This window comes from Saccostrea echinata, unplaced genomic scaffold, assembly GCF_033153115.1.
Source record: "Saccostrea echinata isolate AGI-Se365-2 ecotype Australia unplaced genomic scaffold, CSIRO_AGI_Sech_v1 ptg000030l, whole genome shotgun sequence".
Lineage (NCBI taxonomy): Eukaryota > Metazoa > Mollusca > Bivalvia > Ostreida > Ostreidae > Saccostrea > Saccostrea echinata.
In genome coordinates this window covers 32,373,560-32,513,549 of record NW_026889779.1, presented here as the reverse complement: position 1 = coordinate 32,513,549, position 139,990 = coordinate 32,373,560, and the positions used below count along the sequence as shown (strand labels likewise).

At 33.5% G+C, this 139,990-nt stretch overlaps 9 protein-coding genes and 1 non-coding gene across 12 annotated transcripts; 5 read left to right on the top strand and 5 right to left on the bottom strand.

Moving 5' to 3' along the window:
- The first annotated feature begins 3,638 nt into the window (after positions 1-3,638).
- Positions 3,639-6,027, top strand: LOC133197037 (perlucin-like). The gene is made up of 5 exons (XM_061332877.1): positions 3,639-3,654; positions 4,094-4,173; positions 4,524-4,611; positions 5,074-5,290; positions 5,997-6,027. The coding sequence occupies exons 1-5, from the start codon at positions 3,639-3,641 to the stop codon at positions 6,025-6,027; spliced, it is 432 nt and encodes a 143-aa protein (XP_061188861.1).
- A 699-nt stretch (positions 6,028-6,726) lies between these two features.
- Positions 6,727-9,461, bottom strand: LOC133197036 (coiled-coil domain-containing protein 115-like). The gene is made up of 3 exons (XM_061332876.1): positions 9,428-9,461; positions 9,154-9,233; positions 6,727-8,774 (listed from the first exon to the last, which is right to left on the bottom strand). The coding sequence occupies exons 1-3, from the start codon at positions 9,459-9,461 to the stop codon at positions 8,199-8,201; spliced, it is 690 nt and encodes a 229-aa protein (XP_061188860.1). The 3' UTR covers positions 6,727-8,198.
- An 8,181-nt stretch (positions 9,462-17,642) lies between these two features.
- LOC133197035 (uncharacterized) lies at positions 17,643-19,940 on the top strand. Its single transcript, XM_061332875.1, has 2 exons — positions 17,643-17,751; positions 17,927-19,940. Exons 1-2 carry the CDS (start codon positions 17,726-17,728, stop codon positions 19,938-19,940), a joined length of 2,040 nt encoding a protein of 679 aa, XP_061188859.1. The 5' UTR covers positions 17,643-17,725.
- Positions 19,941-29,819: 9,879 nt separating this feature from the next.
- LOC133197731 (ER membrane protein complex subunit 1-like) lies at positions 29,820-47,703 on the bottom strand. 2 transcript variants are annotated; one of them, XM_061333910.1, is made up of 25 exons: positions 47,574-47,703; positions 44,351-44,478; positions 43,639-43,704; positions 43,389-43,491; positions 43,022-43,135; positions 42,609-42,767; positions 42,401-42,509; positions 42,052-42,201; positions 41,655-41,723; positions 40,848-40,946; positions 39,525-39,621; positions 39,371-39,388; positions 38,599-38,715; positions 38,392-38,447; positions 37,806-37,967; positions 36,947-37,111; positions 36,504-36,671; positions 35,893-36,015; positions 35,703-35,787; positions 35,385-35,501; positions 34,380-34,501; positions 33,987-34,197; positions 33,672-33,756; positions 33,157-33,305; positions 29,820-30,667 (listed from the first exon to the last, which is right to left on the bottom strand). In XM_061333910.1, exons 1-25 carry the CDS (start codon positions 47,663-47,665, stop codon positions 30,507-30,509), a joined length of 2,925 nt encoding a protein of 974 aa, XP_061189894.1. In that variant the 5' UTR covers positions 47,666-47,703; the 3' UTR covers positions 29,820-30,506. The 2 variants fall into 2 exon arrangements, with proteins under 2 accessions (XP_061189894.1, XP_061189895.1); XM_061333911.1 differs by lacking the exon at positions 39,371-39,388 and having other exon boundaries at positions 47,574-47,690.
- A 230-nt stretch (positions 47,704-47,933) lies between these two features.
- On the top strand, positions 47,934-61,513 carry LOC133197729 (F-box only protein 42-like). The gene is made up of 9 exons (XM_061333908.1): positions 47,934-48,212; positions 51,111-51,347; positions 51,517-51,620; positions 51,993-52,159; positions 52,306-52,402; positions 54,293-54,349; positions 58,884-59,000; positions 59,543-59,699; positions 60,004-61,513. The coding sequence occupies exons 1-9, from the start codon at positions 48,038-48,040 to the stop codon at positions 60,705-60,707; spliced, it is 1,815 nt and encodes a 604-aa protein (XP_061189892.1). The 5' UTR covers positions 47,934-48,037; the 3' UTR covers positions 60,708-61,513.
- LOC133197730 (uncharacterized) lies at positions 61,506-63,206 on the bottom strand. Its single transcript, XM_061333909.1, has 3 exons — positions 63,089-63,206; positions 62,844-62,933; positions 61,506-62,385 (listed from the first exon to the last, which is right to left on the bottom strand). The coding sequence occupies exons 1-3, from the start codon at positions 63,177-63,179 to the stop codon at positions 62,189-62,191; spliced, it is 378 nt and encodes a 125-aa protein (XP_061189893.1). The 5' UTR covers positions 63,180-63,206; the 3' UTR covers positions 61,506-62,188.
- A 43-nt stretch (positions 63,207-63,249) lies between these two features.
- On the top strand, positions 63,250-82,853 carry LOC133196732 (tumor necrosis factor receptor superfamily member 3-like). Of its 2 annotated transcripts, none has more exons than XM_061332593.1 (8): positions 63,250-63,307; positions 68,152-68,456; positions 68,957-69,227; positions 69,722-69,877; positions 70,263-70,431; positions 75,470-75,621; positions 79,502-79,618; positions 81,814-82,853. In XM_061332593.1, exons 2-8 carry the CDS (start codon positions 68,256-68,258, stop codon positions 82,089-82,091), a joined length of 1,344 nt encoding a protein of 447 aa, XP_061188577.1. In that variant the 5' UTR covers positions 63,250-63,307; positions 68,152-68,255; the 3' UTR covers positions 82,092-82,853. The 2 variants fall into 2 exon arrangements, with proteins under 2 accessions (XP_061188577.1, XP_061188576.1); XM_061332592.1 differs by lacking the exon at positions 63,250-63,307 and adding an exon at positions 63,356-63,470.
- Positions 82,854-87,462: 4,609 nt separating this feature from the next.
- Trnal-aag (transfer RNA leucine (anticodon AAG)) lies at positions 87,463-87,544 on the bottom strand. Its single transcript has one exon. It is a non-coding gene; the product is annotated as a tRNA-Leu (tRNA).
- Positions 87,545-89,213: 1,669 nt separating this feature from the next.
- On the bottom strand, positions 89,214-100,921 carry LOC133196731 (uncharacterized). Its single transcript, XM_061332591.1, has 10 exons — positions 100,780-100,921; positions 97,787-97,952; positions 95,895-96,041; positions 95,176-95,276; positions 94,130-94,315; positions 93,666-93,894; positions 93,221-93,364; positions 92,938-93,053; positions 92,664-92,823; positions 89,214-91,578 (listed from the first exon to the last, which is right to left on the bottom strand). The coding sequence occupies exons 1-10, from the start codon at positions 100,912-100,914 to the stop codon at positions 91,559-91,561; spliced, it is 1,404 nt and encodes a 467-aa protein (XP_061188575.1). The 5' UTR covers positions 100,915-100,921; the 3' UTR covers positions 89,214-91,558.
- A 3,583-nt stretch (positions 100,922-104,504) lies between these two features.
- On the top strand, positions 104,505-120,500 carry LOC133197034 (uncharacterized). The gene is made up of 3 exons (XM_061332874.1): positions 104,505-106,356; positions 106,449-107,504; positions 120,397-120,500. The coding sequence occupies exons 1-3, from the start codon at positions 104,505-104,507 to the stop codon at positions 120,498-120,500; spliced, it is 3,012 nt and encodes a 1,003-aa protein (XP_061188858.1).
- Positions 120,501-139,990: the final 19,490 nt, after the last annotated feature.

Below are 139,990 nucleotides of genomic sequence, written 5' to 3'. Positions count from 1 at the left end.
AGATCTGACATGAATTTTACTGCCATTGACCGTGAACTTGCCACAATGACCTTAGGTGAAGGTTTTTGACATACTTATAGCTCACAAATAATTTTTGTTTGAAGTTTCAACTCCCCCCCCCCCCACCCCCCAAAAAAAGAAGAAGAAGAGTTATACTATTTCTCTCACTGCCCTTGAACTTGCCAGAATGACCTTAGACAAGGTCATGACACCTGTATAACTCACCACCACCCAAACGTCGTTTGCGAGGGGGGGGGGGTATAAAATTTAAATTTCAGAACTAAGCAAGACTACTAAAAGTCAAATCCCATTCTAGAAATTAAATTTCCAACTTCATGTGATCCTAGTAATTTTATGAAATTTGAATCCACGACTTTACAGAAACTATACATAAGCCTGTAATGGAAGGCCCACCTAAAAGTCCTTAATTTATTCTCGTCAGACGTTCATTAGTCAGTAAAAAACGAATTATGTAATGAAAAAACCTCAACGTTTGTCTTTTATGCTAAAATTGTAATCAAATTAGATATACACACAGGTGTTTTGGGCCGCTTTTAATCTGTGAAATGACAGCCATCCGTCTGGATTGTGATTAACTGTAAGAAAAGAATCAAGGTCGTATTTGAATTTTAATTAAAAAGTTCACGGTAAATATACTTTGTTAAAAACAAATTTGACTGCATTGAATATGCAGCGTTATTTACGGAAAGTAATGTCAACCACTAATAGCAATTTTTCATTAAATTCGCCCTTTGATGAATTTCTTTCAAATTAAAAAGTTCACAGTAAATACATTATCTTTCAAATAAACGCTTTCAATTTGACTGCATTCAGTATGCAATGTTTGTATAACCACGTCCTCTATATGTCCGGAGAATATAGAGAATATATTTTTAATCACTTATAACAAATAATACATGATAATAACATAATTTATTATTAACCGGGGGAAAGCGATGTCACAATTAATACCAGTTTTTCAATAAGTGCATATTCGTCCATTGATGAATCCATGTAGGCACCCATACAACATTAATTCTCGTTGATATATATATATATATATATATATATATATATATATATATATATATATATATATATATATATATATATATATATATATATATATATATAGATATATAGATATATATATATATATAACATGTCATTTATGTTCTGTCATTAGTGGTTACCACATGAATACATTGTAATTTGGAAAATTCCGCATTCATTTTTAATAATTGTTGTACGACTAAATATAAACGTTTATCATGCTCAAAATAAGTATAACCTTGGTTTTGAATGGCTTCATTTGGTATCTAAAGCATGCTTCAACTTGACTTATCAATTAATAATACAATAATTAATTTCACTGTCCTTTTTTCAAATGAAGTAGCAGCATTTCTTACTTAGTTACTGTGAGACACATGTCGACTTGTTACTGAAGCTATAGGAAGACCATTCTGATCGACCACTGAGCTATAGAATTAGATATGATGACACATTCTGATTGGCTTCTGAACTATATGAAGACACATTCTGATTGGCTACTGAACTATAGGAAGACACGTTCTGATTGGATACTGAACTATAGAAAGACACATTCTACTGAACTATAGTAAGACACATTCTGATTGGCTACTGAACTAAAGGAAGACACATTCTGATTGGCTACTGAACTATAGGAAGACACATTCTGATTGGCTACTGAATCTATTGGAAGACCATTCTGATCGACTACTGAGCTATAGAATTAGATATTGAGCAATAAGATGACACATTCTGATTGGCTTCTGAACTATAGGAAGACACATTCTGATTGACTACTGAACTATAGGAAGACACGTTCTGATTGGATACTGAACTACATGTATAGAAAGACACATTCTACTGAACTATAGGAAGACAGATTCTGATTGGCTTCTGAACTATAGGAAGACACATTCTGATTGGCTACTGAATCTATAGGAAGACCATTCTGATCGACTACTGAGCTATAGAATTAGATATTGAGCAATAAGATGATATATTCTGATTGGCTTCTGACTATAGGAAGACAGATTCTGATTGGCTTCTGAACTATAGGAAGACCATTTTGATCGACTACTGAGCTATAGAATTAGATATTGAGCAATAAGATGACATATTCTGATTGGCTTCTGAACTATATGAAGACAGATTCTGATTGGCTACTGAGCTATAGGAAGATCATTCTGATCGACTACTGAGCTATGGAAAGATACATTCTGATTGGCTACTGAGCTATAGGAAGATCATTCTGATCGACTATGAGCTATAGATTTAGATATTGAGCAATAAGATGATATATTCTGATTGGCTACTGAACTATAGGAAGACACATTCTGATTGGATACTGAACTATAGAATTAGATATTGAGCAATAAGATGATATATTCTGATTGGCTACTGAACGATAGGAAGACACATTCTGATTGGATACTGAACTATAGAATTAGATATTAAGCAATAAGATGACACATTCTGATTGGCTTCTGAACTATAGGAAGACAGATTCTGATTGGCTTCTGAACTATAGGAAGACAGATTCTGATTGGCTTCTGAACTATAGGAAGACAGATTCTGATTGGCTACTGAAGCTATAGGAAGACCATTTTGATCGACTACTGAGCTATAGAATTAGATATTGAGCAATAAGATGACACATTCTGATTGGCTACTGAGCTATAGGATGATCATTCTGATCGACTATGAGCTATAGAATTAGATATTGAGCAATAAGATGATATATTCTGATTTGCTACTGAGCTATAGGAAGAAGGTTACTGAACTACATGATGACACATCCCGACTATCTATGAGCTTGTAGTGGAAGAAACATTCTGATTAGCTACTGAACTTATGAAAGACACGTTCTCACTGGCTATATATACTGAGCTATAGGAAGCTCATTCCGATTGGCTATTGAGCTATGATGACACATTCTGATTGGCTAATAATCTAAAGAAAGACACATTCTCACTGTTTACTGGCCAAGATGAAAACATTTTGATTATTGAGCTATATTATTCTGATCTCCTGCTGATCTTGTAGAAGGCATATTCCCACTGGCTATTAATCTAAAGAAAGACACTAACTAGCCAATGAGCTATAGGAAGGCACATTCTGACTGTCTAATGAGATCGTAGAAGACACATTCTGATTGGCTACTTAGCTATAGAATGGATCATTTTGAGTGGGTACTGAGCTAGTCACGTGCTACTGTGTCTCTGATTGATTACTGAGTTGATGGTAAATTGTTAGCATGTGAGATGTAATTTTTTGATCTTGAAATAAAATTTCCAATTCAAAATATTTGAACAATTATTTAAACCTTTAATCTATATGAAGAAAATATATATATATACGAATTCATGAACAGCAGGTATTATATTACTTAGTAATTTAGAATAAACATGTTGCATATTTTAGATGTTCATAGAGTATGGTTACTACGACCGATAATTTCATGTTTCCTCAGTTTGGCCTATATCTGTAGACTACATTGTACAATTCTTATCAACAAATACCACTCAGTTCTTTCGTCATAACACGGAACATTGATCTCCATTACTATGTCTCCGAAAGCTTTTGTTTCATTTCTTCTACTAGTAACACTTATGGACCACATTCAAGGTAATCAGGAGTTGGTTTGAGCTGCTTCGTAAGTCTTTTAGGCAAGCTTCCTATTTCTATCATGCTTCCCCTGAATTCCCTGTTGAATTTTCCCATGTAACTTATAGATATAGAAAGTTTTATACAATGCATCTGCAATTACTTTACCAAACATTTACTTTCATCAGTAAACATATTTGGTAAAAAAAAAAAAAAAAATAAATGAGTCAAAATTATATCTATAGCAATTTAGTCAGTATTTACTCAGTGCTGATACCAGGCCTGAATGTTCATAACCATAGGATATTAATTAAGCGTCATTACTTAGGAATGTATTTATAGATCATTTTCAAATCAGTAATAATAAAAACAGTATCATTATAGTAACTCGGTGTTACCGGGGAATATATCAGTAATCATTTAGTATTGTTATTAATTTGAATATTTTACTAATTACCAGCTTGTAAGGATGGCTGGGTACAACATCAAGACAAATGTTACATGTTCAGTATGTTAGCTGAGCCATGGCCAGCAGCCTCGGTGAGTATCAGAAATCTTATCCAAAACGAAAACCATTATATTTAGTTTTCATCATTACTTTTTTAATAGATCGAGGTCAATAAGTAAAAAAAAAAATTAATTCATCAATAAGTCGAACTTTGCTCCCTTGTACAAGATTTAGAATATAACTAAACTTTCCTAACAAAGAGCACACGGCGGCGGTAACCAGTCGGCAGGGGATGCTCACTCCTCCATAGAACCTGATCCCACCTCTGATGGTTTAGAGGTCTGTGTTTGCTCTGCTCCTGATTTGTATTGTTTAATGGAGCTTGAATACTGTTCGTTATTTCCATATATTTCATACAAATGAACATGTGTGTATTTGACAGAGTATATGCCAGGCCTACCACACTCACCTAGCGGAACCAAAGACTCAGGCTGAGATGAACTTTATCTCTGGGTTCGCTGAACATTTAGGTGAGTAGATTTGTTGCAAAAAAAGTTTAAATCTTATAATTTAAACTTATTCGTAAGTTCGAATTAAATTCTTAACTTTTAATGCATAACTTTACCTAGCTTCTTTCAAATCAGGCTAAAGCCTGTACATCTGGAATTAATTTCACACAATATATTGTAGTATACATTGTAATACCTATCATCAGAATTAAAACTTCATAAAGATTTTTTTAGATGTAGCTACAGATTTATCGAGATGACATACAAAAACTGTTACAGTAGATAGGGTATCATTCTGAATAAAGATGTTAAAAATACAACAAGACAGACAGACAAAGGACACTTTAAAATAATCTCCGACAAGTACATCGTCGGATACCCACGGGTGATCCCCTCTTTTACTCATGAGTAAAAGATGAGATCACCCGTGGGTATCCGACGATGTGACAAGGAGAGCTATAAACAAACACGTTAATATTACAGGGAAGGATTACTGGCTGGGTATTTCGGATATTATAAATGAAAATCACTGGGTGTATTCCTCTAATATGGACGATGTTTCTTTAAATAACTGGGGGAAAAGCGAGCCAAATGGTCACACTGGCGAGAACTGTGTCTTGGCAGTAGCAGACACACATTATAAATGGGCAGACTACTCCTGCAATACAGTAAAACCATTTGTGTGTGAGATGCTATTAGGGTGAGTCATGCTTTTGTCGTGACGTATTTGGAAAGGGACTTAATAAAGTGAGATAGGAAAGAGAGAGTGAGAGACAGAAGGAGGAAGATAAGGTTACTGTGGAATCATTATTTTCGTGAGTGACAAATGTTCTTGGATTTCGTGGGCCATCCTTACCCACGAATTCAAAGACATATGTGTCGTATCAGTTCACAGAAGTATGTGTCGTATCAGTTCACAGAAATATGTGTCATATCAGTTCATCAAATCTTTCGTATAAACGGGTTACACGAATTGCGTTTCAACGAAGCAGTACAATTTTGGTTGCCCACAAACATTGATCCTCAGGAATAGAAATAATTCCACAGTAGCTTTTTAACAAATTGAAGCGGTGATTCTTTTTACATTTTGTATTATTTTTATTAGTAAAGATTACTGGAATAATCATATATACTGGAATGAACAGAGACGCTGTAGGAATGAGACTCATACATGTAGCCATTCATATCTGCTGTTCAGTCATGTTGGAAATTAATGTTTTTAAATTCAATCGGAATACCAGAAATTATCAAGAATTTTTTTTACATATATAAATGTGTCACAAAAACCTAGCTGGCTTGCATAAACCTGGCTTGGAGGATACGAAGTAATTACATACATTATGTACTCCAGAGGTAGCTATATTACATATATTTGGTAAGGTAAATATTTATCTTTTCAATTGTAGGTCTGAACCTGGAGAATCTGTTATAGGATAAAAAGCCATCAAATACAATTTGTGAAATGTACCATTTTATCTAGAACCCTACACACACATCTATATGTACAGTGGTGCAGTTGATTTATAATACAGCGATCGAGGTCTTGTTTCTCACATCGTCTTTCTGCATAGGGGCAGGGTTCTCGAGGAATGTAAATAATTCAGACACAGTATCTGAGTGTTTAAAATTTGACAAAAAATATGGTACTAAAAAAACTGAGTGGAACAACTGCGGAATTGATATGAATGAAATTCCTTCTTTAACTGTAAATAAATTTAAGGAAATTGAAGAAAATGATTTGTAGAGTGAAAAATAGGAAGCCCAAAAAGGGTTAACAACACAAGGTTTCCAAGAACCATTTTTTCTTATTCTATAACCAATGACTTCTCTTATTTGTCTATAGATACCCATCCTCACAACGTCAGGGGTCCCGAGTCCACTCGCGGACTTTAAATTGGAGAAAAACGGCCAAAAGTGAACTCAGGACCCCTGTCGTTGTGAGAATAATAAATACAGTTTAATACGTTTCTGGTTATAATAATTAGATCGTATCAGCAATTTTAAAAGTTGATATTTAAAAATATTTTAAACCAGAAATATATGAATAGATCCTTGGATCTGAATTAAGGAAGTAAACAGTTGTATAAACACTCCTGGGATGTGCAAGGAAACGCAAAAACTCGTGTGAGGGTTCATATCATTTATTCACACAGTGGAGTGAGTAATGGAACATAGTGGAATTGTCATAAAAATAACAATAAATATAATAAATCAAATGTAATATTCATAATCCTTATATACATGAAGATAATCTAAGTTGTATATTTTTACACAATGTATCGTCAAAGGGAAACAACTCTTAAATACAGTTCTTGGGCCAAGGATACTCTGTGACAAAGAATTCAGGTGTTTGAGAAAAGTTTTAACATGTTTAACAAGGAATATGGATGCAAAAGGAAAATAAATATTAAAGCCTGACGTAAATGTATAATTTTTCATATCTGATGCAAACTTGATTCTTGAGAGTCAGAGATGTATGAAAGAGGAAAATCTCCTAAATTCTTGCTTGATTTTCTTGATTTGTGATTTTAATACAGCTAATCAAAGCATTTGATGCAAAAAATAAGATATTTAAAACTTTTTACTGTTAGTTTATTGACTCTGATCCTCTCTAAAAATTTCATCTGTGCTCTGTACACAGAATATATACATATTTTGTTACATATCACTAAAAAATGAAACATAATGCTTAGACCATCTAATTAACACTTATGAAAAAAATCTGTACATAAATATACATATACTGCTGTTGGTAGCTACATATATAAACTTCTATCATAAACTATCACTGTATCAGAGTCAGCAACATTAGTTTAAATGCTTTTTCAAATCTAATAATCAGTTGGCTGGGTTTGATCATCACAAAGAACTTTTTTTCCTATTATGAGCAATTACATTATTTCTTATAATCCATCATCTGCTTCAAAGTAAAATCTAACCTAACTATAAATGAAAAGTCAACATTCCTTTCCTAGAAAAACTTCTAGAAACAAATCTGAGTTGAAGATATATACGAGTCATTTTAAATACAAACAAAGCAGGAAATGACTGCATGTTTGTGTAATTAATGTTTCTAAAACATTCCTGTCTTTGTAAAGGCCAAACCATGAAAAATAAGTTCTGTCAAAACCTCTGTAGAAAGAGCGTAATGAAAGTAATTCAGTCTCCAACTTAAAAATCTTATAGTACAGCAAGTTCAATTTTATTTTTATGCATGTGGTCAGGAAGTTTCAGATATACACTAAAACATTTGTTAATTGTACATAAATAGAACTAAAAATGAGTTATCTTAATTTTCCTGGTCCTTGTTTAATTTTGCATCTGGCTAAGGAAATTACTACAGTTTATAACATATCAAGATTAATGTGTAGCATGCATATTTCAAGTATAATTTTCATAACCATCGTCTCATTTAAAAAAAATGCCCATTTGAACCTTCATCAGGAAATTTTAAATAAATTTCCCTTTGCATTTGTTTTATTGCTGAGAGTTCATACACAACTTTCCTTTAACATGTTAAGCCTCAAGCTTAATATTTTTTTTTCATTCACTACAGCACATCAATCTATCTGCCCTGCACACTGAAAGTTGAGGAAGTCTGTATAGTTTTAATCTCCTGCCTTAGATGTAATCTCTGCTTTCCTTCTCTTTAGATCTGAGTAGTCAGATTTTAACAGAAGAAGTTTTTGTTTAAGGTTTGCGATAGCAATGGTGGTTTCCAGAGAGGACTTAAACTGCTTCTGACACTGTCGTAAGCTTGGGGGAACTAGGACACCAAACCATTTCATTGGATCATGCTGTTGTTTTGTTTTCTTGGTTGTTTTTTTGTCCAATAGAGAAGAATCTTTTTCAGATTTTCCAACATTTCTTTTTCGTACTCCTACATTTTCTACTTCACTGGTCTCATCCTCTGTAATGCCCACATTGGCGAATGCAGCAAACATTTCTTCTTCCTCCTTCTCTGTGACCTTCACTTTCGTTAATGCCTGCATATCATCTTCGTGTATTTGATCTATCCCTACAAATTTAACCCCCATACTGTATCGTGCTCTGGACATGTTCCAGAACCCATCCTTGATTTGGTCATTAAGTTTTTCCTGTTCTTGGTAGAGGGAGGTCAAAGTGTCAAAGAACAGAATTAACTTTGCATCCATTTCCTCGTTGAGCAGTTGTAAGTCTGACATCTACAAAACAAATCCACAGATAAATGAATTTACATATATGTAATCCAACTCTTCAATCGTGAACACACTAAATACATTTTTTTTAGGCTTAATCTCCATGACAACTAATTGTGTATATAGACCTAATACTGAACATTCAGTAAAACTCAGTTATAGTGAATTCCAGTCACTTCCTGGGCATGGAATGTTGGCCAACTCAGTGTTAAAGCACCTGACTAGTGTACTCCTACAAGTAAGAGCCTCAGTTAACGTTCCTTTCCCTCCTGATGACTATACTAGTATCTACAATGTACTTTTTTGGCCCCTTGTGGGCCCTTAATTGGTCAATAAACTAATTGAATTGAATATAGAGTCAAGTCAAAAGTATCTCACTGTTAACCTCTTGCATGCTGGAGTACTGACTAGTGATGTAGGGGTCCAGGGTTTGATTACCGGTCCAGCCAAACTTTTTCTCCTTACCTGTTACATAATCTCAAACCATGAAAGGATGTGAGAGGTAAAGACCCTTCAGGGAAGAGCCCTGGATTGGTGTCTTCAGGGTTGAAGACCTTTATGGAGGGAGGAAAATGGAAGTCAGGCAGGTTCAATAGCTCAAAGGGCACCTGACTAGTGATTCACGGGGCCTATTTTTGAATCCTGGATTGGTTGCTCACATTTTTCTCCCTTGTTGGTTACATTTGGTGCCATTGACCACCCCTGGACTTGCAGGTGAAAGTCCTGCCAGGGGCAAAAAGAACTTGAGTTGTGTCTACGAGAGTGAAGACTATTTGAGGGATGAATGCTCTGGATATCAGTCTGCTCAGTGGTTAGAGCACCTGACTTGTGATGCATGGGACCTGAGGGGTGCTGAGTTTGATTTCTGGTCCACAGACCAAAGACTATTTCTACCTACATAGCTATTAATAGCTACCTAGGTATTTAAACCTCCTTGAAGTAGCTACTTTTACCTACTTTTACCTGTCTTTAAAAATAAAAATTAAGGCACACCTTTAAAACAGGTCAGATTTGTTGTTTATCATGTTGTGCACTTGCACAGCAAAATACAGAGTGTAAGTGTAAAAACTTTACAATAGGAAGAAAAGAGAAGAAATGCAAGGAAAATTGTCCTAAAAACCTTATACATGTATTTAAGAATGCATGAAGATAAGTTTTAAAAGTAATACTGATTTCTAAGACAATTTAGGCTTCTTACCACTTAAGTTTCAACTTTAGTTCCTAGAAAATGGAAATGGGTGTAGTTATTGATACCAAATTGATAAGTTAGGTAGTAATCATTTTTTGCCAACATTTTTGTCATATTCATAGTCAGCATAACTGTATCTCACCATATTGCATCACTCCTGCGTTTGGCAACAAAATGCAAATAAAGCAAAAGGTATATAAAAATAGCTACCTGGAGTAGGTTTAAATACCTAGGTAGCTATAACTAGCTACGTAAGTAAAAAATAGTCTGTGGACTGGACCTGGTCCAGCTATACATTTTCTCCTTTCCTGTTACACTTACCATTTAAAACGTGGAATGCCTATCAAAGTACACTTGGCACTAAACATTATCATTATATGCTGAAGAAAGAATTCTTAACAACTTGGGCATAAATTTAACCAGAGTAGTAGGATATTCAATCACTTATTCTGTAAAATTCACCACAACAGCTGCACAAAGAATTACATAAAAACAATGAATCCATATTTTTTTAAAATAAAATACCCGACTCTTGTGTTGGTGATTCATTACATTAAATTATTTTCTGCAGCTTTATTCAATTTGAAATTCTTACCATGATTTTTAACATTCAAAACACCCAGCAACAAAAAAATGTCACATGAGCTGTTTACATGGTTAAGAGTTTTTAAATTCCGATCCCGATACAATATGCCTGTTTCTTATTAGTAGTAGTAGTAGTGACTTTGTAAAAAGTAGAGTTAAACCGCCTTAGTATACCTATTCTTAAAAAAGAAATGAACAAATAAATAATTAAGTTTATTTATTTATTTATAAATAAATTACACCTGTCTGTAATAAACATTCATATCATATATACAGACCATGGATAAATTAAATCTTTTAAAGCAATACTAGAAAGTAATTTGTAATTGAGCATTTTTTCAATTACTTGTACATTAAAATTCAATTAAATACACTTAAAGATATCTTATAATTTCAATTTTCAATTTATTTAATTTCAAAATAATAATCATAGCGTATACATTTAGAATTGAGAATTAATATAAATTTTATGTTTAATATCTAAAAATGTACTACACTTCAATATAGCTATGAAACTTTTGATTTTTTTTGTTTTGTTTTGTTTGTTTGTTTGTTGTTTTTTTTTTGTGTTGCTTGATTAGTTATATAACCAGGTCTTCCAACAATCCATTGGAATCCCCATGGGTACCAATTGCGTCCCGTTATAAGCAGACCTATTTTTGTATTCATATGAAGCAGAATTCGTTCAAAATCTTTTACGTGAAAAGAAGAAAACACTTGCTGTGGCCTTCAACTCGACATTTAGATATATCGACGACGCATTGTCAGTTAAGAATGGTTATTTCCATTCTTATGTCGACACGATATATCCTGGTGAGCTTGAGATAAAAGATACCACAGAGTCTGAAACATCTGTTTCATATTTGTATATTTTGTTAGAAAAAGACGTTAATGGTAATCTAACAACAAAGCTTTATGATAAACGTGATGACTTTAACTTTTCAATCGCCAACTTCCCTTTCTTATGCAGCAACATACCCTTATCACCTGCAGACGGGGTTTATATCTCTCAGTTGATTCGATACGCCAGAGCATGCCCTACGTATGAACACTTTCTAAAACGAGGTAAGTTATTGACAAACAAGTTGATGAAACAAGAATATCAACAGTCTCGTTTAAAGTCATCACTTCGTAAGTTCTACATACAATGACCTTGTCAGCAAATACAATCTATCATTAAGTCAAATGCTGACTGACTTTATTTCATACTAATTGTTAGGCTTTATGTACACACTGATATGTCGTCAGAACTTCCGTTATTTCCCGATCATGACAAGGAGCACACGGCGGGTGTGACCGGTCGGCAGGGGATGCTCACTCCTCCATGGCACCTGATCCAACCTCTGATGTCTTAGAGGTCCGTGTTTGCTCTGTTCCTACTTTCTAATGTTTAATGGACTTTTGAGCTCGAATACTGTTTGTTATCTCCACATATTTCAAAAGAGAATAGAAAAAAGCCTGTTATTAATTAAGACCTTCCTTGTTGATAAGAGACAATTTCCCTACAAATCACAGCCTATATATCCAAAGTGTTGTTTATACCATCTTTTGTTTAACTTCAAAGATACAAGTCACAGTATGGTCATTAGAAGTGATTAAAAATGCTTACTAACTTTAAAAAGAAATCTTTATTAAATCATTAGTTGAACTTTATATTTTTTTAACTATATTAATTTTTTTATTCTTTAAAAAGTAAGCATTATACATTACATACGCGCAAAAATTAAAAGAAGCCTGTATACGAATTCATGATCAGATACTAAGTTTTGGCTGGATATCTTGTATGAATTCCTTCCGTAATACCTATGTCGCGCCTGATGTTCACACGTCTGCAGTTGTCCAGTAAGACTGGAACTCTTTCTATAAACGATTATCTTGATCTGGACACGTTAGATATTAACCTCATTCGTACTAATGATTAATTGACATGTTCTGAGTTTAATAAAGGAAGGAGTTACCCTAAATGTTTTATATATGTAGACGTGTTAAGCTATTACATGCAAAATATTTCGCCCAAATGAAACAAGGCAATTCCACCCAGATGAAATGACATTTGAAAAATCCGCCAAATGAAATGCACCCTATATTGATTTTTTAAATACAGAAAGTATTCTTGAAAACAAATATTTTGTACGTTTTAGCTTATTTTGCTGACGCGTTTTTTTTTTTTTTTTTTTTTTTTTTTTTTTGCAATTTACTTCTAGATAAGGGTAGGATGTAATTTATCAAATATGGCTGTTGATGTTCTAGATCTCTTAACGTTTTAAGATATACATCAAATTTTAGTGGTGAGAACTTCCTAGTACTCTCAGTGCTTTGATTTCAAGACCTTTATTGTTTATAAAAAAGAAAGGACATGCATCTTTTCGTGTGATTAAATGACAGTGACATTAATAGACATGATGAGCTCTCATCCTTGTCGCTAATTAAATAAAAATACAAGCTGGCAAATTCCTTAGGATTTTCCTTATCCATATATTAGAATTTTATAATTAATTAATGAGATTGTTGACCTGGTAACTTTTTATGATGATAAGGAAATTAATTACGAGAGACTTCCGGGAGTCACGTCCTCTACAAGACGTAATGGTTCGTCACTTTTTTCTTTACAAAGTTCACAAACCCGTAACAACCATTGAGGCAAGTGAGGCAAATGCGCCTCACCAAAAATTTTGAGTTTTTCAAAAATAAAAAAAAAACAAAAATGCTACTTTGAACAAATTATTTGTGTCATTGTACTTAAAAAATATATTTTAAAAAATCGTTGTTATAAGGCTTGTATTGTGTGGGCTCTTTTTGGATGGGTATATTCATTAGATTGAGATATTCTTCGAAATTTTGTAAATTAAGTGAGATTACAATGCATTGCAAGACTTATTTAAATCAGAGATCACTTTTTGTCATGCTTTGATTTTTGTCAGGCTTTATGATTTTTGTTTGGCTTTATGATTTTTGTCTGGCTTTATGATTTTTGTCCATATTTTATATCTTTTTCACGTTCCTGTTCAGTTTTGACAAACACGACAGAAAGGGATTAAAATATATTGCATTAGTGATATTAGTATACATGAAAAGTTTCAGGAAAATCTGCCGTGTATTTTTTTGGAACCATCTAAAAAAAAATTGCTTTTACTACAGAATTGTATGCATGGGAAAATGCATGTTTTTTTTTTTTTTTTTTTTTTTTTTTGCACTTCAAATTACATGTGATGAGTAATATGATATTGTATATCATATGTAAAAATCACAAAATTCTGCCTCCGGTTTCCAGAGGGGGGGGGGGGGATCTCAAAATGTCAGAAATTACAACATTTTCCTGTTTTCAGGAGTCATTACTACAAAAGATGGCAGATACAAAGGATTAAAAAAAAAAAAAAAAAAAAAAAAAAAAAGATAACAGAACAAACTATGAGATATTCAAATTCCTGTCTTTAAAATTTCAAGAGCATGTATACTTTTCTATAATATTACTTTTTAGGACCATCTCTTAAAGAACTTCAGCTTATCATAATATCATTAACACATTAAAATGACCTCCATCTACCTATCAGTTGAAAAATCGTTTTAAAAATCAGATTTTTTTTTTTAAAAATAATTAAATTTTCTTATCTGTAATTTCTTTATTCTGATTTTCTAAATTTGATTAGTTAATACAATTAAATTTGTTAATACGCTTTATTTCACTATACTGCGTGAAGTATTGCGGGATAGAAATCCCTGTCATCCCCCTTAAATATTATTTTGAGTTCCAGTCTACCATATAATTTCCCCCTGAAATGCCTTGTTAAGATATAAAAGTCCAATGACCCAGAGCTAATTTTCTCGTGGTACTAAGCAATTTTTTATCTGAATGTTTAAGCTTTTCTATAGTCAAAGTCCGTCCGCTTTTCTGTCACGTGGTAGCTATTGTTTTCTATGGTTTTCAGATTGCCAAACCTAGCAATAAGTGAAATTTTTCTTAGAACTGTTGTGTACATGAAAAATAAATAAATAAAAAGAATTTAGTAACCCCTTGGGTTAATCAGCTCTATAATTGAAATCCAAATTTACAACAAATTATATCTAAAAATTCTTAAGAATAATTAAGGCTGTTAAGCATCAGTTTATATCCAAATATCCGCAAATGATATAACACTCCCTGTGGACTAAGAGGGTGAATTAAAAAAAAAAATGACCAAACACATTTTTTTCAACCTGTTCTAAAAGTACAAGCAATGGGAATAAATTTCTATGTCTCACCATATGTCTTTAGATAGTGTCTTAAAAGTTATGCCCAAAAATGCTAAAAATGTCAGGAGTGCAACACCTTTTTTGTGACATTTTGAAAATTCAATATTTTTTTAAGATCTGTGAAATAAATAATACTGATTTGTGTTGGAAATAAAGACTTTCCTGATAATATTCAAAGTATTGACCTTTAAATGTAGACTGTAGCAACTTTTGTTTGACCAAGATGTGGTCATGGCTGATGTTGAAAAAATGTTATACCATGTCAGGAGTGCAACAGAAAGAATGAAGTGTTGTCAAAAAAAAAAAAAAAAAAAAATGAAGTGTTGTCCAAAAAAAAAAAAAACAAAACAAAACAAAAAAAAACAAAAAAAAAAAAAAACAAAAAAAAAAAAAAAACAAACAAACAAACAAACAAAAACAAAAACAAAACAAAACAAAAAAGAAAGAAAAAAAAACATCGATTTTAAAAATCTGAAAGACAAGTCAAAAAAGAATTTTCAAAATGTAAAATAATAACTGATATAAAATTTAAAACTTCAAAAAAGTTATATAATTCACAAGCAGCATGAATGAGAGTCAAGTATCTGTGCATACCAAATAATGTCAGGAGTGCAACATTTGATGTTTTGTTCCCCAGCATGAAAAAAAAAAAACTTGTATCAGTATATGATTCTCTGATTTTTATTTTGGAAAAAAAAGACACAGAGAACATTTTTACCAAAATAGAGTTATCAATTACAGGGTATGTCTGTCTTTCAGATCTATATTTCTATGGTCAGGAGTGCAACACATTTTTTAAAGGTTCAAGTTATTTCATGAAAATACTTCTACTCATGCTAAGAAATATTCTTTAATTAATAATGATCTATTTGAATAATTTAGTACTAAATATTGACTGTTTCATTGTTAAAATCCTTCTCATTTTCAATTTTATCAATTCAGATGTGTTTTTATCTTTTCTTTGATTTTTTTAAGAATGTGAAAAATAAACACACTGAAAAATTTTTATAAAGTTCAAGTAATTCCATCTCAACTTCACTGAAACAACAGAACAGGTTCTGAAATACTTTTCGCTTCACAATTCTACTTTAAAGACTCCCATGCTCTTAGTCAGGAGTGCAACAAATATGTTAGAATTATTGCTGATCAAATATGAATAAATATAAAGAAAAAATGATGAGTAGAATGTTTCTGGTTGACCTCAGTTGCTTACAATGTTTGTCCTGTGAAGGAAAATATACTATAAGATATATTTTATCTTCTAAATATATATTCTAGCTAGTTTTTTGACATAAATTGGAAATAATTCAAGATATAAAGCCAAGTGTGTTTTAGTTACGAAGTATTGGACCATGAATATTGCACAATTTCGTTACCACTTGATGTTCCCAACACTTTATGAATTTTTGTGTTGTGTGGTTTTAATTTTCAATTTTACTGCAGTCAGGAGTGCAACAAAACTGTTTTATAATTATCAATGATCTTCATCTGTCTTAACTAAAAAATGAATTTAAAAAAAAATGTTGGATACGATTTGATGTTCAAAACATTATGTCTATCAACTAATTACAGACATTTTACATTCATATATATATATATATATATATATATATATATATATATATATATATATATATATATATATATATATATAGCAAATAATCATGTTTTGAGGTATTGAAAATATGAAAAACTTGCCGTAAACGATAAAAAAAAAAACTGATTTACAAACTAAGAATGGGTTATTGTGTGTTATAATTTTTAAAACAATGTTAAATGAAATACATTTCAGATGTCAGGTGTGAAACACAATAATGTAAAATAGGGTTACTTCAAAATCTAGTAGTTTTTGTAAGAAAACTTGTAAGTTAAGATTTTATTGGCTTAAATTTAAATGGAGAAAAGAAATGATTTGGAGGGAAATTTATTGTTTTATATTTTTTATATTAAAACTTCTAAAACTGGAATTGAAAAAATAATGTAAAATACCAATCAAAAAGACAATTATTTTCCACATATACAAGAGAAGAAACTCAATCAAGGATTAGATCTAATCTTTTATATCCCTGATACCATTTTGAAGCATAAATTAAAACTATAATTTCTTTTTATTATATGTTTTAGAAAGTCTTTTAGGATATGGTGATATTTTCTTTTTCCAAATAAAGTTTTACTAATAAAAATTCTGAAACTTTTTTTTTAATCATATTGTCTATATTCTATTGCAACTTCAAGAATTTTAACTAGAATGCAAATACAGTATGATGATATAACGAAGTGAAAAATATGTTATGGGTAGTTCAATTTTTTCTATAAAAAAAATTCAGTTTGGTGGTCTTTTTTTTTTTAATTCACCCAAAGACAGCACAGGGATATGGCGATATCGAGGGTTTAGAAAAGTAAATCGTATACGGTACCAATTTTTATGCACCAGATGCGTACTTTGACAAATTATGTCTCTTCAGTGATGCTCAAGCCGAAACGTTGGAAATCCAAAATATTTAAATAAAAGAAGACTTGGAAGAGCTGAGAAAAGGTGCCAAAGACTGGAGCTAAATACGTTGCAGGATCAGAGCTATGCATGAGAACATCAAAATACAAAGGTAAGGAAAGAGATGATTTCTGTCTTCTTGAAACTCAGAATTCACAATGTTCAAGATAAGAGAAAATAAATAGGTTTAGAAATTTCATCAATCATTTTTACTGTTTTCCAGTTAATACACTGGTGGTAATATGAACATTTCATTTCTGTATGTGACATGCAGTGTACGTGTTTAAGTACATCTCCCTCTTCATGTTCTTTGAATTATGATGATATGGAAAAACTCCGGTTATGTCATTAACATTGAGTTATGAATTTTAAATAGTAACACAGAAGGTATGAGAAAGTTCCGCAGGATTTCCCTGTACCAAAACAAAGTACAAAAAACATTTTATTAGTCTTGTCTGAAAAATGGATTCAAATGCACAATCTCTAATGTAAGTTTAAAAAAAAAATTCTTACAGAAATATTAAGCTTATTACAACTTTAACATATAAAGTATATATGTTGACTTTATATCTAAATAGTAAATGAAATTTATTTTAGGTATTTTTTTTTTTTAAATTTTCTCTTTGTTTTAATTTAATTACCTTCTGGGTTGTGGATATTTAGTGAATCAGCCTTACAACATATATCAGAGTCGGTGTTTGTGGGACTGTGTCACATAGTGGGGACCTCACAACAGGTAGCCATGAGGAGAGAGGTATTGGACATCACGGAGAAGCTGACAAATCAAGTCAATAGTGATTCAAACTCTATAATGACAAGTGGAAGCTACAGAGAAGGATTAAGACTGAAGGGATCAGATATAGACATTATGTACTGGCGAAATTACGAACGAGTCATTTGGGACTTATCTCAGACTCGGTATTACAACAGGCACAGATACACGTTAATTCTCTGCGACTGTTCCGATAGTCCACCAGGATTCTGTTTACTTCAGCTTTTGATAACAGCGCCCATCATAGCAACATCATCATGCATTTTTGGAATAGCGGACATAAATAATCTTTCAACACTTGTCAGAACAAACGGTGCCCTTTTTATGTCAAGTAAAATATACAGAGAAACCAGGGGTCCAGGACTAACACTTAGATTCACTCCACATGGACCCTGTGCCAGTGGAATTCATGCTGGATTAGAATATGATTTTGCCTACTGCTTTGGCTCTGACTTTTGGCCTCCACCTGCTGCCTCTTGGATAGACAGATGCCACTCATGGCCCCAGCCTCATGTTGTTAGCGACATCATCAGAAGTGGATGTCACTTTGTAGCAACTGGACACAAACTAGGAAATCATGAAGACCACGAATGGAGAATTTCTTTCTCTAGGGCAGAACAAAAACTTGTGTACTCAATGAACCATATGCAGTTCTTAACTTATGGTTTGCTGAAATTGTTCTTAAAAGAAGTTATTAATAATGAATTAGGGGATCATGACAAACTACTGTGTTCCTACCACATGAAAACATCACTTTTCTGGGTTATTCAACAAAACACAGGTTTTTACTCTTGTCCACGAAATCTCCTGTTTTGTTTTTGGGACTGCTTCAAACTAATCCTTCAGTGGGTCTATGAAGGGTTCTGCCCTAACTTTTTCATTCCACAAAACAATATGTTTCTAAGTAGTATTCATGGTGATAAGCAAAACCAGCTGTTCATTAGGCTGCATGCTTTGTATGAGAAGGGTTTAGTATCACTGCTACACAGTACCTCCATCTGGCCCTATGTTTTAAACGTCCTTTGTAACCCAATGCTTCCCATCTGTACAGATGAAAGCAACTTGTTTCCTGAGATTGTATTTGATTTAACCTTATTTAATTGTTTAACTTGTGCTCATGTGAAAGCAGTAAAAAACCTGTATCACTGTAAGAAAGCCCTAGAAGGTGTAGAACAGTTGATAAATACACCCTTGACACCATATCATGTTGTCACCTTACAGAAACATACAACCTCCTTCCTCCAGAATATTGCGTTTATATTACACAACATGTACATCAAAACTTGTCGAAACAAAATGGTGTATATTGCTGACAGAATGTCCCATCGCATCCTTATATTAACATCCAAGTTTGGTTGCCCTTCTGACATGGTGTATACGGCCATGTATTACTACAAGACGATGAGATTTTTGGACGCATTATCTGTTATAGAAATGACAAAATTCATACTGTCATATAAAACGAATACCGAGGCTTTGAGAGGACAGTCCTTGACTTCAAAAATGAGACTCTTTAAAAGAAGAAGTATCTTCCTTAACAATTATATCTGTTATATCAATGAATTATTGCCTGAACAATTGTCTAGTATACAAGAAAGCCAGTCTAATTTGGCTATCCCTGTATTCGTGCTCTTATACATACTGGAGATCTTGTGCTACAGTCATGTTGATACAACAAAAGTACAAACAGCTCTATGTTATCTCCAGCACCTAGTCCACCATCCTCACAGGAAGTTCATACCGGAAGGTTTAGAAGACATATCATGGCAGATCCTAGGGATCTGTTACCAGGTCACAGGGAATCCACACGCGGCTCTTTACGCGTATCAACAGTCACTTTCACAAGTATCAGTAAATAAAATAAAACATGCTTCACTAATGAGAATACAGGATATCCTTCAGTGATGCTAAAGATGAAGTTTAAATGTAGTTTATGATAAAGTTCAACGAAAAAATAAAAGTTTCAAATATACAAATACAAATTTAAGGATTTAGAATCAGTAGCTAGAGGGACATCATTCTAGTGCAATGATTAGTTTCAAATTTGTCTATATGAGCTCAGATACATGAATATATATTTATTTGATCTCCATTGATATTAATAAAATTGAAAATTCATACTCAATGGCAGGACCATACCCGTAGAAAAGATTTGTAATAAATCTCTGTCATAATTTCGGATGATTTTTTTTCTTTTGAAAACTATGTGAATTAAGTTATGTATTTACTGGAGTTATCAAAACACATGTATCAATCGAACACGTGTTTACTCGGTGTTTGTTATGTAGACTTTCGATTTGATTGGTTACTGTATTTATGGAATACCTGTTCTACAGGTATTCTAATAGAGCACGCTTTATGGCATGTAATAGTTAAGGTATGTCACTCGTCAGCCTTTTAGAAAAATTCAGTCAGAACCTCTTACTTAAAAACTATTTATTACAATTCAATCTTTATAACATATTTAAGTTAAACAATGTAAAATGTTCAACATTCAATTAAAAAACTGCTCAAAAATTCACAAAGAAGCAAGATTTATAAGGGACTATTTCTTGTGGCGGAAGGATATTTAGCAGAAAATTCTGCAAATCTACACATTTATTAAATTTAATATCTTGGAACTTTAGCCCCACATACTTTTACTCAAAGAATATTTTCCGTTATGATATGCCTGGAATATTAAATGTAGGTCTCAATTTATATTTTTATAACAAAATTTACACCTTCGCTCAACAAACATTGCCAAGAAATGAAGATATATTAAGGAAGTCGAGATAAAATTTACACAGTTTTTTGCCTGAAGATCGCATATTTTGACTAATATTTCAAAATTTACATCACTGACCCTAACTTTTTCTTTCATTATTTTAAACTACTCGATACTTTTGACCGATCAGCACTTAAGTCGTAAAAAGTTTGATACAAGAAAATATTCTATTGCCTATTTAGATTTTCAATACTCCAAATATGAGACTTTTTTTAGTGCAAAAAGGTCACACAATAATTTACGCGCATTAATTTGCATGATTTGTTCAATGATAAATATTATTCAAACTATTTTACGTAAAATAAGATTATGTTTATTGCCATGGTTACATCTTATGAAATATGATAACGGTTAAAGTGATTAATCAAAGAGTTACAATTTAAGTGCAAAAAGGTCAACTTAATTGTACCGTAGCTCAGTTAGATGCACACTGACCCCCCATTTTCGCAGCGATTTTGAGACATACTATATGAGTACTTATCCAAAATATACTTCTAAAAAAATAACAAATTTCACGAGTGACATACCTTAATGCCATTCGAAGGCTCTATCTCGTGCAGTCAGACGTTTCCCCGCCCAGCCGCCCTCACAAATATATTTTGTATTGATTTATACGAGGGGTGATCAAAAAGTTCGCGAACTAATTGAATTACTTCCTCAAAAGAAATAAAATGAGGTTTCAGTGTTCATTATTTTTAAAAGTAGTCCTCTCCGATTTTAATGCACATCTGCCATTGTTCTGCCCATGCGCAAATCACGTGATCCTGGCGGTCACGTGACATGCTCCGTAGTGGTCTGTTCACAGAAGCCAAGAGATTTTTCCGTGTCTTATATTTCGTACCATGCAAGTTGTTTTTTATAACAAGAACAGACCATCTGTCAGAAATGGCCAAATCTCGGCAATAGGATGGTTGGATAAGGATATCCCTTCCCAGAATTAGCATGGTGGCCATCACAACCCGTGTCCTCTGTCTCGGGAGCGTCGTTTATCCAATGTGGAAAAAGTAGGGGCGCCTTCTTTTTTTCATATCTCATATGTTTAAAGTTTAAAGTAAACGATATATTAGGGATTTAATAATTATATTATTGTTCAGATATTCAACTATTTTTCTAATTGTAACTTGGCGATCTTTCAAAACAAATTGCTCAACTAAGGAACATCTTTTTAACGGCTCGCTTTCGCTGGGCAACAGAACAAACATCATTTTAACCATCTCCCTGCCTTCACTAAAACAATCAATCCAATTAATAACTGAACTTCTGGTAAGTCTCTTGTCTTCATGAACCTTGTACAAATTATCATATTCTACTGCAAAGGAATTTCCGAGATATACGTTGAACTTTTCAGCCGTTCGTTGCTCGAGTACGACTGAGTCAACCATTTTTGTTACAAGTTACTTGACGTCATTTTCACATTGTGACGTCACAAACACGCAGCAAAACATTATATAACATCTGCTATTTATAGAACATGTGTATGACTATGTGTGCCAAATTTCATTCTGATCTGAATTGTGGTTTTGTAAATAAGGAGATAGTTCGCGAACTTTTTGATTACCCCTCGTATAAAATTATATGTGTTTTTGTCTTTGTTGATATAAGAGTTTCGAAGGAAGAAAAGTAAAATTGTATATTTTGTATTAATAAACTGCACTTGCGAGAGCGCTTCTGTAAGTAAGACTGTGACGTCTTGGGACAGTTAAGTATATTAGTATCCCTTTCATACCATTTGTGTACAGTAAATTAAGGCAATATGTAAGCCAAGCTGTATAGTTGTCAGATGTTTTAGACATCAGGTGCGTAGCCAGAATGGAAATGAATGGAAATGAAGTGTACGCAGAGAGCAGCAAGGTGGGGGGGGGGGGGGGGGGGGTCGAAGCCGCTGGAAGCTTCTCAGTTCTGGGTTTACCAAATATCATTCATTTTCTGGCAAAAAAAGTCATGCCATTTCGCTTTTGTATAGAAAGAAAAAGACTTAGTATTATTATTTTTAACGCAATGTTAATATATGTAGTTCCGTGGAAAGTTTTTGAGGCTAAATATTTTACCGATATACTGGTATCATATACTCTCTTTCAACGTCTGACAACAAGTATAAAATAAATGTTAATTATTAACAAAAAAATGAATATTGTATCTTTTTTATCATAAACTAGTACTAGTTAATCATAGCATTCAACGATGTGTTTGAAATTAAATTTCTCAAAGATCCTTAAACAAAATCATTGATGTATTATAGAACAATTACAAATTCATGAACGATTTATTTGGATTTGGCAATGATTATTTAATGAAAGATTTCAAATTTAATTATTCAGACATCATAATATAAAATCTGAAGAGAAACAGTATGACACAAAATAATTTGAAGCACATATATTTGTTGGAGATGGTATTAAGATTTTTTCCTCCGAATAATTCTCTCTCTCCCCCTAGACTTTTTGTTGAATGAATGATGTGTACGCACTTTCGTATTTGCGTATAGGCAGCTACGCGCCTGGACATGTGGTTTTTTTTGACAACTAATTAAAAAGTCTGCAATGTCAACCTCTAATTCAATTTCCTTATCTTTATAGATCGTTTTAAATAAAGATTCAGTGTAAATAACTAAGTTTTCATTTCATTCAAACATTGAAAAAAAAACTCTCGTACAGGAGGCTCAGATGCTTTGCATTTTTGTTTGCTAAAACGAATAGAAAAACTTAGATCATTCCAATTATAACCAACTACAGCCGACGAGACAAGTATGTGAAGGATTAGGATTACAAATCACATGTACATGTAACTCTGAATAGACGAAGCATAAAATCTGTTTATGTAACAATACTGATCTGGTGTACCGGGGTTGTAGAGTAAGATCCCCCCAAAGCCACCCTTCCCCCCGCGGAATCTATAGAGTAGGATTTCCCCCTGAGGGGAAATATCACTCTAGAGCCAGATTTCCCCCTCTATCTTTCTCAGGGAAGGATTTCCCCTCTTTTATCAATTTTTAAATCGGACAATATTTTGGCTAAAAGTTTATGTGAAAGTCAACTGATTTTAATGAAAATATGCTTTCGACTAAAGAATTGTCGAATTTGATATGAAATCTTAAAATATATAGTTGAAATCATCGAGTCTCAACCCAAAATTTTAATTTATAGGAAACTGTAAAAATAGTCACTCAAAAAATCTCACTGTAAGACTCGATGTGTCAACACCCTTTCAAGGCTCAGCGGTACCCGTGGCTGACATCTATTCCTATGTAAAATTTTGTTCGTCCTTTGTGGCCCCACCCTATATATAGGGGCTAAGAATCAACACTACAGAGGATGCTTCCACATTAATATGATTCATCATAGCTTTGCTATTCTTGAGTAGACAAGTTTTCAGGGGCGTAGCTTGACTAAAAATTCTAGTGAGGCAAAACTATTGCGGCCGGGGGTCTGGGGGCCGCTTTAGGCCTTCAGCAGGTCCAGCTAGGGCGGAGCCCTGGTGGGGGTTCGGAGGGAGGGGGACGAAGCCCCCTGACGGAAATAAATGAATTTGGGGTTTTAGAATATAAAACTCATACTTGTCCTGGTCAGAAATTTCGTAAGTTTACCAGTTTCATTGTTGAAGACTTCAGCATGCATATGATACTGCATATTTCAAAAGTATTTAATAGAGTAAATAAAAAATAATTCAATATTCAAACTTCTAACGCATTCGAAGATGAATACATATTTTATTTTATTTTTTTAATTTAAAACTTTTTATTGACTTCGGCGGCGTTTGGATCCGACAAATCTGGACAGTATATTGTGAACAGGAATTGTGTGGTGTCTGTTTTTTTTTTTTTTTTTGTACTATTAGTTTTAAAAACAAATTAAATATTTTCTGCAATGTGGTAATAATTATGGGAAGAGGATGTTGCTGAAAAAACTAGTGAGGCAGTTGCCTCATTGCCACAATGGAAGCTACGTCCCTGGTTTTAAAGATTTTTTTTTCTGTGTAGTCCCTATGGTGGCCAAACTCTAACCCGGGGACCATGATCTAATCAATGAACAATCTACACTACCCCAGGAAGCTTCAACACAAGTTTTAGCTTTTCTGGTCCAGCAGTTCTGGAGAAGATTATAAAGATTTTTCTTTTGTATTTCAATGTAAAACTTTGGATTCCCTATAGTGGCCCGACCCTATCCACAGGAACCATGATCTGAACAATTTACAATCTACACTACCCCAGGAAGTTTTTATAGGAACTTTGATTTACTATTGCGGTCCCACCCTACTCCCCGGGGATATGATCTGAACAATTTACAATACACTAACTCAGGAAGCTTTCAAATAAGTTTTAGCTTTTCTCGTCCAGTGGTTTTTGAGAAGATTTTTCAATGACCCCACCCTATGTTTGCCTTTTTTTATTATCTCCCCTTGGAAGGGGGCTTGGCCCTTTTTTTCAACAATTTAGAATCCCCTAAACCCAGATGCTTTGTACTAACTTTGATTAAAATTGGTCCAGTGGTTCTTGAAAAGAACCTGAAAATGTGAAAAGTTTACAGACAGATGGTCGGACAGCGAACAACAGGTGATCAGAAAAGCCCAATGCTAAGGTAAGCTAAAAATTGAGAGCAGAGCAAATACTGAAAACATCAGAGGTGCTATCAGCTGTCAAGGAGGCGTAAGCGTCTCAAATCGACTGGTCATACCTCCCATGAGCCCTTTGTCATGTGAACTGCATTATAGATATTAGACAATTCAGTATGAAAATACTGGCCTAACAATTTGCATTAAAACCGTGCACTTTATATTCTACCTAATGACAAATATTTTCAAACAAAGTCATAAAATCGACCATACAATTAGAAAATGTTGACTTCAATGGAGATTGTTGATATATTTGTGACATCAACTTATTTGTCAACAGGCTGCCTGTTTTAAAAATTGACCGTACGTAGATCAAGCTCTTTTGTTTCGAATCTCAATTGCAAGAGAGACATAAACACCAGGTAATAATCGTATATTGCTGCATAAATAAATGAAGTTGATGATAGAAAGCCGAAGCCATTACGTTTATCATAAAGTTTAGTTGTTAGTTTGCCATCAATCATATGTATCAGACTCTTTGATGTTTTTTTTTAATTTCGAGTTCAAAGGGATATAACAAATCAACGTAGGGATGAAAATGAATATTGGTAATTGATAAAACATCTTTTATATATCTAAATGCTGAATTGAAGACCACAGCAAGTTATTGTAAAATTCTGTTTCAAAAGAAAACAAAAACAGGTCAACTAACAAAGGCCAACAATTAGTGCCCATCAAAATTCCAACAGATTGCTGGAAGACCTGACCTAAAAAAAAAAAACAAAAACTACCGAGATATTGTAAATAAGGAATCTTTCGATTTGAATTATGACAATTATATAAGATATGCTACCACTGTTTCACAAAACTTTGGCAGCTTCATACGAATACAAGATAATCGTAATTTTAAAATTGATAAATAGATTAATAATAAATATCGTTGTTAGCTCACCTGAGCTGAAAGCTCAAGTGAGCTTTTCTGTTCACCCGTTGTCGTCGTCCGTCTGTAAACTTTTCACATTTTCAACTTCTTCTCAAGAACCACTGGGCCAATTTTAACCAAACTTGATACAAAGTATCCCTGGGTGAAAGGGAGTTTAAATTATTAAAATAAAGGGCCAAGTCCTCTTACAAGGGGAGATAATCAAGAAAAGACAAAAATAGGGTGGGGTCATTAAAAAATCTTCTTCTCAAGAACCACTGGGCCAGAAAAGCTGAAACTTATGTGGAAGCATCCTCGGGTAGTGTAGATTCTTAATTATTAAAATCATGACCCCCGGGGGTTGGGCGGGGCCACAATAGGGAATCCAAGTTTTATATTGAAATATATAGGAAAAATCTTTAAAAATCTTCTTCTCAAGAACCACTAGGCCAGAAAAGCTGAAACTTATATGGAAGCATCCTCGGGTAGTGTAGATTCTAAATTATTAAAATCATGACCCCCGGGGGTTGGGCGGGGCCACAATAGGGAATCCAAGTTTGATATTGAAATATATAGGAAAAATCTTTAAAAATCTTCTTCTCATGAACCACTAGGCCAGAAAAGCTGAAACTTATGTGGAAGCATCCTGGGGTAGTGTAGATTCTAAATTATTAAAATCATGACCCCCGAAGTTGGGCGGGGCCACATTTGGGAATCCAAGTTTTATATTGAAATATATAGGAAAAATCTTTAAAAATCTTCTTCTCAAGAACCACTAGGCCAGAAAAGCTGAAACTTATATGGAAGCATCCTGGGATAGTGTAGATTCTAAATTGTTAAAATCATGACCCCCGGGGGTAGGGTGAGGCCACAATAGGGAATCCAAGTTTTACATTGAAATATATAGGAAAAATCTTTAAAAATCTTCTTCTCGAGAACCACTGGGCCAGAAAAGCTGAAACTTATGTGGAAGCATCCTCTGGTAGTGTAGATTCTAAATTGTTAAAATCATGACCCCCGGGGGTAGGGTGAGGCCACAATAGGGAATCCAATTTTACATTGAAATATATGAGAAAAATCTTTAAAAATCTTCTTCTCAAGAACCACTGGGCCAGAAAAGCTGAAACTTATGTGGAAGCATCCTCGGGTAGTGTAGACTCTAAATTGTTAAAATCATGACCCCCTGGGGTAGGGAGGGGCCAAAATAGGTATTACAAGGAGGGGGGAATCTGGTAAAGAACAGCATGGCCAAAGTTACTCAGGTGAGCGATGTGGCCCATGGGCCTCTTGTTTTTTTGTAACATGAAATTTATTATATCATGACTGTGTTTTTTTTTATATGATTTATTTGAATGAAGTAATTGGGGGGGGGGGGGGGGGGGGGGAGGGGGTGACGACCTGAAATAAATAATAAGAAAAATTTGTCCAAACGAGACACAATTTTTTTTGTAGGTGTGCATGTGTGGGGGCTGGGGGCTACTCATTGATGAAAAGGGGGGGGGGGGGGAAGCAAGACCTTTTCTTGTATGTGTATGTGGGTTAGGTGGGTGGTTGCTGACTTTCCTAATGTAAGATTCTTCTTACAAATTATGTAGGATAGTGTTCCCAGGGGAGAGAGCTCCAAAGTTGTTTGTTGTTAACTCAATTGTATGAATTTATTAACTTTGAAAATCCCAGGGCAGGAGGTTTTGGACCTCCCAGCACCCTTCAAGATCTGCGTTTGATTCAGTTGAATAGATGTTTCTTATGGCATTGTCATAAATATTATTTAGCAAAGTATATAGCATTATGATCTGCATCATTTTGGATCTAGGAATTTTTCCAGCCCCCCCCCCCCCCCCCCCCAAAAAAAAATCCAAATAAATAAATTAAAAAAAAAAAGATAATAAAGAAACTAAATGAGACATGTGTGCATATGTAAAGAAATTTTATGATGAAAATGCACTTCATTCATATATAAATCAATTGTTAGGTTTAATTTCTTTATCTTAATTTAAAATAAAATCTCATATCTTCTCTTAAAAAAATATCTATTGAGAAACAGCTTGGTTTGATTTTGAATACTTATTGTACAAATATTGCAATAAAGACAAACAAGAGGCCCAGGGGCCACATCACTCACCTGAGCACTATGGCTAGGAAAAAGCAGAAATCACTTCAGTCTTAAAAGGTTGAAAAGTTTAAATATAAAAGTGGTTCGGGGGGGGGGGGGGGGGGGGGGGGGGGGGGGGGTCATGAATTCAACAAATTTGAATCTACATTATCTGAGGATGCTTCCATTTAAATATGACCAATCATGGCTTTGCTGTTCTTGAGTGGAAAAGTTTTAAAGATTTAACCTATGTATTCCTATGTAAAACTTTGATCACCCATTGTGGCCCCACCCGACCCCCAGGGGTCATGTTTGAACAAATTTGAATGTACACTATCTGAGGATGCTTCCATGTAAATATGGCCGATCAAGGCTTTGCTGTTCTTGAGAAGAAGATTTTTAAAGATTTTTCCTATATATTCCTACGTAAAACTTTGATTGCCCATTGTGGCCCCACTCGACCCCCGGGGGTCATGATTTGAACAAATTTGAATGTACACTATCTGAGGATGCTTCCATGTAAATATGACCAATCAAGGCTTTGCTGTTCTTGAGAAAAAGATTTTAAAAGATTTTTCCTATATATTCCTATGTAAAACTTTGATTGCCCATTGTGGCCCCATCCGACCCCCGGAGGTCATGAGTTGAATAAATTTGAATCTACACTATCTGAGGATGCTTCCATGTAAATATGACCAATCATGGCTTTGCTGTTCTTGAGAAGAAAATTTTTAGAGATTTTTCCTATATATTCCTATGTAAAACTTTGATCGCCCATTGTGGCCCCACCCGACCCCCGGGGGTCATGATTTGAACAAACTTGAATCTACACTATCTGAGGATGCTACCATATAAATATGACCAATCATGGCTTTGCTGTTCTTGAGAAGAAGATTTTTAAAGATTTTTCTTATATATTTCCTATGTAAAACTTTGATCGCCCATTGTGGCCCCACCCGACCCCTGTGGGTCATGATTTGAACAAACTTGAATTTACACTACCTGAGGATGCTTCCACATAAGTTTCATATTTCCAAGCACAGTGGTTCTTGAGAAGAAGATTTTTTAATGATGCCATTAATTTTTCACGAATTTTTAATTATCTCCCCTTGGAAGAAAGCGTGGCCCTTCATTTGAACAAACTTGAATCCCCTTTACCCAAGGATACTTTGTGGCAAGTTTGGTTGAAATTGGCCCAGTGGTTCAGGAGAAGAAGTCGAAAATGTGAAAAGTTTACAGACGGACAGACAGACGGACTACAGACAAAATGTGATCAGAAAAGCTCACTTGAGCCTTCGGCTCAGGTGAGCTGATAAGATGAAAATATTCTTCAAGTTAATTTGCTTTGAGACAAAACAACCGTACTACATTGTATGAGACTAGCGTGTACATTAAGATGTACATATGAGTAATCGGTTTCATTCTAGGTTATCATAGACAAATAAGGACTCAGTAGAAAATTTGTACATGTGTATTCTAAAGTTTTCTATATGTTGCGTAAATGAAATTCTCTGTGGTTCCAAAATAAACATAAATTCCTTCAAAATTACCACCTTAATTTAAAAAAGAATACACACACAAGACAACAGTCATTATTCAAAATCTTCTATCATGCATCAACTTGCTAAATCAGATTATCTACTTTCCATCATTCTACACCACACTCAGGCATGTGAGATCTTGTAAACAAATATCTTAAATCTGATTATATAAACTTACATATCACACAAATACACACTGAAAACAACTTCATCCACGTCAAAATCTTAAACATTTTCTCAATATATATCATATACCTCAGTTTCACATTATACATAACAATATCTAGTAAAATTATCATGATTTCCTTGCATGCATGTGGAATGATACACAGTCTTAATCAATTTCTAACACTTAAATTATTAAAAGGCTCTTTGTTAATGTACTAGACAATATCACATAAAGATTCAGATGATATAAAAATATCTAAACGTTTCTCTTTTGTTTCCCACTCCAAATATCTTCACATCCCATAAAGATTCTTTGTTATTTTTCATGAAGATGAATGCAGTAAATGCAATGAATTTTTAACTCCCTGCTGCAAAAATGCATTGAGAATTTCCCAGCTTTCCCTAAAGAAGAAACCAATCCCCCAAAAAGATTTTATTTCCAAGCTCGACTGAGTGCTCTTCTTGCAGATAGTTTCTGAGTCACTATGGTAACCACAAACATTCCTAGTAACACAGCAGATATAAAGAAATAGTCAAAGTCTTCCTTCAAGACGTCAAACATCTTAGAGGGCTGAACTCTTGTAAAGTACAGATCTAAAAGAAAAATAAATAAAGTGCATTTTGTGTGGTTAGTAAAGGTAAAATTCTAATCAAAACTTTTAGTCTTAAATAGCTAAAAAGATATGATGCTCATAGAGGATAATCAATGTTTTGTAGTTAGGTATGGAATTTATTTCATGAGTGGGACAGGTTTTTTTTTTTTTTTTTAATATTTTCACGTGTGCTAAACACGAGTGAAAATATAAAAAAATTCTGTCTCACCAGTGAAATAAATTCCATATTCCACTACAAAACATTGAATTTTCTGTTTATTACATTTTCTTTGATTTTCCCTTTGCCTCTGTTTGTTTGTCATAGATTACATGACGTCATAGTTACATTGTGAGACATCATAGCTTTAGTGACATGATATTGAAAACATAGTTACATAAACATGGATTTCAACAACATATTTGGAGAAACTCTGGCAGTTTTTACTTTTAGTCTCTTAAACATCTATGGTCTCTTTCAGAAGGGTTTATTTACTCTATTTTATAACAGACCAAAGAGTATTTTTTACAACACTCTTCAATATTGAAAGTATTGATATTCTGTCACACTGTGAAAGGACATCATTTTGATATCCTTTCACACTGTGACAGAATATCGGTTTTATTCAATAAATAATTTAAGTATTTCATTGTTGAAAATGTAATAAAAAAATCTTATCATTTTTTTTTTACATTAGCAGAAAAGTGATTTGCTAAAATTATAAAATTTCATAAGTATATAGATGTATACGAAATAAAACTTATTACAGGACATCCTTACAAAATTACTCTCCTAAAAAGAAGAAACAAATTCTCATAAATACAAACCCTTTAATCTTCTTTCTTTCATGTCTGAAGTGAATTTTTTCAGAAAACAGACAGACATACACAGTTCATTTGCTAACACCAGTGATATGGAGCTGGTGAGGTGTGAATTCTCCAGGCATTATACAGACAGCTAGACAGACAAACAAAAAGACAGACACATAGAACACTAATTCCATTTTCTTGCACCAGTAATCAGACTCAGGTCCTAATAGTGGGGTGTGAATTCTGACCAGAAAGTGATACAAACAGACAAATAAAAAGTCAAAAAGAGACATACCCAGTCCATGTTAAAACAAGTGAGATGGTCTTGCTAGGCTTACTAGTGATGTGTGCATTCCCAAGACATTATACAGATGGACAAACAGATAAAGACCTATACTAAGTATACGATACAGATTCTAGCCCTGCTGATGAGGTGTGAATCCACACACAAACAAACAGACAGAGAGACAAAAAAAAAGGGCAAATGGACAGATAGACACAAGAACCCAGTCCATTTAAAAGCACTGGTCAGTAATGTGGATTCCAGTTCTGCTGTGAGATGTGAATCAGGTAAACTTTACAGTCATACAGTAGAGAGACACACATACCTATAGTCTTTATGAAAACACAAGTAATGTTGACTCCAGCCCTGCTGGTTAGGTGTGAATTAATTATACTGACATCGTACAGACAGACAAACAGACAAAACCACAAACCCAGTCCATACCTAGAACCAGTGAGGTATTAATTCCCTCTATGTTATACAGACATACCACGCCCATATGCTAACACCAGTGATGAGGACTCCAGCCCTGCTGGGTGTGATATGAACTATCTGCATGTTATACAGACAGACAGATACATAACTAATCCATATGCTAACACCGATGATGTTGACTCCAGCCCTGCTGGTGAGGTGTGAATTCCCTGGACATTATACAAACAGACAGACAAACCTAATCCATATGCTTACACCAGTGATGTGGACTCTAGCCCTGCTGGTGAGGTGTGAATACAGACAGACAGACATACCTAATCCATATGCTAACACCAGTGATGTGGACTCCAGCCCTACTGGTGAGGTGTGAATACAGACAGACAGACAGACATATCTAATCCATATGCCAACACCAGTGATGTGGACTCTAGCCCTGCTGGTGAAGTGTGAATAAAGACAGACAGACATACCTAATCCATATGCTAACACCAGTGATGTGGACTCCAGCCCTGCTGGTGAGGTGTGAATACAGACAGACAGACATATCTAATCCATATGCCAACACCAGTGATGTGGACTCTAGCCCTGCTGGTGAAGTGTGAATAAAGACAGACAGACATACTTAATCCATATGCTAACACCAGTGATGTGGACTCCAGCCCTGCTGGTGAGGTGTGAATTCCCTGTACATTATACAAACAGACAGACAGACAGACATACCTAATCCATCTGCTAACACCAGTGATTGGACTCCAGCCCTGCTGGTGAGGTGTGAAAATAGACAGATAGACATACCTAATCCGTATGCTAACACCAGTGATGTGGACTCCAGCCCTGCTGGTGAGGTGGAATTATACAAACAGACATACAGACAGACATACCTAATCCATATGCCAACACCAGTGAAGTGGACTCTGGCCCTGCTGGTGAGGTGTGAATACAGACAGACACACAAATAGACATACCTAATCCATATGCTAACACCAGTGATGTAGACTCTAGCCCTGCTGGTGAGGTGTGAATTCCCTGTACATTATACAGACTCTGGTTGTAGTTTATAATGGCCTCAGCATTGACCGGTAACTCTGGAATATATGGAATTGTGCCCTCCTCCCTGTAACGATAGGAAGAACATATAATCCAGTATTCTTTAACATACCCTCATAAAGAGACAAAGGCGATATAGAAGGGCACTTGTGTGTGTGGGTGAGTAAATGAGTGTGTGCATAAGTAATAATTTATATCGAGATCAATGTGCTCTTTTGTAGGGGAAACTCCACTTTGGGATGCCCTTGTTATAAATAGAACCAAAACCTGTGCATGTCTGAAAACATATACACATGTAGAACCATTTACAGTAAAATTAGAAATGCCAGTAACTCTTGGAGTTTTAAATATATCCATTGACTGTTGATGCTGATGTAATCACAGCTGATAAAACTGCTGTAATCTAGTAATGTATGCTGTAATAAAGTCTTACATGGTCTCCTGTGTGGGGAGAAGGGGTCTCCGGGGGTCCAGTAAAGCTTTAGGCAGAGCTAGCAATCCTCCCAACCTCAGAGCAACTGAAATCAAACATTATAATGTACACTGACACTAGGGGATTCTACAGTTAAATCAAACCTCCTCATCTCAGAGCAACTGAAATCAAACATTATAATGTACACTGATAGTAAGGCCTTAGGCTGAGCTATCACATGTGCATTTCTAAGTACAGCTCACAAAAGAAAAGAATCAGCAACAGATATCTGTTACTTAATCAGGAAGTAAATTAAACTTTTTATTTTAATCTTACATATCAGCTGTTTGCTGGTGATGCCTTTCTCGGTGATAGTGGTCGCCATGGTAGATATATACAGCGGCATGATGTACGACTGACGGAGGACGAGTGGTTGTTTAGGAGAGGAGAATGATGAGAACGCGGATGAATTACTCTGGTCTTTTCCCTCGTACAGTTCTAACACAGCGATCTCATGGCGACGAGACTTCTGACTAAAGTAGTTATACTGAAACATAAAAAAACCCAATCAATCAAACTTGTATCATAAAGTAGAAGAAAATAATACTGAAATAGAAAACAGTAAGTATTTAGCAGTAAGAAATAATCTAGTCAATAGAATATCAACTTCTAATACTGTAGTTACATAGTACATTTAACAGATTAGTATGAGAGAAATGAACAACTGACTAGAACCCAGTTCTCTGAGTGGACCACAGTGACAGGTCCCTTGGCTCGTTTATGGCTGCAGTGGAACACCATGTGACCAGTCACACTGTCCAATAGGTACAAGTTTATAAAGTTGGAGGGACCTGAAACAAGATTCATGATATCAAAGATTTACTTTAAAAAATGGCAAGAAACAGTCTGTGATGAATTCATAATATCTTCAGTTATAACATATATGTGTAATGGGAGAGGAGAAAAAGCTACAGACTAGACCGGGATTCAAACCCGGGCCCCCTGAATCTCCAGTCAGGTGCTCTTCCAACAGAGCTATCTGGCCACTGACGATCGAACCCTTCTGATCGCCACATTCCTCCCTGCTTAAAGGTCTTTGCCCCCTAAGACACCAACCCAGGCTCTTCCCTGGCAGGTCTTTCACCAGTCACTTCCAGGGCATAGCATGGCACCAAATGTAATGGGAGAGAAGAAAAATGTGACAAACCAGACTGGGTTCGAATCCTGGTCCAGCTATACATTCTCTACCTTCCTATTACATAATTTGGTGCTGTTTACCACCCCTGGACTTGCAGGTGAAAGTCCTGCCAGGGGCAATAAGAACTTGAGTTGTGTCTTCGAGGGCGAGGACAATCTGAGGAGGGAGGAATGTGGTGATCAGATGGGTTCGATCGTCAGTGGCCAGATAGATCAGCTGGTAGAGCACCTGACTGAAGATTCAGGGGGTCCAGGTTTGAGAATCCTGGTTTGGGCCGTAGATATCGGCCTGGGTAGCTCAGTCAGTAGAGCACCTGACTTGTGATGAAGGGGTCCCGGGTTAGATTCCCGGTCCAACTTACATGTTCTCCTTTCCTGTTACACATGTATGTAAAAAAAACATTATTGGTATTACTGGAATTGTAAAAAAAAAAAAAAAAAAAGAAAAGAAAAAAGAAAACATGCCTAAAGTTTGTCAATAATTTATTAAGAGTTTTTTCACCCTTAATGTATTGAAAAAAAGATCATAAGACAGACCTTTCTGGGACTGTTCCTGAATTTCTCCCTCTGTAACCATGACAACTAGATTGGGATTAAGGTATTTATACAAAACACTTCTGTCTCCTAAAACACGACCCTGGGAATGAACTTGTTCTGAAAAAAAAACCAGAATACAGAAAAAAGTGAGATAAAAAGCAAATTCTGAAAAGTGCACAGACTCAAAACAGTTGGATGCAAGATATTACACTTATACTGTACTTAATATCCTAAAAAACTTCATTTCCAAGGAAAGAAAAAAATTTGACAAGATGAACCCCAATTGATAACTAGGTACCAGCTGGAAAAAAGACGTACCCTGTGGTCTTTTGCCCAGTACTTGTGTTATTGTCTGTTGTTTCTTATGAAGATTTACTGTCCATACTTTCTCCATGATAAACTTCTGCATTTCAAGAATAGAATGTCAACTTTAATATTACTGTTTGCAAGAAAATACAACACATAATTCTTAAATTTTAACTTTTTTTTTACAATTAAAATCAGCTACCTCTTGTCCTGGGACTATCCTGTACCCATAAATAAATCCTGTGTCTCTGTCTGCCACAAACATAAAATGGGACTTATAAGTCCTTCTTAGAACAGAGGAACACTTTTCTGGGAATACGTGAACCTGAATGAAAAGATATACAATAGAAACTGAGAGAAATAAAGGCTACAAATAGGAAAAATAAGGCTTTTGGAGTTACAATAGAAATTTAATTTTAGATGTGAAAGTTGAATCAGTTAAGCTAATACAGTAAAACCTGGTTATGAGGAAGTGGCTCGGATTTCGAATTTTACTTCCTTATAAGGAACATAATGAAAGTCGCCAAGGAGGTTCATAAAAAAAATTAAGATAATAGAAATTTCCTTATACTAGTAACCGAGCTATTTATAACTGAGTTTTATAGTATTAAACTTAATATGAGGAATAATTGAAGTACTAAAAGTACTGAAATTACTTTTACAGAGAAGAATATCTATTTTATTCAGGGTTTGGAGGTGGAGACTTAAAAAATGGAAGCAAATTACTTTTTGTTAGCATTTTATTGTGAGATAGATTTTGAACATATGTATTTAGTTGATATAGAGCATTTCTAGTAAATTAAATCTCCTTGCCTGATCACTGGGGTCCAGAAGGAGAATGCCTCGCAGGAAGTGGTCATCTAATTCTCCCACCATACTGGTCTGTACAATTCTGTAATTCAACATCTGGCCACCAGGGGGTGTGTCTACAGGCTCTCCACTGATTGGATTAAATGAGAACAGGAAGCCATTGCCTGTCAGCTAAATCATAAAGTGTCAAGTTCATATGTAAAATGATGGTACATGCATCTTCCTCAGACTAGTCTCTCTAGTAAATATGATGTTTGTGCATTATCAAAATATGAGTTTTGAAACACAAAAGTAAGATCAGTAAACTCATTCTGCAATCTTGAACTTAGTTTCATTCTTGAACATTTAATCCTGTTGTACCTATGAAGTTCATAGGTCATAAAAAATTCAACTTATCATTTACATTGTTGTACATAGTGTTGTAAGATAGTGCTTCACCCCTGTACCTTGTGTTTCCCCACGACTGTACACTGAGGGGGATTAGGAAAATGAGCTGTTGTCCTCTGAACATAGAGTAATAGTTTCTGTTGATCGTATCTATCAAAGGGAGTTAACTCAGGAAAGAAGTGTTCCCATTCAATGTGACCATTAGTACTTCGCACACCATAAATCTGAAAAGAACATGGATTTCACAAAGTTTAAACACTTTCTTGGAGCTAAATTATTTTATAAAAATGTTTAACTTGATAGTGAAAATGGATATTATGAATGAAAGCTTACATATCAAGCTATATTTCACTATATCTAGAGTTTTTGAATTTGATTTTCATTTCAAGTAGCTGCCTCTGCTTTTTTTTTCTTCTTACAAATAATTCTAGTATGTGTTGATTTTCATTATTTTTTGAATGCACAAAAGAAGCCAAAAGGGAGAGGAATTTCAGTAGGAAAATTGTCTCTAAAAGACTACTGCAGAATAAAGCATAAAACAACGAAGAGCTAAGATTTTGCTGGAGGGTAAGAGACAAGCAACTAAAGATACCTGTATTGATAGTCGAGTGCAAGGTACTCAGAGCACATACAATATTTTATTGATGAAAAAGTCTTTTTTGCACAAGCTTACATGTATGTGACAACATACAGTTAATATAACTTGATGGTTCAATAAAAATTATAAACATTTTTCATTATCAAACTTTTTATGTCTATTCAGTATTTTTAACAATGTGTTATGCAGAGACAAGATGAAATTCTTATTTTATATTCCATAATTTTTCTTTGTAAAATGACAGTATTTCATTGACAGCACATGAATGGCATTCCCTTTTACTAGCATGATGACTCTGTTGAGGTTGAATTCATACTTACTTTGCCAGCCCCTGTTACTAGGACGATAAGTTTGTTAAGGTTGAATTCATCTCTTGTTAATTCCTCGTCCTCGTCTTCAGAACCACCCTCTGCCATGGCCTCAATGTCGTGGTGGTGATGTCTGTGACCTTGAAGCCTCTGAATCTGTTGCTGTATATATGTCTGTTGGGGAGAAATTAAATTTTAATTAAATTTTACACATTACACACATTCAGTAGACAGAATACATAGTATCAGGCATGTGAAAGAGTGCCCGATTTGTTTTAAGTTTAAAATATATGCAACCCTTTTCTGCTCAAAATAATGGCTTTTTTGTGCAATTGATCTTTTTTAAGAAATTAATGTCCATGCATTTGATTGAAATTTAAAGAACTAGTTGTTTTATAATCAAATAGGAGTGATAAGAATAAGAATGCATTTGATATGATTCAATCTTTGTTTCACAGGATAATGGTCTATGACTAACTGTTCATTACTGAATCAGCAGGAAGACCTACTCTACGTGTTGTAAATTTGCATGAACCAGTATGAGATACAATCTTTTACAAGTATGGCTAAATGGGACATCTGACTAAAGCAAGCTTACCTTAAGCTGGGAAAACTGAGTCTTGAATCTCTTTATAAACATTGTAGCGATGTCATCTGGAATTGAGAAAATACAAAAGATCATAAATTTGAAAGAAAAATTATTTACATCAGGTATAATGATAAATCGTTAATTTTCTTAAGTTTATTGTCACATCATTGACTTCTTTATTACTATATCATTATTGGACTATGCCTGACAGATTACCCTTGTGAGATCCGAATTCATCCTCGTACTTGGCCTGGTTCTCGGACACTGGTAGATCGATCATTTCTACAGACAACACGTACACCAAGGCTTCCTCTCGCCTCCACGCTATCTTCCCTGTAAAATTAAGTAGAAATTTCTATTAGATCTTTGAAAAATATCAATTTAATTCAAGTTACTGTGAATGTAATGTACTCTTCAGTAATGAATTTCGCTCAAATTATATGGACATTTTTACATGCAATACTATTTCCCACTCAAGTATCTGTTCCCATATGTATAAATGTGGCAGCTTTATGTACAAAGTTGAATGTCATAGTATTGTAAATATTTTGAATATAAATGTACTTCAAACCTGATAAAATAGTTTTAAAAAATGCTACAGTTAATTTTTATTTTTAAAAGATCATCTTCTTGGAATTCTTCATAAACTTACATAATTTTAAAACTTCTACATCCGTATTTTTCGGAATACATGTAAACATTGAAGACACATTTAACAAAAATTTGATGATTCTTTCACACCATTCCCATGTAAACTATAGACAATGAACACGTCATACACAACAGTAACCTCTGACACAAAACTCATGCAATATACATGTATATATATATATATACAGCTCAGGTTCCAGGGCCATAAAACTTAGATGAGCTCACTTTTGATCTCAATCTCACTTTTTCCAAAGGAATATATAATGGAAAATTGAGACTGAGATCAAAAGTGAGCTCATCTAAGTTTTATGGCCCCGGAGCCTGATTACTCATTTACCCGGGGCTGCGTCCCGCTCTATAGAAAGTGAAAATAGCAATGTCAGGATGTGATCATATAATACATTGTTATTGCTCAAAACAGAAACCTACATGTTATCTGATGATTTATATATTAAAGTCCTCTTTACATGATATGAAATATGACATCATACCTGCTTTAAGTACCATCTGCATGGAGTAATCTTCGGAGAGGATAGCAAACCTACAACCAATCCTAAGGTCTCTCTTCTTAAACAGCAGGACCTCCATCTGAAAGAGAGATCCACAGTGTAACTGAATAGTATAGGTGCCATGGTCAAGTACAGCTTGTCTGTGTAAATAATGTATGATTATTATCCCAGTGCTTCTTATCTAACACCTTCAAACATGGCTATAAATGCATTATCATAATCTAATACTCAACAATGCAATTAAAATGAACAAATCTGTATGTGTCACAATCACCTTTCAATACATTTCCAGTTTAAGTTAATTTGGTTTGTACTTTAGATTTGTTGTCTGTCCTTTTAACTGACAATAAGAAAGCATTCACAATTTTACCCCACATGTCCTTTAAATTGTATCCAAACCAGTCTCTATATTAACTTTTATCCCATTTGTCTCTGTCAATCTTATTCTCATCCGTCTCTATAAATGTACCTGTACTCAACCACTGAAAATCTCATATACCTGTAAATCTTACCCTCTGATAAAATCCATGTTGTGGTAGGTAGGTTATGATATGATATTTCTATCAATCTTACCCTCTGAGGAAACCCATGTTGTGGTAGGCAGGTTATGATATGATATCTCTATCAATCTTACCCTCTGAGGAAACCCATGTTGTGGTAGGTAGGTTATAGTCTGTTATCTCTATCAATCTTACCCTCTGAGGAAATTCATGTTATGGTAGGTAGGTTATGATATGATATCTCTATCAATCTTACCCTCTGAGGAAATCCATGTTGTGGTAGGTAGGTTATAGTCTGGTATCTCTATCAATCTTACCCTCAGAGGAAATCCATGTTGTGGTAGGTAGGTTATAGTCTGGTATCTCTATCAATCTTACCCTCTGAGGAAATCCATGTTGTGGTAGGTAGGTTACAGTCTGATATCTCTTTCAATCTTACCCTCTGAGGAAATCCATGTTGTGGTAGGTAGGTTATAGTCTGGTATCTCTATCAATCTTACCCTCTGAGGAAATCCATGTTGTGGTAGGTAGGTTATAGTCTGATATCTCTATCAATCTTACCCTCTGAGGAAATCCATGTTGTGGTAGGTAGGTTATAGTCTGATATCTCTATCAATCTTACCCTCTGAGGAAATCCATGTTGTGGTAGGTAGGTTACAGTCTGATATCTCTTTCAATCTTACCCTCTGAGGAAATCCATGTTGTGGTAGGTAGGTTATAGTCTGGTATCTCTATCAATCTTACCCTCTGAGGAAATCCATGTTGTGGTAGGTAGGTTATAGTCTGATATCTCTATCAATCTTACCCTCTGAGGAAATCCATGTTGTGGTAGGTAGGTTATAGTCTGATATAAGTCAGCTATTTCACCTCCAGTACTGAGATCATAAACTCTCATCTTTAGCTCCTATTAATTTAAAAACAGTTTTAACTTAAGAGTGTTTGATATATAGATGGCATTATGGTATATTCTTATGAAAGCTTTGTCAAACACTTAGGATGGAACAAGAAACCTACTGGCCTTAACTGTCAAACAAAATAAATGTATCTTAACAAGCTCTCTAGCTATAAGCAAACTTCATGTAAAGCACAAGTTTCAGTGTTTTATACACACAGTTGTATTCTGATATCTTGAACTTTGACAACTTGAATACAATGGATATGTTGAAGTAATTTGAAAGCCTCAATCATTATTTTTTTTAATGTATTTTGACCTCAATATCTTGAACCTTTACATATCTTGAAGGTTTTTCTCAGTCCCCTTGAGTTGGAGATAACAAGGTTTTACTGTATCTGTTTGTATAAAACTTAGGTTTCCTGCGTACATGTATCTTCCAATGACCATGACAAACTGACCTTGAGTTCACTATCACATTTTTTAATCACACATATAAGCACAGAATGATCTTCTATGTCTATCTCAATTATAAAGTAAAGACCCTAAACTTTAGTTAAAAAGATGATACAGATAAAGAAAATGCTAAAAAGCATGGAAATATTGCCAGACACTGAATTAAAATGTACTGTATTTATATCATACAATTTTAAATATGCACATCTTTGTTAAGACCAATCATAAAAGCTGTAAAGTAATTGTCTGTATTTATATAATTACCCCTGTAGACCTCTCTATTGTAAATAGCATGGATTGATCATCAAGGGAGGTCACTTGTGCTGCACAGATCTAAAATTAGATGTAGAATATAACCAGCATTGTTTTATTTAAGAAAAGACAATGACATTAAAAAACTGTTTTACTATAACTACACAATAGTCCATGTTTTACTATAACTACACTATAGTCCATATTTTACTATAACTACACAATGGTCCATGTTTTACTATAACTACACAATGGTCCATGTTTTACTATAACTACACAATGGTCCATGTTTTACTATAACTACATAATGGTCCATGTTTTACTATAACTACACTATAGTCCATGTTTTACTATAACTACACTATCGTCCATATTTTATACAGTCATTGCAGCTGTTTTCTTCACTAACCTTGGGGAGATTTTTCTTGAGTTTGGCTCCCTGAGCCGTGATTTCTACTAAGACCAAGTGATCCTTTGCCATCCGCAGAAACACATAAGGATCATCGGTCTTTCTGGATGTTTCTATGGTAACAGAATTAGTTGCTTCTAAGCCTAAAACCTGAAGAAGAGACATTTTTGGTCACCTGACAGGTGCTAATATACAAAATATTATGTCAGTATGAATTTACAACCCTCAGCAACAGAATAAATTTCACACACTCCTTTTTTGCAAAAAATGTAGACTGAAATAAAAGAGAAACAATTGACACTCTTACTACATGTATTACAGAAAATCAAGGTTCAATATCTACACATACCTGCAAACTAGTCGTCTTAAAGGTCTGATCCTCAGATAAAGTTAACATCTGTAGAGTTTGGTCCTCGCCTCTGTAGCAAACTAAGAATCCACCATCAGACACCACACATCTGAAACAGATATATCAAGTTTACAAATAAATATGACTTTGCTGTCAAGTTACTGGCAAAGATATACAGGAATCAAGATAATGTAACTGGCTAACATACTGTGTGTTAGCTGATAGCCATGGTGACGACACAGATCTTGTGGACTTGATTACACCTTCCACATCTACTGTTACTATGGTGACCTGTTTTCCATAAGAATGACCAATCACATAAAGGTTTGTTCCTGACAAGGTCAGCAGTGTGTGCACCACCTGATTCCTAAAACAGAGGAAAAAAATAACATATTAAACCTTTTTTCTGGATTCATGCTGATAAATAATAAGTTCTATTTGAAACTGATTTTCATTCTGGGGATGGCAATCAAATGCAAAACTGAAGCCTTCAAATTTATTTATTTAATATCATCTTACAAAGTTGTCTGAGCATGTCTCTAAATTTAAATCTTTTACTCCAGACAAACCATGATATCTAAAAAAAAAATTTACTGATACAAATGTTGGAACATGTCTCACCTTTGAGGAAGTGCAACAGACCATTTTTGTTTCCCTGACCGAGTATCCAAACCAACAAGAGCTTCCTGTGTCAGGACAGCCACTAGGTCCTTACTGCACAGAACAATGTCAGTCCTGTCAAACATAATATTATACACATTTGTAAGGAGACGCTTCATTTCTTATAGCTAAGTAAGCAGTGTGACATCTCAAAAATATTTTTCCCACTTAAAATGTTGATATTTAAAATCGATAACAATATTTTTATGTATGCAACAAAAATTCAATTGACACAAATGTTGGTCCAGTTCAAATTACACCAATGAACAAAGGCTACTGCTATGGCAAACAATAAACCAGGGTGTCACATCACACAGAGCCAGATTACCTCCCCTGCTTTGACCCAGGCAAAGGGATGTCCCAGTCTGCTATACCCGTCCCAGGATTCCATTTTCTGACAAATTGTCCACCTCCATTCACCGTAATCAAAACTGTGAAAAATAAAGTTGAGTCACATTTCTAACTTACGGCTGATAAATTTAATTTCATCCCTATCTCTCTCCCTCAATTCATACCACTATGCATGACTAAATTTGACTTGCTCTCAGTTATTGAGTTTTCATTTGTTGTTCACTTACCATTTCCTGAGTAGAGAGTTTTGTCTATCTGACCCCTTTTTCCTTCTTCTAAAACTTTTCTCCAGGCTTTATTGAAAAAAGTTGGATAGTCAAAGTTTAGGTAAACATTATTACAGTATAACATGATTATAACAAAGTGCCAGGGATGGACGATTTTGCTTCGCTATAAACGTAATTCATTATATCCCTTAAGTCAACAATATATTTTAAAAACACAGGGAATGAAAATCACTTCTCTGTAAGCGTAAATGTTATAAACATATTCCCTATAAACATGTTTTACTATATATCAATACACAATGTCAGAAATATGAAGATGTTTCCAGAAAACTTTGAACATTAATTTATTCCATATTTAAATCACACTGTATATTTTTGCACTGAACTGCTTAATAATGCTGTATATGCATGAAAAACTGACTGATGTAACATATCAAATATACACAACAGACTGTTGCATGTTATTGCATTGATTGAGGTGCCATTTAATATAATAATACACCTATGACACTGACCCAGGGAGCCATTTTGGGAGTGTACTGATTGAAGTGATATTTTATGTATTTGATGATACTGACCCAGGGAGCCATTGTGAGAGTGCACTAATTGAGGTGACATGTTATATAAATATTAGATGATACTAACCCAGGGAGCCATTGTGGGAGTGTACTGATTGAGGTGACATGTTATATAAATATTAGATGATACTAACCCAGGGAACCATTGTGGGAGTGTACTGATGCTAGAACATGCCTCTCAGAGGACACCAGCACACGTTTACCAGCATGAAAAGACTGGTCCCAAAAAATGTCGTTAATCTTTCCTACATATTGTTGATGCCTGAAAATAAACACAGATGATTTACGATATTTTGAAACCTGAAAATATCAGCTTTATTTGGTTTTTGTTTAAATCATCATATTCATGCAGACAGACTTGGCATTAAATGGGCTCAAGCTTGAAAAACTTGCTTTTATAACATAGACGCGTTGACGCATTACTTTTCATGGTATAAGCTCTGCACTATAGGGACCCCCATGAAAATTTTCTTCCAAAATAATATCTTGCCATATTTTACTATATATTTGTAGTTTGAGTGTATTTATCAAGTTGTACATAATTATGTAAAACAATAATTAAAAACGTCCAAAACCTACTGATTTAAATTAAAAAATATACCACTTGTCAGTAAAATTAAAGACAATGATTCTGATCATGACTGACAGATTCTGGTAAACTGGTGTGTGTCTATAAAGTGATAATTATTTAATTTTTAAAAGTTGTCGCTGTCAAATCGTAGCCAATTCCTTCTCTTGCGACCTATCAGTATTAACTTTACCATATATTTACATAATATCGTGTGAGCAATAAAAAAATCAGAAATTGATATTTTGGGTCTTTTTGACCCCGAATCAAAATCTACAATTAAAAGTTTAGTTTCATTAAGACTTCATTTTTAAATTGTATTTCTTAACCTTGTAATCAAAAATATATTCTATAATCAATAAATATTGACATTTATACAGTGGAAATCAACAAAATATGAAATAATGAAGTGCCCATAGCTGAGCTTGGTAATACTGTACGTGTACATAAATTGACGTATTCAAAATATAGCCCAATCACTGGGTATGGAGTTGTTGGCGTAATCATGAATTAGCGCTATACATGTCCATGTGGTATATTGAATATATAAATGATTTCTTAGCTGTATTCATGGATTAGAACATTGTTGTCTGCGCCAATGCCGCTAAAATATGAAGCCCGTTTTTTAAGTACACATACAGTATTTTTTTTTGTAATTTGTCATTTTGTAACTTAAACAATTAAACATGATACCACTGATGCTAAAAGATCTGGCAAAAATTCATGGGTCTATCAGAGTCTATCATCATATGGTTGATTCAACTGAAAATATGTTAATTGAAAAAAATTTGAGACTTGAATTATAATAAACTAACCCTATTCTCTTGGGTGATATGCGAGGACTAACCCTAATCTCTTGGACATGTGCATAACAAACTCTAATCAGTCAAACAGTGTGTGAGGACTAAACTTAATCTCTCGGGTGGGTGTGATCCTAACCCTAACCCATCTACTACTTCTGCGAAGACTTAACATGGATGGGTGCAAGACTAACCTTATCTGTCAAGTGACATAATCATTACACAATAGTGCAATGAGGGTGGATGTTGAGGATCTGGGGACTGGTAAAGTAAAATCTACCCTTGGAAATAAGGGTGCAATTGTAATGGATTGGGCTGTGGATATCTGCCTGGGTAGCTCAGTCGTTAGAGCACCTGACTAGAGATGCAGGGGCCAAGGGCAAATAAGACCTTTGGTTGTGTCTTCGAGGGCTAAGACAATTTAAGGAGTGTCAGGGTTGTCCCTAAGGATTGAAACAGCAGGGGACATTAAAAAAGTACAAGGGGTCTGGGGTGCCTCCATTGATTGGGGGATGAGGGGGAATACCAGAGTAACTGGGGATACGTCATGACAGGCGGGGAAATTCCCCAGCCCCCAGGTCTTAGGGACAACCCTGAATGTAATGGTTTGGGCTGTGGATATCAACCTAACCTCGTTCTCTGAAAAAAAGTAATAAATATTGTTTATTCAGTGAAAAGGAGACAAAAAAGAATTTTCAACATAGCGCGTGCCGTGCATGCATAGTGCCGTTTCTTTCATACTTGGCCTTTTTTTCATGTAAACAAACAAATGTGATGTCTTTGAAACTGAATTAAGATCTTGCAAAAAATACAGATGCAACTGAATTTCTTAATTAATCTAAAAAAACAAGACACTAACCCTAAATCTCTCGAATGGTATGTGAGGACTAAACCAAATCTCCCTGGCATATGCTAGACTAACCAATGTGCAAGGACTAACCCTACTCTCTTGGATGGATGCGAAACTAACCCGAATCAGTCAAAAACTCGTGCAAGGACTAACCCTTATCTTTCAGGTGGGTGCAAGACTTACCCTATAACGAGTCTAAAAATGTGCAAGACCAACCCTTAACCAGGTCTAGCACAATCTCTTGATTTAGCTTTAAAGCTTGAAAAAGCTATATAGCTTTATTAAGCTATTTAAAATAGCTTGATCAAGCTATTTATGAGTTTTTCAGAAAAATGTTTTTTGTAAGAAAGAGACAAAAAGTCGCAAGTATTTGATTATTCATATATGTACTATGGGCTATCAAAACAACAACAGAAATCAAAGATAGTTCTATCATTGCAGCATTTGAATAATCTTAAGCAAAAGATGAATTTCCAATGTTTGAGTTACAGTACACTACCTTGTGTGCATTGAGGCATGGATAAGTATGATTGCTTCTCATTGTACTGAATTATTACCAATCAATTATCTTGTTGACCATAATTGGCCTCTTTTATAATTTCAATGAAGAAGTAACTGTATCAATTGCTTTATATAGCCCCAAAACTTTTAGAACTTTGAGTACAAAGTCTCTTAAGGAGACACAATTTGATGAGTGATTTTTACATGCATTATTTTCAGAAGAGTTCAAGGTTGAATATTATCACTGCACCAAGGTGCGACTTTTTGTGCATGCTGAGAAAATAACACATTTAAGAGAAAGGTGTGATAAAATAGCTAAATCAAGCTATTCTGAATAGCTTAATAAAGCTATATAGCTAAATCAAGCTATATAGCTAAATCAAGAGATTGTGCCGGACCTGTTAACAGTTGAGTGATGTAAATCTAATATGTCATAGTGCAATGAGCACGCGGATCTCGGGACCGGTAAAGTAAAGTCTATCCTAATTATTTTCTCACAAGGATGTTAAAGTCTGTGTGGAATGAGACTGACACTGCTGCTGCATACTGAGCTGGTGAGCAGAGTACTGGGAGGGGGTACCTCTACGACGTCTATCTCAAGTATGATTTTAGTTTTTGTGGTGTTTAAGTATACCTACCAGTCAAATTTTCCTATCTGATCCTCAAACAGCGCTTGAGACAACAGGAGCGATTGCAAAAGGCTCAGAAGAAAGAGAAAATAACCGGTCATGCTCTTGGCCCGAATTTTTTCAATATTGGAAATAAATAATTACGAAATATCAAACCCGACTAATAATGAAGAATTGTCAATGAAAAGCACTGATATATCTTTTTTAAAAACTTGAATTGTAGGGCAGAATTTTTTTTTTTAATTTTAGATTATATTAAAAGACTCAGAATAAAATTAACTGTCTAAGAAAACCCACGCATTTCTTCTCTTCTTTGAAAATCGGGCTCAACTTGCAGAATATTTTGAAATGAGGAAAGTGATCTCAAAGCGTTTCGAATTTTTGTCAACAACAACCGTTACAACGAAAATAAAGAAAACCACAATGAACATTTGTTAACCAGGACAGTTTAAAAACTCATTAACCCCTTTGAAATGGCTTTGTCAACAAAACCGTCAGATAAAGGGACCCAGAGCTCCGTCCAAGGATCTTTACAGATCACAGACCTACCGGAGGAAATTCTGGAATTCATTTTGCTTCATTTGTCGCCCTATAGAGATTTAAAATGTGCCATGTTGGTAAATCGACAGTGGCATCGGCTTGTTCAAGGTAGTTACACTTAAATGAATTAGAATTAGATACAGTATTTTACTACAGTATGTCTATATTTGCAAAGTTATTATGGTATGGTATAGTTTCTATAAAATAACATGAGCATGTACATTGTAATCACTTTTCATTTTGTACTATGGTACTCCTATGACTCTTACCCCCACTTTTATAGTTTATTATTTGCTGAGGAGAGTCACAGCAGATGTCATATAGAAAACCTTGAATTCCTGCAACCAGATGGTGTCACAAGATTGTTCACCATAACATGTTACTATTTCCATCATGATTCAAAGAGCTCAACCTTCAAGGCTTGGAAGATTAAATCACATTTACATGTTTGCCAATGAGCATGTAAACATTGGATAACCATTCATTACATCCATCTATTTCAATTTTGGATTAGAGCCAGGGATTTTTTACCCTTTGATTCCAGGGGCCGGGGCCGTCAAGATTGGGAAAAATAGCGATATTTGGTTGAAATTGGGAAAAATATCTTCATATAAATAAATAGGAAAAAAGAAGCAAAAGTCAAATATTTAATCATTTTTCTTATTTTTTATAGCATGAAGCTGGCTTAAACCAGCTTTAGTGATATGAAATAATACTAGCCGCTGTTGAAGTTCAAAAGCTTAAAAATGGCAAAGCCGCAGGGTATGATAACATTGTAAATGAATTGTCATCTTTTTTACCTTTCTGTAAGAAGTTCTTTAAGATAAAATTTGAGATTGGGTTTGTTACAGATGATGGGTTAATCGGTATTGTTTGACCAATTTATAAGAATAAGAGCGATTCAACCCAGCCTGCCTGAAAATTACCGTCCTAGGCAAACTGGAGGGACTGACATGATGCACGATTATTTATTAAATAATGATCCCGACTTTAATTTTTAAACATCGATCCCGTTTTAAAAAGTATGCATACAAACATCTGTAGTATTTCGAATAACTTCTCAGAACTCCTCGGATGGCTCGTACATCGCACATGGAGAACATAAACACCTTTGTGTCATTATTTTATTTTGATAATTTACACCTTAATACTTTTTTTTCATATTGGGAATTTTTAGGTATAATTTTGGGAAAAACATACACTTTTCAGCATTGGGAATGGGGCCGAATTTCGGCCCCGGAGAGACCCTAAAAAAATCCCTGAGAGCCTCTGTAGTTCTAACAAGGTGGATGTAAGTTGGTAATCAATATAAAATTATCAGCAGTGGGTGCGTGTAAATTAATGAACATTGAAATGTGGTTTGATTTTCCAGAAACAAATCTATCAGTTGTCAGCATTACTCTCTGTTGATGGAAGTTTTGCACATATATTTTTTTTAACTTTAAAACTGTTTTCAGAAGTGGATTCAGAGGTCTCTCAAATGATTTATTTTGATGAAAAAAACATACTTTTTGATTTACATTTTTATGTGCAGATAAAATGAGATTCCCAAAGTAGAATGATCTATATTTGTTATATCTGTAAGGCAAACTGGTTCTACTGGTGGTCAAATAACTCAGTTGGTAGAACATCTGTGTAAGCCTTGTGATTATTAGTGGTATGGTAGTTTTTTCATACATGTCCAACATGTCCAAGAATGAATTGGATGTCAGCTTCAAAAATATTATGTCAATATCATAACAATATCGATCCTGATCAGTACTATGAAATTGGAAATACTGGATACCATATAAGACTTAGGGCTATGTCGATATTGATGATATAATGATGATATCGGATCGATATTGATCCTGCTCTGTACAATTTATTTTCAAGTTTAAGTATAACATAATTATTTAAGGCAACAAGCAATGTCAATGGTAAAAACATTATGGTTTGAAAAATCACAGTAGGGTAAACTTAATCAGCAGAAAGTATATGTGCACAAGTATAGCATAAAGAAATACATCCACAAGAGTGATGATGAAAATGATTTGATATCAAAATGAAATTGTCAATATCGACGATATCAATAGTAGATTCAATCTTCATAAATGTAAAGTATTTAAACATAGACACACATACACAATGGCAAGGATGGTGCCAACCAAGGGTTGAACAAACTTGATTTGTTATCAAAGCGATATCTTTGATATCACACTTCAGGGAAAACTTCATATAGTGATAGTATTCAAGTAACTCGCATTTTGAAAAACACAATATAAGGGTGGTAACCATAATCCATTGATCAGTCATGAATTAATATTATTTGATAGGATATTGTGGATATTTACAGTGAGGAAAACTTTGTAAACAGAAAGTATTCCAATATATGCACAAGTATAAAGAAATATTGTAGTAAACTATAAAAAAGTAATCTGTCGATATGTAACTACATTGTGTCTTGAAAATAACTCTTATTTTTTCATGTATCACAATGAACAAATATGGTTGTTCGGTTCTTAATCATTTTTTTTTCTCTCAGGATTTATTGCTATACTGGCATGATGTAGTGATGGAGGCTGGCTTGGTCATGTGTAGATGTGCATCTTGAATAAATATTTATTTTAAGTATTAATAGTTCAAATTATTTGAAATCTACTTTCTGGCCATATAGTCAGAGAAAGCCTGATATATACATGATATACGTACATAAAGTGCTTCAGTGTAAAATATCCGTAGTGTGCTTCTGTCAATTTAAAATAAATAATAAAATAGATAATAAGTGAGAGAACTTGCAAATAATGTGAATTTTAAACTACATATTATCATAATAATTGATACCATAAAGAAATTGTACATTTTTATTAAACACTTAAGAGTGGTAAAGAATAGTTAGAGTAGTACATGTATAGCTTTATGTCCATGCGACTCCACTGAAACTATTAATAATTGAAATCAGACATTTCTGAGGGATTGTGGTTAGAAACATTAACTATTTCATCGACTTGGTATATTTATTTTCAGGAGTAATCCGACAGATGTATCAAAGCTTTTACTGCGGGATTGTGGATGGTCAGCTGGAGTGGACGGGAATCACTCCCGAGGTGGGATCTAATATCACAGAGAGGTACTCCCATTGTGCCTGCTATTACGACAAATCTATGTACATATTTGGTGGCTGTACCTCCACCAACACAACCTTCAATGACCTCTGGAGATTTGACCTCAAAGAGAGACAGTGGATCAGACCTCTAGCTATTGGTAAAAATTCTGAATTCTGTAAAGAATGCTCAAGAGATACACTTAACATTGTAGAGCCACATTTTACACATACTAGTATTTGTATCACTTGTATGAACATTTACATGCATAAGGTATGTGACCAAGTTACTTGGTCCAAGTATTGAATTGCTGAGTTGAATCATTTCAGGTACCTACCCTTCCCCCAAAGCTTGTGCCAGTTTAGTTGTTTACAAAGACAGTTTAGTCTTGTTTGGAGGTTGGAGCCACCCCACCCCCTACCCTCTCCATCAGGTAATATGACTAAAACAAGATGCATAACTAAACTTTGAAAAATCATTCAGGCTTACTTGGACCTCTGCCACAAAAATAACAAACTTAAAACCATTCCAAGAAATTTTCATCAGTGCAGAATTTCATCATGATTGTCAAATTTTTTGTTGAGAGGACTTTCTGAAACCAAGTGAAAAGTTATATTCAGTTTGATTCTCTGTAGAATTAACTTCAGTATTAACCATTTGAAAACTATACATGTACACTGTATGAGACAGTTTTTTCTTTAAATTTTGTATTTACATGGACAGAAAACATGAAAGTTTGTGTTTGCAGTAAAAATTCAGCTTTATTCCACTGTTGATGATAACGAGTAAAAATGTCATATTCCAGGCTGCTAGGTTTTTCTCAGAGTTACACATCTATAAACCAGAGCAAAATCGCTGGTACCACCTAAACACCATGTCACCTGTCAGCCCTGCCCCCACAGCTGGCCACTCAGCATCCATTGTGGGGGACAGGATGGTAGTGTTTGGAGGGTCACATGTCCCTGGAACAGGGTAAGTTTGCAATTTTCTATTTTTATCATTAAGTTTCAGATCATTTTTCAATGGTTTTCTTGTATATCCATTTAATTTGCATTATTGTATTTTTTGTCTTTTTTTTTTCCATTGAAGAAAAAAAAACCCTGTTGTCTATTTTACAGAAATAATGAAGTTTGGGAGTTTAATTTTATTGATATGACTTGGCAGAGAAAACACACTGGCAACAAACGACCAAATCCTCGCTATGGACAAACACAGGTCGGCAGATTTGTTGAATTCATTAGTCTTTTGTCATATACATTGTAGCTTCACATAGTTAAATTTGCACTGTCATTATAGATCTGAAAAACAGATGATTTATTTAAATTTTAAGTATGAGGGTTGTCCCAGAAAAACGCGAACATTTTCAATATCTTCTGTTTCACTAATACTATAATGTTAAAAATTGGCATACACCATAATCAACATTTTATTAATAATAATTAAAAATTTGAATAAAATATCTCTATAAATAACATTTTTCTCTCAGAGAAACGAATCTTACAAAATAGCTGTCGGCGCAACACTGAGGACGTCAAAACGTAACTCGTGGCATTTGTGAATTTATTATGGAATCGTGCGTCTGATAAAATTCGTTTAAGGCATAAATTCGACACTGTTTTAAATTTTTTTTAGTTATCAAGTTATCCATCTCAGGTATTAATCTGCATTTCCAAAAGTTTGCAGAATTAATCCTTTTAATAAACTTTAACAATTTCCCAACCCAGGTCATAAGTTTATCTAACTGCTTGCTCAGTTATACAGCTGTCGCCACGTTCAGTTTCTGACTATACAGTTTGTCGGTCTACTAATCGCTTCTTCTATCGAATCCAGTCAAGCCATCCTCAAACCTCTTGAGTTTGGTATAAATCTGTGTTCAAGATATATGTTTGTGTTGTTCCATCGTTTACATATCTTTTTCCTGTATAGACAGGGGTCATATCCCGCTCAACAGTACTGCTTGATAATTTGGTGCTCCGCATTCTTGCCCGACGTCACTATTTTTGACAATATCTAAGTAAAGGTGGTTTTGCATCTAACGTCATATTTTTGTCATTTGTGATGCTAAATTAATGAATTTTTACACATGAGTACTTCAGATCATAGAGTTTTTATGGAGGTTATTTTTTTTCACATTATATTTCCGTATAACCTGCTAATAAAGAAAACTTCCCTGACAATGCTATTTCTTTAACTCAATAAATTGCCGTGCGCTGAGCACCGATATTTGACACCCTTTAAAAGCTATTTTTACATGCATATGACATTAAAACCTTATAATATTTTGTCAAAATAGCAAAAATTTCATTTCCCAACAAAGTGCAAAAAATTATTTATTTTGGTCAAATAGTTTTTGAAATATTCAAAAAGTTCGTGTTTTTCTGGGACAACCCTCGTACACATATGGGACTCCCAACACAAATATTCATATACCTTGTACATGTATTAACTCATCTCCCATGAAAGACCCGAGGGAACCAAATAAAAAGGAGCCAGCTGAAAATGCACACATTGCTTATAATAATAATTTCATTAAAGTATTCATTTGTTGAATTGGTTTTCTTTCTCATAAAGCAGAAGTGGTGAATATTGAATAAACATTGAATAAGAAGTCTACTTGAGAAGTCTTCTCATTGAACTGTCTTATCACAATTAAGCAATGAACATATGAAAAAAAAAAAATGAAAGCCCTGTCTCTTCTATGTCAAACTTCTAGGTCAAGGTCATGTTGAATAAGAAGTTGCTCCACTGCTAAGAAATTATTCTGAAAAGACTGATATTTACTTAGTATGTTTTTTTCACCATTGTGATGTTTAAACATGCCACACAGGTGAAAACTGGCCCAAAAATATCAGAAATTTTGGACTACTTAAAAATATACATGAAAGTCAGATAAACTCTTTGTACATGTATTTCTGTCTGATCAGATTAGTCTGTTGAGTATCTGACTTTGAGTTTAGCATTCTAACTGAGGGCATTCTGCAACTTGTTAAGTGTAAACTTACCAGTAGTTTTATAATCAGTAGACATATAAAGGTTTTTGAATTTAGTATCTTTTCTAAGAGAAAGCATTTAGCAGAGTGTTGATAGTAATATTTACATTGACAGGTTACACTGGATGAAAATCACATTTTAGTGGTGGGAGGATGTGGCGGGCCTAATCAGGTCAGTGGGTCACTTAAAATACTAGTACATGTATCTATAGCAACAGATTAATAGTGGTCAAAGTATTTATAGCAACAAATAAATAGTGGTCAAAGTATTTATAGCAACAAATTAATAATGGTCTTCTTTCTTCTTTATTGTTACTTCAAGCTTTCCAGCTTATCAGTACATGTATATACAATATAGTACAATATACAATCAGATACAGTAGAGAAGTGGATAATTTACAGGAGAACAAAGGAGTAACAAATTAATAATGGTCAAAGTACCTATACAAACAAATAGATAATGGTAAAAGTATTTATACCAACAAATAAATAATGGTAAATGTATTGATAATAAATTGATTGCGCCCATGGGAAAAGGGCCCTTATGGCAATTTTTACACATTTTAAGTTTTCATGGATATTAATAGAGCAAGGTTAGAAGTTGCCAAATCTGAATTTTTATGGCCCTACGTCAACTCTAAGTAGGTTTTTTCTTCATTTATATCAATGATACTTTAACAGGTAAACAATGACGTCATGTTACTTTCGCACCAACGTCAAAAGTTTTCAGAGTGAACATGACTTTCAGGTTGCATTGTAATGTTACTACGGTAATAAATGTATGTTATTGAGCATTTCCAGAAACATTTTTGAGTCATTGTCTCTTTTAATAATTGTATAATATGATAATAAATAGTTGTATTAACTATTATCCATCATGCAGTGGTGTATAGAATTATGAGTGTTTGTTCGTTTGTTTGTTTTACATTTCACTATGCTGGAATGTCAGGAAAACCCGAGAAGCAAGCGGCTTCTGTTCAGTATCAATTTATTCTCTCAAAACCAAAGTATTTATCTCGTATAATAATCGTTTGAAAAACCTGTAGAATTCATTCGAAAATCATCTCACTTTAAGCATAGCTTTCGATAGGACAAGATGTCATTTTTTTTTTTTTTTTTTGGCCGGGGGGGGGGGGGGGGGGGGGGAGGGGGGGAGGTTGAATCCAGTATAAACGATATCTCTTTCAAAATGTGAAGTTAAAATATATTTCAAAAAAAATTCTCGGGAACAACAATAAAATAGATGCTGCTGGGTAGTGAAAATTTGTTGGTTTTTTTTTTGGGGGTTGTTTTTGTTTTCTAAATATAATTAGACAGAAAATTTGTGAAATGTAGTGAGTTACCGTATACGCTATACAACAATTTAAGGACATTAAGTTGATACACTGCATGTTAAGCAATATTCGATAAAAAAAATTCAAACAAAAAATCAGAAGGACTTCTGCCCGCATGTGGTAACAAAACTTCCTTTTTTTAAATTGAAATGATACGTATACACATTTTTTCAGTCACAGCAAGGAAAATTTTTGAATAATTAATTTTAAATAAGCAGGTCGATAAATTATAAACAAATGGATGAATTATAATTCACATGCATTTGAAATGAAAGGAACAGATCCAGGATGACCAGTGGTTGGATTGTGTGTGTGTGTGTGGGGGGGGGGGGGGTGTTAAAAGTTAAATGACAGAAACATGCAATACTTGTAGTTAACATGAGTTTAATAGCATACGAGGGTTGTCGTATTTTTAAAATCTTCCTACATTTTAGATTTGTAGGGGGGATGCCTTCTCACCACCAACCCCATAACCTCCAAATACGTCATTTGGTTAGGTTTGAAATAATATTGAAATAATTCCTCAATTTATTTTTGCACCTTGAACTCTCTCCTTACGTACATGTATATGAGCAGGGTCATTTTCAAAACAAACAGCGATCATGAGCTCCACATGCCTGGAACTGGAAACTTAACTGCTATCAAATCTAGTTAATCATGAGAAAAATTGCGTCCTAGAATAACGATTTTGTTTGATTTTGTAAAATTAAATGGTTTTACAAGAACATGTATACACTGGGTATTAATAGATATCGGGTATTTTATTGTCATTTCAACAAATTTTATCCGAATTTTGAATGAAATCAATATGTCATTTTTTAAAATTAATATCAAATAGATTTTTCTAAGAAATAAATCATAATAATTATATATATGTTGTCGTTATGCATGAATCAATGACATGCAGATTTATTAATAGAATTTTTTCGGCGGGGGGGGGGTGGTGTAAAAATTAATTGAAAGTTTTATATATCCAGTCAGTTAAATGCGACTGGTTCATAATATTCCTTGACTGGCTGAGTTTTTAAATGACAAATTTTTAAGATGTAGCACACATTTAGGTACATGTAAATATTGTTATGTGATGGTGTGTGTAGAATCCCCCTCCCCCCATTTCTCGCGGCTTCTTTATCGTATGAAATTCTAATGTTATTGTTTTCAAATGTTATTGTATATGAAGTTTTACAATATAAAAATTCCATTCTGGCCCCATGCCACAGACTTGGATATGCTTATCCTTGTAAAGCTTTACAGATACACTGTAAAGTAGTTAGGTCCCGGTAATATAAAATGACCCTGGCCCTCTTCCCGGTCTCCTGCACTGCCACAAAAATAAAAAATTGCAAACATATTCTTAGTCTTTTGTGCAGTATATTTTTAGCATTTAATTTAATTTGTACAATCCATGTTTAAATACAATGCATGTTTAAATACAATTTGATCTTAACAAGATTTATTTCAATAAATCCAAATAACAAAATCAGCCCGTTTACATAATTCAACGGCAAGTTAAGCAATATCATACTAAACCGATAACTGAGATTATTATTTCAAAAGAAAAAGAGTTTTAGATTGATAATAGAACTGTTATGACATACAATGCCGAGATTCTATGAATGACAAGGATTACATATATTTGACTTTTAAGTGACTAAAAACTGCAGATAAAGCTAAAACCTTTGAACTTTTTCATGCACAACACGAGTACCAAAATGTTATATTTTCGAGTTACTGAAAATAAATAGACAGCAAAAGAAAAAAAAAAAGAGATAGAGATAGAGATTTCTTTTCATAATACGATATTGTTGTGTTTTTGAAAATTCGCCTTTTCATTAAAGGTTCACATTTCACATTGTATTAATAAACTGGATTTAATGTAACATCTCTCTCTCTCTCTCACACACACATCAGGTATACATACATGTTAACTTTTTTTTTAAGCTAGAACAATTAGAACAATTTTATTTCATTCGGTAGTTTTTGTTTGTTTTCAAGTACTTACATCGGAAGTGGCAACAACAAAAATAAGACGAAACAATTTTTTTAAATTTCATTTTATTTTATTTTATTTATGATCATTATTACTGAAAAAAAAATTAAAATTCAAGTTATTTTAAATAATTTCATGTTAAAATAAATAGATGCACATGTAACAGATTTAAAAAATAAATGAAAGCCTGGTTCAATGTAGCATCTATTTCTTATTCTATATTTTTTTTCTCTTTCACTTTGACAGCAGCTAGTTCCATAAGCTTTCAAAAATACTTTTAAAGAAAATATAAATATAATACTTACAATTAAAACGTTTTTTAACTGATGATAAGTAAGATTTTTAAAAATATTTTTTTATACTACTGGAGCAAATTTGTATGAGTATGTTGATTTTGAATGGTGTTAAAAAAAAGAAAGAAAGTCCCTCTCTGGTACCTCTCTAGTATTTCGCTTGTCAGAGTTACCTCTCTTGTTTTTATTTATAGTTCTTAAAAATAATATCACGTCTGTCATTCGTTCGTACTTTTGCTAGATTTGTGAAAACTTACAAGAATACTTTTCTTTTCTGTTGGAAGAAGTGTGATCAGTTTCAAATTTTTGGCAATTAAAGCATTTTACAACAAAAATTTATGCACGATGTACCAATGCTTCAATGTTTACATGATCGATGTGTTGAGAATGGTGGGGCGGATCTTATACAGGAAAACGATTTCCTGTGCATTATTTTGATAATATACCCGTGTCTAACAAATAACTTCAATTTGTCTATATATCAAAATCGCATTCGTTCATCCATATTCAATTATCCAGAAAATCACCTTGTCTGAAGCTTCTATATACATGTATAGGAAATGCAAAGCCCAGATCAGAGACGTATAAAGCTACAATAACATGTAGTAAAGAAACGGGTCTCGAATAAAATTCTAAATATTTTAATTAATATCAGTGGACTAGAAGATCAAGAACTGAATTAAAGATACAAATGAAAATAAATAATTATTTCAATGTTGAGAACAACGACAAAAGTGAGCTAGACGTGTCAAAACGTAAAACACGTGGATAAAAAAAATCTGCGTCGACGCTCACCGTCTGCAACGTCATATCTTTATGACGTTATTTCTCTGTTTTAGCAAAATTGCCATAAGGCCCTTTTGTCATGGGCGCAATCAAATAGAAATAAAGATCAAAGTATCTATACCAACAAATTTTGTACTGAAATACAATGTATAATCTTTACTTTTATAGTAAACTAAATAGCTTAGAAGGAAAATGTATGACTGTAAATACTGTACACTGTGCCTACATGGTCAACCTATAAACAATACTGCACACTGTGCCTACATGGTCAACCTATACACCTTTTTGTCATTTCTATCTTAGATTTTCAATGATCTGTGGCTACTTTGTCTGGACACTGACCCTTGGAGTTGGGATGAAGTGACCATTAATCAGCCAGAATTCTCTGCCCCTCAACTGTGGTGCCATCCGGCTTGCAAGGTAAGCCTTTTTTTAAATATTGGCTTAAAGTTTACCTTTTTAGGTCACCTGAATCACCATCATCTGTTAACAGTTGTATATTTTTAAATTCTTCTTGAATACTTTTTGTGCCAAATGTTTTCAAATTTGAACATAAATTTTTATTTTCATAATCGATGTTTCCATTGGACTCTAGGGGCATGGCAAAAATAGCCAAATTTTTAAAAATCTTCTTCACCAGAAAGAAAGAACATTAAGCTCTTTACCAGAAAACCCCACAGTGAGGTTATTCCTCTAGGGTGGGGCCAAAATGGGCATGGTGAAAATGTACATAGAGATAAAAAAGCAATTTCTGTGTTGATTGATAAACTTTTTTTCGTCTTTAAAACTTGCTATCTGAAATCAACAAAGGTGAAATGGGAATACATGTAAACCATAAATATACATTCCTAGAAAATTTTGTTTGAATATTCCTCATATATTTATCATATCTTAGATGGCTTTGAAATATTACTTTTTGGCCTTTAGTCATTCATATAGATTTCAATACTTTACTCCTAAAGGTAAATGACAAAATAATAGTGTTGAGTAAACCCTCCAAACCTCTGCGACCCCCGTCCTCAGACCCCCGGAGACCTGCTAATTATGCCTACAGGAATAACAAGATCTGGGTCCCTCCACATGAATCACCGAGGGAATCAGCTGGACCTCAGTCTAATGGTAGGCGTAGATAATCAACTTATCAATCAACTCAAATAAAGTCCACATATTGTACATATAATATTATATTGTTGGATGTATTTGAATTTACACATACAAAAAAGGCAAACCTTATAACAGACGGACTCGTAACTTTGTTAATGGAGTTGTTTGATGTAAATGTATTTATAGCTATCAGAGGGGTCTTCTTTTAATTGCTTTAATATTTATTGATTATATATTTTTGAAAGTTTGTTTTGTCATTCCATTTTTACATTTTCAATACATGTATTAAAACCTACAGTGTAATAACATTTCTTTGCAGCCTCAAGACAAACAGGTGCTACCTTCAAACGACCCGTTTCTGAAAGTGATGACAGTTCAAGTGCTGATGATGAAGAAAATTCAGGTCAAAGATCAGACAGGGCTCATCTAGAGTTCAAACATCCAGGTGATGTGGTGAGGGGTCGAGGTCAGGTTCCCTCACCCAGAAGATCACCGGTGTCTCATAGCCGACTTCAGAGTTATAGTTATGTAACTGACCCTGACACTTCTGGTCCATCCATGCAGGCTTTCAGCACCAGCGATGCTCGTCCTGGGGTGTTAGGTGGACGACAGAATGCTGTAAAAAACAGGGAAAAGCAACTTGAAGCACTGAGAAAGTTTGAGGAGAGACTAAGGGAAAGTTTGGCAAGGCAGCCAGGGTCACAAGGTCAAAACCAACCAACCAATGACAATGTCAGGAAAACTCGCCTGAGGGAACTCCGAACACCTATCCATCTACATGTGCTGGACATTTCTAATATTGTGCAATCTCGGACTGCTTCCTGGCAGCCAGTAAAGGAGAACCTTTCACTGGAGGCTCCTGAGGAAACAATATTTTACACCCTGGTGGAGGGGCGAGGAGAGCTGGTCATGTTTGGGGGGATACAGCGGGACATTCAGTCCATGCAGAGAGGGATGGATGTCAAGTCCCATGTAGTCAGCAACAATCTGTACATGTTGTCTCCATCCAGAATGTCCCTATGATAGTCAGCAACAATCTGTACATGTTGTCTCCATCCAGAATGTCCCTATGATAGTCAGCAACAATCTGTACATGTTGTCTCCATCCAGAATGTCCCTATGACAGTGATAAACAATCTCAATAAGTCGTTACCATCCAGGGTGTCCTTATGATAATCAACAACAATCTCAATAAGTCGTTACCATCCACAGTGACCTTATGATAGTCAACTCATAGAAATTAACATGTCACCATCCACAGTGACCTTATGATAGTCAACTCATAGGAATTAACATGTCACCCTCCACAGTGACCTTATGATAGTCAACTGATAGGAATTAACTGTTCTTGATGAATGCTTTTAAATGAATTGTTAAGAATGCTTGCATGTGAAAGTAAAAATGAAGGCAAGGTTCTAGTCAAAATTTCAGGAATTTTGTAGTGTTTGGATTAAATACATCTTTGCCTTGTGTATTAAGAACATTTAGATTGTTTGTATACTCTTCTAAACAAATGTTTGAAAAAAAAACTATTTTATGTATGTGTAAAACTAGTAAAAACAAGTTATTTTTATAGGTTTTGTCACTCTTTGTACAATATACAACAAAAAGCTACATTTACATTTAATTTTAGTGAAAGCTTTGATATTGTCTCATTAGTTTTGGCATGTTGGACAAATCAAATGGCCTTCAATTTCATCTTGTTCAAGGAGAAACTGTTGTTTTTATGTGATGTACATGTACATGTACTACTGGACATGTTGTAGTTCTATTATTTCTTCTTAAAACAACAAAGTAAATTATGTGAGAGAATAAACAAAATGAAATTCTCTGTGAAGTTTATTGTACATGGATGTGTGTTTTATACTGTTAAATTAATAGGATACCATGCTAAGGAAACAATGATCACATGATACAATGGATCAGGATCTCTACATTTTGTGTAGTCATGTGTGATCTCTATTATCCACAAAAAGAAAAGGGTAACAACAATATACACATAAAGGATCAGTGACAAACTGAACAAGCAATTTGTCTGTGTAGTACATATGTATTTACAAATTATGTTCAAAGGAAAAAAACACTTGTGAGCTCATATTCCTCATGAATCTTTCACAAACAAAATAGGAAATATACCAATGAAAGACATTTTTCTAATAAACCTTTTCCATCCATCTTAGGCACACACAAACACAGCTTACAAACCACATAATATGTTTTACTAATACATGCATACACACACATGCAGCTTACAAACCGCATAATTTGTCTACTTATACATGCACACATACTGATATGAACAGCTTATAAACTGCGTAAATGTCAGAGGTCTTTTTTTGTATCTTTGATGATGCCCTTGACATTATAAAAGACAATGTTTTTTTTAGAATTAAATCTTTTCCATTCCCCTGTAACAGGAACTCCTGACAAGCTTGACTATATTACAGATCATTGACTATATTACAGATAATGGTGCCCATTCTTTGAGTCTTGTTAAGTGTGAGCTATGGTTCTAACTGTTCTGCGATGTCCCCGTGCTGTATGGAGCGGAGTTTTTCCGCCAGTGTTTTAAGCTGTAGTAGTCCGTTAGGTTCCTTCTTTTTCCACCTCAGCATCAGACGGTACACCTTCTCCACGGGATCCCAATCCTTCACGTCCTTCTCCACATCCTGGTAATCCTGACTCCCAAGGGTAGCCGTCACTGAAAATTACAAAATTCATTAACGTCCATCCTCATTTTATGCAAAGGTAAAGATTCCAAAGCTACAAACCTTAATGAATATTATTTATATGCAAGGCAAAGTCCCACAGCAAATTAATGTTCCGATGATGTACATCTTTGGATGACCTACTCCCAAAACTTTAACCCATTCAATCATCCAGAAAATGAATGTCAGATGCAGCATATTACAAAGCACTTCTTGTAACTAGTGCATCCTTTGATGAATACATCATCCATACTAGACCAATGCAAGGAAAGGACTTATTGATAATGGACATGCCTCAAAAACAAATCTGTTAGATTACAGTGTAACATCTGAAGCAGGTATGGTAGTGTACAAGTATTCCTGATCATTCCATCATGCAAGTTTTTTAGGAAATTGGAAGCAGAACTTTAAGATTGCAAGAGTTACGCCCCTTGACGCAGTGTTGACTTACTCCGGTATAACCATTGTTGGGTGTCCGGAGTATCACAGACCTTCTGCGCCACCCACGCCAGCTCCCAGTTCTCCACCTGTCGTGTAGAATCTGAAACAGAAAAGCTGATATTGTTACAAAGTGACTCAGGTGATGAAATTGAGATCTTGTTTCCACATTATACATAGTTCCGTTTTAACCTTGTGCACATAGGCCCTAAAAAATGAAAGAAAAAAATGAAGAAATAATATCGATAGTCATACTACCGTAAACTACAATATTCCTAACTGTCGGCATTTGTTGAGGCTCCGGAACCGGGGCATCTCCGTGTCCTAATGTTTTTGTTTCACGCACCATTTTGGGAATTTCCCCAATCTATATATAGAATACAACTTTCGTGAAAGAACTCGCGCGCAGTCGCGGGATGCCGTAGAGCAAAATGAGATTGAATATAGTTCGATTTTTCTTACTCATTGCATAATTGGGTAAGTAGTTACGTTGGTTAGTGCGTGAACAAGTATGAACTGTCAGCGACCTTCTGTTAACTCGACGAAATACTGTGCTGCATGCTACAGAGAGAGACCGCGCTGACTTCGGAAATCTTCTGAGGAATATATCTAAATCTAGGGTATTACATAATCATTTTTGGTAAGTGGTGAGTCTCATTTTCCCCCCTAATATTTTATCGTTTTAATTTTATTTCTTGGGGTTTGTGTTTCAGGTCTCTCTTTTGACAACATATTTTTATTCATGAGAAAATAATACTCAATTTAACAGACATGCTAGTAACTTTGTCTTTTTGTTATTCTCTGTTGAGAAGTTGACTCCATCAACTTTTCAATAGAGAATAATCTTTTTGTATGCACAATCAATATTAACAAATAAAATTTCATATTCAAATAGTTGACAGTGATTTAATGTAGATGAAATATTTTGATATAGATAGAGTTCTTCCACACATGCATGTACCGTAATCTTATAAAAAATAATCATGATAATTGTCACAATTGTTAAATGTTTAAAATAATATATTCTCATGAATTACCAATATATCTCTAACAATAGTTCTGGTCAGAGAAGAATTTGATGAAAAGATTTATTTGAATATCCTTATAAAATAAAAAAAGAATTCATTTATTCAACAAGTATTGTAAATATTTTTTTGTTAAAATTCTCAGCAGCTAGCTGCATTTGGAGGATACTCAAGATATATAAGCTAATGTGTATATTTTGTATTTGAAATGCTTTTTTGGTAGTGCATGGGCTAAGTTGATATGTGATGAAAAAGAATTTATTTGCATTAATACATGCATGAAGACACTTTTGTGTTATTGATAAAGGACAACTGCTACTGGCAAGAATAACGACCAAAGGGTGAGTGATTCAGGATAAAGTAATAAAATCAGGCTCTGACGGACATGTGACAGTGGAGAATATGATTGTCTGTCAGTCGACTCATTTAGAGGAAGGTAAGTGAACTCCTATTGATGGGTATTTGGAGAGATTCAATCACTCGCCATTGATCTTGCCCAGCCATGAAGATTATCCCTTCGTCAGACCAGCATGTAAATCAAGTTAAATCATCCCTCCCAAAAACTATTGATTTTGAAGGGTTGATGAGTGCATGCATTCTTTGGTCTACAAGTAAGTATGACATCAGCTGCTATAAACTGCAGAAAGAGCAGAGTCAGTTACAGACACTGCAAGATACAACTTACTCAGTCAAAAGGTGGACATTTGGTCAGTTCTGTATTTTTTTTTTGTGTCATCTCAGATATATATATTTTGAAGAGTAATTTTTTCTGACAATTGAGGTTAGTAGAATTTACCATTTGATGTTAACACAAAGTAAGGTAGAAATATACAGAAGAATTTTGCTATAATCCCGATCTATGGACTTTGGTTATAATGCAGTCTTTAATTTTAAGGGTTCCTCATTGTGTTCTTGAGTGCCTAATAAAACACAAATTTGTCTTGTAGGATTATTTTCTCAGTCATATTAATTTTCACAGGTGCAAGATTACATACTTTAGATAACCTGGGTAAAAAGGTATAAGTGAGAATGTCAATGATCTTGTAGGATTCTGGGGTTCAAATATCTATAGATCAGGTAAAAGTGTCTCGTTAATTGCTGCACATTTCCATGGTTACAATGATGCTGATTGCCAAAACCAGCTGTAAAAGTATCCTATAGTGTAGCATTAAACAAAAAACAAAAATATAAAAATATGTTAGTGATGGAAAATGCTGGCATATATGCGATCAAAGACTAATGTTGTAATTAGTTTGGCAGACACATGCATGATTATTTGTGTGTTTATGTTGGCAGATATATTATCAAAGTTTTGTAAATGCATGGGAAGGTTTTAGTGCTGGTAACAGATGTTATATGTACAGTTTGAATAAATAAATAAAAAAATAAATACACTTTGAAGAAACCAGTAAAGTATTATATCCATTCTAATTAATTCTTTTAAAATGATCACTAAAAAGCATATAAAGGGGACAACTGGCAAAAGATCCATAGAATTGGATATTGGCTTTAAATAAACAGGTAAATTCCACAGGTGCACATTTGATAGCTATTTATATACTAGGTGTAATGTGTCTAAATAGAAAACAGCTGTGACATTCCTTACAATGTACAATACAATAGTGATTTAAACAATTGAAAGGTTGGTCAGATTTAGATATTTAGTTATTCCTCGTTACAAAAAATACTTGTTATTTACACAAAATTTTAATACTGTCTAAAAATTTTCTCCAATTTCTGTCAAAATTTTACAAATATATTTATTTTTTATTAAATTTAAGTTTTAATGAAACATTTTTTTTTTATCGGTAAGAGTTTAAAAAATGACAGTGTAAGAGTTTAAGGAGTAGAAAGTCAAATGGAACAATGGAGAATCATGAGTGGGGAGAGAGAGAGAGGATATAGGCTCTTGTGGGTGTGGAGGGGGTTATGAAATGAATGATGCTCAGTTATAATTTAAATGATGGGAGAATGGAGGACATTCCTTTTATGTGAAGGGAGGGGCACAAATTTACTGGATAAGGGTTGCATGGTTACCTCAGGACAATTTTATTTTTCATCAGGGGAAATAATGTCACTAGTGCATGGATTAATGAAGAGGCTTAAAAATGAACAGTGGTCTGTTATAATTTATAATTTAGATGATTGAGAATGGAGGACTTTTGTTGCATGCTAAGGATTGGGGGGATAGGTTAGAAGGACTGAAAGTAAGTTGCGTTAAGAATTGCATCAAGGGAAATAACTCAGTCTGTTGGTTCAAGGAGCATTTTTTATTTTACAATAGTGTGATACATCATTATAACTTCTCTTCACTAACCTTTAGAGAGAGACAGGTATATAAATATTGATAATATTGATGATCAAGATCATTATCATCATAGATTAGAGATTGTGAACAAGATAAAAGTATGATTCAATAGTAAACACTTCCCATTGGTGCATGATTATTGATTGTATGAAATTTAAACTTGCAGATTGAAGTTAGATAATCTCACATTTGTCAGCTGTTTTGACAACAGATCAAAGGAATTTCTATAGCACAGTAGTTGTTAATTTCTGAGCGGTCATTAACTCTGTTTAATATTAATGAAATCTGCCTACAGACACATGACCATTCATAATTTACATTGTCCATAAGAAAGCTTTTTTTCTCCCAATGTTGGAAACCTGCAGGATATGTACAAAACTTGCTCGTTTATTGATTCAGCTTAAATTGATTTATCCTGTTCATCTTGTCAATACATTTCTTTTTTATGTCCTCTGTCACTTCACAGGATTGTAAATCTATCAATACACCTACATTATGTGTATAATAGTTAAGATTTACTTAACACCTTCAAGTGATTTTCAAGTGGTATCAACCCTAAGTAATTGATAATTGTAAATGTTTATGAATGTTTTACTGATTTAACTCTCATGGTGTTAAATCTTATCTGAAGGATTAATCTCTCCTATATGTATAATTGACACTATAGAAGTTTTCAGAGCTAACATTTTATTTTTGTGTATCAAGATGACTGTTCAATCAAGCCTGATTAATTTTAATACAGCCTAAAGTATGTCATTTCTCTCTTTCTTCACTATTGTAAAATAGATGGAAACTCTTCCTATTTTGAAATTCTTAATTGTTTCAATACAAATCACAAACAGCTGGAAACTTTTTTTTCTTCTGTCTATTCTATTAGAACATTTTACCAAGGATGCAAACTTATTAAGCAATTTGTCCCAGCAAAATTTCTAGCATATTTCACCAGTTATATTTTCTGCAGACTAAGGAATTGTAAATCATTTAATAGGATTAGATGAACTCTACTTCAGTAGTGTCTAAGGTCAGCTGGATTCATCTGATGCGGAGTCCCCTTCTCCACATTTTATTCAATGATTATGTGCAGCCTCATGCGGGGATCTAAGCTCCACACATGCTGTGTAATAGACTGTTAAATATCTTTATGTCCAGAGTTTCAGTAATCCTGGACCCTGGTTTGTAGATTAATTCTGCCTGATGAGAGAAGAGGTGAGTGACACAGGACAGGTATTGATTGAATTATTAAGGTGCGAATTAAAGGTGAGAAACTCAACAAAAGTGAAAATCTACTGCATGTCTGTATAAGCCATATTACTGGGTAACGCTAAGTGGAAGTCATCCAGCAGGTAAATATGAAAAACTGATTAAGGTCTTTTAATTATTGAATGGTATAAAGTATTCATTTTAGAAAATTAAGTGTAAGTGGCTAAAATAGATTGAAATACATCTGACAAAATGGCAAAGAAGCTGACAGACAGTAACAGAGTTTGTCAATGGTTTTAGCAGTTTGTAAACTAATTTCCCTGATTTTTCAGCCCCTTTATGACAGCTGTTGTCTAGAACACCTGTCGCTGACTGCACCAAGTGAATGCATATTTATCTGTCAAATAAAAGCATGAACTTCTTTACCATGTTTCATCCAAGAGCTGTTGCCATAACAATGTATTTTTATTACATGTTATTATTATAAATATCATATTCCATCTGTATATTCTCTGACAGAGTATAACATTTTTTTACTCAGTTGAGCAGCTTGGCTGTATTGAAGATCATAGTAGCAAGCTTAGCTCTAGACTGAATATCTCAGTCTATTGAACAACTATATGTGTATGAATTAATGCTTGATATGCTTTTGTAGTGGCTAGGCTGGCATATTGTTCAATACTGTAACTCTACATATACATGTACATGTACCTATATGTAGCTGCTACAATCTTGAACACACTACTCAGCTTAAATTCAGCCATCACAACCCGTTGTTGTATTTCCAGGATTTATCATGATGTGGTGACCTTGTGTGGTGACTGCTGTGGCAACTCTGATGTGGTGAACTTTGATGTGGTGAATCTTGGTGAACTTTGATGTGTTGAGTCTGATGTGGAGTATTCCTGCATATATGATGATGACAACTGATCAGCGGTTTTATCAGGGAACTATCATGGTGTGGTACTTTTATGCGGCAACTGTGGTATTGCCTCTAATACAGGCTGTGGAGGACACCTGCCGGACTAACTATACATACCGTGTGGAGAACACTAATCTGGTCTGTGGCTGCTGCGCTCCGGGGTTTTACAAGGTCATTATAACAAACGTAAACTTTATATCCTCATTGTTTAACTGTATTATTGTACATGTCACAATGTTTAATTAACAAAGTTAACTTTATTTTAATTTTTTTTATACTGTAGCCTGCTTGATTAATTAATTAATTAATGACTGTTTTACTGTAGATTACTAAATGTATGTGACAAATTTATTATATCACTTAATTTGCTAAATAACATGTAAAAACACATTATGAAATTTCCACTCACAAATACATCTTCATTTTCCAATATTAAGTACTCACATAAAATAGGTAATCTACAGCGCCTATACTGTGACATTATTTTAATTGATTGGGTCCATTTTAGTGAATTGCTGTACTGTTTACTGGGTAAGGTCTCATTGTGAAAGTTGGTTACTGTATATCAATATTTGTTGAGTTGTGAAACTATTATTAAGGAATGACCACAAAATCCATGGAAGTATAAGGATTCTTTATTACTTGTACAGTGTTTCTCTCTATAATTGTAGGAAGCAGATTGTCAGGAGTCAGACAAATCTGCAGAGTGTAAGGCCTGCCCGTCTGGTCAATTCAGTTTGTTCTCCAACCAGGCCACGAGTTGTCAGCCATGTTCAACTTCGTGTCCAAGGCGCAATTCTGAGATCGTGAGTAACTGTACTACCCTGTCTGATATCGGTTGTGAGTGTCGAGAGGGATTCTACATGAAATATCGATCTCCCACGGAGGGACTCTGTGTGCTACACTCCAAATGTCAGCCAGGATTTTATGTCCAAAAACTAGGTTAGTTAATAATGACACCTGTAAATGCACAATGGAGCTTCATTCTTGAGATGCTTTGAATTTGCATGACTTACATTCTGACTGAAAGGCCAAGCTAAAAACAGGACAATGTGGTAAAGACTGAATTTCCTGTCCAATCTATAACAGTTTTTTTTTTTTTTTTGACCCAAAAATCACAGCCTTACAGAGACAGTTTCCCAATATTTGAAAAAAGGCTGCTTTTAAAATATGTATAAAAATCACTATGCTTTCCTTCCCTCCAATCCAGTTTCCATGACGTGTGTAACATAAACATGCTAAACAAAACATCTTATAAAATTTACTTAAGAGTACCATTATATACCTGTGAAATATTTCCATAACTAATGTCACATTTAGGCTTAGACTAAATGAAGTCTCTGATTTAATCCTTTTGTAGGATTATCAACAGAAAATGAAACCTCTGACCTAATCGCTTCGTAGAAATGAAATCTCTGACCTGATCTCTATTGTAGGGACATCAACAGAGGACACAGACTGTATGCCTTGTCCAGAGGGAATGTTTCAGGACCGTGAGAACCTGGACCCCCAATGTAAGAACTGCAGCAGGTGTTCTGACCCCTCGAAGGAGACACAGGGCTGCTCCAGGCAATCAGACACACAATGCAATGGTAAAAATGGAAAAATATTAGCGATTAAGAAGGGGCGGAGGGAATGAAGCGACCGAGTTCCTTCTTAATTGCTAAAATTTCACTTAATATGTTCTAACTTGCTTAATTTACATCATTAATTGTTTAGGCAGACCGAGTTCCTTCTTAATTGCTAAAATTTCACTTAATATGTTCTAACTTGCTTAATTTACATCATTAATTGTTTAGGCATATAGTTAACCAAGGTTCCATTGTTAGGTGCTTGTTAGCTTTTTCATCAATATAATGTAAAAAAAAATTTCATTCCAAACATTGCCCATTCATTCCTGGCAATATATTTTGTTTATGGATATTTTTGCTATCATAAAGGTAATGATTTTAATAGTTTAATATTATTTTTACCCAGATAAACCTACATCTCAGTTTGAGAATGAGAAAGAGACCACGCCCCCTGAGGTGGTAGGTGGGGCTATTGCTGGGGTGCTAGTAGTGGTGGTATTGGTGGCGTTAGTAGTGCTGATCTGTTACAGGAAAGGTCAGCGCCCACCCTGTCTGAAGGTCGCAAGAACAGAAAGGTAGACCTCACACAAAATGACTTATGTCTACAATATCATCAGTGCTAGTCCTCACACAAAATGACTTATGTCTACAATATCAAAGAAAAATGAAAAAATTAAAAAGGACGTCTAAGAGTAAGTCATTGGTCTGAGTTACTGTAACATTCGGTGAATCACCTTGGGAGTTATTGCATTTTGTATATGTATATATATTTGATTAATCTTATTATGATAAATCGTTCATTGGTGATAAGAATTGTTATTATTCTTATTTGTTCACCTTATGCTTCCAGCCTCAAATCACTGTTCCATCTCCTCAACACTTCCTTAGTGAAGTAGAGATGGGCAGGCCTCTGCATGACCGTATAGATATACTTAGTATATGTATTTTTATCTTTTAAAAAATAAATAAATTATAAATAAATAAACACACCACCACATTACCCAGCCGAGGAGACTGAAGCAATCAATTTTTTGGTGGCCGGCCATACATGTAGTATAATGTCAACTCAATAAACAGGGAAAATAAAGATGAGAGTTGATACAATTTAAATAGTAACGAAAAATGGGGGGGGGGGGGTTCAATAAATATTTAACACAAGTTATAGACAAAACTGAAAAAAAGGGGGAGGTGTTAAAAAACTTTCTAAATTTTACAACGTATACTGCGATTCTGGTCACTCAACGTTAAACAATAATGTAGATTTTATAAGTTATTTTTTAATTAGCAAATAATACTATACATATTTCAAAAAGCATGCTATTATACTGGTAAGTAGGCAACAAATAATTCTATAAAACCAACATACAGTATTATACATTGTTTGATTATGATAGATTATAGGAATTTGTATATGTGCGTATTTGTGAACAAAAAAGAAAATTGTAATAAAGAAAACGACCAGGAAGGAGTTATGCCAAATAAAATTTAGAAATTTTGAGTTTGTGCTATAGCGTATTTATTATTCTAAAATATGCCAAAAATACCAAAAGATATAGGCTAGTATGCCAGTAATTTTGTGAGGGAACTCTCATCAGGTGCTAGTCTCAAACTCCATGCAGGTTTGTTTCGGTAATGAATTGGCCATTCATTCTAGCACGACAAACCTGTCCTCGCCATTTCCGGTAAATGTGTATTTCTGTTTTCTAGTGTATAAACAAAAAAGTGCACGTCTAATATATAAGTTTAGTAATGTATCTAACACTACATTTATATCTTAGCTAAGGTACTTACCTTAAGTCTTCTATATTCTTCTATATTGAATTACATCATGGCGACTTGACAGGGTTCTTCTCTGTTGATATGACGTCATTTTTCACAGTATGACGTAATAGTACTCCAAGGATTTACAGTTATTGGAGCCATAATTTACAGATATAGTATAAAGCAGATTGTTTTAAATAAAACAAATTACAGGGAATTGAGAATAACTATGAATTATTTTAATATATAGGTTTGATAAAAAATATTAAAAAAACAAAAAGAAAAATGAAAAAATTAAAAAGGACGTCTAAGAGTAAGTCATAGGTCTGAGTTACTGTAACATTCGGTGAATCACCTTGGGAGTTATTTGCATTTTGTATTTTGTATATGTATATATATTTGATTAATCTTATTATGATAAATCGTTCATTGGTGATAAGAATTGTTATTATTCTTATTTGTTCACCTTATGCTTCCAGCCTCAAATCACTGTTCCATCTCCTCAACACTTCCTTAGTGAAGTAGAGATGGGCAGTCCTCTGCATGACCGTATAGATATACTTAGTATATGTATTTTTATCTTTTAAAAAATAAATAAATTATAAATAAATAAACACAACACCACGTCACCCAGCCGAGGAGACTGAAGCAATCAATTTTTTGGTGGCCGTCCATACATGTAGTATAATGTCAACTCAATAAACAGGGAAAATAAAGATGAGAGTTGATACAATTTAAATAGTAACGAAAAATGGGGGGGGGGGGTTCAATAAATATTTAACACAAGTTATAGACAAAACTGAAAAAAAGGGGGGGGGGTGTTAAAAAACTTTCTAAATTTTTCAACGTATACTGCGATTCTGGTCACTCAACGTTAAACAATAATGTAGATTTTATAGGTTATTTTTTAATTAGCAAATAATACTATACACATTTCAAAAAGCATGCTATTATACTGGTAAGTAGGCAACAAATAATTCTATAAAACCAACATACAGTATTATACATTGTTTGATTATGATAGATTATAGGAATTTGTATATGTGCGTATTTGTGAACAAAAAAGAAAATTGTAATAAAGAAAACGACCAGGAAGGAGTTATGCCAAATAAAATTTAGAAATTTTGAGTTTGTGCTATAGCGTATTTATTATTCTAAAATATGCCAAAAATACCAAAAGATATAGGCTAGTATGCCAGTAATTTTGTGAGGGAACTCTCATCAGGTGCTAGTCTCAAACTCCATGCAGGTTTGTTTCGGTAATGAATTGGCCATTCATTCTAGCACGACAAACCTGTCCTCGCCATTTCCGGTAAATGTGTATTTCTATTTTCTAGTGTATAAACAAAAAAGTGCACGTCTAATATATAAGTTTAGTAATGTATCTAACACTACATTTATATCTTAGCTAAGGTACTTACCTTAAGTCTTCTATATTCTTCTATATTGAATTACATCATGGCGACTTGACAGGGTTCTTCTCTGTTGATATGACGTCATTTTTCACAGTATGACGTAATAGTACTCCAAGGATTTACAGTTATTGGAGCCATAATTTACAGATATAGTATAAAGCAGATTGTTTTAAATAAAACAAATTACAGGGAATTGAGAATAACTATGAATTATTTTAATATATAGGTTTGATAAAAAATATTAAAAAAACAAAAAGAAAAATGAAAAAATTAAAAAGGACGTCTAAGAGTAAGTCATAGGTCTGAGTTACTGTAACATTCGGTGAATCACCTTGGGAGTTATTTGCATTTTGTATTTTGTATATTTATATATATTTGATTAATCTTATTATGTGGTAGTCCTCACATAAAATGACTTATGTCTACAATATCATTAGTGGTAGACCTCACACAAAATGACTTATGTCTACAATATCATCAGTGCTAGACCTCACACAAAATGACTTATGTCTACAATATCATCAGTAGTGGTGTTCCAATCATCGATTTTAATCGAAAATCAGTCGATTGCTGGTATAATCCAAGTGCTCGATTACAAAATTTTTATTCCAAATAATCAGGTTATTTATTTTATTTTACAAGCGTAATAGTTTTTAAGCAGAATATTCCAGCCGCGACTTATCTTTTTACTTATTTTTGTATCGTAATGTGCTGATGAACAGACATTGCATTCATACCCGGGTAACAACGCTCATTCCCGGGTATGGACGTACTCTGGATTCTACAAAATGAACGAAGAACCAGCTGGACTAGATAGAACGTCCTATCATTGAAATGATATTGTCCTAAGGACTAGGGCTTGTCCCGAAACACAGTTAGATTATTCTAACTTCAGCTGGACCACCACAGAAAGTACATGTAGTTATTCACCCATTCTTACCATTTAATAAACTAAATTGACAGACTTTGTAAATGTCTGATTATAATTGATAATTAGTTAGTTGCAGTAGCCCGATCATCAATTATGATATTCTTATCGATTCCCATCACTAATCATCAGTGGTAGACCTCACACAAAATGACTTATGTCTACAATATCAACAGTGGTAAACCTCACACAAAATGACTTATTTCTACAATATCATCAGTGGTAGACCTCACACAAAATGACTTATGTCTACAATATCATCAGTGCTAGACCTCACACAAAATGACTTATTTCTACAATATCATCAGTGGTAGACCTCACACAAAATGACTTATGTCTACAATATCAACAGTGGTAAACCTCACACAAAATGACTTATTTCTACAATATCATCAGTGGTAGACCCCACACAAAATGACTTATGTCTACAATATCAACAGTGGTAAACCTCACACAAAATGACTTATTTCTACAATATCATCAGTGGTAGACCCCACACAAAATGACTTATGTCTACAATTTCATTAGTGGTAAACCTCACACAAAATGACTTATTTCTACAATATCATCAGTGGTAGACCCCACACAAAATGACTTATGTCTACAATATCATCAATGGTAGACCCCACACAAAATGACTTATGTCTACAATATCATCTGTGGTAGACCTTACACAACATGACATATCTACAATATCATCAGTGGTAGACCTCACACAAAATGACTTATTTCTACAATATCATCAGTAGTAAACCTCACACAAAATGACTTATTTCTACAATATCATTAGTGGTAGACCTCACACAAAATGACTTATTTCTACAATATCATCTGTGGTAGACCTCACACAAAATGACTTATTCCTACAATATCATCAGTGCTAGACCTCACACAAAATGACTTATGTCTACAATATCATCAGTAGTAAACCTCACACAAAATGACTTATTTCTACAATATCATCTGTGGTAGACCTCACACAAAATGACTTATTCCTACAATATCATCAGTGGTAGACCCCACACAAAATGACTTATGTCTACAATATCATCAGTAGTAAACCTCGCACAAAATGACTTATGTCTACAATATCATTAGTGGTAGACCTCACACAAAATGACTTATTTCTACAATATCATCTGTGGTAGACCTCACACAAAATGACTTATTCCTACAATATCTTCAGTGCTAGACCTCACACAAAATGACATGTCTACAATATCATCAGTGGTAGACCTCACACAAAATGACTTATGTCTACAATATCATCAGTAGTAAACCTCACACAAAATGACTTATTTCTACAATATCATCTGTGGTAGACCTCACACAAAATGACTTATGTCTACAATATCATCAGTGCTAGACCTCACACAAAATGACTTATGTCTACAATATCATCAGTGCTAGACCTCACACAAAATGGCTTGTGTCTGACTACTATGATTGGATATTTCCTATAATTCTCCCTCATGTTCTTCATGAATTATTTATTTACTTACTGTATAGATGTGAAGAGGGTGAGATGCAGGACATTAACACATCAAATGGCCACACCTCTGCAGACCCAGAGGAACATATGGGAATATCAAGATTACCTGAAAACGGCCAGCACTTGTATTCACTTATCAAACCAAATACAGTGGATTCTCCCAAGCGAGGTAAGGCCAGCACTCATACTCTCTAATCTCACCCAATACAATAGTGTGAATTATCTGAGAATTTCCAAGCGTTGCTATGATTTACATAATTTATATGCCAGGAAAACGTCAGAACTGGTGGCGTTATGAAAGGTGGAACTTCGCCCCTCCAACTCCAGGCAGCATTCTCAGGTTGATTTTTATGCCCCGCCATGAAAATGGCCAGGGCATATAGAGTTAGCCATGTCCGTCTTCTGTCCTTCCATCCTGTTTTGCCTTTAGCTCAGTTCAAAACTCAGTTTCAAAGAAATTATTCAAGATACTTTTATCAAACTTCCTATGCTGATAGATACTGATGTAAGCTATAAAACTGCATCAACATTTTTTGACCTTGACCTTTGCTTGACCTTTATCTCACTTTTCTTAAATTAGGATTTAGCTCAATTTTTAAATATACCATTCAAAATATTTTTATCAAACTTAATATGCTGATACGTATTAGTGAGAGCTACTCAACTGCATCAAAAACTTTTGACCTTGCACTTTCCTGTGACCTTGACCTCACTTTTCTTTAATTTGGATTTTGTTCAATTTTAAAGAAACCATTAATGATATTTTCATCAAACTTTATATGCTAATACATACTGATGTAAGCTATTCAAATGCATCAACATTTTTTTTTACCTTGACCTTTCCTTTGACCTTGACCTCACTTTTCTTAAATTAGTGTTTAGCATAGTTTTAAAGAAACCATTCAAGATATTTTTATCAAACTTAATATGCTAATACATAAGTGATGAGAACTATTCAACAATATCATATACATTTGACCTTGCACTTTCCTGTAACATTGACCTCACTTTTCTTTAAATTGCATTTTGCTTAGTTTTAAATAAAACATTTAAGATATTTTTATGTAAGCTTATGCACTTGTACATAATTTGGTGAGAATTTATCATCTATATCCATTTTTTTAGATTTCAATTTTAATTTTAAAGAAACTATTCAAGATATTCTCATCAAACTTCATACACTAATACAAATTTTCATGTTGCATTACTAATATGCACTCTGTGGGGCCCTATGGAGATATTTCTAGTTGATACATGCGAACTGAATTGAATGTATGACGCACATCTTATCAACAGTCAATGCTTCTTGTACTTACCAATATAGCTTTTAATTGTTCCTTTGAATATTAAGTGTCTGGCGAAAACATTTTATCAAACTGTCAAGGTTTCTTATGATTTCATGTCATTTGAAATCTTGTGAGAATTGTATTGAAATGTGGAGTGATATTTACCTTTAAGCAGTATAAGTGAGAAGTAGAAGCATTGTGCTATTGATCTGTTTGTGAATTTGGCATTATATTTGATTTGCATATATCAAAAATCAAGTTCAGTTAGGGCCAGTGAAATTTCCACTTTTCAATATGGCAATTTGCTTCTGACATTTTCCTGGCATGTCAAACATAAAAATCATTAAAAATGTCTGGAAATTGTAAGATATTTTGGACTACCAATACAATGGATTCTCCCAAGAGAGGTAAGGCAAGCACTTATACCCATTAATCACACCAAATACAATGGATTCTCCAAAGAGAGGTGAGGCCAGCACTCAAACTCACTAATCATGCTCAGTACAATGGATTCATCTATGGAAGGTAAAGCCAGCACTCATACTCACTAATGAACCCCAATACAATGGATTCTCCCAAGAGATGTAAGGACAGTACTCATAATTTACTCACTAATCGAGATAGGAACAGCTCACTAATTAACCCCAATTCAATGGTTATCACACCCAGTACCATGGATTCCCCCAAGAGAGGTGATGTCACCAATTTTTTTATATACCCAAGTGTGTATCACTCAATTTTACTGTAGATTTCGTACATCATGTGACGGTGTGATCCGACTTTCCGGATCACCACACTGTGGTTTTCTGAATCCATATCACCCCTCTCTGAAATTGATGACGTAGTACACAGAAACATGATGTTATGAAGAGCCATATCACGTCGAGTTGACAGGCGCGGATCATCAGATCAAACTTGACGCTTGGCGTCTCATTTGATCTGATGATCCGCGCCTGTCAACTCGACATGATACGACTCTTCGGATCAAGTTACTGTTATAATAATGTATATGTACTCGCTTTTCACATCCAATACAACGGATTCTCCCAAGAGAGGTAAGGACACTCGTACTCACTAATCACACCCAATATAATGGATTCTCCCAAGAGATATAAGAAGAGAACTCATACTCACTAATCAACTCCCATACAATAGATTCTCCCAAAAGAGGTAGGGCTAGCACTCTTACTCACTAAAAAAACCCATTACAATGGATTCTCCCAAGAGAGGTAAGGCCAACACTCAAACTCGCTAATCACACCCAATACAATGGATTCTCCCAAGAGAGGTAAGGCCAGCACTCGTACGCACTAATCACAATCAATACAATGGATTAATCTTAGAAGGTAAGTCCAGCATTCATACTCACTAATCAACCTCAATTCAATGGATTCTCCGAAGAAAGGTAAGGCCTGCACTCATACTTATTACAACCAATACAATGGATTCTTCCAAGAGAGGTAAGGACAACACTCATACTCACTTATCACACCCAATACAATGGATTCTCCCAAGAGAGGTAGGGACAGCTTTCATACTCATTTATCACACCTAATACAATGGATTCTATCAAGAGAGATAAGGCAAACACTTATAGTTTGCAAAGAAGTAAACAATGTCTAGGCAGAGTTATCTTTCTATGGAGAATCCATTTTCTGTGTATCACCCAGTTTTACTGTTGATTTCACTCAATCACATGACATTGTGATCTGACTTGCCGGATCACCACGCTGTGGTTTTCTAAATCTTTATTATATACCCAACTGTTTGTCACTCAGTTTTACTGTTGAATTCATGCAATCACGTGACGGTGTGATCTGACATTCCGGATCACCACACTGTGGTTTTCTGAATCCATATCACCCCTCTCTGAAACTGATAATGTTGTACACAGATAAATGACGTTGTTATTCTCGCGCATCAAAAAGTTCCTCGACAAAATGGTTTGTTTAATGTATAAAAGTTATGTAATTGATCCAAAAAGCTTCCTTTTTATTATATTTTGCTAGTTGTATTGGGGTAAATAATAAATTTATCATTATAACAGTAATTTGATCTGAAGAGCCGTATTATGTCTCGTTGACAGGCGCGGATCATCAGATCAAACTCGACGCTTCGCGTCTCGTTTGATCTGATGGTCCATGCCTGTCAACTTGTCGTGATATTGCTCTTCCGATCAATTTACTGTTATAATAATATATATGTATCACCCCTCTCTGAAATTGATGATGTAGTACACAGTATGCATGACATTTTTTTTCTTGCTTATCAAATAGTTCCTTAAAAAAAATGTTTTGTTTAATGGATAAAAGGTGTATAATTGATCTCAAAAGTTTTCTTTTATAATATTTTGCTAATTATTGAGGGGTGTATAATAAATTTATCCTTATAACAGTAACTTGATCCATAGAGCCATATCACGTCTCGTTTGTCAACTCGATGTAGTAAGGCTTCTTCGGATCAAGTTACTGTTATATTAATATATGTATCAGGTGATTAGTGAGTCTAAAAACTGAAACTATTTGAAATAAAGAAGAAAAAAAAAATCATGTTTTGGATTTATGAAGTACTGCAAACCAAAAATTAATTATGACAGCTTCTCTTCATAAATTATCAGTGTGACTAGTAAATAAATGATTTAAATGTGGAGAGAAATATTCCAAGTAAAAGAAGGTCATGAAACTTGAAGGTATTTCTTGCATGGGAATAAATATTTGGGTGTAAGGGAGTAATATTGTCAGTGTTTGATTTATCTTCTGTCAGATAAAAAGCCGGTGAGCCGTCGAGTGTTAGTAGAGAGGAGCTGGGGAGATCTTTGTCTTTTACTTCAAAAAGAACTTCCCATTGGAGACTGGAAGTTTGTCATCAGGGAACTCTTTGGTAAATGTTTTTATTAATGTATAATACTCTTACATAAGTCAGTTTACTTAATATATATGTACATATTATGAGTCAGTTGTATTTTTCAACTGATTTTGAGAATTTTATTATTGACCCAGTTATAAGTTGGTTGGATTTCTCACCAGAATTGGTTGCCATTTTCAGCTAGATAATCTTTTGTATTTACCCATGTTTCAAAGAATGTTTCTATGACATCAATATTTAAAGGGATTTAATAATTTTTTTAACAAGGCCATCTTTAAAAATTTAATTGTTTGGAATTGCCGCCTGGAAGGTTTCAGACCAAGGAGGGAGGGAAGGGAAGTGGGTTTTTTTTTTCAAAATTGAAGGTACATTTTAATTAAAATTTTTGACAAAAATCTCAATAAACACATTATTGTCTGACTTTTTGTAAAAAAAGATATCTCCCATCAACAAGAATGCTCATTTAATTTGCACAGATCTGACACTACATTGAATGTTTTGGTGGTGCTTGTGGTAATAGTTATTATTGTGATTACTTGTCATGTGATAATAAGCCAAGAATTGATTACATGTAAATAAAAAAAAATTTTTTTTAAAATATTTCTGGTCAATAAATTGTTTGAATAATTTTTTTCAATGAGGTGGGAGGCAATTCCAAACAAATAATAATTTTTTTTTGGTCCAGTATACATTCTAAACAAAGATAAGATCAGTAAAATCTGTATAAACTTTTACTACTTGCATATAAGTCAGATTTTTGGAAGTTAAAATTCAGTACTGCTTTCTTTGTCTGAATTATAAGTCCGACAAATATCACTATTTAATATCTGGAAATTGTAGTCAAGGTAAATTCTCAAAAATGCAGAACAGGAAAATTTAAGGTTCCATATGCATAAATATACAGTAGTTAACATTAAAATGTTTCATACTGTGGAATCATTTAAATTTGTGGGTGTCAATGTTCATGGGCAAGCAAAACTTTATTGATTTCGTGGGGATGTGATTTCGTGGGCAGCTCGTTTATTTGGTAGATTTAATTAATCATTACGTTGACAAAAAATTGTTTGTGGGGATGTAAATTCGTGGATAAGGGTCACCCGTGAAATCCACGAACATTGATCCCCCACGAACAATGATGATTCCACAGTATATGTAGACAGGTATGTAGGAAATTGACAATTGGTGTCCTAAGATTTAAATGGCATCAAAAACAAATGATACACTGTATACAGGAAAATTTTCACTGCTGCAGTTTTTATAGTTGACCCTTTCTGTTAAAGTTTGATAGGGTGAAAATGGAGGAGCACATTACTGCTACATTGCAAGAAATTACAACTCATTACCGCTACTTTTCACCTGGATTTCAGGTGCGCATTACAGATACATTTTATCAATAAGAAGCTTGGCAATTTCAACTCATTACCTCTGCATACACAAAATTTTCCTGTGAGGTTTATCATAAGGAGATGTTTTCTATTCAATATAATTCACTCACCATGTAATTGAAGTACTATTAAGTATGAGTTCCATTCAATGTAATTCATTCAGCCTGTAGTTAAACACAGTTACATGTACATATCTAGAGTTAATTGAATGAAATGGCTTACATTGAGTAGTTTGTTACAAATCATGGCAATGTAGGTTTAATCATTGATGCGTAATAGAAGAGAAAATTGTAATGGATCAGACCGGGATTTGAACCCAGGCCCCAAATTTCCCGTCAGGGGCTCTACCAACTGAGATATCTGGCCACTTTAATCAAACCCATTTGACCTGCCACAGATGGTTTTAAATTTTGTGTAAATAAGACTAAAAAATGTAGAAGAATGTGTAGAAGAAAATTGTAGAGACATTGCAAAACAGACCTGAAAGTACATGTACTTTATGCCTGTACATGCAGAAAGCACTGGCTAACAGAAGAGGCATTGTAGCAGTAATGTGTATATATATATATATATATATATATATATATATATATATATATATATATATATATATATATATATATATATATATATATATATATAAATGTAGCGGTAATGAATACTACTTTGTAGCTGTAATTAATAGTAGTGGTAATGACTATTATAAAAATGTAGGTGAAAATTGGGTGAAAATCTTGTATACAGCATGTAAAGATATCAATGATATGATTCGTTTTGGATTTCATTTTTAGCTTCTCTTACTTGATTAAGCATTGTACATTTCAGCTACGGTCGGGAAATCTGCTGATCGTGTCCTAGAGGAACATGAGGCGAATCACCCACGGAACGTAAGGGAACAGATTTACTGCTGCCTTCAGAGTTTCAGTCAACAGACCGATCTGTGTTCTTTTGATCTCCAGAAACTATCAAACATCTTATGTAATCATGAGCATATCGAACTAGCAGAGAAAATTCAGGATGATAATCGTTTTAACCCATTGTTTCCTAACAGATTGCCAGACAACAGTTGTGCAGAATTTGGTGATGTTGCCAGAACTCAGTGATCTAATTTACATATCATTGAAAACTTGCACAAAAAGAATTATTTTTATAAATGTCACAAATGTAATAGTCTAATGGAGGATTCCTCATAAGTTTATTATACCCTCAACTAGAAAAATTCAATTTATGTATTTATGTTAGTCAGCACTTTTGTTGCTGATAGAATAATATAAGAATATATAAGAATAAGATAAATACAGTCAAACCATGTTATCTCGATTTAATGGGGACCGAGAAAAATCTGCGAGATATCGGAGGGTTCGAGATATCAAGGGTAGAATATTTAAGAAGTATGTGGGTAGGACTTTCCATTCACTTCGACATATCCATGGTATTCGAGATATCCGTGTTCGAGATACCGTAGTTCAACTGTATTTGATATTTATAGAAAGACTCAACTTTGATAATTATTACTCTTCAGTGCTATTAAAAAAAACTTTAAGGATAAATATGTGTGTAGTTTTAGGTAGAATTACAAAGATATATGGTCATATTTATTTGAATACAGATTAATTTTGGGAATATTCATAATAGAATAGGAATAGATTAGGGAAATAATTTTTTTTTTAAATTTGTAATTTGAAGTCATAAATCTGCTGTAATTAGTTTAAGACTTCATTATAATGGCTGTGCCTACATTGTACTAAGTCATTTTTTTTTGATACTATAACTGTCATTGTTAAGATATATACCAAAACTGACAAGCTTTAATTTGTTTAGCATTCATGATTGTAAAAATTAATTTGTAACTGAAATGACTGTGATGTGATCTTTTCCTGTAAATATTTTACATTATGTTTACATAGTTTCATGTATATGGTTCTCAGTATGAAGTCTACAAACTTTAACACAGGGTACATTGCTTGGTTCTGAATAAGGGATAAGTTGGAGGTATTTATTGTTATTTATTGTAAATATTTCTATAGCAATGATTCTCTGAGAGGGTATAATGTTAAAGTAGAATTTCCATTACATATCACTCAGTTTTGTGATCTCCCTCCACCATATGTTATTAGTAAAAGGTTGTATAATTATTATATGTACAAAGCTTGTTAAATTACAGGTACAATTATTATATATACAGAGAATGTTAAATTACATGTATTTTACATGTATTTCTTTTGATATATATTCCATTTGTTGTTCTGTTATACATGTATCTCTCTTTTTTATTTTATAATTACACTCATATCTAATCTATGAGGTGAAGTATTTTTTGTTGTTGTTGTAATTTACACTTACTAGTCATATGTATAGCTCATCAGAATGCTAAGTTATCTCCCCTTCTGGGTGTGTTGATATGTGATTCCATGTGCTTTTTATTTTCCTATAGAGATCTTGTATTAAATGCCTATTGTTCAATTTCCAGGGCTGATATCTAATAACCCAATAAACCTCTGTATATTTTATTTCACGTTGTGGATCTCAGTTAGCATTGTCTTGTAACAGTATCCTAGTAAATGAAAAGTGAACATTACTAAATGAGATGTTGTATGATAGGGGCATTATATTGATCTTTCTTGGGGGGGGGGGGGGGGGGGGAGGGACAAGGGACAACCAAATATTTTCAGTTTGAGTGGCACTACCAAGCAAAACTTCCTTGACAAGCAAAAACAAAACAAAAAAAACAACAACAACAAAAACAGAACAAAAAACAGAACAAAACAAAACGAAAAAAAAAATCTAATTTTTTATTAAGGGGCACATCCATAAAGTAGGTTTGTTTTCTATGGTATACTATATATTCAGGAACAGCCCCCACCCCACCTCCACAGCCATGCAAATAATTATTGGTTATTATAGTATTTTATTGGTTTTAAGAGACCAAAGGAATCAATTTCCAATGCAATAAAGTATGGTACTAGTAAATTATGACTGTATTCTGGATTATAGGTCTGTCTCATATATTTTAACATAATTATACTTTCATGTATTTTATTATTGAATAATGCCAAAACATTTAAATATCATAGTCTCACTAAATAGGATTTAATTTGGAATATGAGTAAATCTCTTTGAAAATCTGCAATTTTGAATAATTTACTTTGTGTGGATGCCATATGTATTTAACAAGTATAATTTTGTACATGTACTGCATACATTAGACTGCATTTTCTAGGAAAAAAATGTTATTGTTTATAACTGATTAAAGGAGAAGAAAATCTGCACAAGTATTTATGCTTTAATTAGCATTAATTGCAGTTCTGCTCAATTCTTTTATATTGAATTTGTATCATAATGTTAATGTATGAACATAGAGTTGTACTGTTTTTCTGTGGTTTACAAGAAGTGTTAAAAAGCACAGACCGAGAAAATACTGGTTTATGTTGTGATGTATTGATATTTTTCGTCTATGTACTGTTATAATGGTCATGTAATGATCGACTGCATCTGCTCAGATTAATTGAGAAAGTCCCAATGCATATAAATTGTGTCCATAGATGTATTTTTTTCACTTTTCTGATAAATTGAAGAAGTTTCTTTGTGTTTATTGCAATGCTCATAAAATCATACGTTTACTCCAGTATTTAAAATTTACATCTCTTGTTTATTTTGATTTTGGCTCATTATATATGAGCCATATAAATTATATACATTTCAAAAAACTTTCCCTCAAGATTCTTTACAAATAGGAATGCATTCATTACTCATGAACTCACATGGATGGCAGTCTGTGGTTAATCATCAAATGCAAATAGATATAAATTTAATTTTTGAACTTCACGCTGGCATATTTATTAGCTGAAGCAATAATGTGCTTCATGAAATGTGCTAACATGAAGTTCATGTTCTCATTAATTATCAAAATTTAAATGATGTTGAAATATATATAGTATAATTAAGTTGTATTAAATTTTGGCACTTTTGATTCTATAAATTTTGTTTTACTGCTAAGAAACAATCTGGCATTGTTAATTTTTTATACTGGGTAATGAAAATATAAATAAAAGATAGTTTACACAGTTATAGAGCTTGTTCTCTGATTGTTATGCATGTATATCTAAAAAGATCTAATCTGTGCAATACAGATCATTAAATTATTAATATTCAGTATTTAAATTTGGGATGAATTTCTTTTTATTTGATCTTATCCAATTTTTATAACTTTACAACTAATTTTAGGTTGTAATATATACATGTATACTGTGAGGTATTAAATTTTCAAACTCTGATACAAGTAAGTTATTATATCCTTGCAGTAATTATATCCTGTTCTTATTTCCTTTGATGCATTGTTGTGCACTTTGACCTGTAGGAGTTTGATATACTTTGACCTGTAGGAGTTTGATACACTTTGACCCATAGGAGTTTGATACACTTTGACCTGTAGGAGTTTGATACACTTTGACCTGTAGGAGTTTGATACACTTTGACCTGTAGGAGTTTGATAGACTTTGACCTGTTGGAGTTTTGATAGACTTTGACCTGTAGGAGTTTGGTACACTTTGACCTGTAGGAGTTTGATATACTTTGACCTGTAGGAGTTTGATATACTTTGACCTGTAGGAGTTTGATATACTTTGACCTGTAGGAGTTTGATAGACTTTGACCTGTAGGAGATTGATAGACTTTGACCTGTAGGAGTTTGATAGACTTTGACCCATAAGAGTTTGATAGACTTTGACCTGTAGGAGTTTGATAGACTTTGACCCATAGGAGTTTGATGGACTTTGACCTGTAGGAGTTTGATACACTTTGACCCATAAGAGTTTGATAGACTTTGACCTGTAGGAGTTTGATAGACTTTGACCTGTAGGAGTTTGGTACACTTTGACATGTAGGAGTTTGATAGACTTTGGCCTGTAGGAGTTTGATAGACTTTGACCTGTAGGAGTTTGGTACACATTGACCTGTAGGAGTTTGATATACTTTGACCTGTAGGAGTTTGACAGATTTTGACCTGTAGGAGTTTGGTCCACTTTGACCTGTAGGAGTTTGATATACTTTGACCTGTAGGAGTTTAATAGACTTTGACCCATAAGAGTTTGATAGACTTTGACCTGTAGGAGTTTGATACTTTTTGACATGTAGGAGTTTGATAGACTTTAAACTGTAGGAGTTTGATAGACTTTGACCTGTAGGAGTTTGGTACACTTTGACCTGTAGGAGTTTGATATACTTTGACCTGTAGGAGTTTGGTACACTTTGACCTGTAGGAGTTTGATATACTTTGACCCTAGGAGTTTGGTACACTTTGACCCTATAGCTAGGAGTTTGATACACTTTGACCTGTAGGAAGTAAAAATTTGATACACTTTGACCCATAGGAATTTGATACACTGACCCTAGGAGTTTGATACAGAGACATCCAAATTTTCATGATTTTTATAGTGTCAAATATGACAGCATAACATAAAAAAAATTCTGACATTTTTAAAGATGTAAATTTTTTCCCTTCTTCTTTAGTCTTTAAAAATATGATTAAATGAAAGATTACACTGGCAATGTAAAGGGGTCAGATATTATACAAATCTGAATTTACCTAAGACCGAAAGAACCATTTAACATAATCAACAGTTGACTTCTCATCAAAAGCATTAACATCCACTGAACATTTCTTAATACCTAGCCTATAGGATACCTGAAGGGTCAAATGCCTATGGGTCAAAGTGTATCAAATTCCTATGAGTCAAAATGTATCAAATTTTTAATTCCTACAGATCAAAGTGCTACATTGTAATGAACAAAATGTTGAACTGAAGTGATGGATGCAGTTGTACTGTGAATGTCATTCACCAATATCTGTTTTCAGGATGATGAAAAGAAGAATCCTGATGATGAGATCAGAGAAAAAAACCCATTAAAATATATTTATTTTCTTGTAAAAACTTGAGAACACAGCAAGAAATTGAAGCATTAGTTCTGCAGTGTCCAGAAGTAAAATGATCAACTCTTTTTATCACAGACCACATCATATAGTCAGAATACATAATTAATTTAACAGACTTTTTGAAAATAGGTAAATACAAAGCATTGTGAAAGAAAAATTTGAATGCTTATACCAGATAATTATAATTCAATTGGAAAAGTTATTTAACTTGAATCAATTATTTAAGATTTTCAAAAAAAAAAACCCCAAACAAACAAACAAACAAAAAACAAAAAAAAAAAACAAAAAACAAAAAAAAAACGAATAAAGGTATTACATCATGAATATTGAATTTCTTTGCAATTTTAAAGAAAATGAATTTATTGATAACTAATTTGAGGTTAATTTTTAGCTTCCACTAAATACTGCCCTCCCCCCAATACGGAAAGAAAATTCTTTTAAACCTTCTATAAGGTAAGATGAAATAAGTAGATAATTAAACCATTTAATTAAGAAAACAAGAATTGGGTATTCAAAGACAAAAAAAAAAAAAAAAAAGCTCCTGGCAGCGGTGGGATTCGAACCCACGCCTCCGAAGAGACTGGTGCCTTAAACCAGCGCCTTAGACCGCTCGGCCACGCTACCTTGAATAAGTTCAAAATTAATACCGTACAAATAATTATTAATGTAACTAACCAATTTATAAGCAATTATTTCACATTTTTACGCCATTATTTCAGGAAAATCTGTTTAAATATGCATTAAATCTTTACGAATAAGAGACTGACTCTAAGTGCATTGCCAGTGTATTGGAACACAATCAAAGTACTACTAGTACTCATGGGAGTAATTCACTGTGACACAATTCTTGTAGATATTTGAAAGCATGCAGATACATATTAACCGGTCCCCAGCATAATACAAAAGTGCTTCTAACATTTTCAATTTGTACATTATGTCTACTCAGGGACCTATATACTATTAGTATATTATAGGTCCCTGGTCTACTCTAGGAGATTAAATATATTTGTTCGTGTCTGGTCAGAGGGTGTTCAAGTTCATTTATTCAATCATATCTGGTACATGAGGACAATTAACAATCGGTGTGAAATATGTTTTGATAGCAATTATAGTCTGATCTCCTTCTGGGGTTTACCTGGAATTACCTATATTTTACAAAATGCCTTATAAAATATATTTTAAAGAATAAATTTTGAAACGTTAACTTATATATAATTAACTTATAACCTATATTTTACCAATATCCTATAATATATATTTAAAAGAATAAATTCAAACTTGTCTAACCCAACTGAATTAAGATGAACATGATGAACTCAGAAGTTGATAATTTAGATTTAGACAAATATCCTTATCACACTCCAACCTTTGATATAGACTATAGCAATTAAGTAATTATCTTATCTGGACAAATTTCCGCATTTTTTTCAAAGCATGAAATTCAAATGTACAGATGTGTGCAAAAGGGGGGGGGGGATGGTCATAAAAAACTTTGAAATTTGTCTCCGACATTTTGCAAATATAAACAAGTATTGTACAGCTGTTGTCAGCTTAATTTCTTAGGGGACGACCATTTGATTCTGAGGAGGGATAGCAGATTTTGGGAATAAATCTGTCCTCAAAAATGTTGAAAATAAACAAGCTGTCCTTAACCGACAAGAAAATAAATCTGTCATTGGCTAGTACCCCCCCCCCCCCCAATCATGAAATAGAATTTTGGAATTTAGGTATTTTTCTTTCATGTGCTTCTCTAACTTTTTCAGTGAAGAAGAAAATAAATAAACTGTCCTTGATCATCTTGAAAATAAATAATCTGTCCTTGACTGGCATGAAATTAAATAATCTGACTCTAAAAATCCCCCCCCCCCCAATCAAATGGTCGTCCCCTTATTTGATATCATTCTCACTCTATAAAGTTATGAATGCACAGGTCCTTACTAGCTAGTGAAATTGTTTGATTCCATAGAATTTAAGAGCAGTTCTAAACTTCTCACATTTTCCTGGAACTGCTTTATAGTTTCTGTACTAGACTTCGAATTTTTTGGATGCATGTATTTAAAATAATAAGAATAAAGGTAGCCACTAGTCTTTTCTTATAAAATGCTTCAAAATCTCTGGAAGTCTGTCTCCCATTTCCCTGGTCAAATGCTTCCCAAGTCTCAATCACAGAGACCTCTTTGTGTCTCTTTTTGACAGCTTAATTCTAAATTGAAGGGTTCCATTCCTCTCTTTTGCAATAAAGTAAATTTTTAAATTATTGGTAAATGTATAGTTAAAACAATCAAATTACATATTAAATTTTATTTTTATTAAAGAATATAACATGTAAATAAACAGAGAGTATCACAAGTCATACGGATAGTCATATCTCTGTGCGCCTCCATCATGAGCTACTTTATTAAAATCACAAAGAAATTACATTTGTAAAAGTGATAGTGAACACAATCAGTTGCTTCTCCTGGCATTTGACAAAGTCTGAACTTCAATTTACATTTATCATGCCAAAAATAGAAATGGTGACTGTAACATTTACCAATAATTTAACATTAAATTGACAGACACTGCACAACTCTCTCAGAATTAACTTAAGATGCAAATTTTACCTAGGAAATATTAATTAGTTTATAAGATCTGATATAAGATATTCAGCATTTACCTTTGTTTTGAAATTTGATTGGACAAATATTCTAGTGATTGTTTTCAAGCTTTCAAGTAAAAAAATATCACTTTCAATGTAATTTCAATTAGATTTTGCAGAGTAACTGAAAATAGAATATTTATGGCAATCAATTTGTTTGCATATTTGAAACTGTCTAATATGTGAATCAAAAGTCTGAAGAGGGACACACCTTAACAGATTATAGAGGCTAATGTAAAACTTCACTGAGAGTCATGAAGCAATAACCATGTACAGTGAAACCTGTCTAATCCAACATGCATTGGGAGACAAATCTGTGTCGGAATAGACAGGGTGTCAGATTACACAGTGTTAAGAACAAAGAAAACAGTGAAATAGGAATTTACATAAGTTTTAGAATTCACAGTGAAATGGATTGCACAGGTACCAGATTAGAAGTTTTCACTGTAATTATACATAAACAGTACATGTATGTCTGGGACCTGTACACTATTGCATCAACATTATTGACACCATGAATCACAAGCAATCTAGACACTGACTGCTGTTTATTTTGTGTGACCAGCTACCACATGAATAATGAGTGAATAAATAATTACAGTCAAACTCGATCCATAATCTTGAACTCAATGGGGCCAAGAAAAAAACTTTGTTATATCTGATACTGAGGTTAAAATACTGTAATGGGAGAGGAGAAAAATGCACCCGTCTGACCACCACAATACGTAAGAAAAAGTGGTTGGGACTTACAACTCAATTTGATACATCCATGGTATTCAAAATATCAATGTGATGACTGATCAACTGAAATATGTTAATAATTTGTAGCTTGTTATACTTCAAGAGGAACAAGTATTCCTTTCAAAGGAAAAAATTCAAGAAGTGTAACATTCAGATGTTGAATTTGTGGCATAAATGGCAAAGGCAGTATAGAACAGTCAATAATCTAGCTCATATTAAATCTAATTGAATTTTCACCAATAAACTAAAGGTAAAATACAAGTATAGTTACTGTATTCAGGGTTATTTTCACTCAATGCTAAATATGCCCTGACACACACAAACAATTTTGTCCCGTTTTAAATTCCCCCTAACATAGTTGTCTCAAAGGAGAGATAACTCTGTCTCTGAATTTGCCCCATTTGAAATTTACCCACTAACAATGAAGGCAAAAGGGGCTAAAACAAAACAGGGGCAAAAATTTCCAGGTACATGTATATAGTACCGTAGTTTTACTCAAAACAAAAAAAAATTCTATAAAGAAATATACACAATTGAACATATTCTGTAAAAAAAAAATGTGAATTAACAAAATAATGTAGTTTGGAAGTAGATTTATATTAGATTTTTGTTTTTGTGACATCACAAACTATTTGGATTTTCCATCATATTTAGGAAAGAGGGAAAAATGGACAAAATTTGTTCAATATTTACCGTAGAATTCACAGAGCGCAAACCTGCTTTGTACAATATTCATACATTTCATTGACATTATCATTCTACACATTACAAATTGTATATCAAAGATCCACTTGAAGCTGACCTGCACTCATTTTCTCTCAAAATCACTGAAAAATTTGAATTGATGTCAATTTCTTTACATCATTTTGAACATAAGACATCATGACTGATGAAAATTGGCAATGCTTTATAGTCTGCAGAAAAATCCCCCTGGCCTAAAACATAATTATAGAATTCTCTATCAAAGCTTGATTTTAAGGACATATTTTAGTCATTACAGAACACTCCTTACACAAAGTTATCCGTGCATAGTAAAGAAGCCCATCACTTCATATGCATACAAATGATTACTTTTGTATGATACACTGGGAGGAATCTACTATAATGATGGACTGCAGCAATCCCAAAAATAAAACAACAGTGTAATACAATCATAGTCTGAATGGTAACTTGGTAGTTGTGTCTCCCAGCCTTTGAAGTCATGGTTCTATCAATTCCATGGAGTGTTTCAGTTGTGAGTTAAAAAGTGTTCTGCATGACTAACTGGAAACCTGCATTCCTGAAATACAGGTAAACCTAAATTAAGACACGAGTATGCAAGTTCTTCCACATCATTTTCACAAAAAATAATAATGATAAACAAAATTTAAATTCCATCATAAATCCCCAATTCTTTTTTCTTTTTTATCGTTAATTTCATAATGAGGAAATAAGCATTTTAAATGTTGAAACTCTGATTATTTTAATGTAACTCTCTTTTCTGGATACTCAAAATTAAGTGTCAGAAATGCTAAAAACTCGCCATCTTCTGGGGACTTGGCCCCCTGAACCCCCACCAGGGCTTTGCTCCAGACCCATTGGGGGCCTTAAGGTGGCTCCAAACCCCCTGCCTTGATTTGCTTCAATCTACACATAGAGGTGTTCTATACAGAATCTGTATATCTAATCATAGAGATGTTCCATACAAACTCTGTTTATCTAAACATAGAGATGTTCTATACAGACTCTGTATATCTAATCATAGAGATGTTCTATACAGACTCTGTATATCTAATCATAGAGATGTTCTATACAGTCTCTGTATATCTAATCATAGAGATGTTCTATTAAGACTCTGTATATCTAAACATAGAGATGTTCTATACAGTCTCTGTATATCTAAACATAGAGATGTTCTATACAGACTCTGTATATCTAATCAGATAGATGTTCTATACAGACTCTGTATATCTAAATCATAGAGATGTTCTATACAGACTCTGTATATCTAATCATAGAGATGTTCTATTAAGACTCTGTATATCTAAACATAGAGATGTTCTATACAGTCTCTGTATATCTAAACAGAGAGATGTTCTATACAGTCTCTGTATATCTAATCAGATAGATGTTCTATACAGACTCTGTATATCTAAATCATAGAGATGTTCCATACAGACTCTGTATATCTAGATATAGAGATGTTCTATACAGACTCTGTATATCTAGATATAGAGATGTTCTATACAGACTCTGTATATCTAGACATAGAGATGTTTTATACAGACTGTATATCTAGACATAGAGATGTTCTATACAGACTCTGAATATCTTGACATAGAGATGTTCTATACAGATTCTATATATCTAGCAGTCCATACTGACCTGTGTCCTCATACAGAGGAAAGAAAAAGAGTTCTTTCTCTGGCTTTGTCAGGACTTTAAGCTTGGCCACTCGAATACTCCGATGAACTTTTTCATTATATGGATTGGCATCCACATTGTCTAATCCTTCATCTTCACATGATCCCAGAAGCTTGTCCATCTTAAATTAAAAAGTCTCAAACATTGCAAGAAATAAGCTCTAACAAAAGAATTTCTCAGATTGTTGACAGCTAGCTTCAACCCACCACATATTTTCTGTAAAAGTTTGACATACCTCAGAGATCAGTTCAAGGAAGGACTTGTTTCCAGCATACTTCAGCAAGACATAGACCAAGGCATTGCTAAAATAAGCTCCAGTTTTCCCCTTTATTCTAACCAAAAAGCTGATACCTACACAATACAAAATGAACACATAATTATACATATTTACTTTGTCAGACATTTTCATTATTAGTGTATCAGTACTTCAAGGTCAATATGCTTTTTTTTTAAAGAAAATCTCACCAACTAACAATAAACGCTTTTTTAACTTCATTTACATGAATCTTCATGACTACCTGGTTGCAGTTCTGCTGAAACAGCAAACATATTTCTATCATTGACTGAACTTGAGACCTCCCCCTCCAATGACAGATGCTGCATAGATTCCGTTAACTTCTGACCCTGATTTTCAGCCAAACTAGTACTGTGACTACACTGTACTATAAAAGAAAATCTTTCACATACAAATGAGTCTATACATACAATTTCTAATGTTGTAAACCTTGTACTAATCCAGATTGAATGAGAAATATTTTCATGAAGTTCAGGATTGTCCTATACACTCATAAATATTTGACATGTGATGTACATGTAGAAAAAGCATTAGAGGGATTTATGAAATGTCACAAAGAGATTTTCTGACCAATTCATAAAATTAAGAGTAAATAATGGTTTTTACTGTAGTAAGTTTTCAGCAAGATACCGGTATGCCTTCCTTTACATTATACCTTTAATACTTACAGCTAGACTTTGGAACAGTATGAACCAGTAATACTTTTGGCTTGTTTTGGAACTCTTCACATTGTGACATCACATCCTGTAGTTCTTTAATGGTCATGCGATCACTCTCTCCATCTTTACCATAAATGAAACCCGGATTAGGACCTGTTGTCACACAGATGACAAAAAATGATGAATATTCAGAGTGACTCAACTTTTTCATTTCTTTCAGTATCTTCTCTTTAATCATCTGAAATGCAGAGCAATGAGGTATATCAGTTGGCATATTACAGAAACATTCTCCTACACATGAATGGGATGTAAAATTACCAAGAAACAAGTTTTGAATTTCAATGGGAATATAGTCACTTATATCACGACTGATTTTATTAGGTGGATAATTAAAAAAATGATGTCATTTGATATATACAGGTATGCAAATAGCCATTCAGAACAAAGAAGGGGTACCTGCTTATATAACTAACCTTTGTGGTTCCAGTGTTCCTGGAGAAGTTAACATCTTTAAAACCACAGAGTTTCAGGGTCTGTCGTATAAGTGTTTTACCAGCATCCACTACACCATGATGACACTCACCAGCAATACAAAAGTCGCTAGGAATATTATCAATGATCATGCATATCCCACGCTTAGCCATGTTCAAATTGTATAGCTGAAGAATATAAGTCCACCGCATGCCTTACTTGTTAAATAAATCACATAAAAATCTAAAAAGTTTTTTATAATAATAAATAATGAATTGGTATATTTTCATTCATTTGGCAAGGTATTTTATTGAATTTCAGTTAATCTGTTTATAATAAATATCATATATAACTTTCTTATGTAACACAAACTACTGATTAAATCTGATTTTTACACTGGGTGAGGACATTTTTAAAAAATGTGTGAAAATGTGCATGTGGACATTTCTGAAAATTTTAATGTCCCATTTTTGAAGATTTCATTTACCTATGAGCATAGAATCTGTGGGTCCATGTGTCTTGGTTATATTCAATTTGATAAATCATCATGCAAAATTTTTATATGATAAGTATATCAGCTAATAAAGAATGCATTACACTGTATATGTGCTTTTGTGAATACATTTTGTCCACCCCATATATGAATATATTGCATATGTTCCTCTGTCAGTGTCAGTTAGTTTTTTGAGCTTAATAAGTCCAAAAAAAATGACGAAAAGGAAAAAAAAACTTTGAAATGTTTTGCTGTTTTCAGAAATGGGCAACTATCATTCTGAAATGAATGTACAATTAGAGAAGATAACTTCTAATCATTTCTTAGGTACAATTTCTACAAGATCTTTGTCTCTTTTTTTGTTGGCTTAAGGTCTGATGTAAACAGAACAGCTAATGTTCTCTGCCTGTTTGGAGGTTGTGTTGTCTTATACATGTATGCTTTGTTTTGTAAAAATGATGTACTGCATTGAATACTACATATTATCCATAGAATCTTAACATTGTACATGTTGTAAGGAGTCACAATATGAGAATAATCTGAGACAAAACTAACATTTTCACCGTGACATTTTTTCATTTCCAACACAAATTTGGGATCAGTTGGAGTCTGGTTTTCATTCAGTTTTGTAAGTTCTACTTGATTCATCCACTCAACTGTTAAAAAAAAATTATACACACACCATAAAATACAACATTTCTATTTCCTTTCTTATCAGTAAAGATATACATGTACTATCTACTGTATATATTCGCCTATAAGTCGTTTTTTTGAGTTAAACTTTGGTCCAAAACTCTTTATCCGAATTATATGCGAGTTATAAAAAGATTGGTAATTTAGCAGGTCAATTACTCTAATTTAAACTTTAAAAAATACAACCTACTTATAGGCGGACCGACTTATGGGCGAGCATATACTGTAACAGTAGTTACTTTAAATTGATTAGTCAATTTCTAAAAGACCCATCTGTTTGAGATGTTAGGCACAGTTTATAAATACCAACATTATGTTAATATAAATAAGAATGAATAAATATCTTATAATATACTTTTTTTCTTAGTTACCAAATAACTAGTTCATAAATAACTAGTTCACAAATAACTAGTTCACATGCAGCTATAATTTCTATGCTAATTTAATTAAGCTTCCAGCAAAGTGTTCTGAATATCACACATTTAGCAGTGACACTCAGTCTGATTCATGTGTGAGAGTAAGTTGTAAGCACAATGGATTTTCTCAAGAAAAACATGTTAATACACAATAAATCTTTGTACCGTCTGGCTTGTTTAAGCCTGCTGCAGGGGGATGACTTTGGGATCCGGGGGGTCCTTCATATCGGATTGCTGAATCTGTTGACTTTGTTGATTCTTCAGATCTTGTCACAGAATTTCCACTCTTATTTACCATGCTCACAGAAAAGTCTAAAACCAAAGATAATCCAGTTATGATGATAAAATAGGAACTTTTGTCCATATATTAATATTGCCATCTTTCACCCTCAATGGGGAATTCAAATTTGGGTGTTCCAAGTAATTAAAGGCATCTCAATGTATACATTCATGGTCAACCCTGGGTAAAATAGCTTTGGGCAGCTTTATTTAACAGAGAACACTGTAAAGTCATTACATATAAATGTGATAATTTTTATACAGGAGCCTTGAAAATACTGGAATTTAGGTGAAAATACTGTTGCTCATCAAAAAACCTATGTACAGTACCTGGCCATTAGTCTGTCATAAAATGGCTGATGTAACGTAATGTGAACAATATGAACACAAAATTCACATCCATATATTTCTGTATTACCCCTCTAAGTGTCTACATAACGAATTTATCCTGTCAAAGATTTTTTGATAAAGTTCATTTTCTCCAAGTCAAGCAAACCATTCCATAACAATTGTTTACATTGTGACGTCATTTGATGCTTATGTGATGTCAGTTATAAGGCTCCTTGTGTGTTCAATTGAAAACATGTTGAATAGATCTGGACAGAATGGCATGTGGAGGGGGCATATTGATTTGATTTGTAATGGGTAGGTCAAGTGGAGGAGGCACATTAACAATTTTATGTGGGTAGGCAGTATGTATTGCTTTGATACAGTATTGTTCTCGACCAATGAAATTTCAAGATTTTTATCAGAGGCAGGATAAATTTACTTGTATAGTTTGTGTTTTTACTGTATAACATGCTGTATATTTGTTTACAGCTTGTATTGTTATTTTCTACTTGTATTATTGTGATGTTTCTAGTATAGTTTATGTTATTATGCCCTATTCACACAAATGCACATTAAACATGTTAAATATATAATTTCCAGTAAATTAATGAGAAGTAAAATAATGCGAAATAAACTAATGTGAATTAAATTTCATCCACAGGAGAGTTAATGTGAAGTAAACTAATGCATATTAAAATTTTATTTCTACAGTAAGGCTATTATGATGTCATTTACAAATCATGTCACCTTATGCAGAGCAGATATATATCTGACATAATGTCATTATGCCTGTACACTTTTTTAGACATAAACTTAATTTCCCTTTATTTCTTACTCAAAAATAGCATAAGTACTTATATCTGACCACGGAAATGTGGCATGTGGCTTAATTTTGCTATTATATGTCAAAATTGAATTTGAACTAGCTTGGCTTAGCTTTCACACGGAGTTAATATGAAGCAATCTGATGCTCAGTAAATTAATTCGAATTAAACTAATTTGTGTTAAAGCTATATATGGCACATCTGAGCCAAAAAATATGAGATTGAGTGTAGATAAACATGATATATGTTATTTAAGTTCAAATTAAAATTTTCACCGATTTTAAACTTAAATAACCTCATGTTTCCATAGTTATATTGATTTTAAACAGTGTCTGTTATTTAAATGCGGAGTCAGTAAATATATCGGTTATTGTTTTAAATTTCTAATATCTTTGAAACGTGATTGATTTGAATTGTGTAATTTACAGGAAAGTCCTATCTTTATATAAAGTAATAAAACAAATAGAAAGATCTTTTTAATTTTAGTTAGTCTGAACTTATAAAAATTACGCCATATATGACTTTAAATTCTCCTTGTGAATGCATTTCAAATTTAATTCACAGTAACTTAGGTTTAATTTGAATTAAACGCTTCCTGTGATCAGGGCATTTCTATATAAGTACTTGTATAGTTTGTGTTGTTTGTTGCTCCTGATTTTCCCTCCAATCGATCTGCCACTTCCTGGTTTTCTGTGTCCCTGAGGGCCTCAATTAGACCTGGGAAAGCTTTCTGTCCTCTCTTTACCACAATATCCAGCAACTCAAAGGCTCTTCTGTCAACAGGCTGTGACTGCGAGTAAATCAACAACAATAAACCACAAATTAGGCCTACTGGCTACTACCTTCTTTTTATAAAGAATTACTTCAGATAAAAAAACACATATAATCTAATGTTGAAAAAACATTATCACTTATGATCACAGCTCATATAAATTTATTGAATGAACCTAATGTTGATCATACTATAAAATTTATATGAGCTATATATGAAATGATACTAAGTATTGTTGTTTTATTGTCATCTCCCTTAGGAGATGACAAATTAAGTTTGTAAGCCGGAAGTGAAGTTCTAGTGACATTCTTTAACTGGTGGTCTGATAAATGAAGACCGGCAATTGTTTTATAGTTCTACATTATGAACTGATTAGAAGAACCATATGCACATGTTCTATCTTAATGGTAATTATTGTGTGGACACTGAGGTCCACACAGAAGAATCATTAGTTGATTTAAGAGAAGTTAAATTAAACCAGAATTTACTGCTTGCAGAGTGCCAGATGAGTTGCCCTAAGACAACTGGCTCCTTGGTCAATTCACCCAACTGGAAAAATTACCGGTAGCAATCTCTACCTTTAAATCTAACAATTTCTGGATTTCATATTTATCTTTTTATTTAATAGCCCCTTTACAAAAAAAACCAATAGAAACTTATAAGTGTTTTATACTTCACTTATAAGCAACTTATAAGCCACCTATAAGTTTTGAAATTTACTTATAAGTGTACTATAAGTGAAAGTAAGTATAAGTGAGGAACAGATTTTGTTAATACTTCACTTATAAGTGAAGATTAGCCACATATCTGTGAATATTTCACTTATACTTCACTTATAAGTGAAGATCAGTATGGTATTAGCCAGAATAAGTGTGGACTTAGAATTTTTACATTATACTAGACTTCTCCTGAGTTGCATTGTGGGTATTCAAGTTAATCAATCAGGAACTTTGTCTCTGCAGAGATAAACAACAAGAATTTGAAACTAAGTTAGTCTCTGTGAAAGGATGTTGTTGGAGATTTCAAATTTATTCTGAGTATGCCTTCACATCAGGTTCAACAAGTAGGTTCTATTCACATCATCTTTTTATTTTAACTTCCTTTGCCTGAAATTTTGAATCAATTGACTCAGTTGCTTTCAGATTTCATAAATTTGAAGAAACCTCAAGGTCATTAAATCTTAACTGATTTCTTTTTGTCCAACATTTTTGTTTGTAAACTGAAATAATATTTAAAGTTTGCATCATCAAAGAATGTCATATGAGGGGGAATTTTTTTTCATAAAATGTTAACTTGATTATTTCATCTTAGTGCAGATGCATATTTAAAAAAAAAAAAAAACTTTGAACATCATGCAACCCCTGCATGATTGGAAGTTCTGTTCTAAATTAAGGTCTTCAAGGCAGTGCTGTAGTTCACTTATAAGTGACTCATACTTGACAAAGTATGAAGGGCTAATACTTGACTAATAAGTCACTTATAAGTGACTATACTTGCATAAAGCAAAAGTGGCTAATACTTGGCTTATAAGTCACTTATAAGTCAAGCACCTCATTTGCATATAAAATCCTAATGAGTCACTTATCAGTCACTCATAAGTTAAATGTATCAGTGAAGTATAAGTCCAGTATAAACAACTTATAAGTAAAAGAATAAAACACTTATAAGTCACTTACGGAAATTTCTGTAAGGGCCTGCATGTATCCATGTTCCATATCTGCTATTATATGTGTACAAGTATCTCGACTGATAGGCCTAATTATTTCTGTCATAGTTGTGTATATAGTATGATACATGTACAAATATTTACATTTACTAGTTCAAATGGGGAGTGCCTCAAAATTACAAGCAACTTATAAAAAAATAAAGAAATGATGGCTCCATAACTTAAATAATTATTACTTAAAAATTACAAAATTATTCAACAGTTACCCTCCAAAATGGAAAATAGGACGAATTCCTGGGGACAATTTTGCACATCATATAAAATTTTTAACTACTACAGCCCAATAAGGTTTTATTTGTCCTTCATGTTCAAGCTAATGAAATGAACACTGCCTTAAACTGGACTTAATCTTAATTCTGAGCTTTTGATCACATACAGGGTATTTATGACCGACCCCCTTAATATTCTAAGGTTCCGTCAAATGTTCTATATATAATTCAATGAGTATATAACTGAATAATGCCTAGTATATATCTAGGATGTGCTTCTATTTTTAATTACTGCAGCTTTAGCATGAACATGTACTTATATGATATACATGTATAGCGTTAAAATTTAAATTGGGTAGAAGTGTGTGGAGGGCTCATTTTTGCCTTGATATCCCCAGTGGCTGATTGGCTAAGTCACTTTGAAAAGAGTTTGGAAAGACACTGAGGAAAATTAAATAAATAAGGGTTTTAAACTTCTAGGCGGCTGAAGAATGAAGGAAAAAGAAACGCTAAGTTTTTAGCAGTCTTCTGTCATCATCGTCATAACAATTTAACTTCTATGAATGACTGGTTAAAATTTCTTCTACAGTCATTTTCCTCAAAAAAAAAAAAAAAACTCTTTTAAATCAATAAAGTTTTCCCAGTTATTCCTTGAAAATTATGAAATATTCCACTTCTTATTCTGTGACATAAATGAAACCAAAGAGATGACATTTCTAGCTTTCTAGAAAGCCAAACTTGTAGTAACAATAGATTCATCGGACAACAGGAGTCGGCAGTTTTATCCATTAAGCAAGATAAACAACAACGCTACGTTCGCGAAGCTCACTGGTTGTTGTTTTCGTTGTTTTATGGATAAAACTGCCGAAGTCCTCCTATGATCGGACAAGCTACACCTGTCACACATTACCGCGATAGTTTCTTTGTTCTCCAAGGACAAGATTTCATATTCATACAGCTTGTCTGCCACATCGTTGATGTTGAACACGTTATCCTTTATGTATCGTCTGTTGGTTCGAATTGTTTCCTTTTCTTCTTTATTCATCTTTTCATTTTTTATTCATTATTGCAGTCAAAGCGAAAGTAAATTATAGTAGTTAAAGCATTGACGAAAGACACAAACATTTCCGGAACAAAAACAATATGCGAGTTATTGTTATTGGGGGGGGGGGGGGGGTAAATCTATGAAGGCTTAATTAAGATACGATTGATTATTTATATGGAACGTCAAATTCATTTTTGTACAAACTGAAATCAGTGGGTGAAGATAACACCCGGTGTCTCTCGATCTCTCTCGCCCACAGGCACTTGTTTCGGTAATAAATTTTTAACCCATAGTATAATAATGTTATTATTATACTATGGGTTAAAAATTTATTACCGAAACAAGTGCCTGTGCTCTCGCCATAAAAAAAATCTGTGAATAGGGCATAAAGCACAATCTGATTAAAATCAGATCCTTTGATCCGTTCAATAGATTTCTACACAAGGCAGCGATCTATGTGAGCGGATCAAAGGATCTGATTTTAATCAGATTGGCATAAAGCACGGACCCTTGGAAATTCCAGAGGTGGGATCAGGTGCCTAGGAGTAAAAAGCATCCCCAGTCGACTGTCACACCCGCCGTGAGCCCTATGTATATGTCAGGTAGACGAAGTAGGGCTGTATCAATCTATATATCGATACGTATACCGATGTTCAAGAATATATCGTATATCGAAAAAATAACTTCCAGTACATATCGAGAAGGCAGTTTTTCTTAAAATTCTGTGAAAAAGTTGGGAAATGCAATTACCAAAGATAATATTTACATGTAAATGTTTTGAATTACAAATGATCAATAATGATAAATGCATTAAGGAGATGGCACAATCTTAAATAATTATAATTATTATTAAATAATTATTACAAAATACATACACAAATTTATTTTAACAAGTTAATTTTACGATCGTTATGTTGAATTTAAAATGTAATTTGACAGTGTGAATGTGTCAATGAGATTGAATAAAAAATGAACAATATGGAAAATCGCTTTTTCAAAGGCCAATTTTCAAGGTCAAACGTCCTATTGCAGACAATCCAATGTTTCTACGAGTCAGTTAGGCTTTGAGGATGAAAGCTAAAGATTTTAAGGGGCAATAAAGAAGTCGATGAATCTTTTCACAAAGAGTAAATTGGAAACTCGCCTAAAGTAGGCCAAGGTTTCGTGTTGCTTCGTCGGAGTAGCGATAACAATGTTTATCGTGCAATGGACAAGAACTCCAAAAGGACTCGGAGTTGGGAGTCGCAAAAGATAGTTCTGTTACAGAACTTCTGTAGTTGCTTTAAAAGAGCACATCAAACATGCAATGATTTATAATATATGTTGAAAGACAAAAGAAATATTAACAAGAGGCTCATGAGCCACATCGCTCACCTGAGCACTTTGGTTAGAGAAAAACAGAAATCAGTCCCGTATTGAAAAGTTTAAAAATATAAGCGGTCCCACCCTATATCCTAGGAGGGACAGGGGAGGGGTCATGATTTGAACAATCTTGAATCTAACTATAGATGGGCCGTGCCCCCCCCCCCCCAATAATTTTGCCGATATATATAGTAAACATAGGTATTATATGCTTGTGCTCCCTCAATAAAAACGTCTGATGACTTTTTTTTTATTTTTGGTAGTGCCCCCTCAACTGTCAACTGAAAATGTGTGGCTGTGCCCCCCCCCAACTGAATCTGCTTCCTACGGGCCTGTGACCAATCATGCATATGGCTTTTGCTGTTCTTGAGGAGGTTTTCCTACATATTCCTACTATGTAAAACTTTGTCCCTCAACCTCCCCCTGGAGGTCATGATTTAAATAAACTTGAATCTACACAACCTGAGGACGCTTACATAAAAATATGAATAATCATGACTTTGCTGTTCTTGAGAAGATGATTTTTAAAGATTTTTCCTGGTATATATTTTTAGCCAAAACCTGGATCGCCTTTTATAGTCCCGCCCTAGCCCCTGAGGTCAAGATTTGAACAAACTTGAATCTATACACTATGTAATGAAGCTTTCAACTTATAACTTATAACATTTTTTAGCACTGAATAGATTGAAGCTTCTTCTAAAATAGTCGAAGACAGTGTTGAAGGTCTGATATCTCTACGCGGTTTACAGTTTTAGAGGAGTAGCAATGACAACCCTTTTCTGTAACATGGGCAATAACTCCGAAAGAGGTTATAGTTGAAAGACGTTACATGGGTCACGTGTCTTCGTATTTTCCTAGGTTCTTTTCGACAAAGAAAAAAAAATCTTCTCGATAAACTTCGAAATTTTTTTTAGAAAGAAACAAGTGCTGAACAATTTCAAGAGGTCTTTCAACTAGGAGGTGGAAAGACCCAATAATTAGCGTTTTCGGCCATAACGGGCCTCAAACAATCTGATAACTTTACATATAGAACTATATTAGCATATGGGTATAACTCTGTATGTGTACGTATGTTACAAGAATTATATGAAAGAGGTAATGTTGAAATGGTTTCATAACTGTTCTGAATGTCAACATAAATAAATTGCATATTGACAAAGTCATATTGCAGATACGTAGTGCAGAAATGTGCCTACCGCCACAGGTGCTTGTGGACAGGTGCACAGGTGCTTGTGCCCCCCCCCCCCCAATATACACCCTGGGTCCAAGGATATTTTTATTCGTCTTTTTCCATAAATTAATCTTCTAGTACACATTTACAATGTATTCCATATGAAAAATCCAAAAAATAACGTACAATTAACGTTTTATTAAAAAATCATACCCGCGGTACACATTGTAAATGTGTGCTAGAAGGTTAATTCATGGAAAAAGACGAATAAAAATATTCTTGGACCCAGGGTGTATATTCGGGGGGGGGGGGGTCCTGTCCACAAGCACCTGTGCCTACTGCACCATTACGACAGGATGATGCTTACACCGTCCTTTACATAGTAAATTACAGTTACAATTAGTGCGATTTGGTAATACCGGATAAAGGAAATCATTATGGACTTGCAGATACATTGTAAGAAAAATCAGTACATTCTTGCTAAGAGTTTTCAGTTTGTGCTGTTTATTTCTTTCTCTGAACCACTTTTCAAAACCAAAGAACTGAAAGTTGGTACACAAGATAAGCTGCTGCGTGCATATGTACCACATAGAAGCCGGAACCGCTCTAGCTTTTTATGTCATACAAAGAAATTGTTAATAGGGGTAGAATAGGGTAATAGGGTAATGTAGAATAGGGGTCAAATGCTGGTTCGGGTCTCAAGGGGTGATACTTATGCCACTAGGTCTCACCACTTAAAACCTTGAGTTAATGCCCACCGTCTCTAAATAGGTTCTGCCAGCAAGTCACATGCCACACCTCCTCGTGGTGACCCTGGAAATGCTTTAGTAGCTAAGTGGCAGTGGCAAAAGGCGAGTGTCCGGCGCCTTGAAATAACTGGAACCCGTGGCTAAGGGAAGGATACCCTGACAGAAAACCACTGGCCCTCCGAGTCCAGGGGGTTGAGCTTAGGGCTAACAACCCTAACTCATAAAAAAGTATTGTTACGGAAACAGTAACGAGGAATATCTCTATACCTGTGAATGAGAGCCTCTCTGGGACCTGCACTGGAACCAGTATGACTGTAGGTAGTGAAAGCCATTGGGAAACTACCAACACGAATAGGGAGGCCCTTAACACGGCCAAGACTAAGATCAAAATAGGATTCTGGAATGTACGTACTATGTATGCAATCGGTAAATTAGCACAAGTAACAGCCGAGATGAGAAGATACAACCTGCACGTGCTGGGAGTCAGTGAAAGCAGATGGACTGATTCAGGTAAAATACGCACAACAACAGGTGAAACATTACTGTATTCTGGTCGAGAAGATGGACTACATCATGAAGGGGTTGCAATTATTCTCAAAAAGGGAATTGAGAAGTCTTTAATGGAATGGAAGCCAATCAACAGTAGATTGCTAACAGTACGGCTTAGAGGAAAGCAAGTCAACATGACATTATTCCAGTGTTATGCACCCACTAACGATGCAGATGAAGAACATAAAAATGCTTTTTATGAACAACTACAGCAAGAACTAGACAACACACCAGACCACGATATTAAGATCATCATGGGTGATATGAATGCTAAAGTCGGAGCAGATAATGAACTATACAATAGGGCAATGGGACGACATGGTTGTGGAAGCATGAATGAAAATGGAGAGAGACTTGTAGAGTTTTGTACTACCAACAACTATGTAATTGGAGGAACACTATTCCCCCACCAAAACATTCATAAGTTAACCTGGCACTCTCCAAACATGAGAGACAAAAATCAAATTGACCACATCATGATAAATGGAAAATGGAGACGATCATTATTGGATGTGAGGGTGAAGAGAGGTGCCGATGTTGATAGCGATCACCACCTGGTAACAGCAACTATCAAACTAAAACTGCGTAGCACAGAGAGAAAGAACATGGCAAGAAAGAAATTTGATGTGGATAAACTTAAAGACATCAAGGTACGACATGAATTCAACATCATGCTCAAGAATAAGTTCGATATATTACAAAATTTGGAACCAGAGGACAACATACATGTAACATCAATCGACAAAAAGTGGGAAAAAATTAGCAACATCTACACTGAAACTGGTGAGAAATGTATCGGTTATAGGCAGAAACATAGGAGTAAAGACTGGATAATGCCTAGAACGTGGATAATGATTGACTCAAGAAGAGATGCCAAAAAGAAAGTAAATGAGGCCAAATCTCTGAGACTTAAAGAGAGACATCAAAGGGAATACAGTGAAATAGAGAAGGAAGTGAAAAAGGCTCTACGTGCAGACAAGAGAGCACACATAGATGACCTAGCAACAAAAGCAGAAGAGGCAGCCAACAGAGGAGAGCAAGGAACTCTTTACAAAATAACCAAGGCACTGAATGGCAGGAATAGACCATCTCCCAATCTACCTGTCAAGGACAAAACAGGAAAGTTGCTGTCATCAAAACAAGAGATGGAGGAACGATGGACAGAGCATTTTAAGGAAATCTTAAACAGACCACCTCCAACTCATGAACCTGACATCAGTTATCCAGCAAATGACCTAAACATAAGCATTGAACCACCACAAATTCCAGAAATTGTCTCTGCAATACAAAGTCTAAAAAATGGAAAAGCCCCTGGATATGACAACTTAAATGCAGAATTGTTCAAAACAGATCCACTTCTTACAGCCACAATTTTACAGCCAATTTTCCATGACATCTGGGAAAGAAACACCATACCAGATGAGTGGAACCATGGAGTCATCATTAAAATACCAAAGAAAGGCAACCTAAACGACTGCAACAATTGGCGAGGAATAACACTGCTTTCCATCCCAAGTAAGATCATGGCTAAAATCATCATCAGAAGGATATCCATAGCTGTAGATGTCAAACTGCGTAAAGAACAAGCAGGATTTAGGCCAGGGCGAGGATGTATTGATCAAATATTTACACAAGAAACATCATTGAACAGTGTACAGAATGGCAACGACAGTTATATATTAATTTTATTGATTTCGAAAAAGCCTTCGACAGCATTCATAGAGACAGTCTCTGGAAAATTGTGCGGTCATATGGCATCCCACAACATCTAATAGATATCATCAAGAGTTTTTATGTCAACTTCAGATGCAGAGTTGGAAACACCAGCATCGAGTTTGACGTTAAAACAGGAGTCCGTCAAGGCTGTGTAATGTCATCAACACTATTCATCATAGCCATTGACTGGGTCATGAAGAATACAACATTTGACATTCAGAGAGGCATCAGATGGGGTACATTTACAACACTAGAAGACCTGGACTTTGCTGATGATATAGCCTTATTCTCCCACTCCCACCAGCACATTCAAGACAAAACCAGCAGGCTACACAAATATGCAGGAAGCATTGGACTGAAGATAAACACCAAAAAAACAGAGGTCATGACCCTAAATGTAAACAATCCACAAGCGGTCAAAGTGGAAAATCACATCCTTCCATGCACCAACACCTTTACATACTTGGGTAGCAAAGTAACAACAGATGGTGGAGCAGAGACCGACATCAAAGAGAGGCTATCCAAGGCAAGAGCAGCTTTTAACAACCTACATACTGTTTGGAGATCAAGTCAGTACACAACAAGAACAAAGCTGAAACTATACAAAAGCTGCATTCTACCTATCCTTTTGTATGGATCAGAGTGTTGGAGAATGACAGAGAGTGACCTGAACAAGCTGTCAACATTTCATACAAAGTCCCTGAGAAGGATCTTAAGAATATTTTGGCCCAATACCATCTCAAATCAAGACCTTCTCAACAGGTGCCAACAAGAGGACATGGCCACAATCATCATCAGAAGACGCTGGAACTGGCTTGGCCATGTACTTAGAAGGGACTCAGACAGCATCATAAAGACAGCTCTCTTCTGGACACCAGAGGGAAAACGGAAGAGAGGAAGGCCCAAAGTCACTTGGCGGCGGACAGTGGAAGCCGAACTTAAAGTACAAAAGAGAAGCTGGGGCACACTCCAAAAGCTAGCCAGTGATAGACAAGGATGGAGAACCCTCGTTACTGCCCTATACGCCAAAGGCGTCACGGGCAGTAAGTAAGTAAGTAAAGAAATTGTTAATCACACTTTGTAATGCAAAGGAGCGGTCCCACGCTCTGCGTAGAAATGAACACGACATAGACCTTCCTCCCCCTAAAACTGTACTTTATACATGTTACGGTCGTATACGTTAGAACAGGTACAGAGAAATTGGAGGTTTTCTATTAAAAATCAAGGACGTAGCTTTGTTTTTGAAAGGGGGCAGCAAAATTCAATTAACCTGAAAAAACTTGAACAAGCCAAAAAAAAAAAAGTGAAATTGTCAACAAAAAAAAAAAAAAAAAAAAATAAAATAAAAAATAAAAAATAAAAATAAAACAAACAAAAAAACTCGAATTTCATTCAAACAATACTATTTTACCCCTATTTGACTATACTGCAACAGAAAGTCAGGGGGAGGGGCAACCGGCCTTTCAATGAACATTTCAATATTAAAAAGTTATGGAAAAAAGTGGGGGGTGGGGGTGGACAACGATATAAATTATATGAAGTGTAAATCAGATAAATAAATTTTTCTTTAATTAATCTTTTAATTCCCACTGAGTTTAAAAATATAAATTAAACATATAATGACGAACGATAATAGTTTTGAGGTACTTGTATCAGTAGATGGTTATTTACTTGATTATTTATTACTGCAGCAATTCAGTTAGCTATATACATGTGTAACACAAGTGGTGTGCCAGCACTTAATATTGTAAGAGACAGAACCACCCTTACCCATTTTCTTGCATATGTACATGTAGGTCAATCCGTACTAATTAACTCCTATTATCATAACTTCACTTAACACTGTCCTGCACCAAAATAGCCAAGAAGACTAAGTAGAGTTATCGAACTTGTTTAGTGGCGCTAGAACGGAAGTAGTTGTAGGCCGCTGTCATGTTGTAAATTTTGAATTTACCGGGTGGCAGTAAATACAAAATTTACTACATGACATCGCCCATAAGCGCTTTTGCTCAACGCTTAGTATAAGCGCTTTGTGGTGCGCTTTAGCGCTTAATAAGGTTCTTCAGGCGAAATTATTATCCATAAAATAGCTTCAATTTCTATAGTTTACTATACATGTATATTAGCAAAATTATTTGGGGCCCCAAATTCCTACGGCCACAAAATTTTTGATCTTGGAGTATGTAATGTTTACCAAATTATTAGGGCTGTGTATCGGTTGGGAATTTCGTATTGATATATATTGCAATATTTGAAACTGTATCGCGATATGTATTTCAAGATTTCTAATAACAGCTAAAATGCTCTTTTCTTCTTTTATCAACCTCCAGTTACTAACAGAGTACGTTGTAACAAAAAAGTACTAGTTGATTTCACTACAGTTTGGCAACGAAATGCAGCCATACAACAGAAACCTTTACCGTTTGGTACTGTTTGGCACGATTGAAAACGTTTCTGACATCTTAAATTTCATATTTTAGTATATAAATCTAAATTGATGTTGGCTGCTATATGTGAAAGTGATTGTGCGTCAATGTATTTAAATCTTCCCCGCGAAAATTGAAGATGAAAACATTGTAATTTGATTTTCTTGGTTAATCAAAACATTTCTGCCGTTTGACACGTCCTTTACGCGATCGATAAAATTTCATCTGTCAAAATTAAATCTTCAGACAATTTATCTTTAAAACTAAAATTGACCAGATCCATTTGATCATGTGTTATCAATCCATCAAATTAGTTCAAACTACATGTAGGTCATATAGGATGACAATTTAAATGATTTGTACTGACATGACCGATTTTAAGGTAGCGTTAAAGATGTTTTTATTCAGTATCAAACGTGATTCAGTGTTTACATTGGATTTTTGAGATGTGCAGACCGAGTGATCCACGAATTAAATGCAGACAGAGGAGGCGATGAAAGCTGTATGATATGATCAGCGTGTAAGGATAAATAACACAAACAGATTTTTGTTTTCAGAAATCAGAAATAAGTCTAATAGATTTATGTTCATATAGATAACATGAATAATGTTATCCAGATATAATGCAGAAATTTTGTGAGATTTTTATAGAAATTACATAAAATGAGCGCAAAAATGTCTATAGAGTTATACAGAAGAATGGCACAAAGTAAAATATTGGAACACCAAAATATACTTACGATTCTATATTTTCTAAAAATTTACAATTAATGTCATTTTTTTAATTCATAATCAGTAAAAAAAAAATATAACCAATCCATGCATCATTAGCTCACCTGAGCCGAAGGCTCAAGTGAACTTTTCTGATCAAAGAGTGTCCGGCGCCCGTCTGTCGTCTGACGCCCATCGTCTGTAAACTGTTCACATTTTCGACTTCTCAAGAACCAATGGGCCAATTTCAACGAAACTTGCCACAAAGCATTCTTGGGTAAAGGGAATTCAAGTTTGTTCACCAGAAGTGCTACGCCCTCTTTAAAGGGGAGATAATTAAGAATTTGTGAAAATTTTGTGGCATCTTTTAAAAATCTTCTCAAGAACCACTGGGCAAGAAAAGTTGAAACTTTTATGAAAGCTTCATTATATACTCTAGATTCAGATTTGTTCCAATCTTGACCCCTTTGGGTAAGGCAGGGCCACATTATTTGAATTTTTATTTAAAAAAAAAATGCTACATAGACTTCAATGCAATCTTAGTTAAGTACTTACTGCTTAGTTAATTGCATTTTTGAAACTCTCTCTTGGTAAATCCTTTTCTACTGTAAAATGCTTTAAATTAATATCAGAGTATTATGTATTTGATGGACATTTAAGGATAGAGGATGGAAAACCTTAAGGGTACGAGCAAAATGAAAGTATAAAAGTTATAAACACCAGTGGCTAGTATCCTAGGGAATTGACATTAAGTTTTGGTTGTAGTAAATCTGAAGAAGATTGAGACAACTGGTTCTGATCTTTCGATGGGAACCTAGGGGAGAAACACGGTGCAAGTAGTACCTTACCCAGTCCCCATCTCTAGATAAGAGAAAATTTAAGTACCGTGTGATATACCCTCAGACAGAGCTGTCTTAATAATCATTCCAATCATTAACTCAGAGTAAAAGGGAAACCTATATATCCCTTGTAAGAACCTGATCATACCATTACATAGGAAATATCTTTGAAATCGTCTTCTCTAGAACAACTATAACAACTAAGCCATTATTAGTCTTATTTATAGAGAAGCAACCTTAGGTATTGTAGAATCAAGTTTGTTCAAATTATGAACCCATCTCCCTCCCCCCCCCCCCACCCCCAGGGGTTGGGGGCACAACAGATGGTCAAAGTTTTGCATAAGAATGTTTAGGAATCATCTTGAAAATCTTTTTCCTCAAGAACAGCAAAGCCATGATTAGTCATATTATTAAAGAAGCATCCTCATGTAGTGTAGATTCAAATTTGTTCAAATTTGCAGTGGGTAGGTTGGGGCCACAATGAGAAATCAGAGTTTTACATAGGAATACATAAGAAAAAATCTTTAAAATTCTTTTTTTTAAGAACAGCGAAGCCATACTTAGTAATATTGATATAAAAGCATCCTAAGGTAGTGTAAATTTAAGTTTGTCCCTCCTTAAAACTTTTCAATACTGAACTGATTTCTGCTTCTTCCTAGCCAGTGTGCTCAGATGAGCGATGTGGCCCATGGGACTCTTGTTTTTTTTGTTTGTGTTATTCATCCATAGTGGAAGCATGAATGTATAAACCAATGTTATATGTTAACAGTAGGCAAGATTGATAATATTATAGACATTAATTTTCATCTGAGCCTAGGTGGACTGAAAGCTCAAGTGACAAGTTGTCAGTTATTAGCATGTAAAATTAATGTTTAGTGTTATAACTTTTCCTCTAAACCCACTGAACCTAGTTTTTAAAAAAAATTTGCAAAAAATAATGCATCCTTGGAAAAAGAATTTCAATCTTTTTTCTTGCAAAAGCATAACGCTTCCTATAATGAGTTAATCAGAAAAAAGTGAAAATAAGGTTGGGTCATCATTAAAACTCTCCTAAAATACAACTACACAAGAAAAAAAACTTTATGTGAAAGTCATCTCTTTATTCATGTTACTCCAAGTTGTTGTCACAGGGGATAAGATGGACCAAATGTCTTCAACTATGTAAGAGAGAAATCGTTAAGAATAAATTGATGTCAGAACTAGTTATTTTATTACAATACTTATATAAAAGAATCTTCATGAAGGGTACATTCAAAATTGTTCAGATCAAGTCCCTTGGGGTAAGCAAGAGGCAAAATAGAATTATTTCTTAACTAATTAAAGCATATAATTGCATGCATAAGGGAAAATCAAGCAGTAAAAGGTCTAACGAATTGTATTTATAATTTTACATATGAACCTTAGGTTTGATTTTTCAAGACACATTAGCATACACACATATAACTTCAACTTGGTATTTTAAATGATAAACTACTTTATTTGATTATTTCTAGACGACAGTCCCATAGGAAGCAATTTCACTTTGGGGGTATAGCGGAATAGAAATTAGAAAAATTGCTTGACAGACAAAGGAAAAAAGAAAAGAAAAGAAGAACGGCACAAGACGTTATTATATAGGGGACAAACTGTAGTAAAATTCTGTTGTATAGTATATGTTATATACATACATATAAGGGGTGGGGTTGGAGCATAATTGCACCTCCCATGCAACCGGGCTTGGAAGAAAAGAGTTTATTAAATAAGGAAAATTTCACGACTCTTCATCTATCGTGCCTTCAGTATACATGTAATTAACAAAGATCCGAGGATATTGGCTTAAGTCTTCATATAAGGAGGTAACTCTACACTATACTCTGCCGAAAATTAAATATAATTGTTTCTGCGAAAGTGCTTATTGCAACAACTTATCCTTGATCATTTTTGTTCAGGAAGTACATTTGTTCTCTTTCTTTTGTTTGTTTGCTTATTTCTTTTGGTGCTATTTGATTTAATTTGAATGCCGGGACCCAAAACAGATTAAACAAGATGTGTTTGTGAAACACTGATACCCCCGTATGGCAACTTATAGTGAAGGTTAAACCTTCTCAAATGCAAATCAAATACGTTGGTACCCAAAGTAAGGTCTTGTCTCGAAGAATATACCTGTAAAATATGAAAACACTAGCAGCAACCATTGAAAAGATATGGAAAAGTTTTTTTTCAGAAGTGAGTCAAACATCAATGTCATGGTCAAATGGTCAAAATTAATGGTGCCCAAGGAAAGGCCTTCTCACAAGAAATACACATGTGTAATATGAAAGCCCGAGCACCAACCATTCAAAAGATATGGCCAAGGTTAAAGTTTTTCAAACGTAGGTCAAACTCCATGGTCAAGGTCAAAAGGTACAAAGTTGTTTATATCCAAAGTAAGGTCTTGTCACAAGGATTACATATGTAAAGTGTGAAAGCCCTAGCTCCAACTGTTCAAAAATAATGGCCAAGGTTAAAGTTTTTCAAAAGAAGGTCAACCTCCAAGGTCAAAAGGTCAAAGTTGTTGGGAGGTCTTGTCACAAGGATTACATATTACAGCCGTAGCACCAGCTATTCAAAAGTAATGGCCAAGGTTAAAGTTTTCCAAAAGTAGGCCAAACTCCAAGGTCAAAGTCAAAGGGTCAAAGTTGTTAGTATCCAAAGGAAGGTCTTGTCACAAGGATTACATATGTGAAGTATGAAAGCCCTAGCACCAACTGTTCAAAAGAAATTGCCAAAGTTAAAGTTTTTCAAAAGAAGGTCAACCTCAAAGATCGAAAGGTCAAAGTTGCTGGTATCCTAAGGAAGGTCTTGTCACAATAATTACATATGTGAAGTATAAAGTGTGAAAGCCCTCCAGCTGTTTAAAAGTTATGGCTAAGGTTAAAGTTTAACAAAAGTAGGCCAAACTCCAAGGTCAAGGTCAAAGGGTCAAAGTTGTTGGTATTAAAAGGGAGGTCTTGTCACAAGGATTACATATGTGAAGTATGAAAGCCCTAGCACCAACTGTTCAAAAGGTATGGTATATGTTCAATTTGGGTAAAATTTTGCAAAACTGGGTCAAACTCTAATGTCAAGGTCAAATATGATGGTACCCAAAGAAAGGTATACACAAGTGAAATATGAAGCCATAGCCCCAACCAATCAAAAGTTATGGGCAAGCTTAAAGTTTTTGCGGACAAACAGAAAAACAGCTAGACAGACGGACGGACGGACAGGGCAAAAACTATATGCCCCCCCCCCCCGAATCTTCGATGGGGGGGGGGGGCATAAGAACAAATCCATGAAAAATAGTTCCATGAATCTGTTGTTTTAATCTTGAAGAACAATATTTTATTGTATACATTTAGTTTTCCATTGCACAGTGCGAGCACAAAGTCTATTCTTTATCAGTTTCGTGTAAATGTCGAGTTCCACCACGATTAAGAGCACACTGATAATGTCAAAGGCAATTTGTCTGTGGGTTTTGTTTGTTTTCCAGGCGAAAAAAAGTATTCATTTATTGAAATGCTTTCATTCAGTCTACTTTGAAAAAGTCATTGGGAGGTTCATAACCATGTTAAATATGACTGTATTTGAGTACATACATGTATGTCCTATGTTTACACTGACAGTAGCCTCAAACTTTCCTGCAGTAGCCATGCTCTGTCGCACCGAGTGACAAATTATGAGAACCTAATAATTATACAAAATCAAGAGTAATTTACTAGTAATCAACAGAAATCAAGATATATCTTTAGCAGTTTTGTGACGTAATAAGATCATACGTAGAGTTAACCAAATTTTATTAACTAGTAAAATACACATTATAACAAGAACTCATGTAATGAAAATAGAAAATATAGTGTTTGCACAATTTGGAAGGAACTTGTACCAATCATGGCGTTATACTTGTAAACAGTTTATGTAGTGTTTATGCAAAGCGACAATGAGTCAATTTTGATTAAAGTTAATGTCAAAATAAAATCTTTGGACAATTTATCCTTTAAACTGTAATTGACTTGACCCATTTAGTCGTGTGTTTTCAAATGAACTTTAGCTTAAGTCAATGTAGATCATATAGGACAACAATTTGAATGACCTGGTCATTTAAATGTGACGTTAAGGATGTTTTTGTTCAGTATCAAAAGTGAATCAGTGTATATATTGGCTTTTTGAGACATGCAGACATAAAGATCCATACTTGTAATGCAGAGAGAGAGAGAGAGAGAGAGAGAGAGAGAGAGGTAGCTGAAAGTTGCATGATATGAGCAGAGTTTAAAATGAAATGCAGAAACCTGAATATTGATCTTTACCAATGTTACCTATCGCTATGAGGCAAACATAATATTATAAACGTAGACACATTTATTTTCAATTCACATGAGCTGAAAACCCTTTTTATCAAAGTTTTTCAGAGTCTGTAATTTTTTCCCGGCTTTTTGACTTCCCATCTAGTGCCACTAAACCAATTTTATCAGTTTTTGCAAAAATAATGCACCCTTTGACAAAAAGTTTTTTTTCTATCGTAAACGGCCACTCACTTTTTATGCCCCCGTATAGAAGATTCGGGGGTATATAGTTTTTGTCATATCCGCCTGTCTGTCTGTCTGTTTGTCCGCAAAAACTTTAACATTGCTCATAACTTTTGATTGGTTGAAGCAATGGCTTTTATATTTCACATGTGTATTCTTTGTGTCAAAACCTTTCTTTGGGTACCATCATATTTGACGTTTTGACCTTGACCTTGGATTTGACCCAGCTTTACAAAATTTTACCCAATTTTAACCTTGGCCATAACTTTTGAACAGTTAGTGCTAGGGCTTTCATACTTCACATGTGTAATCCTTGTGACAAGACCTTCCATGGGATACGAACAGATTTTACCTTTTGACCTTGGAGTTTGATCCAGTTTTACAAAACTTTAACCTTGGCCATAATATTTGAACAGTTAGTGCTAGGGCTTTCATACTTCACATGTGTAATCCTTGTGACAAGACCTTTCTTTGGATACCAACAACTTTGACTCTTTGACCTTGACCTAGTAGTTTGACCTACTTTTAAAAAAAACTTAACCTTGGCCATAACTTTTAAAGAGTTGGTGCTTGGGCTTTCATTCTTCACATATGTAATCCTTGTGACAAGACCTTCCTTCAGGTACCAACAAGATTGACCCTTTGACCTTGGAGTTTGACCTACTTTTGGAAAACTTTAAGCTTGGCCATAACTTTTGAACAGTTTGTGCTAGTGCTTTTATTCTTCAGGCATGTTTTTCCTGTGTCAAGACCTTCCTTTGGATACCAACAACATTGACCCTTTGACCTTGGAGTTTGACCTACTTTTGGAAACATTAACCTTGGCTATTACCTTTGAACGGTTGGTGCTAGGGCTTTTATTTTTCACTTGTGTATTTCCTGTGACAAGACCTTCATTTAGATATCAACAATTGTAGCCCATTGACCTTGACCTTGGAGTTTGACCTACTTTTTGGAAAACTTTAACCTTGGCCATCACTTTTGAACGGTTTGTTCTAGGGCTTTCATTCTTCACAAGTGTAATCCTTGTGACAAGACCTTTCTTTGCATACCAACAACTTTGACCTTTTGACTTGACCTTGGAGTTTGACCTACATTTGAAAAACATTAACCTTGGCCATATTTTTTGAATGTTTGTGCTAGGGCTTTCATATTTCACCTGTGTATTTCTTATGAGAAGGCCTTTTCTTGGGCACCATTCATTTTGACCATTTGACCTTGATGTTTGCCTTACTTTTGAAAAACTTTAAACTTTTCCATATTTTTCCAATGATTGCTGCTAGGGCTTTCATAGTTCACAGGTAAAATCCATCTGGACAAGACCTTACTTTGCGTAACAACATATTTGACTTGCATTTGAGAAAGTTTAACTTAGGTATAAGTTACCATACAGGGGCATCAGTTTTTCACAAACACATCTTGTTTCAAAAGGAGTTAATCAGAAAATAGTGAAAAAGGGTTTTATCATTCATCAAATCTCTTCGCAAAAACCAATTTTTATGTGAAGTCAGCTTCCTTTTTAAGTATATCCATATGTTTCCCCATGGCAGGATCAATGTTGCGAGAATAGTGTCATTAAATGAAGCATCATGTCTTTGAAAACATTCTTTAAAAATGTAAAGTAATATTTAATAAAATTATTATTATATCTGTACTTTCTATAGAAAGTTTGGGTATGTACTTGTTATGTCAAGGTCTGTCTGTTTGTCACACTTTCTCCCTCCTCAAATTCCTCTGAAATTTTTAACAGTAAAGAATTCATTTTTAGAAAAATGTTTGGTGGTGTCCTGTACGTGAACAATAATGTTTCGGAATTTTCATTATCATCGAAGAGGTCAACTTGGGAGGGGGGGATTAAACAAAACTCTTTTTTAACCGTTATCCATGCTCTATTAAATTCTTTAATTTTAGACTGGTAATGGCTTTATCATCTGAAATCCTAATTTAAGAGGCCAATGAGCCACAATCACCTGAACATTTTATGCTCGATTTGAGACATGCATATCTATGTAAATTATTGAATAATTTCATATTGCTTCGCCAAAAATTACCAAAGTACCTTGAAAAGCAAACAAGTAAGTGCCGGTATTATTGTCTTATGACAGCATCTAGTTCATTCTACAATCACAGAAACTTGTTGACAAGACCCCCCCCCCCCCCCTCGATATTTATATTTATGATGAATACCATAGGAAACAAGATATGTTTATGAAACACTGATACCCCTTATATGGCAACTTATAGCAAAGGTTAAACTTTCTCAAATGCAAATCAAATATGCTGCTACCCAAGGTAAAGTCTTGTAAGAAATATACCTGTGATATATGAAATCCCTAGCAGCAACCATTGAAAAGATATGGAAAAGGTAAAAGTTTTTCAAAAGTAAGTCAAACATCAAGGTCAAGGACAAATGGTCAAAATTAATGGTGCCCAAGGAAAGGCCTTCTCACAAGAAATACACAGGTGAAATATGAAAGCCCTCCCACCTACCGTTTAAAAGATATGACCCAGGTTAAAGTTTTCCAAAAGTAGGTCAAACTCCAAGGTCAAGGTCAAAGGGTCAAAATTGTTGGTATCCAAAGGAAGGTCTTGTCACAAAAATTACATATGTGAAAAAGAAAGCCCAAGCACCAATCGTTCAAAAGATATGGCCAACGTTAAAGTTTTTCAAAAGTAGGTCAAACTCGTAGGTCAAGGTCAAAGAGTCAAACTTGTTGGTATCCAGAGTAAGGTCTTGTCTTGAATTACACATGTGAAGTATGAAAGCCTTAGCACCAATTGTTCAAAAGTTATGGCCAAGGTTAAAATTGGGTAAAATTTAGTAAAACTGGGTTAAACTCCAAGGTCAAGGTCAAATATGATGGTACCCAAAGAAAGCTCTTGTCACAGGAAATACACATGTGAAAGCCATAGCTCCAACCAATCAAAAGTTATGAGCAATGTTAAAGTTTTTGCGGACAAACAGGCAAACAGACAGACAGACGGACGGACAGGGCAAAAACTATATACCCCCGAATCGTCGATACGGGGGCATAAAAATCAGCTAAAATCTGATGTCCACAAGTATATATAATCATACAATGATTATTAATATGTTTCAATTTCATTAAATGCATGTCTGATATAACATATTAGTCAATAATATATGTGTAATAATTAAAGAATTTTCTTCGACGTTTAATTAGTTTTGTTCCAATTGAAGCATACCATTTGGGTTAACAGTACTTAACGTCATCTTAGAAAAAATAAACAAATAAATAAAGAGCATAAGAAGTTTTAAGAGTGTAAAACATTATTTTGCCTGAAGGTTTTACCGAATATGAATTGGCAGAGAAATTATATATCTTTTTAAATGTACCTTAGTTTTAAAACGGTTCAGAAATTATATACTGGTCATCCTTTGTTCTTTACTATGACATAAAGACTACAATAAATTTATTTTTCATATTTCGTCAAAAGGACCAGATTTTCATTGAAGGATTAACTCCATACGCAAGCAAAGATGGGCGAGAAGGATGATAAATATAATACATCTTCTTGTAAAAAGTCTGATAAATAATTTTCATGTCATTATTTGACAAGAAAGTGGCTGAAGACATATTCCTTTAATGTATTTCTACAATTTGACATACCTCATCTCCACATCATGCAGGGAGTTTCTTTTGAGGAATTCAAAGAATGAATATTGATATTAACTTGTACATGAAAAGAATTCAAAATGCATATATTAAATGTTTGCTTTGCTTTGCTTTGTATTGTTTCAATGGACTTTTGAGCTAATTTCATTAGATGTAAATTATTTCTTTTTCTTTTGTATTGCTTTCATGGCACTATTAAACTTGGTGCAAATCAAAACAAAATTGGCAAGTTCCATGCAATCTGTACATTTTTTGCCCGGGGATTTTCTTATTGTCCTTCAGCTTTGTTTTTTTTTTCTATGTAATATATACATGATTGTACCAATATCAAATATCCTTTGTTTCTTCATCTGATCTTGCAGTTCCCCTTCTCTTCGCCATTTCATGCCAATTAAAATGATATTGGAATCTATTAACAAGGCAGAAGATCGCTGCTCCTTCTAATATTTGTATGGTGCAATTTTTAACGATGTACTATATAATATTTTATAGACAACTTCAATATCAGCATGTGTGTATATAAAATTCTGTTTACTTTGCTGAAAATACACCAGTAGTAAAACTAATATGTAAAATTTAATTTACACTTAGTTTGGCTACATGTAAAACTAACAATAGGAGTTAAAATACTCATGTGCAAATCCTGCGTGAACACCCCCCCCCCATTCACATAAGCTCTGCTGCAAAATTTTCGTATACATGTATGTAAAATTTGCACACTGTGTGTGAATGGGCGCATATAAACGGGCCTTTTGTGATGAATAATTATATTTAAAATTAATTATTTGTATATGAAAGAAAAAAAAAATTCTTTTTCTTATCCTTCTATACATTTCGCAAATAAAATACATAATCCCGATGGTGACAAAAAATATTTGCTTTTGTTTCAGGGTTGAGAGGACATTTTTTAAGGGACAAAATGATCTAGAGTAGAAATAGGGAGAATATTACAACAGACCAAACTTCTTAAAGTCTATACCTGATAAGTCATAAATCGTACTTGGAGGACCCATAGGTATTGATTCATAGCAGGTATAATGCTTAGTAAGACGAATTTTAAGTGTGCATGCCTTCCCTTCTAGATATTTTGATATTGATCCTTTTCACACAAAATATGTAATCAAAATCGTGTATTTTTGTGATCTTTTAGGGGTAACTAATAATACTTTTCGTTTTTTTTTATATCGGGTCAGGGATATAAACAAGATTAAAACGTCTGAACACTCGATTTGAATGATTTGTGAATCTGTTCACATAATGTTTTCATTATACTATAGCATTTGTCACTATATTCTTTAATTTACACCAAGAGTCTTAAGTAAGCAATGGAATGTTTAAATATCTGGAAAGTCAATTGATTTATTTATTTTGATAAGACTCCACAATTGTCATCATGTAATAGATAGAAATACATTGATTCACAATATGAATGATAAGACAATAAGACTCAGGACAGCTGTACTTACATTGGATAACTTTAACTAAAACAGCTTACATTTTGGAATTACTTTATTCTATCACACAATAATAACTGAAAAAGCAGTCCATCCTCTTCACACTGTTTCTGTTTGTAGACGAATTTAAAATTAAAAGTGTTGATAATTCATAAATCAAATACATGTATTGAAAAACTACAGACTTTGAATGCCATTCAACCCTATTTAAAACAAGTAAAACTTTTAAGGAAAAACGCAAAGAAGACAAAATGGGCAAAATTAGCGATTACGTTTTCTTTCTTTTTTTTATTTTTGTAAAATATAGACTCGACTGGAAATTAAGTATTATGTGATCATTTTAGCCTTATCCTCACGACAAAAAGAGAGGAAAATCCAAAACACCTGTAAGAGGGTACGGAAACAGAAAGCATCTGACAAGCTAGAGCCTGAGGGAGAAAAAAACTAGAGATGCAAGGAAAAATAAAATCTATTCATTGAACTTGTAAGGTAAGGGGTTATTTAAGTAAGTATAAGTTTTGTTATCTTCTCAGTGTTTTATATCTATATAAAATATAAGCTGCTAATGCAAATAAATAATTTAAGAATAAAATTACAAACAAGAATAGTGTTTCTGTTTTAGCGGCAAAATACCGTAGCACTTAAAGACGTACAGCACAGTGGGGGAGATAGTCTTGTGTTTTCAGTTAAACGTTTAACGTAAATGTAAATTCCAGAGGTAGGATCAGGTGCCTAGGAGGAGTAAGCACCCCTGTCGACCGGTCTTCCCGCCGTAAGCCCTATATATTGATCAAGTGGACGGAATATTTCGTAGTCAAATTAGTACTAGTATTTAAAAAAAGCTTTATAATAAGTATGAAAAGCTTCAGCCATTGACTGGATATATTTTATAAATTTGCTAGCTAGGTCATTATAACGACCATAGAATTTACGAAATGCTGACTTTAAAGAGGTTGTTGAAATCCCTGTAACATCAACTTTGTCAGTAGTCTGCCTTGGTTTGAAAATTGGTCGTACTCAGATCATGCCCTGCGAAAAAGTTTGGAGGAGAAAACCCCATATGCGGTTGATAGCGGAGTATTACTACATAAATAACTAAAGTTGACGATGGAAAAGTTGAAGTCATCTGGTTTGTCATACAATTTAGTTGTTAGTTGGCCCTTATCATCTATAGCTAGTAAAACATCCAAATATGAAACAGATGTGGCAGACTGTATGGTGTCTTTTATTTCGAGTTCACTGGGATATGTCGAGTCGATATATGAACGGAAATAACTGATGTTAATTGATAAAACTTCGTCGGTATATCTGAATGTCGAGTTGAAGGCCACAGCTAGTGTTTTCTACTCGGGTAGTTTTCATCATCCATACTGATAATTTATTTTATATTTGATACCCTCAACAGGATTTATTGAATCGATCAGTAAATCGATCAGTGATCGATTTTTATATACTTAAAAGATTGAAAACAGTCTTTTAATAAAGATAAAGTCTCAAAAGTGCAAATAACAATCAACATTTATTATGTTCATCCAATAAATACATAATGATAATAAATAAGCATAATGTTTAACAGATAACTATAATCACAAAAATAGGAAATAAATCCAGACTATTCATCCAAAACATAGGAAAGTCTTTTAATACCATTTTTGATTAATTCCAAAGTCCCATAAATTCTGATGCAGCACCGAGCACAGATTCCAATATAAAACAGGAGGCCTTTGGCATTCATTGCCTGGTGTGAGTACGATATCCCTAACAGTGTCCACGACACAAAACTGTCACAATTATTGTGAAACACTGAGTATTGTCTCTCACCTAGGCGTCTTTTGGCTCGTTTTACTGCTTCAGATTTCTCTTCTTGTGTCTTGGGGTAATAGTCAGAAGTTATATGATACGCACCGGAACTAAAATCTAATGTTTCGTCACTGTCTGTAACTTCTACCGATTCCTGGATGATCTCAGCGACCCCTTTCAAAAGAATTATCATAGAAATCCTTTTCGGGGCATAGTGAACAATTGTCAATTTGTTTTCAGTTGCATCGGTCACTAAGAAGTGATGATCGTAACTGTAGTCAAATTTCCACCACAAAAATGTAAAGCACGTGGTCTGTGAACCCTGATATGAGACGCTGGTCCTATTTCTCCACTGTTTATTAATTCTCGTACTTCAGATGCACACTCTAACCGTTTTTCATGGCATTTCAACACAAAATGTTTTCTTGTAAATAAAGTGTGCGTCATGAACATATTAACCTTTTTAATATGTAACAACCAGCATAAACCAACAACTTGTCACATCAACATGTAAACATGTCGTCGCTTTATAGTTATCGGTCTATTCTTAGAGTAGGTTTTCCCCTTCCTAATGGGAGGCGGGGCTTAATCATTTTTAATTTGATCTAGGGGTCTTTCAAATGTGATGCTCCACTAGCTCAGAAACATGTTACAACACAGCAAACAATAATATGAGATGTAATAGAAACGAGTGAGGGAAAGTAAAAACTTACTGTTTACCAAAGGACAATATTAACAACATTGAATTTTTCGGAAAAAGACTACCATGCATCACGATGAGATGAAACAAAATCTTAAACAAAAATTTTATTTCAATATATTTATGAAAATGTACGACCAGAAAGCGGCATTAAGGTGGAAAGAAAAATTACTCGTAAAAAATTTATTAATTCTAGAGATTTAGGAAAGTAATTTTCAATGCGCCGGATAAATTTTAGTGTTGATTTGAGTAATAATTTCTCTCTCCCCCCCCCTCTCTCTCTCTAAAGAATCAAATCACCTGCAAATTGATGTTACTTGAATACATGTTTTCATATAAACAATTATGCAGTCGCGCCAGTTAATCAATTTATTATCATTAAAATCAAAATATTTCCATTCTATTACAACAATATACATTTATGTGCTATTATTGTCTAATATAATGTACGATAATGTCACTTAGTCTTTTGGTTTGGTAATTATCACCTAGGAGTCTCATAGATAGAATATAAAAACATGTTATTATATTATTATTACACATTTGACATATTTACAGAGTATTAGAGTATTACGCGGATTATTTAGTCAATACAAAGACAGTGGTACGTACGTGTTGTCAAGTACCGTGTTACCTGGTATGTTAAGTATGTAGTGGCGTGTAATTTTATGTTTAACACGTCGTGGATTTGTTTGTACATTAAGAATTGTCTTCTGATAGCTGTATCTATCTAAGAAATTTATTGTTTGTATTTTTTTTTTCATTGTAAAACCTTGTTCTAAATGAAGATTATCATAAAATTATACGACACTTATTGTGTATTGTAAAAAATAATTTCAGGATGAATACCTATCTTAGTGATTGATTTCATTTACGTCATTTAATCGAGAAATGTGTGTGTGTATGTTGTGCATACTCCTCTGGACATGAGAAATAGCTGTAAAGTATTTTGAAAATACCGGTAATTTATCACATTTTGTTAATTGTTTTACCACTCCAAAATTAAATGAGTAATTCTATTTCAATTAGTGTAATGGCAATTTAAACAATATTTTGATCCTCGCAAAAGTGAAAAAAATAATTTTTATAAGGACAGATGTTACAAAAAAAGGATGATACATGAATTGGTATATATTTTTGGACTTATTTTGGCTGTAAATGCTGCAAATATCAAATTTTTAAAATATTGATAAATTGTAAAATTTCTATGATGTTCAAAATTGTACCTTTCAGCAATCGCCCTCATAAATACATACATTTTCTTTATGACTTTATAGGACATTATCGTAAAATTGTGTACGAAAAATTAAAATCATGCGGTTAATCTTATTCATTTTACTGATATAAACATGGCTAAGGTGTTTATTTTTTTATGGATTTGAAAAAAAATTTGAATCATTTGTCCTTAATGCTATGTCTGAGTTAATAATTTAAGGCTCATTCGTAGGAAAATCAAGTTTTTCAACCTTAAAAAGTATCCTTTAAAATCAATTAATTTCGTTCGAAGTGGTCCATTTTCATGACAGTGATGGCATAGCACTTCTTGAGGATACATAAATCAATAGAAATATTATGTCACTCGAAGGAAGCTTAAATGAATTTTTTTCGATACCTTTCTAATATTTTGGAGATACATAAATTTTGTGTGATTTTCACTCAGATATATCCTCTCAGATTTTTGGGTAATCTATGAAAAAATTACGTATTTGTTTTTCAAACTCAGTACATAAAGATGACAAAGTCCTTTTCTTATGCAATAAATTAACAAAATTTTCAAGTACGAACAAGCTTTTGACTCGGTTGAATGGAATTTTCTTTTTCAAGTGTTACAAAAATTTAATATTGGCAATAGTTTTATAAAGTGGACAAAAATTTTATATACAAGCCCAATGTTTAAAATGAAAAACAATGGCTGGCTTTCTAAAACCTGCGAAATGACAAGAGGCATTAGGCAAGGATGTTCTATTTCCGCTCTCTTGTACCTCTTTGTCGCAGAAATTTTGGCTATTAAGATAAAATGTGATAAGGACATCAAAGGCATAACAATCAATAATTGCGAAATTAAAAACATCCAACATGCAGACGACTTAACTGTAGCTTTAAAAGACGAAATGTCGATGAAGCGCACTCTAGATAAATTACAAGAATTTTGTGAACATGCGGGATCAAAAGTAAACATACATAAAACAGAATGCATTTTGTTAGGGGAACTAAAAAAGATGTATAATGAACTCCACGGCATAAAAATCACGAATAAAGCAGTAAGATGCTTAGGAATCTTCATTGGACACGACAAGGAAGAATGTTACACTAAAAACTGGATGAAAATTTATCACGATATTGAAAAACTTTTTGAATCCTGGAAAAGAAGAAAACTTACGTTATTTGGTAAATCATGTATAGTAAAGACACTTGCGATCTAAACTTACATATGTTTCTTCAATACTTAGCCTTCCTGATATTGCTTACATGAAAAAAATACAACGTCTAATTTATAACTTTATTTGGGATAAAAATGAACGAATTAAACGAAACACGCTAATAGGTAGAATTTCAAAAGGTGGCCTCTCAATTGTTGATATTGAATGTAAATTAAAAGCTTTAAAAGCGGCTTGAGTACCTAGGTTGTTAAGAAATAAAGGTATTTTGTACAACATTTTTGATGGCTATTGTAAAAAAATAAATTTTGATGCTCCTTATGCGTTAAGTTTCTCCGATAGAAAGAAAGAAAATATAGAGAAACTAGAGAAACTACAATGTACCTATTTTCTATCAACAAATGTTATGTTGCTTCAATGATTGTAAGCCTTGTTCTTTGAACAAAATGTCTTCCGATAATATTCTTCAACAGCCGATATGGAACAATTGTAACTTTGTTTATAGAGGAAATACATTATTTTTTAAAAAATTGGATAGTAAGTGGGATTTTACATGTTAAAGACTTGTTTGACGATGATGGTAATTTCAAATCATTGTTAGATTTTTCGAAGTGTATAAAAAACAAGTCAAACTGGTTGTGTGAATTTAAAATTCTTACTTCTGTTTTCAAACCTTTACTACAAAAGTATGATTTTTCAAATTGTAAGTTTGTGAACATACGCCACAGAAATTATTTTCTCTTCTACACAGGATATGTTAATGTCTTAGATCAAAGATGCAGCTTTTTCTATGAAAATTTTGTACACAAAAAATTTTGTAAACCGTGTTATCAAACAGTTTTAAACAAAGAGTTCAGTGTTGAACCTGTAGAATGGAAAAATATATATCAATGTAAATTATACGACATACCCAATAGAGAACTTACAGAATTCAACTATAAACTTTTAAACAATATTCTCTGTAATAATTTCTATCTCAGTAAATGGAAAAAAGAAACGAACAGACATTGCAAATTATGCCATGTGAACGAAACTTCAAAACATCTCATTTTTGAATGTAAAAATGTTATTGAAATATGGAACAGATTAAGTTCTTACCTGAAAATAGATATCAAATGGAAACATGTAATGATTGGATTTAGTTCTGAGCGTAATAGAAAAATTGTATCACTCAATACACTCATCTCTTATGTTGCCTATAGAATTTACAAATATAAGATGTACTGTCGACTACATTCCTTGGATGAAACTAGCTACAACATTTTTAATCATGTTAAATCTTCAATAATTTTCTATCCTTCCATTCTGAAGAATTTGAACTCTCTTGTAGACTACAGGCTTTTTAAAGATTTTGCGTAAAATATTTTTGAATACATGTCTCAATTGCTTTACATTGTATTAAGTCAATATTGTCATATTATCTTAAGTTCGTAATGTAACTTGTTTTAAGTATGTTATATATATATATTTCTATGTTTGTTTGTATCAAGAAATAAAAATAAAACATGAAAAAAAAAGTACGAACATGCAAAAACGTTTAGATACTCCTTATTTATTTATCATACGTTCAATTTAAGCAGCAAAAATGACTTAACTCAGACTCACTCAGACATAATTTATAGTTGAATGTAATTCCTCCTTTATTAACAGAACACGCTTATCTGTATCTTTTCTTTAGCAGTTGGAAATATCGGAATTAATACAGGGAAACTGCATTTGATCAAGAAAATGAAAACTTAAGTGAGTTTGAATTTTGAAATGGCAAAAACGTTTAGTTTAAGTAGCAAAAAATCAGGCTTAGAGATACCTCCAGAATTTTGGCAAACGCAACTGTGATTCAACATTCATCCAACTCGATCAATTGAATCAAATCACTGAAGAACTATGAAACAATTTTTAAGAAAAATCAACTTGCACTCGAAGATTTATTGTACGCATGTCAAAAATTCATTTCAATTACGTCATATGGACATAAGTATTTGTTGAAATAAAGGTAAGGTATGCATATTCAGTTTTTCAACAAAAAAGAGAAGTAATTGAAGAGTGTTTTATAAAAGCTGGAACTGTCAAGTGTTAACACATTTTTTATCACTCGTCATTGTGAAATCCATTTTAATGCAAATTAATGTTTAGGTAATTAACCTTAAAATGGTCGACCTAAATAGAAGTAAATGGTTGTATGCAGATGAAAACATTGCCAATACTTATAATTCATAAATACTTCGTATAGAATTAACTTTACAATGCAAAACAAATATGGAATTAACTTTATAATGCGAAAAAGATATTTCATTTAAAAGTCATGCAACAATTTTCTTTAAAATACATGTATTCTATTCATGTATTACATTCTTTAAATACATGAATTGTATTTTCGATAACTCAACCAAAAAAGAAAAAAAAAAAAAAAAAAAAAAAAAAAAAAAAAAAAAAAAAGGCTATATCTATAAATGTTCAATAAATAACATTCGTAGATTATCAAAAATATATATTATCAATTCAAACATTTGATAGAAAAATATGTTTGAAATTCATGGCTATAATAGTGTCTGCCAACTGAGTTAATTGTAACTATCCATATATTTGAATCGATTTAGGTACTCCCAACATAGATACAAAGTCCAATCATGCGCATGCCTTCCTATCCTTACATAGCTTCTCATAATTTATGAAGCCCAGTTGCAGATGAATATAAGACAATATTTTCAATCATTTTTTTCTTTACCCTAATCAGACATATAACGAACGCCTATTTTCTAGTTTAATATGTGAGGGGAGCTGGAGAGAAAGCAATCTTTACATCAGAATTATCTGTACAAAAGCCACCATCCACTCAGTATACAATGTACCTTTTCTTACACCATTTGATTTTATGAAATATTTATTTGTGTCAGGGTTTAAATTCCCTGTTTTGATATATACGTTGTCGAGATTTTTAATCCCAAATCTAAATATGTTTTTTTGTTGTGCGAAGTTCTTCAGGAGGACTTGTAAATAGAATGTCGTGCCGCACATGTTGAAAATACATATTTATACGCGAAACAACATATGATCTGTGTAAACTCAATTGAACCATCCTTGAATTCACTGAGAGAGTTTTTCGGATGTATTTATTCTCCTATTTCTGTCCACCGTATTTTTCATTTTTAAGGAATTCTTTATAAATTCCTGATGCAAAAAATCTGCTGTGCAGGAGCGTACACCAATGATAAAGGATATAAACTTCATCGCAAGCATAATTACCTATCACTCAAGAACTCGTACTTACTTTAACGTTATGATCTTGTTTTATCTGCACATCAGATTCTGTTATCAAGTTCATTTCAATAACCAACATAATATATCTATTGAATTATTTGCTTACTAGTGGTAAACAGAAATATGTGCTTTGTGATCTTTAATCCACTTTCTCTTTTGTGAACATTAATACATGTGTACATGTATGCTGAATGAAAATTTAGCTACAAAAAAGTAGTTGGATACGCCTATAAGTAGAAATTTAAACATCTCGAAGACTTTTCATCAATAAACAATACTCATTTGCAGTCCAACGTTGATTCGATATATCTCCTTGATTTTAAAATAAAAGACAGCACAGAGTCATACATCTGCTTCATATCTAGATATTTTTTTAGAAAAAAAATGATGGCAAACTAACAACTAAATATGATAAGAAAACGTGACTTAAACTTATCTTTTGTCAACCACTATATAAACCACTACCGCCTGCATATTGAATTTATGTCTCCTAATTGATTCGATAAGCAAGTGCAAATTCTACGTGCGAATAATTTATAAACTGAGACAGTCTGTTGAAAAATACGCTGATGATACAAGACTTAATAATCTTTTTTTAAAGTCAGCAATTCGCGAATTCTATTGTATATACAATGACATTGTCTGCAAATACTATTTATTGTTAAGGTGAATGTTTACTGACATCCTTTATACAAAGTATTAGGCCATTATTTTCACACTGAATTGTCTACAGGTTTTTGCGTGTATCGGAACATAAGGGACACACGGAGGTTGTGGATGGTTGACAGAGGATGCTATCTCCTCCATGGCACCTGATCTCCACTCCTTTTTAGATCCTCGAGTTTGCTCTGCTCACAATCTGTATTGTTTAATTTGACTTTTGATCTCGATTAACGTTTGTCATATATCAAACTAATTGATAGACAATTGGTTTCGTACAAATTTTGACTACATGTTACTTCGTATACCTGATTAATACAGAGGGCTCACATGTAGTTGTGACGGATAGAAAGTGTACATGCTTTTTACTAGTAAGCATCTGATACAAACTTTGTAGTTTGCAGAGGTCCATGTTTGTTTTTGCCCTTTTTTCGATTTGTTTTGTTTTGTTTTTTTAACAAAATTTCTGGATTTATTTTAGTTCGTTATCTTTATCATTTTAACTCATAGTATTTATTTGAAATACAAGTAATCTATCAATACTATGATAAAGAAACATCTTAATTCATTTGATTTCATTTTTAAATTCAATCAGTCAAATATCCAGTTATCAATGTTGAACTAGTACTCAATGAATCAAATTTGTATGAACACTTTTCCAGCAAATGCCTTAGAATAGGAATGTTCTGGTTTATTTTAAACTTAATTTACAACAAGCTTTTGGACCTATTTTATGAATGGTGATACAAGGCAACCTGATACATGTGCACAAATTCTAGTCCTACACGAAATCTGAAAAAAGTAATTTAGAGTTTGAAAATGGAACCTTAATCTTTGAATATAGATTAAATACGTACTTTAACAAGTTAAATGTATCAAAAATGTCCCAAGCGTAAACATTTAAGGTATGTCACTCGTCAGCCTTTTAGAAAATTTCAGTCAGAACCTCTTACTTAAAAACTATTTATTACAATTCAATCTTTATAACATATTTAAATTAAACAATGTAAAATGTTCAACATCCAATTAAAAAACGGCTCAAAAATTCATAAAGAAGCAAGATTTATAAGGGACTATTTCTTGTGGTGGAAGGATATTTAGCAGAAAATTCTACAAATCTACACATTTATTAAATTTAATATCTTCGAACTTTAGCCTCACATATTTTTACTCAGAGAATATTTTCCATTACGATATGCCTGGAATATTAAATATAGGTCTCAATTTATATTTTTATAACAAAATTTACACCTTCGCTCAACAAACTTTGCCAAGAAATGAAGATATATTAAGGAAATCGAGATAAAATTTATACAGTTTTTTGCCAGAAAATCGCATATTTTGACCAATATTTCAAAATTTACATCACTGACCCCAACTTTTTCTTTCATTATTTTAAACTACTCGATACTTTTGACCAATCAGCACTAAAGTCGTAAAAAGTTTGATACAAGAAAATATTCTATTGCCTATTTAGATTTTTAATACCCCAAATATGAGACTTTTTAGTGCAAAAAGGTCACACAATAATTTACGCGCATTAATTTGCATGATTTGTTCAATGATAAATATTATTCAAACTATTTTACGTAAAATAAGATTATGTTTATTGCCATGGTTACATCTGATAAAATATGATAACGGTTAAAGTGATTAACCAAAGAGTTACAATTTAAGTGCAAAAAGGTCAACTTAATTGTACCGTAGCTCAGTTAGATGCACACTGACCCCCCATTTTCTCTGCGATTTTGAGTCATACTATATGAGTACGTATCCAAAATATACTTCTCAAAAAATCCTTGATATAACAAATTTCACGAGTGACATACCTTAATGTTTTATAAATTACAATGTACTCTACTTTCAAACAAATTCAAAGCGGTAACTTTTAAAAAAAGGTTGCATTAGCATTTGGTACCGTTCTGTTTGGGCCTCTATGTTATACTATTGCGTCATTTCAAATCCCTTCTTGACACAACCGATAATGGACAACTTTATATCCATTACAACTTTGTATACCCCCATACACCATGATCATTAAATTGTATCAAATTTCAATAAACTAATTTATTTAGGTAATTGAAATTGAAAAAAAGAAAATGATTCATATGATTTATATAACAATTAAGCCATGAGTAGTTTCTTCCCGATGATACGAGTCTTCTAGCAGTTGTAATTATATCATAAAAGGATAGTTAAACAGGACCTTGTCTGATTCATCTCTTCTAACAGGAAAACATGTTAAAGAAAAAAAATTTTCTTTCGGTTAAAATCAATCAATTTAATCCGTATCTATTTAAACAGATGCTAATTTGAATGCAAATATTACAAAATTGGTACATTTTTAGACCGTTCTACATTTGTAAAAAATAAGACGTAAGAAGAAAAGCAATTACAATGTTATCTCTGATATAATGATATAATGGGATATGATTATTAATTCAGAAAATATATTCAGAAAGTATATTATTTTAGAGCTTGAAATCCTTGTAATCTGGACTGATTTGGTAACCTCATACAATTCGCCCACCAAATCGTCAAACCAAACAAGCACTCTGTAATATGTAAGAGGAATTATATAACTTTATAATAAGGAATAGTTAATTCTAAATTTAAATGTTAAAACGGAATTATGATTCAGTCCATCTTTCTTAATCAATATTCAATGCAAGGATGCAGCAGTCAAATATAAGTCGTATTGACTAGGTTGAGATTAATTTAAAAAATAGTAAGAATTGATCAATCATAATAAAATCTCAAGATATATTTTCTATATTTAAAGCAAATCTGTTTTGTCTGATAGGTAACACATTGCGGAACAAAGACCAATACTAGGCATTGTAACGACAAAATTGATTAAGATTAACAAACTAAATCCAGGCGGATTAAGGAAACTTCCCACCTGATGACACATTCAGTGACAAAGTACAAGCACCTGTTAAAGGTAAGAGTAAAGCTAGGTGACAAGGAGCTCTTAGGTGTCCAGTGTTTATTGAATTTTATTACAGAAAGTCGTGAACTATTCAGACAATACACATATGGATGAGTGAGCTCTTTATACAAAATCATTATTTCAATGAATGAAGTCAGGCTGAAGGCCTCAGATATAGATCAAATGATTTCAAAACACATGCTAGAGAGCATTCAAGCAAGGAGGTGAATGAAATACAATTACAGCAATGGGAAAGAAGTGCACATATACTAAAGTAAAATAAGTAATCACACAATTATCTCTAAATGTAGTTTACAGGAGTATATAGCTGTTGAGAACTTTATATATATATATATATATATATATATATATATATATATATATATGTGTGTGTGTGTGTGTGTGTGTGTGTGTGTGTGTGTCACAATGAAATGTATTATAATAGGATATATTGCTCTAGATACGTTTATATAGATATGTTAAACGAAATTTATTATAATAGGAGTATATTGCTCTAGATACATTTTTATAGATATGTTACACGAAAAAGATGTTTGTTAGAAATATCATGTCTCAGTGACAAAAATGTTCATCGAAAAATTTAAAAAATTAAAAAAAAAAAAAAAAAAAAAAAAAAAAAAAAAAAAAAAAAAAAAATTATAATCAGATTATAAAAAGTGAACATACTGACACAAGACAATAAAATTATTTTTTTGGTTTTTAAAATTGATTGCTTTTATGTTCTTGTAAGTCGCATTCGAGAATTTATCATTCATATACAGACATCGCAATATACCGGTGAAGGGCTTAAAATTTAGAACTATACTCGGCAATAAGGGCCATTGAGCAGTGTGCATTCTTTCTCGTGCCAACGCATACCGTAACACTGAATAGCGAATTTTAAGGTCTCATCCGAAAGACCCGTGACCTTCATTTCTAGTGCCGGGCAATTGGCGAAGGAACAGTCACTACCTATGTTCATGTCTTAGGTTTGACTCCGCGCGGTGAACGAGAACCGAACCCGAGCCTCCCGATCACGAAACGCAATGAATATCAAAATTTACATAATAAACAAACATACGTGATTGATTAATCTTCACATGGAATTCTAGTCAGTGTGATTTTACTACAGAGAAATGTTAGTGGTTACGGTTATAAACGTAGTCACAATTAACTTATCTTTAATATTATCAGATGTACATGTATATGATAAATGAATCGAATATGTTGTCATGAATCGAATATGTTGTCACACAAAAGAAAAACCCAAGAGACTAAATACAAAAAGATGAAACATCCACAAGTATAAGTATTTAAGAAACACCCAGACCTCTCAAATACAGCAATAATGCCCGTAACTGACAATGCAGTAATATTTCTTCACTCTTATTTGAAATTTAGATATTTTCTAGTCATTCAAATTGTAATTTTAAATATATATATATATATATATATATATATATATATATATATATATATATATATATATATATATATATATATATATATATATATATATATATATATATATATATGACTGCCGTCATGAGAAAAGGGCCCTTAAGGTCAAAATTTCACAAATTGACTTTTTGGTATATTTTGATAGCCTGACTCTTTCTGAATGCAAAAATACATAACATTTAAAAATATCTCACTTTTTCAATATTTTATGAGCATTTTAGTAAATCGCCTCAAAATAACGTTGACGTTACTCACTGAAAATGTAATGACGTCGCGTGCGTCAAATTCAGTTTCCAAACATTCTTAAAATTATTTAAATAACTTTAATCGTTTTGACACAAATAAACTTGAAAAAAATTGATTTCTTCTTCCAAGCTTCTAGTATGTAATTATTCTTAAGGAAAGTTGCCTTTATAGTTCATACTATTTTAGAGACAGATTCAGTGATATCGTAAAGGAGGGGGGTGGGGTGGCCATGACAGGATCTAGGAACGGTTTATATTCATTTGAAAAAATAATATTTGTACAATTCCACTATTTCAGCACAAGATATTCTTTTTATATTTAATACTCTAACCAAATTTATACAATATATAAAACACTTGTAAATTAAAAACATAAAAAAAAAACTTCACAGGTGTCCAATAGAGAAAGGATAGATCCAACCCAAGGAAGGGCAACGCTCGTAACGCGGGACATCAGCACATCGATCCCGATATATTTATAAAAAAATATTTTTGGATTAATATAAGCAGGCATTCACTCAGTCCCCCCCCCCTCGACACACAGACACACACACGTTGTTATAGGAGGGGAATAATTCAATCATGTAACATTTTATGTATTTTCTGTATCACCAAAGAATTCTAATGGACGCCATAATGTTTAATTATTTTTTTTAAAGCATCTTCTGTTCATAAAAAATCATAAACAATAAATATGTTCTGTACATCCGAGCGATTTTTTTTAATTAAACTCTTTAAAAATACTTTGATAAAACAAATGTTTAATAAATTTTCATTGTTCATCATACAATTCAATTTCTTCTCCTGTCTTAGTAACATAAAAGAGAGACACATAATGATGTCAAAGGATTGTCGTTTAAGAAAGGTTAATTCGTACGTGAAAATTGAAACTGTTTCTCAACTTCTTTAAAAATTTCAAAGTAAATCATGCTTAATAGAAAAGCTGCTATAAATGCTTCTATACTTTTTTGGGGGTGGGGGTGGGGTGAGGGTGCTTTGCACCTGTGGTTTCGACGCTACTACTGTATCACTTGGACACAACAATCGTTCAATATTTCTTATAAGGGTCGCTAATGTAATCTCAAAAAGAAAACTTTATAAAAATTTCTGTAAAAATGATTCAATGTCGAAACGATTTGGCGATTCGCTATCATATTGCCAGATACTAATTACTCAGTATCACCTGCTGGACATGCAAAGATAGCCGGCAGACACGTGTCATATTTTAAGCTTATCAATGCTCGACATTTCAATTCTAGAAAAATTTAATTCCTTGTAACATTGCGCTCGATCTGAAATAATAACCTCCCTGGATTTTTGGAATTGATAAAATCTCGTCAGATATTAATCACTCACAATGCATGTGTAAACGATTGTCCGGTTTCCGACTCAGATTTACGGAAAGTTCTGTAAAAAATAACATATTGTATAGTTTGATCAAAGAGAGGGCTGTACTGCTCTTGACTCTTTTTAATATATGTACACTTAATGGAGCTGGATTTTTCTAAGCAAAATAAAATATAGTTGCGTTACAATTTTGACGAAATCTATTTGAAATTGAAACTGAATATCTTTCAAGACTTAAATATATTTTTACGCAATTAAGGTCATCTATTCATCTTAATCCGTGACATCAGCTAACTTGACATCAAAGGTTTTCAGAAGTCTTAAGCAATAATTAAATATTACGTCCAATACACGTTATATTTTTGTATGATGCGTTTAAGCAATATTTCCTTGAATGTTTGAAACTCTGCCGCTCTAAGTTGAATCTCTTCATAGGAGACTTAGTATCTGCTTGTGACGTGGAAGCTAAAAGTAAAATAGGCAATCCATTTTTCAAAGAATACCACTTTCTTGGAATGGTGAGATTAAAGAACATGACTCGTATTTTTTGCCTGTCACCACTCGACTGGAAGAGAAATATATATTTTTTATTAAAAGCAGAAAGGATGTGTGTTTGTTTAATCCTTCCCTTAAAGTCAGGTACAGTTATAAACTTCGGCCTCGTGATGTATGGAATAAAACCCGGGGTAAATCCCCGTACACCTTTGATTGGACCTGGATTACTAATAGTATCCCGGCATCAACGGAACTTTCAGAAAATGTCGAGATATCCGGGTTATCGAGATGAGACTCGACGTCCAAGATTTAAACGCGAAACGTGACTAATTTATTACATACATGATTTCAATAGTCAGTAAAAAAAAAATGCTTCCTTTCATATTTCACGGTCATCAAAACTTTGCATGAGCCTCCGTTTTTGTTTTGTTTTTTGTCGCTTGAAACGTCACCATTGCTTTTATTTTCCATCTTTCTCAAAATGAAAATTTTTTTTATTGTTGTCTAACAGTTGGTGTTAATGTCGTTGATGATCAGAACATTTTTATAACAATATAATATGACATTCATAATTTAACCACTTGTTACTAGTACTTTTTTCCTCTGTCAGTGATTTATTCTCAAAAGATGTCGCTATATCAACATTTACCAGAAGTTCGTAATTTCTTTATATACAGCCTAATCTATCGTTTAATCTGCTTTTTTCTTCTGTTTCATACGCATATTTTCACGCATAATGTCACGTTCCATATAAATGTTATTTTCTTCAACGTTGAGTATAATGCTCATGGAAAAGCCCACATTAGATTTATTTTAATAAAATTCCTAAACCAAGCGCAATTTAATTTCAAGCCAGCTTTCATCGGAACAATTTAAGAAAATTTATACAAAAGTAATTGTGTATCAGAGAGTACTATATTTTATGCATTATTTGATCATTTCATTATTTTTTTTTTCAAAATTATATTTTGTAGCAAAATTTTCGTGGCACCCTTTTCTCCATTTTTTTCCCTAAGCATATTCTTTTGCTGTTAATTTTGTAGAGAATTATTTACATAACATTTATACAATCCCCCCTTTTCATTTGTTGTAGTACATGTAGGTTCGAATCTCCCATGTTACAAGTATCTTTATCAAAAACAAGACGTTCTCTCTTTTTTTGTTTGAACTTTTACCGGTTGTCTTTTTTATTCGTCGATTTATTTATTTATATTTTGTTTGTTTGTCAATAATCTCCCGATCCCCCCCCCCCCCCCCCCCCACACACACATTAACGCTTCGCCCTTCTCTGGTCTAATTGTGCATATCAATATGATTAACTATGGATTAAAATTTAAATAACCATTTTAAAATGAAGGAATTTTTAAAATAAAGCACTTATAAAGTACGCGTATATGTGCATTTATCTCTCTCTCTCTCTCTCTCTCTCTGAAACATATTTACGTGCATGTAGAATACCTTTTAATAATAAGTCTAATTCATATGAGTCAAATTTAAGTATTTGCAAATTGCTCAGAAAACAAATACACAGTATTTTTAGTCATGCATAGTATATAGACATCGCTATAAATCGCTGTACCCAACAATGTGTTCAATGTCGCGATTAGATTAATTATGCGATATCAAGAAAAATGCTTATTAATAAACAGAATTATGAATAAATACATGTACTAAATAGTAATAATATTATTTATTACAAATTTCGGCATCAATTTTCAAATATTTTTTTTATTTCACCTGGAAATCCAATTTTATTTCTTGTTCACAAAACGCAGTCGACAAAAATTACTTCCGTGTTTACAACACCGCGACTTTGACGTCGTTTTCTGAGCATTATGACGTCAAAAGATAAGGGCCCTTTTCTCATGACGGCAGTCATATATATATATATATATATATATATATATATATATATATATATATATATATATATATATATATATATATATATATATATATTGTAATGATTTTTTAGCAGTTGATATGATGTTAAACGAAGTACATGTATTAGTAAAATAACATTTATCCTATTTGTTTTACGTTCAAAGATTATTTGAATGTTACTTAAAACTTATAAATGAAATTGTTTAGCATTTCTTTTCTACACTTTGTACAACCTTTTCTGATGATGAATTAAAAACTAGACTTTTTGATATCATTGACAACAGCTTTGTTAACAAATAGAACTCAGAAATTTTCATATTTTGTGATTGGTCATCTACAAAATTACATTGTAAAATTGATTCTACGCATAAGTACTCTGAGGTTGATATTTAAAGGATGCTGAGGTTCCTCATTTACAATACCTATGTAGTTTTTGGGGAGCAGGTCTTCCAATAATCTGTTGAATTTGTTGGAATTCTAGTGGATACTTATTTTACTTCTTTACTTCTTTGTTAGCCGACCTGTTTTTATACTCATATGAAACAGAATTTATTCAAACATCTCTACATGAAAATATGAAAATACTTGATGTGGCCTTCAACTCGACATTTAGATATTTCGATGACATGCTATCAATTACCAATATGTTACACAGTAAGGTCCAGCTAACAACAAACGAGGTGATTTAAGTTTTTTCCAATATCAACTTCAACATACAATCAACCAATATCAACTTTCCTTATTTATGTAAAAGTATTTCATTATCACCGCATATAGTGTTTATGTCTCCCAACCTATTGGCTACTCAAGAGCATGTTCTGAGTAAGACGATCAATTTTTCTAACCGAGGCAGTCTACTGACAAATAAGTTGATGACATTGGTAGCAAATATATCTGATCATTCAGTCGAATTTTGCCCGAAATATTTCATACCAATTGTTAAGCCTCTTTTTAAACTAAATATTTCGAGACCATCCATTCAAAGTAAAGATCTTTCTGAACGAAGATGGGCATTTGTACATTTGAAATGAGTGAAGAAATAATGATTTAATATCTTTTAATATCTGTGTTTTTATCTAGTTACAATTTGTCTTGTTTAAAGGACATATAAGATCGATTATTGTTCGTTATTTTCATCTTTTCTTTTTTCATTAAAATATCAGAAAAACAGTAAAAAAAAATCATAATTATTCACAAACCATGGAATATCAAATGTTTATCATACTAAAACCGGGGATGCTTACTCCTCCAAAGCACCTGATTCCACCTCTAGTGTTTTCAGTGGTCGGTGTTTTTGCCAAGGCCTGTTTTTGACTGGTTTTGTTTACTGGATTTATGAGATTGATCACTGTTCGTTCACCTTTCATATTCAAGCATTTTCATTAAATCAAAGTGTCATGATTGAAAATGTTAAAATACATCTTATGTCTAAATGATTACTGAAAATCATTTGGGAGATTATTCTAGTCAGTATATTCCCTTGTTTATGAGGTTCTCAACTAATAGTATAACATTGTACGGGGTTTGGTGTCTCAGAACTTTTAATTAGAAGAAAAATGATCTTCTTATTCATAATACATGTTGAAAAATTGACAGGGCTGTTTTAGGTAGAAATGTTTAAAATTACAAAATTGTTTACCTGGCCTAAGGAAGAAAAATTTCCATTACGAGAATCTAAAAATCCAACAACGACTGCAGATCAAAGTTATGGAAATTCTCTGATGTCATTAGAAACTGGCAATTCATCTTTTAATGGGACTATTACTTTGTTTAAAAAAAAACATGGGATTTTATATCTTATAATCTCAAACAGGATTTTTTTTTACATTGAATTTATACGCATAACTATATACATGGGTTGTTTGTATGCTTATTACTTGTAACATATGGCCTTTGAAATGTCCAGAAAGTTTGATAAACATGTAAAAAAATCTTTGTCACTAGAAATGATGGTTATACCCCCCTTTTCTTGCATCTGTCATTAAGGACGTATTAAGTAGTGATCCTTTCTGACTGGTTAGGGGAAGTTGGTGAAAATGCCTTAAACTGGTTTGACAGTAAATAAACTCTAACCCTAAATGACAGCTGCAGCAATCAATTTAATCAGTACCCCAATAACAAGAAGTGCGTTTAGGAGAAAGTTAATTTAGTAATTTGATGAATAAAATTGTTATTGTGAATCAATAAAGTTCTAACTTTCTTTTGAAGATGTCATTATTTTCATTTTTTATCATGACAATTTCTTTTATCAAAGTAATCATGGGTCCTTGTGGGTCCTTTTTCAAAGCATTTGTGGGTCAATTATAAATTATTTCAAGGAGATACCTCTATATGAAAAGCTCTACAGATTTTTAATATTTTAATCTAGATTTTTGAGCAATTTCCATTATTTCTTTAATTTGTCATTTTGTCCATGTATGTTGCTGGAAATGATTCAAAGTGAAAAATGATTTTTGAAAGGATGAATGGTTCGTCTCACTATTTTATGTATTGCTGCCTTGGTTTCGGTCTCCGATTGTATCATAATTTCCAATGACTTGACCTTATTGAAGAAAGGCATATGGTGATACTTGACATAAAACAAAAAAAAAAAAAAAAACAAAAAAAAAACTTCGACAGGGAGTTCTTTGGGTACATATCGGATGTAGACTTAATTTGAAGTTTTTCCCTTGAAAAACTAATCACCAAAAACTACATAGATATTGCCAATCAGTAACTCGAGCATTTTTTAAATATCAACTTCGGAGTACTTATGTGTACAATTAGAATGTTCGTAAA

Bases quoted from the DNA above. Each gene is read 5' to 3' on its own strand.
- LOC133197729 (XM_061333908.1), top strand. From the start codon at position 48,038: ATGGCTTTGTCAACAAAACCGTCAGATAAAGGGACCCAGAGCTCCGTC. The intron at 48,213-51,110 runs GTAGTTACACTT...ATTTATTTTCAG, and splicing joins GTGGCATCGGCTTGTTCAAG to GAGTAATCCGACAGATGTAT. The intron at 59,001-59,542 runs GTAAGCCTTTTT...TTACTCCTAAAG, and splicing joins GGTGCCATCCGGCTTGCAAG to GTAAATGACAAAATAATAGT.
- LOC133196732 (XM_061332593.1), top strand. From the start codon at position 68,256: ATGTGGAGTATTCCTGCATATATGATGATGACAACTGATCAGCGGTTT. The intron at 69,878-70,262 runs GTAAAAATGGAA...ATTTTTACCCAG, and splicing joins ATCAGACACACAATGCAATG to ATAAACCTACATCTCAGTTT. The intron at 79,619-81,813 runs GTAAATGTTTTT...TGTACATTTCAG, and splicing joins TGTCATCAGGGAACTCTTTG to CTACGGTCGGGAAATCTGCT.
- LOC133196731 (XM_061332591.1), bottom strand. From the start codon at position 100,914: ATGAATAAAGAAGAAAAGGAAACAATTCGAACCAACAGACGATACATA. The intron at 93,895-94,129 runs GTTAGTTATATA...TCTGCATTTCAG, and splicing joins GGAACACTGGAACCACAAAG to ATGATTAAAGAGAAGATACT. The intron at 91,579-92,663 runs GTCAGTATGGAC...CCTGTATTTCAG, and splicing joins TCCTCTGTATGAGGACACAG to GAATGCAGGTTTCCAGTTAG.
- LOC133197731 (XM_061333910.1), bottom strand. From the start codon at position 47,665: ATGACCGGTTATTTTCTCTTTCTTCTGAGCCTTTTGCAATCGCTCCTG. The intron at 33,757-33,986 runs GTAAGATTAAAA...GTTTGATTTCAG, and splicing joins CACCAGCAAACAGCTGATAT to TTGCTCTGAGGTTGGGAGGA. The intron at 33,306-33,671 runs GTAAGACTTTAT...CTATCGTTACAG, and splicing joins CTCCCCACACAGGAGACCAT to GGAGGAGGGCACAATTCCAT.
- LOC133197036 (XM_061332876.1), bottom strand. From the start codon at position 9,461: ATGGCACCAAATGTAACCAACAAGGGAGAAAAAT. The intron at 9,234-9,427 runs GTGAGCAACCAA...ATTATGTAACAG, and splicing joins AACCAACAAGGGAGAAAAAT to GTAAGGAGAAAAAGTTTGGC. The intron at 8,775-9,153 runs GTTAACAGTGAG...TTTGTTTTGTAG, and splicing joins AGTACTCCAGCATGCAAGAG to ATGTCAGACTTACAACTGCT.
- LOC133197035 (XM_061332875.1), top strand. From the start codon at position 17,726: ATGGATTCAAATGCACAATCTCTAAT. The intron at 17,752-17,926 runs GTAAGTTTAAAA...GTGGATATTTAG, and splicing joins TCAAATGCACAATCTCTAAT to TGAATCAGCCTTACAACATA.
- LOC133197037 (XM_061332877.1), top strand. The intron at 4,174-4,523 runs GTGAGTATCAGA...TGTATTTGACAG, and splicing joins AGCCATGGCCAGCAGCCTCG to AGTATATGCCAGGCCTACCA. The intron at 5,291-5,996 runs GTGAGTCATGCT...TTTCAATTGTAG, and splicing joins GTGTGTGAGATGCTATTAGG to GTCTGAACCTGGAGAATCTG.
- LOC133197034 (XM_061332874.1), top strand. From the start codon at position 104,505: ATGACTGTAGGTAGTGAAAGCCATTGGGAAACTACCAACACGAATAGG. The intron at 106,357-106,448 runs GTATTGATCAAA...ATTTCGAAAAAG, and splicing joins ATTTAGGCCAGGGCGAGGAT to CCTTCGACAGCATTCATAGA. The intron at 107,505-120,396 runs GTAAGTAAGTAA...TGATCATTTTAG, and splicing joins CGCCAAAGGCGTCACGGGCA to CCTTATCCTCACGACAAAAA.
- LOC133197730 (XM_061333909.1), bottom strand. From the start codon at position 63,179: ATGGTGCGTGAAACAAAAACATTAGGACACGGAGATGCCCCGGTTCCG. The intron at 62,934-63,088 runs GTAGTATGACTA...TTTCTGTTTCAG, and splicing joins TAGGAATATTGTAGTTTACG to ATTCTACACGACAGGTGGAG. The intron at 62,386-62,843 runs GTAAGTCAACAC...TGTAATTTTCAG, and splicing joins CCAACAATGGTTATACCGGA to TGACGGCTACCCTTGGGAGT.